Source organism: Delphinus delphis, chromosome 10 (genome assembly GCF_949987515.2).
Source record: "Delphinus delphis chromosome 10, mDelDel1.2, whole genome shotgun sequence".
Lineage (NCBI taxonomy): Eukaryota > Metazoa > Chordata > Mammalia > Artiodactyla > Delphinidae > Delphinus > Delphinus delphis.
Genome location: NC_082692.2, coordinates 56,845,419 through 56,988,913, shown reverse-complemented (window position 1 = coordinate 56,988,913; position 143,495 = coordinate 56,845,419). Strand labels below are relative to the sequence as shown.

General features: G+C 43.2%; 2 protein-coding genes across 11 annotated transcripts; both read left to right on the top strand.

Annotated features, from left to right (window-relative positions):
• The first annotated feature begins 26,448 nt into the window (after positions 1-26,448).
• LOC132432164 (zinc finger protein 660) lies at positions 26,449-90,240 on the top strand. 8 transcript variants are annotated; one of them, XM_069541144.1, is made up of 9 exons: positions 26,449-26,741; positions 28,233-28,773; positions 32,767-32,938; positions 34,311-34,402; positions 34,804-34,933; positions 37,359-38,781; positions 56,895-57,615; positions 75,776-75,792; positions 84,736-90,240. In XM_069541144.1, the coding sequence occupies exons 2-9, from the start codon at positions 28,351-28,353 to the stop codon at positions 86,654-86,656; spliced, it is 4,899 nt and encodes a 1,632-aa protein (XP_069397245.1). In that variant the 5' UTR covers positions 26,449-26,741; positions 28,233-28,350; the 3' UTR covers positions 86,657-90,240. The 8 variants fall into 8 exon arrangements, with proteins under 8 accessions (XP_069397245.1, XP_059878197.1, XP_059878181.1 ...); XM_060022198.2 differs by lacking the exons at positions 26,449-26,741; positions 28,233-28,773; positions 32,767-32,938; ... (3 more) ...; positions 56,895-57,615; positions 75,776-75,792 and adding exons at positions 67,804-68,164; positions 70,382-70,463; positions 74,196-74,665; ... (1 more) ...; positions 77,020-77,111; positions 77,412-77,538 and having other exon boundaries at positions 84,339-90,240; XM_060022197.2 differs by lacking the exons at positions 26,449-26,741; positions 28,233-28,773; positions 32,767-32,938; ... (3 more) ...; positions 56,895-57,615; positions 75,776-75,792 and adding exons at positions 67,804-68,313; positions 70,382-70,463; positions 74,196-74,665; ... (1 more) ...; positions 77,020-77,111; positions 77,412-77,538 and having other exon boundaries at positions 84,339-90,240.
• Positions 90,241-90,898: 658 nt separating this feature from the next.
• On the top strand, positions 90,899-135,797 carry ZNF35 (zinc finger protein 35). Of its 3 annotated transcripts, XM_060022205.2 has the most exons (9): positions 90,899-90,966; positions 92,935-93,250; positions 94,259-94,403; positions 96,750-97,994; positions 102,621-102,630; positions 113,037-113,109; positions 121,341-122,505; positions 133,885-133,892; positions 134,794-135,797. In XM_060022205.2, the coding sequence occupies exons 2-9, from the start codon at positions 93,059-93,061 to the stop codon at positions 135,550-135,552; spliced, it is 3,597 nt and encodes a 1,198-aa protein (XP_059878188.2). In that variant the 5' UTR covers positions 90,899-90,966; positions 92,935-93,058; the 3' UTR covers positions 135,553-135,797. The 3 variants fall into 3 exon arrangements, with proteins under 3 accessions (XP_059878188.2, XP_059878187.1, XP_059878186.1); XM_060022204.1 differs by lacking the exons at positions 90,899-90,966; positions 92,935-93,250; positions 94,259-94,403; ... (3 more) ...; positions 133,885-133,892; positions 134,794-135,797 and adding exons at positions 120,096-120,124; positions 120,228-120,262 and having other exon boundaries at positions 120,952-124,585; XM_060022203.1 differs by lacking the exons at positions 90,899-90,966; positions 92,935-93,250; positions 94,259-94,403; ... (3 more) ...; positions 133,885-133,892; positions 134,794-135,797 and adding an exon at positions 120,237-120,293 and having other exon boundaries at positions 120,952-124,585.
• Positions 135,798-143,495: the final 7,698 nt, after the last annotated feature.

The following is a 143,495-nucleotide window of genomic DNA, read 5'->3' as shown; positions in this document are numbered from 1 at the left end:
TCCAGAAACAGCAGGAGCAAGAGCATTCCTCTGGGCTCCCTTGCACTCAGCACTAGTTGTGCCTAGCAAAGTGCAAGTCTCCAATTTGGGCAGCGATCCTAGCATGGTAATGAAGCAAAGGCAACTTTCACACACTTCCATCTCATCGGCACAGGTGTTGCCCTCGTGGTCAGGCTAGAACCGGTTCAGGAGAGTTGACTTTTGCCATCTTGGGCCTTTCTGGCTCGGGCCGGTTCTTCGGTTTTGCTTATGTGGCCTTCTGCCTTCCTTTCTATTAAGCAAGCACGGCTGTGGCATAGATTAGCAGATTGTGGCGTGGGAACAAAAAGAGGAAGTAGGTTAGCCTCTGTGCCGGTGTGGGTCTCTTTCCGGTGACAAAGCCAGGAGTCAAAATAGTGACCATGCTGGCCAGAAGGAGCTGTTAAGGGGACCACTCATTACTCCCTGGGTCCCCTTTCAACAAGGGGAACCAGATGCTCAGGGAGGCTCTGTTCCAGGACAGTCTCTTCCCCCATCACCACAACCAGGGGTACTTGCTTATTCCCAGCCCACAGGCATACAAAACTCTTACCTTCCCACAGCTTCCAGCTCTTTTATCTTATGGGTGATTTCTAACAAGGCTCACCTAGTGGGTGAACAATGGTACTATTTGCCAATATGTGGAATCCTGGAGGAGTAGGTTTGGGGATAGAGAGGCTGCTTGAAGAAGGGCTGAAGTCACATCAGGAGACTGCCTAGTCCGTGTAGGAGCAAATGTCTTCTGTCGATAACATCAGAGAACCTGGAGGGTGTGGAGCCAATGCCGTAAAGACCACCTGCTGCCATTGGAGGACACGTGCAAGCTGCTGTGTCAAGGGGCCAGGTAGCTGTCCTGGTTGCCCTGTGGTACATGCATCCTAGTGCCAGGCCTCAGCATGTTGCCAACTGATGTTTCAGTAGGAGGGATGCTCATCCGTGCGCTGAGGCTCGGTTCCAGTCATCTGAACCACCCCAGGTTCTTTGTCAATGCCCCAGCCACCAAGGATGGAAAGAGAGAATGGATCCTGGCACCAGAGAGCTATTGATGCGATGGAAGAGAAACCAACGGCACAGCATAAATGAGGAGGGTTCAAGCGGCAACATATAAAAAGTGTAATTGCGGACTTCCTTGGCAGTCCAGTGGTTAAGGCTCTGCACTTTCACTGCAGGGGACACATGTTTGATCCCTGGTCGTGGAACTAAGATCCCATATGCCTCGTGGTGCGCCTCCCCACCACACACACACAAAAGTATAATTGTTAAGAAAATACAACATGGGGTGGTACAAAACCCCAGGGCTAGCGATATTTGGAAACTATTACCACCCCTAGGAGCAGGCTACCTGACAGAAGCTGTGGCCTTCAGTTCAGCGACACGCCCAACCCCATGGTCCAGTGCACAGTGAGCTGGGGTAATAAGTTTCTTGACTCTCCCTTTGATCTCCTGCCAGGACCTGCCACTGGCCCAACTGTGAACAAAGAGTATCTCTCATCACCCAATTATATAAGGGTTAAGTTGCAACCCACTGCACTCTGCACCCTGAGAGGAATTCAGGATGAAAAAAGGATAAGGCACTCTGTGCTTTGGATAAACAGGCCCCTAGATAGTTAAATGTATATCTCAGGAAGAATTTCAATGACCCCAGATTCTTGCATCTTCCCCTACATAGAAAAGCAATGAAATTATTAACTTGAGATATCTGTTCTTTGTGATTAGCAGTAGTCTTTTACTGTGATGTATGCTTGGCTACATGTATTTCCTAGCCAAAAGAAAAGGAAAAAACCGTATATGAACTGGTTCCCCCCCACCTCTTCAGAGAAGTTCATCAGAGCTACTGAGAGGCTGTCTCCTGGTCTCTAGTCCTCAGCAAGACCCTGAACAAAACGTAAACTCACAACTCTTATGTTGTGTGTTTTTCTTTAAGTCAACATGACTCAACTGGAAGCTGGTGGAAGAAGGTCAGCTTCTCAGGTCTCAGGACAGCATTGAGAGTGCCTCATTCTGGTTTTCATCCTGAATTCCTCCTAGGGTGCACTGTCGGTCAGCAGCTGCATTAGCAAATGACTTAATCCTTATGAAACTGGATGGTGAGCAACATTTTTTGTTTCACAGTCTGTTTGAGAGCACAGTGTTCCCACCACAGAGGAGCTCAAGCAGATTCTGTGTTTGGGGTGTGCTTATGTCACAGGACAGCAGCTAACATGGACAGCACCCAGACTTGTGTGGTCAAACAGATCCAGCAGATCGGCCCCTCCAGCGTTTGCACCGCTGCAGAAGCAGTCTCTTTGCTCTGTTTGCTCTGCTCAGAGAGCAGCTCTGTTTTGAAGTCCTGCCCAGCGCCCTGAGGCTCAGCCCACCTCGGCCACTACCTGATTTCCCCGAGAGCCACAACACAGAGCCTGTAACAAGGAGATCTCTTCCGTCCTCCGGTTGGGGGCCTATTCTTGGAGCTCTGTTTCCTGAGTGCTTTACCTCCTTCCACATTGGGCCAGTTTGCTTGGCAGGAGCCCTGGGCAGAGCTTCTCCAACTTTAATGTGCATAGGAATGCAAATCACTTGAGGTTAAACAGGCTTAGCTGGTTAAACTGCAGATTCTAATTTGGGAGGCGAGGGAGGGGGCAAAGACTATGTCTGACAAACTCACAGGTGTGAGCGTGTTGTGTTCCTGTACCAGGCTTTGAGTAGCAAAGAACTGTGAATGTGAATCACTGGCTCTTAATTCTGCTGCACAGTATAATCCCCTGGGGAGCTCTTAAAGCGTTTATATTGCACATCAGCTAAGCGCAAAGCTTTGTGGGTGGGGCCCAAGCGTTCCTACTTCTTTAACTCCCCAGGTGATCCCAACATGTAGCCAAAGTTGACAACCCGGGAGTGCAGGATCCCTCCTTTTACTCTGATTCCCTGCAGTGTGCAAAAGCCACAGGCTGAAGGGTTTTGTTCATTTGTGTGTTTTCAAATTTAAAATGCATCAGCTTTTTGCCTCTAAAAAGAAGGGGAAAAGCTTCCACTTAATATTTTCCCTCCTATTTGAAGTTTGGGTATGGGGAGTGGGAATTTGGTCAGGACTGTGGCCAGAGAAAATAGATCAGAATGTAAGCCTGAGAATCAGCTGTGGCCAAGTGACAGAAAGTAAAATGTCCTGCTGGGATTTTCACCCTTTTTCTAGCCACAAATCTGGTCCCTGTCTTTGAAGACATAAGGCACTAAAGTACCTACTATGAAAAGAGCCAGTGGTCCAGTGTGGAAAATTGATAAGCCACTTCACTAATAACTTCACATCAAATATTTACAAATGCTAAGTTAAAAAATGTAGGGAATTCCCTGCTGGTCCACTGGTTAGGACTCTGCAATTTCACTGCTGAGGGCGTGGGTTCAATCCTTGTTCGCGGAACTAAGATACTGCAAGCCGAAAAGTGTGGCCAAAAAAACGAAATAAAGTAACAGGGTTATTTGTGTTTTTTTGTTTGTTTTTTTGCGGTACGCGGGCCTCTCACTGTTGTGGCCTCTCCCGTTGCAGAGCACAGGCTCCGGACGCGCAGGCTCAGCGGCCATGGCTCACGGGCCCAGCCGCTCCGCGGCATGTGGGATCTTCCCGGAACCCGCGTCCCCTGCATTGGCAGGCGGACTCTCAACCACTGCGCCACCAGGGAAGCCCTTGCCTGTATATTTTCTTAATCACCTCACAATTCCTGTAGCTCCTAGCACACTGCCTGCCACAGATTGGTTTGGGTTGCCCTAGGAAGTAGGGTTAGTGGAATAGCCACCCAGGACAAATCCTTCCGTCTTTTCACTACAGCTTTCCATCATATCCTGTTCCATCTCCATCTAGAGGAAGAGCAGGGGATGGCATGGCTCTGACCTGGGATCCCAGAAGCTACAGAAAGGGGTTTGTGGGTAGGGTAGTGAGGAGGGCTAGTTAGGCTCAAGGACAAGTTTCCAATGAAAACTAAAGTCCCTGTCCAAGAACGGGCACCACCCAGAGGAGCAGGGATGATTCAAAATATTGAGGCCAAGAGTATATCAAGAACAACAGGCAAGGATGAAGGTCAAAACTCACATCAGAAAGTCAGAGCAGGCTGGTTCCTAGGCTATAAATGGAAAAGACTGTGGCATTATCAGCTGGAGAAGCAGGTACAAAGCAGTACAAATTTTAGTTTGTACATATGGTTGTAGCTATTCTGGTTCCAACCATTTTTTTCTTACCATTTTTGAAAGTTCCCATGTTCCAGTTGGTAAATAGCGGCTGAACTGTTTAAACACACGCTGAACCCCACAGGAGCTCCCCGCCAACCAACCCCTCATGGATCACTCATGTGAGACAACAATTGAAGAGTTAATGCCTATCCCATCAAGGACCCTTCAGATCTGCTTTGATCCATTTAGGCTAGTAAATTGTTAATAATTTAAATAGCACCCCTAAGTGAGAAAGAGACCTAAGTAGCACTTTCAGTTCTGTCTGTGGACTGGAGTCTTTGAAGGGGCCTAATATCCCTCCCTACCTGGAGCTCCTCCTCACAGGTAGAATGAGTCAACCAAAAAAATAATGCAGGAGGATAAAAAACAAAAAAGTTTATTTGGGATCTTATTGCAATTGCAATAACTGTAGCTTGGGAGACACAGATTCAGGTAACTCTTGAAAGAGTATTCCCTGATGGGGAAGAGAAACAGGGGCTTATAAAGACAAAAAGCCACGAGGCTGGGACTTCCCTGGTGACACAGCAGTTAAGAGTCCGCCTGCCAATACAGGGGACATGGGTTCGACCCCTGATCCAGGAAGATCCCACATGCCACGGAGCAACGAAGCCCGTGCACCACAACTACTGAGCCTGCACTCTAGAGCCTGTGAGCCACAACTACTGAGCCCACGTGCCACAACTACTGAAGCCCGGGTGCCTAGAGCCCAAGCTCTGCAGCAAGAGAAGCCACCACAATGAGAAGCCTGTGCACTGCAACAAAGAGTAGCCCCCACTCGCCACAACTAGAGAAAGACCGCATGCAGCAACGAAGACCCAATGCAGCCATAAATAAATAAATGTGGGTTTTTTTTAATTATTAAAAAAAAAAAAAAACAAAGGCACGAGGCTCTTAAAAGTTGCCTGGCGGGGTTTCCCTAGTGGCGCAGTGGTTGAGAGTCCGCCTGCCGATGCAGGGGACACAGGTTCGTGCCCCGGTCCGGGAAGATCCCACATGCCGTGGAGCGGCTGGGCCCGTGAGCCATGGCCGCTGAGCCTGCGCGTCCGGAGCCTGTGCTCCGCAACGGGAGAGGCCACAACAGTGAGAGGCCCGCGTACCGCAAAAAAACAAACAAAAAAAAGTTGCCTGGCAAGAATTGTGGTTGGCACTGACACGATCGGAGAAGATTTGTCCTCAGGAATCACAAGATTTTTAAGGGTGTCAATATGCAGATATATTGTTTCTGGCAGATGTTCTGGGTGACTTCATTAGGTCAAAAGGTCAGGTTCCACAGGCTAAGATGTGCATAAGTCACGCTTCCTCAATAGCTTGTTAGCGAGCTCTCTCGGCAATACAGACTCCATTTTTATTTTCCTTCCGCAGAAGAGCATCTCCTAATTAACTCCTTAGTTGCTGGATCATATGGATGATCAGGGTTAGCACGATTGTAGAGCAATGAAAGATGGAGTAGATTAAGAACGTTGGGAGAGAGGACTTCCCTGGTGGTCCAGTGTCTAAGACTCTGCGCTCCCAATGCAGGGGGCCCGTGTTTGATCCCTGGTCAGGGAACTAGATCCCGCATGCTACAATTAAGAGTTTGCGTGCCACAACTAAGACCCGGTGCAGCCAAATAAATAAATATTAAAAAAAAAGAAAAGAAAAAGAAAAGGAAGGTAGGGAGAGCTGGTATCATAGGGCCATGGGGTTAAGGACCTCATCCATTCTCCACAAGCCTGGATAATTATTCACTGCATGGGTGGAAGATGTGAGAGTGCCTGCTAGAAGGAGAGACGGATGTGTTCCATGCTCATGGCCTGGCTCTGGTTACCTTACTTTCCAGACCAGCAGAAGTTATAGATTCCCTTGTGTGACCCAACTGCTGGGGTGTCAGAGGGGTTAGGGGTGTACGGAGCAGGGAGATGTAGAGGCCATAATTGTTCTGTTGGGGATGATGGAGTACAAGTTGGATGCCGTCTTGTAGGCGGCAAGATGAGAGAATCAGGAGAGTTATGAGGAAGATGTTCTTGAGCACACAGTTGACACTTCATGTGTGGTCCTCAGTCTGTAGAAACTGGGCAAGGAATGGGTAAATATAGAGTCAGAATGACTCAACTGTTCCTTCCAAAATCAGGAGACAGACTGGAGACAGTATTCAGAAATTAAGTGGTTAGGGAGTCCTAGGAGCAGGATACAACTTTGATGAACAGGTAGGCCAGGACTGACACGGACAGGGAACTTGGGTGAAGTGTGTCAGTACTATCTACTGCCACCCTGTGAGGGATGTAGGTCAGTGATGAGGTCTGGGGTAACCCATCTGAGGATTTTGGGGGTCTGGAATAACTGTTACATTCCCTCGAGCCTCCCACGCTTAGCCATGGCTAAGATGCAGGTTTCATGAATGGCAAAACATGGGTTTTAATTCCTGACATGAGGTATAGTGGGTGCTAAATCTGACACCAAGAACTTCAAAAGAAGAGAGGCTGTAAATTCAGATGGAATAACGGTCTAGTTGGAGCTGTGGAGGTAGTGTCACCTTTATAACCCATGGAGGAATGACAAAGTGTAGTGTTTCTCAAATATGTCCACAATTTTTTTGCTACTCCTACCTTCAAGAGATGGAGCGTAATTCCCCTCCCCTTGAGTGTGGGCTGGATTTAGTGACTTGCTTCTAACAAATAGAATAAGGCAGAAGTGATGGTGTGTCACTTCTAAGACTAGGTTGCAGAAAGGCCTTGAGGCTACCTCTCTGCGCTCTGTCTTTCTGAGATGACTCACATTGAGGTAAGCTAGCTTCCATAACTTGAGAAAATTTGAGCAGCATTATGGAAGGCCTGTGACTTCAACCTTAACCAATATCATGACTTCAGTCTCAGGAGAGACCCTAAACCAGAACAACCCAGCTAAGCTGCTGAATGCAGAAACTGTGAGATAATAAAGTTGTTGTTTAATAATAAGTTTTGGGGTAATTTGTCATGTAGCAGTAGATAATGAACACACAATGTTTTTAAGAACTCTCAGATTTCTCACATTGTCCTTGGTCTGCAGTTCCTGACTCCCTCTCTGAAATGGTACTTGGAAATTTTGAGATAGTCCGCTGCACTAGTTAGGACTTTCTTCGTCACACATAAGAGACACAGATCAAAATAGTTTGAGCAAAAGAGAACATTACTAAAAAGAACTTAGATAAACACTTGAACAACAGAGGTGCAGCTGGGTCTTAACAGCCACTGGAAAAAGACCAGAAAGTCTGTCAGAACATACCAAATAGCTCTGTTCTCAGTTGCAATTTAAAAACTTAGAGGACTTACCCGGTGGTCCAGTGGTAAAGAATCCACCTTACAATGCAGGGGACGGGGGTTCGATCTCTGGTCAGGGAACTAAAATCCCACATGCTGCGGGGCAACTAAGCCCCCATGCCACAACTACTGAGCTCTCGTGCCTCAACTAGAGAAGAGAAAACCCACACACCACAACTAGAGAGAAGCCAGTGCACCGCAATGAAAGATCCCACATGCCACACCTAAGACCCGATGCAGTGAAAAATAAATAAAATAAATAAAAAATAAATCTTAAAAAGAAAAAACTCACGAACATCCAGGTTGAGGCTGCACGTTCATTCCAAGATCAGTCAACAGTGCTGGGACAGGATTTCTGTTTCAAGTAATTTTGCATATTAGACAACCTGAAAACAAGCCCTCCTGCACAGAAATGTAGAGATTTGAAAATATGAAAGAGATTGAAAATGTGAAAGAGATATTAAGAGACTTAAGGGAAGGAATTAGGTCTCATCTACATCAATTAGGAATTCAGAAAAGAATAAAAAATGTCTGGGTATGTTCAACGACAGAAGAGCCGATAATTTTCCAAAATTGTTTAAAGGGCTGAATCTTTAGATTCAGAAATCGCTAGACTTAACATATCCCAAATGGGATAAATAAATACACCTACACACATTGTAATGAAATTGCAGGGCATCAAAGGCTTTAAAGAGATCCTATAATCAACCAAAGATAAAAAGGACTTCCTACAAAGAAACTACAATTAAACTGACAAGAGATTTCTCAACAAGACAATAGAAGTCAGAAGATAATGTGGTATCTTCAAAAACCTTGAATACGGGGTCAGCCAACTACAGCCTGTAATAGAGTCTGCTTCATCTTTTTTTACGTTTGACAAGTGACATCTTTTAAGCCTAACTCTCCTCTTCCACTTCTCTCCTACATCTGAGCAAGCTGGTAAGAAATCCCAGGTGTTTCCTCTGTTTACACCAGTAGGAAATTCAAACCATTCAGGTTCTGCCCCTCTGTGAGAACCCTACCTTGGCCCCAATCCTGAACCACCATAAAAACCTCAGACCAATTTCCTTTCCCTGCTCTCTCAAGCCTTTTTGTTTGTTTTGTTTTTTTGTTTGGCTGTGTTGGGTCTTTGTTGCTGCTTGCAGGCTTTTGCAGTGGGAGCTACTCTTCGTTGCCGTGCACAGGCTTCTCATTGCAGTGGCTTCTCTTGTTGCAGAGCATGGGCTGGGCTCTAGGCACGTGGGCTTCAGTAGTTGTGGCACACAGGCTCAGTTGGTGCAGCACGCAGGCTCTAGAGCGCAGGATCAGTAGTTGTGGCACATGGGCTTAGTTGCTCCGTGGCATATTCCCAGACCAGGGACCAAACCCTTGTCCCCTGCATTGGTAGGCGGATTCTTAACCACTGCTCCACCAGGGAAGTCCCTCAAGCCATTTTGGATCTGTGTAGGAGTCACCCTACTCTCCCAGAATTCCTCATTATGTGAGTAATAAACCTTTGATGAATGTGTGGTATCACTAATCTCAACATACATGCCAAATTTGGCAGAGTGGCTGCATGACAGCACATGGGCCAAATCAAGCTTGCTGCCTGTTTTTATAAGTAAAGTGTTATTGAAATACAGTCATGCCCATTGATTTATGTATTATTTGTGGCTGTGTTCCTGCTACAGTGGCAGAGTTGAGTGGTTATGACTGAGACTATATGACCCTCAAAGCTGAAAATATTTACTATCTGGCCCTTTACAGAGAAGGGTTTTTTTTTGTTTGTTTTTTTTGCGGCACGCGGGCCTCTCAGTGCTGTGGCCTCTCCCGTTGCGGAGCACAGGCTGTGGACTCACAGGCTCAGCGGCCATGGCTCACGGGCCCAGCCGCTTGGTGGCATGTGGGATCTTCCCAGACCGGGGCACGAACCCGTGTCCCCTGCATCGGCAGGCGTACTCTCAACCACTGCGCCACCAGAGAAGCCCTACAGAGAAAGTTTTCTGATTCCTGCATTGGAAGATGGCTACAACCTATAATTCAATACCCAGCTAAGCTATCACTCAAGAATGAGGGAAAATCCCAAGAAAATATTTGCAAAATGTATTTCTGATAAAGGATTTATACCCAGAATATACATAGAACTCTTAAAACTCAACAATAAAAAGGTAAATAATCCAGTTGAAAAAATGGGCAAAGGATCTGAATAGACATTTCTCCAAAGAAGATACATATATACAAATGGCCAATAAGCACATAAAAAGGATGCTCTTTACCATTAATTGGGGAAATGCAAATGAAAACCATAATTAGATACCACTTCACACCCACTAGGGTGTCTGTTAGATAATAACAAATGTTGTCAAAAGTGTGGAGATATTGGAACCCTCATACACTGCTGGTAGGAATGTAAATGTTGCAGCCACTTCAGAAAACAGTTTGGCAATTCCTTAAAATGTTAAACATAGTGTTACTATAGGAAAATATATATATTGTTCTCTGTCCCTGATCCCTGACACAGGGTTCCTAAAACCCTTGTAATTTCCTAAGTAATAAGAAGAGCACTAGGAGCATCTTCAGTTTTAATGAGGTGACTCCAAATGGGCTCCTGGAGGAGGGCTGGTCGCTGGAAAGTAAAAGCCATGATTAGCAGCTTAGAATTTTCAGCCCTGCCCCCCATCCTCCAGAGAGGGGAGAGGGGCTGGAAATGGAGTTAATAATTGATCATACCTACGTGAGGAACCCTCTATAAAATCCCAAGAGTATGGAGTTCAGAGAGTTTCCAAGTTGGTGAATACATCCACACACTGGGAGGGTGATGCACCACAAATCCACAGGAACAGAAGCTCCTGCCCTCTGGACCCTCCCAGGCCTCACCCTATGTTATCTCTTCATCTGACTGTTCATCTGTATCCTTTATCATATCCTTTAATAAACTGGTAAATAAATATAAGTAAGTGTTTCCTGAGTTCTGTGAGTGACTCTAGCAAATTAATCCAACCAAGGAGGGGGTCATGGGAACCTCTGATTTGTAGACAATACAGACAGAAGTTGTGGGTAACCTGGGGACCTACTACTTGTGATCGGCATCTGAAGTGTGGCGGGGCAGTCTTGTGGGACTGAGCCCTTAATCTGTGGGATCTGACACTATCTCTGGGTACATAGTGTCAGAATTAAGTTGTAGGACACCCAACTGGTGTTTCAGAGAATTGCTTGGTGTGGGGAGAAACCTCATGCATTTGGTGACCAAAAGTATCAGAAGTTAAGTGTTTTGTGTGAGTAGTAAAGGAGACACACAAGAAAGAAAGACACATTAGGGAAGAAATGGGTTTTTCCCTACTTAGGAGGAGAAAACTGGTGGTTCTCCTAATAGAATACCAAAGAAAAATGGAAACATGTCCACACAGAAATTGTACATGGATGTTTGTGGCAGCATTCATGTGATAGCCCCAAAGTGGAAACAACCCAAATTGGGAATCAACTGGGAATGATTAAACAAAATGTGGTATATCCATACAATGCAACATTATTTGGCAATAAAATGAAGTACTGATAGATGCTCCAACATGGATGAACCTTGAAAATATATACTAAGTGAGAGAAGCCAGTCACAAAAGACCACGTATTATATGATTCCACTTATATCAAATGTGCAGAATAGGGCTATGACCCTAGGCTCTGGTATACAGTGAGCAGGGCCAGGGTCAGGACAGGCAGGAGGGCCGTGAAGCCAGTCAGAGAAGGTGGGAAGGGATGTACCAGATGAGAGAGCAGCATGCAAAGGCCCCAAGGTAGTCACGAGCTTGGTGTGTTTACAAACTGAAAGACGGCCAGCATGGTAGGAAACTGGCAGAGAAAAACCAGTCCAGACTTAGTAAATAGAGACTTGTATTCAAAAGAATTAATGCAAGAGGGAAAGGGGGACTATTGCAAGACGGAGATCGTGACCCTGGGGTCTGCAAGTGTCTCCAATCAAACAGAAGATGGTTTTTCTTTTATAGGGTAAAGAGGAAGCAAAGATAAGCAGAATCTTTGGGGGGAAAGCTGGACGAGCAAGGTGAAATGACTAGTGGGGTCTGACAGAAAAGTATCTCCCTGGGGTCCTACTCCCGATTCCCGGGAGAAGCTGATAAGGGGGCATGTCCCACTTTTCTGTGCTTGCTCAGTCTTGGGGAACAGCAGAGGTCAGGGGCCTGGAGGAAAGAGAAGCCTGACTGAAGTCTGGCTAGCAAGCATTTTGTTCTGATTGATCAGTGGGGACAAGCAGCTCAGCTAATGAGACAAAGAATGGGAATTGGGCCAGTCTGTATCTCGCTCCGTCTTAAGTACCATGGAGGGTGTCTGTGGGTCTTAACTGAGTCATATATGGGAGGGTGGTTCTGTGCAGTAAGCTGTTTTCTGGAACACAAACGTGTGAGGGGATTTCTTAACCTTCACTGTTTACCAGGATCACAGGGCTCAGGCAAAATTCCACATTGCCCGAACTGAAATCAATCATGGCTTCTCCGAGGCTAATCCAAGTCCAGGAGCTGTTCATGAGTCAGATCTTTACAGAGGATCTTTCTTGGGCATAAGAGCAGAGAAGTTAGAAAAGCTTGATTTAGTCATAAAAATGCCTTAAATTTTCATACTGAAAGCTACCTTTTTCATATTAAAGATATGTTTAGGGCAAGATTAGAATAATACAAATTTATCTTTTTTCTTTTAGGTAGTTCTTATGCTTTATTTTATTTATTTTAATTTCTTTATTTTAATTAAATTTTTTTTTTTTTTGGCGGCATTGGGTCTTCGTTGCTGTGCAAATTTATCTTTTACTTTAAAATTATACTTTAACAGTCACTGCTTGACTCAGTGCTGGTTTTCTTTTTCTGCTTTCTGGAAAACCCCTTTAAGTGTGCACTGTGCATCTACATTATACATTAACCAGACCTCCTTAGAAGATTCAGGGATGACTGCTTGACCGAAAAGAGTTTTCTCCTGACGCCAGCAAGATAACTCCTTAGGAGAAAACATTCCTTTCTTAATCCTGTAATCAAAGTGAAACAGCACCAGCTTAAACTGGTTTTGCCTCTTTAAATAGGTGGTTGATTAATCAAACCTTGAGTTATTTTACAGAGACAGCACCACACGTGCGTAAGGCAGGGACCCAGGCCTCCACGATGACCCTGGAACCAAGAATCTTCAGTCTTGACACTGAAGCCGTTTAGGAAGCGAGAAGTTCTTTAATTAAAAAGAAAACATCTGGCTTCCAGCAGCACAAGTAGCTTATCTGGACTAATTCAGGACTAGCCAACAAGCTCCCAAGTTTGAAATTCCCCTACCTCTTAAAATTTTACCCCCAACACTGGATGGGGAAGGCAGATTGAGAGCCTAAAAGCTGGTGCTATAGTACTGGCTTCCAAGCCCATTAGAAAGCAAGCCCTTTGCTCGGTAACATCGCCACAAATGGAGGAACTGCTTGCTTCTTTTAGGCAGTTAAGCGAGAGGTAAAGAGCTTTTCCTGAGTCTGCTGGGTCTTAACTGAACTCTAAGCAAAATAATCCTCATGCCAAAGTGGCATCTTTTCGGGGACTTGTTCGGAACCCCTTCAAGAACAGGCACTGGGCTTCCCTTGTGGCGCAGTGGTTGAGAGTCTGCCTGCCGATGCAGGGGACACGGGTTCGTGCCCCGGTCCGGGAAGATCCCACATGCCGCGGAGCGGCTGGGCCCGTGAGCCATGGCCGCTGAGCCTGCACGTCCGGAGCCTGTGCTCCGCAACGGGAGAGGCCACAGCACTGAGAGGCCTGCGTACCGCAAAAAAAAAAAAAAGAACAGGCACTATGACAGCTTTCCAAGGCAGACTCAATCCCCTATGAAGCTTGCTGGCCATGACATTAAATAAATAGGAATATGGATTAAGCCCTTTAAGTTCTTTTTGGAACTTGTAGTTTATTAGAAAGATCCACAAAAGGGACTTTCAGCTTGCATCCTGTGCTGTTTCTTTTGCCTTTATGATGTGGTTCTGAAACATATCTGCCTCACCTGGAGGCCCTGTTTGCTGGGCCCTACTCCAGTGTTTATGACTGATTAGGTCTAGAGTGGGACCTGAGAATTTGCCTTTGTAGCAAGTTCCTGGGTGATGTTCATGCAGCGGTTTGGGGCACCACATTTGGAAACCCACTATCTTAATGGAAAGCCTCTAAGTTGGCAGTTCATCTTTAGCTGCACATTAGAATATCAGGAGAATTTTTTTAAATTCAGCCCTCCACCCCACCTCAAACCAATTCAACCAGAATCCCATGGGCAGGGCCCAGGCATTGGATTTCTACAAAGCTCTTAAAAGGTCCTTCTGTGCATTAGAGTGGAGAAGCACTGCCCTAAATTTGTTTTGCTTCCTGGGGAAAAGTTCCACATGGATTTCTTAACAAAAAGTGATACGAACCTCCTCTGTTTGTCGAATTGGAGGGTGGGGCTGTATAAAAATCTGCTCCACCTAAGTTGTGTTTGACCCCAAGTGTGGCCAATGGTTTCAGCCTCCTGCCCTCTGTCCCTAGGTTTTAGAGTCCACAGGTGCCATTGATCAGAAGACCTTAACCTCATATGTACCCTCTGCTTCCCAACCTCTCCTCCTTGGGACTGTTGGGGCTCCTAGAGATGAAGCAGGAATTGTAAACAGAAGGCTCCACCCAGACCAGCGCTTTTCAGACTTGAAGGTACATACAAATCACCTGGGACCTCGCTAAAAAGAAGACTGATTCCATGGGACTAGGCTGGGGCCTGAGATTCTGCATTTCTAACAAGCTCCCAGATAATGGGGGCACTGCTATTCCGAGGGCCACACTTAAAGGAGCAAAAGCCAAATCTCTTTTTAAAAATTAATAAACAGAAAACTCAGTTAAATAGAGCTGGGAGACCAGAATAGGGAACTCTCACGCCCTGTGACCATAGCAAAGCCCAAGAGGAAGAAGAAATACTCCTCTTATATCCTGGCAAGTACTCAGCCAATGAAAAGTCATGGGCTCTTTGTTTACCATACCCGCCCTACTTCCTTTTCCTTTATGAAAGTGTTCTCCTTCCCTTGTCGTTCAGGAACTTGCATGTGGTTTGCCATGGTTACAGACCTCAAGTTGAAAATCTCTGCTGATCCTGAATAAACCCACCTTTGCTGGAGAAATATCTGGCAGTCTATTTGTTTCAGGTCAAAATTTTGGTAGCCCACACAGGGACCATTGAAGATCCTCCCATGGCTTCCGCGCTGGTGAGCAAACAGGTGTGGTAACCACAATTTAGCCTACTGAGCTTTCTAGCTCATTGCTTTCTTGCTGACCCTGGAGTTTGAAGGCACGTCTTTCTCCTGGATCTGAGCTCATGCCATCTTTGCGTTTGAAGCTCCACAGGGTTTATTTGGGATCTACTTAAAGGTTTCATCTTTCTGGTTGAAGTCTTGTTTTGTATGTGTTTGGCACTTTGGTCTGATTTTCAAGTCAGACTGTCAACCAAAGCTGGCTGAAAAGGCCTTTGGCTGATTCCTTCAGAAACAGGGGCTGCTTCTCTGAAACTGTGCTGGTTTTTCAGTCTTTGGCCTATTCCTTTGGCCTATTCCTTTGGAAAGGGCCATTCTCTGGAAACTGGCTGAAAAAGCCTTTCCACCTGGCTTCTCCGAGACCAAGCTATCTCCTTAGGACTGGCTGGTATTCAGGCTTGCAAGCTATTCATATTGAGCTGTTTGTGCTGTAAGCTCTTGGAGCTGTTTGAAAATTGTTCTTTACTCTAGAGAAAAACCTCTGAGAAATGGGATCCCAGTTATCTAAATATTTGGAGGGTGCCTACAGGGACTCGGGCCAATTTTATGTTTTTATGTATTATGGCTTCCTCATGTGCATTTTTTAAAAATAATTTTTCTTGAAATATAGTTATTTACAATGCTGTGGGATATTTTTAAAATAAATTTATTTATTTATTTACCTTTTGGCTGTGTTGGGTCTTTCGTTGCTGCGCAGGCTTTCTCTAGTTGCGGAGAGCGGGGGCTACTCTTCACTGTTGTGCACGAGCTTCTCACTGCAGTGGCTTCTCTTGTTGCGGGGCACGGGGTCTAGGCCTGCAGGCTTCAGTAGTTGTGGTGCACGGGCTCAGTAGTTGTGGCTCGCGGGCTCTAGAGCGCAGGCTCAGTAGTTGTGTGGCACAGGCTTAGTTGTTCTGCGGCATGTGGGATCTTCCTGGACCAGGGGTCGAACCCGTGTCGCCTGCATTGGCAGACTGATTCTTAACCACTGCGCCACCAGGGAAGTCCCCTCATGTGCATTTTTAACTAAGTGGACTGACCTGACTTAAGGCAACTTGTGATATCAATGGCCATTATGGGGAACTTCTGAAATCCCCAAACTTAATTTCCTTAAAACTGAAATGGACTACAAGAGCTCAAAAATTTCCAGAACTGAGTGGAATGCTTATTTCAATTGATATTTTAAGGCTTTCCAACATTATCAAGAGTCTAAATTGCCTCTCTGCAAAGTAAGATTCTGAGATCAACTGAGGCAAACAAATGATTAAAGAAAGATGAAATAGTTCCCAAAGCCTCAGGCTCTTCTCCCTTGGCCCCTTTGCCTCAGGCTCTGCCTCGGGCACCATCTTGTCTCTCTGCAATCTATGCTGCCTATGCCTCCTCTATACCCTCAGTTCCCCCTTAGTAATTCTCCCACCATACTTCCCCTTTTCTCTGAAACTCTTTCGGCCCCCTTTTCCTCTGAACTTGTCAGAAGCTGTCCCTTTAAAATTAAGCCTTCTAAGGTTCCAGAAGCTAAACCCTTAATTTCTTATAATCTCTGGAGTAAAGCTGAACTGCGAGCCATAGTCAAAGATTTTCCCAAAGTAATTGAAGTTCCTCACAGATTTGATGAGGAATTTCATATAGCCATTCTAACTTGTCAGCCTGGATTCTCTGACTTATATCATCTAGTGCATATGCTTGTTGGTGAAGGCCAGACCCAGCTTTGGATGAAAACCCCCAATCAGGAAAGTCCTGAAAGGTCTCTAGAATTACAACTGGTAGACCAGCCACCTAACTTACATGATCAGGCTCCGGCAATCGCTAGGCAACTTCATCAAGCAATTCCTGGGGCCTTTCCAAGGCCTGTTAATTGGAACAAAATTCAGGTTTACACACAAATCTGTCAAACCTGTTCAGGATTATTACAATCAACTTCAGACTGTTTTTAAAGGAAATTCTGGTCTTCCTTCAGATATTGATTCCATCCAAGTAACTTTTAACTGTGTCTGTTAATGGGCTGAACTGAGACTGTTCCCTTCTAGTAAAAAGGACCAGGATGGAATGGGAAACTATGTCCACTCCAGATTTAGTTAATCTGGCAAGCCAGCTCTCTCGTACTCTAGATGAGTCACCTCCAAGGAAGACTGCCAAAATTCTTAATCTTCAACAAATGAAGGCTCAGAAATGAAACCAAAACCCTCCTAGTTTCTTCTATTATTGCAAATAGCCAGGACATTGGAAAAGAGATTGTTACAAATTTAAGCACTTTAGGCACCTTCAGCCCTCCAACCAGCCTTTCCAACATCTTCCCTATTTTCAAAGATGGGATTCCGAGGAACTACAGGGGGCTCTTTCTAATCCTCCCTCTTAATTGGTTGGAGAAACATTTCTCCAGATTGGGGATGAATCTCTTCCAGTCCTAATTGACACCAGAGCCCCACACTTGGTGCTCAACCCCACCACTATGGAACAGCCCCCAGCTTGGAGTACTAAAACAGTTCAAATAGTAGGGATCTCTAAGAGGTTCCCCTATTCCCTTTTGTTTAGGCTCTTTGAGAGATATACACCATTTTCTCCTTAGTTCCTCCAGCCCATCCATTTATTTATTATTAGAGAAGTATTATGATGGAATTTCTCCCCCCAAATTGAAATAATTCTAGAAATTGACAGTAGCCATTAAAGTAACCAACACATGAATTGAATAACTCTTTGACATTTTAATTTTTTCTGTCTCTGACTGTACTAAAGCTGATTCTGGAAATGCTGATCATTAGTTCCTATTGAATCAGCTACCACTTTCCTTTTGGGCAAAACCTCCACTTGATGTTGGCAAAATTCACAGCACACCTTCCATCAAGATTCAAATAGTCCCCTCAAAACCTCCTCCCAGAATTAGTCAATACCCTATAAATAAAAAAGCCCTTCCAGGCATAAAGCCCATAATAGATTACAAGGGTTAAACCTCATTATCCCTTGTACTAGCACCTGTAATACTCCCATTTTTATCAGTGAGAAGACCTAAGGGCCAAGGATGGGGGTTTGTCTCCGACCTCAGAGCGAATAAACAACATTGTTATCCCTCAACACACTGTTGTTCCTAACTCTCATAAGTTATTAACATCCATTCCCACTGGAAGTAAATTGTTTACTGTAACTGATTAATGCATTATTTAGTATTCTAGTTGATGAAGCTAGCCAATACCTTTTGCTTTCACTTGGAAAGAAAAACAATTCACCCGAACAATAATGTCTCAGTTTTATATTGAGAGTCCTTATTTCTCACAAATCCTGAAAGCTGATCTACATGATATAAAGCTCCCTCGAGGTTCTACTTTGTTGTAATATGTGGATGATCTGTTTCTTTGCTTTCCTTCCCGAGCCTCCTCACAGGAATACAGCATACACTTACTAAAGCTTTTTTAAAAAGTACATGAGGTTCCCAAAGAAAAATTTCAGTTTGCTGAAACCCAGGTTCAATATTTAGGGCATCTTGGACTTCCCTGGTGGAGCAGTGGTTAAGAATCCGCCTGCCAGTGCAGGAGACACAGGTTCAAGCCCTGGGCCAGGAAGATCCCACATGCCACAGAGCCCATGCACCACAACTACTGAGCCTGCGCTCTACAGCCCGCGAGCCACAACTACTGAAGCCCATGCACCTAGAGCCCGTGCTTTGCAACAAGAGAAGCCACTGCAATGAGAAGCCTACGCACCACAACGAAGAGTAGCCTCCACTCGCTGCAACTAGAGAAAGCCCACACGCAACAACGAAGACCCAACAAGGCCAAAAATACATTAATTAATTAATTAATTAATTAAAAAATATTTAGGGCATCTGATATCAGAACAAGACCTATACCTAGAACCAAATAGACTTCATGGTGTTGTAAGTTTACCCAAACCAAAACCAAATGCTAACTGTGAGGTTTGCGTGGGCTAGTCAAATTGATGAAATTGGATTCCAAATTTCTCTTTTATGGCCAAATCTCTGTATGTTTTACTTAACAGTAACGATCCAACCCAACTTAATGGGAAGAATTGGACAATATAGCCTTCAAGGCCGTAAAGGAGAATTCTCATCATACTCAACATTTCTGTCAGCCACCTCACCTCCTACGAAGTCCTTTTGTTAACTGCTCCTCACATAACTCTTTTACCTGGTGTTAACCTTAACCCGGCTACTCTTCTCCCCTTGTCACTAATCAAGTAGCTCACAAGTGCATAACACTGACGGACCACCTCCTGTAATGATCTACAGGAAATTCCACTGGCTAACATTGACTTCTCATGGTTCACCAATGGTTCTTATTTGAAAGGTGACAATGGGGAATTCCCTGATGGTCCAGTGTTTAGGACTCCACACTTCCACTGCAGGGGGCATGGGTTTGATCCCTGGTCAGGGAAGTAAGATCTCACATGCTGTGCAGTGCAGCCAAAAAAAATCAAAAGGTGACAATGGCAAATACTGTGCTGGGTATGCTATTGCAACTCCTTTTGATGTTGTTGAGGCAGCATCTTTACCTACGGCTACTTTAGCCCAACATACTGAATTATACACTCTTACACGGGCTTGTGCTTTAGCCAAGGACAAAACTGCCAATATTTATACTGATAGTAGATATGCTTTCAGAGTAGCTCATGACTTTGGAATGTTGTGGAAGCAACGTGGCTTCCTTACTTCCAGCAGAAATAAAATTTTAAATGGTCCTATGTTCAGGAATTACTGAATGTAACACTTTACCTGCTGCTTTAGCTATTATTAAGATTCTGGGGAATTCTAAACCTGACTCTCTGGAAGCTAAGGGAAATCACCTCTGATATTTTTGCAAGGAATGCTGCCCTTAAAGGGACGAACAGTAGCCAAACCTCTGTCATGGTCCAAAGAGATTAGTTCACCAAAGGATAATTTAGAAAAACTGGCCAACATTTGGCCTCAAAAAAAGGAAAAACAAGATTGGAAATTCAACAACTGTTGGTTTGTTCAAAAGAGAAAGCTCTGGTTTGTACCAAATAACAATCCAGTCCTACTGGAGGCTCTAAAATTCCCACTCCTCACCACTGTACATGCATTAAACCATTGATCTACTGACAAAATGATAGCCTTCATGAATCAATGTTGCTGGGGAAACATTAACAAATTTGCAAAAAGTGCTTACCTCACTTGTCCCACTTGTCAAAATACAACCCAGGGAAGCCTGTTCATACTGCTCCTGGACATTTTAAACTGCCAAATGGACCATTCGAGGTCTGGCAAATGGATTTCATACAACTTCCTTTGTCTCTTGGATATAAATATGTTTTAGTCACGGTCTGTACTTTTTCACACTGGACTGAAGCCTTCCCTTGCAGACAGCCTACTGCCTCTTATGTGACTAACTTTAAACTTCATAGTAATCAAGTAACCCATTTCACAGGCCAGGTGCTTCAAGAAGTCTGTGCTGGCCTTCCCTGGTGGCGCAGTGGTTGAGAGTCAGCCTGCCGATGCAGGGGACACGGGTTCGTGCCCCGGTCCGGGAAGATCCCACATGCCGCCGAGCGGCTGGGCCCATGAGCCATGGCTACTGAGCCTGCACGTCCAGAGCCTGTGCTCCACAACGGGAGAGGCCACAACAGTGAGGCCCGCGTACAGAAAAAAAAGAAAGTTTAATAGATATCAAAAAAAAAAAGACAAATGCGGAAGCCAGCTAAAAGTTCATTTTTCAGACAGTGTTACCAGGAAATTTTAATGGTTAGTATTTGATCTGAGTTTTGAAATTGGAGGACATCACAGCAGAGTGAAACTGGAACAAATGTGTGAGATTAGGATTAATGAAATGAAACAAAATTCTGGCAATAGGGCTAGAAAAGTCCTAAAAGAAAAGATACATTAAAACTCCGGGGAGGGAAGTGCATCTTCCAAAGAAGAGTTGTAGCACTTATCATAGTCCAAGAAGCAAAGAGCAAACACAGCTAAATTCCAATACACAACTGACCTTTTCACATTGCGAAGTTTCCACTAGAGCTTTACTCTCCGAACTTTACTGTGCATCCCTTATCCATAAACTTGATGCCAATGACAAGCCCTTTCTACCCTAAATGGTACTTAGAGAGATATCAGACTTCACTGTTATCCTCTTTCCAGGCTCCACCAGCTTCTGGGCAATGGAAGGAAGCCAGAAATGACAGGGATTTAGGATGACAAGGCAACAGGCTCAACGTATTTCAGGTGAGCAACCCTTGGAGTCAGCCTTGTTCCAGACACTGCTAGGAAAGAGAGAAAGAGAGAACAATACTCCTGTCCACCTCCTGGGAGAACCAACCTGGCCCTCTGGAACACCTTCTCTGAGGAAGTAGGAAACATCCACTCACTTAGCAAGTTCTGCATGCTTACTCTATAGAAACATTAGTGTATGGAACACTGGTGTTATTGGGGCACAGGGTAATCTGCTAGATACTCTTAGAAAAGATTAGGCTTAGTCATGTAAGCCCTCCAAGTGCAGACGGAGACATCCTGGAGGCCTAATATGGGAAGAGAATTTACAATTTCCCTGGAGTATCAGGGCTCAGCTTCTTCTTGGCTTTCTCCCGATTGTTCAACTAGCAATAAGGAATGGAAGTACAATATCACCTGTCCTCTAAAGTGGTGGAAAAACAGGATCATCAGGGGACATTATGGTGGCTTAGGGGGCACATAGATTTTATACATCTAAACTAGAGATCTCATCACCATTTTTAAATTCCCTACAGCTTATAATACTGGACTGAAATAACGACCCCCCCCCCCCCGAAATGTGTATCTCTCAACATTTGATCATATTGTTCCTTCTCCCTCCCAAACCTCCCTAAATCCCGCTTCAAGGCTCAACTCAGTGCTCTTCCCTCTGAGGCTGCTTCTGATCCCTTTCAAAATCAATCCCTTCCTTGGCTCTCTGAACTTCTCTTACGTTGTTATCAGATACTGCCTTTTGTAAGTCACCAGTGTCTGCCTGCCCCTTGCCCTTCATGTTTCCAATGTCCAGTCATTTCCATCTCCTTCCTTGAATCCAAAGTTTCTTGTGTAGGTGTTTTTGTTAATCTTTGAATAGTGCTTAACAAGACATGTCAAGACTCACAATTTACCTCACTCAATCCTCCCAACTCTGAGGGATAAGCAGGCATGGATTGGTTTTTTTCCATTTCACACATGAAGAAACTTAAGACTCAGTGGATATATAACTTGCCCAAATTGCAAATCCCAGATTGTAGGTTGCAAAGTTGAGTTCTGCCATACTCACAGGCTGGAAAGAAATTCCAATCTATGTTTGAGATGCTTCTGGAAGAATTTGGATTTCAAACCTAAGGCCCAACAATACACAGAAACTGAAAGATTACAGCCAATAGTATCAAGTTTATTATTTCCAAGACCAAAACTGTGCTTTAGGAGACTCAAGGTCGCAGACACTGACTCAGAAAGAGACGAGGTCTCTGGAATGGGAGGCAGAAGGTCTCAGTTCAAATCCCTCCATGGTCCTGTTTCCCCACCCATAACAGGTAGGAAGATGGTGGCTGGACCAGCGGCTCTAAGGATCCTTTGTACAATCCACGAGTCCTTGCTAATAACATCCCTGGTGTCTGTGGGAGCTGTGGGTAGGACAGACTGAAAACGCTCCTTCCACTTGGCAAATCTGCAGTTTGGTGGGCCAGAGGATGAGCTGAGGGTCGGGCTGAGGGGTTTCGGGACTGGGATTAAGCTAGAACAAAGAACACGGAATACAGTGCCCCGCTTTTCCGAAGACCTCTGGGGTAAAACCCGGGAAGGAAGCACGGAGAGTCGAGCGGTATGAGGCGGGGAGACAGTCCTGCGTTCCCACCAAACCCCGTCGGGGATGCGCTGGTATCCCCGGAAGTTTCCTGCTGCCCTCTGGGCCTGTCTCATTACGTGTGTCATGGGGTAGGGTCAATACCAGCGCCAACAGCAGGCAGGAACAGCCCGGGACCACGGCTCCCACTCCTGGCAACCTGAGGAAGCTCCACGACTAACCCGATGACCTCCCCACCAACAGCAGCTTCCAACGATTCCTGAACAAAAGATGCGCCGGAAACGAATTCCTCTCCGATCTTCGGGCCCTTGGAGCCACTTCCGGTTCTGTCTAGGAAGCTCGGAGGCCTTCTTATCTCGTTGGTCTCCGCGCCAGGGTTTGGCTCCTCGCGGGATCACTAAGGTCAGAAGACCTAGAGAATCTCTGCCTTTCCCGAGTCTACCCCGAGGCCATGTTCTGTGACCATCGTTGACACACCACCAGCAGGAAGAAATCTGAGAGTAATTAAAGAATGAAGAATGAATGAGGGTTAGAGATAGGATCCTAAAACAGAAAAAAAAAGAGGAGGAGGAGGTGGTCTGTAGACCTGAATTCAAAGCCTTCCGTGCCCTTTTCATCCAGTAAAATTGTTACCCAGGAAGCAGGACATTTGCCGAGGCTCAGAATCCTCGACTGTAAACTAATGATTCTGTCTTACAGAGGCACTGGGGTGGCAAAGCAGATAAGCAGATACAATTGATGTCTCAATCTCTTTCCTTCCAAGCCCCTCAGTATAGCTGGCAATCAAAACCCAGACTGAACAGATTCTTTCCCTGCTTAAAAACCTTCCACAGCAGCCTGGATCGAGGACACATTTCTTAGAGGTTAGGCCAGGCTCTGTACTGGACACCAGGGAAATAAAGGTGGACTGACCTTGTCTTCCGGCCAAGACAGATATTCAAACCAGCCAGGCTTAGAGTTTGTGCCTTGGGACCCAACTGTGAACCAGAGAGACGTGGTGGCAGCCCACGTAAGGCTTACTGTGCATGGGGGAAGCTGACAAGTAAAGTGTTAACCTGGTGTGACAAATAAGGGCCGTGACAAGCACATGGCAGGCCACCACGGGAGCACAAAGGAAGGGGCACCTAATCCAGGTGGGGAGATGGGGTCCCGGGACGTCTTCCTGGAGAATGGAGTTTCTCAGCTAATTCTTGAAGGATAAGGAGAAGTTTTCAAGGTGATAGGACAGTCTCTTTGCTCTCTTGGCTAGAGCTTGGACCTCATACATTCCCATTCAAGCATAGTAGCTGGGGTCTCCTGCCCATATTACAACTATCCCCCCACAGGGGACAGTTCTAGGACCCCCATCTTATTTTCAGGGTGTGTAAGAGTGTCCTGGCTGTTGAAAAGGGGACTGTCCACACAGATGATGTCAGAAGGTATGAGCAGTTTGGGGACAAAGAATCTCCAGACCTGACCATGCTCCTCTCTTTGTGGTCTCCTTAAATCCCAAAGGTCCCTAGGAACATCCTTCTCACAGCTGCCCTCACACCAGGCAGGACTTAACACAGGGAAGTGAACAGTGGTGATGATGCAGAGCAGCATAGTAAGTGGTATAGGTATTTTCTATTGTTTTTTGTTGTCATTATTATTGTGATTACATACAAATGGGGCAAAGACTCAGCAATAATCTGGATACAGGGTATAAAGAAGTGTGAGTAAACATGATACTAGAAAACACCTATAATACCTACAATGTGCCAGGCACATTCTAAGTGCCATATATATATATATATATATATATATATATATATATATATATATAAAATCTCATCCAATCCTCATATCAACTCTATGATTTAGGTATCATTATTATTATTCTCCTTATTTTACAGATGAGGAAGCTGTAGCACAGAGAGGCTAAGTAGCTCTCCTATGGTCACCCAGCCCATGGTATGACATCCAGAGTTCTAGTTTGGGCTCTTGGATGAATGATAGTGCCCTTTATAGTGATGTGAATGTGAGTGGAGCTTCAGGGTTGGGGGTAGATGGTGAGTTCCACTTCAGGCACATAGAACTGGGTTACTTGTTCTATTAGCTCTCATACCAAAGCTAGTGTGATAGTTTCCCAGAGAGGTCAGGGGTGGTGTTCCCTCAGGTATTCTGGGACTGTCTTTGGCCCAAATATAGGTTTCCCAAGGTGCTATATGAGGGGCGTCATGGAGCATGTCTCCTCCACTGGAACCCAATCCAGTCATGGTAGGTTAGACCCACAGTGCTGGCCACAGAGGAACCTATGAAGTGTGGACACACTTCCCAGATGAAGCTGGCTCTCACAGACAATGAAAGCCAACCACCTGGGCATGAAACAGCTCTGAGGAATGAAAAAGCTTAATCTTGTTTTCCAGATCCCTAAGTCTCCTACATACCAGGCAGCCAGGACAACGCATCATCAGGGAAACCTGAAAAAGAGATGATAGCATTTGGCCTGGCCTTAAGAGATTTCCTTCTCGATATCCCTGAGTCTCTGAGGCCTTAATGGGCCAGTGGGCCACACGCAGTGGCAATGTCAGGCAGAAGCTAGGACCAGATAGCCAAGACCTCCCTGTGAGGTTTCCAAATGTAGAGAGTGACCTTGATATCAGAAGGCCACTCATCAGGCTCAGTGGGCAAAGACTGCTCTAAGAGACCTCTTTAAAGACTGTAAAAACCCTGCAGTAGGTCTTCTTATGCCTTCGTTTCTGTCCTGGCTTATGCAGAGATGTGATGGACACATGTCAGGTCCAGAGGTAGACCCAGTACATCCTTGGGATATTGCTGATGGCCTGGACAGCACAAGTTACTGTTACTTCGGACCCTGTAAAGGAACTACTTGCTGGCCTACAACAAGATATTGGGTTGGCCAAAAAGTTCATCAAGGTTTTTCCGTAAGATGTTATGGAAAAACCCGAGCGAAACTTTTGGCCAACCCAATGCATAAGATACATAGTTAACTCCATTGGAAATGTGGCTGATGTTATCCTTTGCCCTTTGTTTCTCTTTGGAACTCAAGTTTTTCTTGAATATATTTTTTTCATATGTCCTTTTACTGCCTCAAGTTGCAGAGGCTTTTCGTTAGCTCCATATATCATTCGTTTTTGGAGGTTGTGCCTTCAGAGCCTCCTCAATCCTTTTAGCAGCAGGGACCTGTTCACATGCTTCTGTATGCAAACCATTCTTCCAGGTGAAGTCCACCTGGGTAACACCTGCCTCCCAGATATTAGACTAGACAATTGCATCTAGATTATGTTGTCTCCATAACTTCCCACTTTTTATTGGCTCCTTGGCCCTCCCTAGGGGGCCTCTCCTTGGACACCAGAGTGCTTGTTCTGTTTTAGGAAAGATTAACCACACCTGCGGCCAAAATATCACAATCTCTGGGCTCATTTCTTCTTTAGTAAGATGGAGATACCTGTTGCTTATTTCATTAAGACTCACACTGGGTGAAAATGCCCTGGGCATCACATACAGTATAATAATATCTGACTGCGCGTTCAGGATATGTCAGGTCTTTTGCTGTGTAGTGTCCTTATGTTACCCCTTTCAGTTCTCACAGCCGTGTCAGGCACAGGCTGTGCTCTTCATTTTTCAGATGAAAAAACAGGCTCAGAGGTTAGGTTTTCTTTCCCAAGGCCACCAGGAGGGGAAAGGACAAAGCTGGGGTGAGGCAGGGTCGCCCAGTCCTAGAATGGTCTGAGGGCAGCACGTGTGCAGCCTGAGGCCTCAGTTGAGACCCCCTCCCCGCTGGCGCCCCTGTGCCCCAGCCAGGCCCGGAGGGGGTGGTCTCCGCGCCCAAGGTGTCACCAGCTGTGTTACTGCGGGGTCGCGGGGTCGCGGGCTCCCACTTTCTCAACCGAGACTTCCGGGATCCTGGAGGGGCCGGAAGTGGGGCCTCTCTCGCTTCCGGCCCGGCCATTGTTTTCGCTTACGCCGGCCGCGGCGGAGTCTGGTGTTCGGGAGTCGCGGGTGCGGTGCCCCGGTGAGCGGGCCCGGGGCGGGGGGAGAAGTGTTGCTGGGGCCCGGGGCCGCTAGGCTGGAGCTGCGGCCGCCCAGAGCCCAGGTCGGCTACGCCAGCCCGACCCACTCTTCGCCCCCGCGGCTGGCGGCGCGGTCCCCGTGACGCTCTGAAGCCGCCAGATGCAGAGCCGCCTCTTTGTCCCAGTTCCCTGACCAGCCGTGCCTGGCACCGAGCCCAGCACCTGCGGGTACAGCGATGAGCAGGGCAGACGTGGCCAGGTGAGCGGCGCCGCAGAAGCCTGGTCGAACGCGAAATGTAGATAGACGTTTTCCCAGCCTTGCGCTGGAAGACAGTACGAAGCGTCAGAAGTGGGTCAGACCCAGTCAGAATTTCAGACGTGAAGTATAGCTTGGAGAGCCAAAAATCCAGATGAGATGAGGGGCTGAGCATTCGGAGCAGTAAGGGAAGTAGGAAAATGGCCTGAACTTTCTATGTATTTCAGAGCAGACTCACAGATTTTTAAGTCTGTCTTTGTCTTTTTAAAGAAATTGAGCGCTGGAGAGAGTAGCTTATCCAAGGTACCAAGATGCATGGTGAATTGGAAGCATAGCACAGATGCCCTAGTTACCACTAAGGTGCTGATTTTCAGGGTTTTACAGTATGTAAACTGGATAAAAGTCGCCCCCACCCCCAACTTCAGTATCATTCGTTCGCTTCCCACATATGTGCCTCTGTATGCCAAGTACACACACACGTACAAAGATGACTGGGAACCAGCTCTGCCCTTTGAGTCCTCCCATAAAGTGGAGGAGGCAGTCGTCTAAGTCCCAAACACAGTGTGAGAAGTGCTCTAGCAGAGGTTTGAAGAAAAACGTACTGTGGGTTCACTGAGGCAGTAACCACACTTAAGCCTGGAGAGATCAGCAAGGCTTTCTAGGGGAAGTGGGTTGAGTAGAAGAGGGTCTGGCATTTCTTACTCCATTGGGTTCCTTTTCTTTTGTGGCCATCCAGCAGTTTGGAGGGTGTGAGTGTTGAGTTGTGCATAAATTAGTTAAAATACAATGTTACACTGAGAAGTACGGAGAGGGAGGTGACCAGCTCCCCTTCCTGCATGGGGCAATCAGGAATGCCTTCAAGAGAAAAATAAAATTTGTTCTGGGTCTTGACAGGTGAGTAGGTGTTTGTCAAAAGTTTCAGAAGCAGAAAAATCCAGAGAAAGTATGTGTGGCTTCTAGCTGTGTCTTTAGAGCTTTAGTCGCTAACTTTCTTTATTGTGCATCTCTATTACAAAAGAGTAGAGTAGAAGAGTTTTGAGCATGCATTTCCAACATAGGTTTATTTGTGAGTTAAAGGTATGTACTGTTGTACAAATTTCAGTGCACATTATAAAACATCCACTAAATAGTTAAATAACAACTTAGTATTTCTTTATCCGCCTTTTGGATTAGCTTGCATATCTCACATTTGGAGATCATTGCAGTCTTTCTAGCCTGGTGGGGTACCTGGGGAAAGTGGTAGGGGGTGTGGCTAGAATAGAGGCCTCAGGCCAGGTTGTGGATGCTAGGCATAGACATTTAGGTTTTATCCTGTAGGTGATGGGAGCCACTGAAACTTTAAGGAAGTTACTTGGAGAGATGCTTAGAGAGACTGCCCTGGTTGTGCTCCTTTTTCTTTTTTCTAGAGCTTTGCTTTTTAACTGTGGAGGGTCTGTCATCTGCCTGGGGCTGAGCACTCTGGGGACTCTGATTTCTCTCTTGATGTTTCTCTAGGTGACGTTCCCATCACCCTACATCCTCAACTCTGACAACAGCTTCTGAGGTCTGAATTACAGATCATCATTTTAATCGGACAAACCACAACTGAAACAAGCTTCTCTTTGGTGTCACGATGGCCGCCCAAGGCAAGGGAACTTCAGGCCTCATCCCCAGGGGTGCTGTTCTCCAGCGGCAGGAGGGGCGCTTGACCGTGAAACAGGAGCCAGAGAGCCAGAGCTGGGGACAGGGCTGCAGTCTCCAAAAGAATCACCCTCCTGTCTGTGAAATTTTCCGGCTGCACTTCAGGCAGTTATGTTATCATGAGATGTCTGGGCCGCAGGAGGCGCTGAGCCGGCTCCGGGAGCTCTGCCGCTGGTGGCTGATGCCGGAGGTGCACACCAAGGAGCAGATCCTGGAGCTGCTTGTCCTGGAGCAGTTCCTGAGCATCCTGCCAGGGGAACTGCGGACCTGGGTGCAGCTGCATCACCCTGAGAGTGGTGAGGAGGCTGTGGCTGTGGTGGAGGATTTCCAGAGACACGTTAGTGGACCAGGAGAGGTGAGCGGCCGAGTCTAGAATGGCATCTGGAACCATTCTATACTGCTTGGGGTAGCCTGAGAATAGACATTCTCCATTCCCTAGGCCCTGAGCTGGTTTGCCTTTGGGATTCCTGAACCAGTGCCATGTATAAAGGGGAAAGAGTTTTGTGCTCCTAGCCTTAAACAAAAATGCAGATCCCAGCCACGCTCTGTGAATTACTTTGTGAAGTGCTGTGTCGTGAACCTAGCTGCAGCCTGGAGCTCCACAGAGTGCTCCTGACAGGCAGAGGATCCGCACACTGGTTAGAATAGGGAAGCATGTCAGGGAGAAGTAGCCCGTAGGGTATGCTGATAACATGGGCCCTCATTTGAGAAGTTCTCATTACTTCCTCGGATTTCTCCAAGTTACTGTGCTGTTTTCCTGCCTTTTAGGTTCCTTATGAGGTGTAACAGTTCTGGGCCTCATCATCATTTTGTTCTTTTCTAGCTTTCCAAACTCAACTGGGATCTTTTTGCATCTTTAATTCTATTTTTGATTTTCCCTACTTTCTGGGGTTCTCTCAAATTTTAAGCCAGGGTAACTCAAAAGGAAAAGTTGGAGAGTTAGCAGTGTCATAACAGTGGGAAGTCTGGCTTCTAGGATCACAGAGCTAACTAGTTCAGTGACTATGTGTATTAGTCAGGGTTCAGCCACAGAAGCAAAACCAGTAGGAAATTATATATATATACATACATATATATATTGCTAGAAAGTGACCTGTCATTGGGGGAGTTGACAGGTCAAGTCAGAAATTTGTAAGGTAGGCCGTCAGAAAGTTCAGGCTAGAACTCTCAGGCATAGGCTGAAGCTGCTGTCCACAAAGAGAATTCCTTCTTCATGAAACTTCAGCTCTGATTTTAAGGCCTTGTAACTGATTGAATCAGGCCCATCCAGATTATCTGAGATAACCTCCCTTACTTAAACTGATTATGAATTTTAATCACTTGTACACCATACCATCACAGCAACACCTAGTTTAGAGCTAAACTGACATCAAAAGACCATCACACCATGGATGAGTCAGTTCTTCCTGATGAGTCTCCAGTTGCTCCCTTGTAACTGAGCAGGATGGATTAGGGTCCCCTCTACTTTTCCTCCTTTGTGCTTTACCAGGGAAAACCAGTACCAGTGAAATTTCCTTAGTACCCAGTACATCATTTTTATTCAGTGCTTTTTCAAAACTGATTACATATCTAGGCCTAGGGAATGAATTCCAATTGATTGGCGTTCTAGGGCTAGACTTTTTCCAGATGTAATAGCCAGTACCCTCTGACAGTATCAGATACATTGTCAATCGTTATTTCCTTGTTTAAACAAGTAAACACAGGGATAAATCAACTATCAGTAGGGTCTAGAGAGCAGCCAGGCCCAACCATAGGCAAGGACAAGTGGTTGAAGAAATGTTTAGAGTGCTATTTAGTGAGGAGGGTAGAAGGAAAATTTCCCTATCTCCTGCCTTCTTTTGCTTAAGCAGAAGAGAATATAGCCTCCATTAAAACTGTCTTTTATCCAGGGAGCCTCAGAAGAAAGGTGACTGAGTCACAAACCCAAGAGAGTGACTAACAGTTGACAGTCAGGGCAGCTGAACACTCATGGCTCTAGCCTAGAAGTGGGATCTTTGGAATCTGTTTCTTACTCTGCCACTGTCATCAGCTTAAGTTTTCTGACATAAGGACATGAGAACAGGACTATCTCACCTAGCCTGGATTCAGAAAATGTTTTTACGACTAAATGAAAAAACAGGCGTTTTCGTGGGAGTTTGCCAGGAGGAGATTAAGGAATGTCATTCTGATCAGCAGAAGTGAGCATGCACATGTGTGCACATTGGGGCTGGAGAGAGTGGTAGAGGCATCCCTACTGGGCTGCAGAATTTACAGAATGCTTTTATATCTTTTTTAATTTGAGCTCCTAGCAGGCTTACAAGGTATGCAGATAGTAATCATTATCTCCATTTGACAAGCGATGCAAACGTGGAGAAGTTAACTGGCTCATCTAAGGTGACAGAGCTAGTAAGCAGTCCCTTTGTCCATGTGTGTGGGAACCAGGATTTTCCAGCTCCCTAGATTCTAAGCCACTACCTTTTCCCTAATGTCTTGCTGTGGAATGCCATCTTGGAATGAAAATTGGAATGGGGTTTTCATGGCCTGCGAGGAGAGGACACTTATGAGTCCTAGGTAATGAATAGGAACTTTATCAGGATTTAATTGTCAGTGAATTACAAGGTTGTGTTATCACAGTGCAGTTAAGTTCTATCTTCTGCCAGTACCCACAGCGGCTGTATTTAAGAGCTCTAAGTCCCATTTATAAGAACCATCCATGGGAGAGCTGGGGAACCTCAGACTGCAGGGAGCCTCTTGGACCTACCATTCCATTGGAGAGATATACACTAAAGGAGAGAGCCCCCTAACGTCTCAGCAGATGTAACCCAGTAGGGCAAATCCATGTGTTTTGTTGAAGAAGTTATTTTCACCTTATGCTCTGCTATGTACATGCCAGAGTGAATGAGCTTATAAATGTGATTTATTTAAGATAATCAACAAGGACCTACTGTATAGGACAGGGAACTCTGCTCAATATTCTTTAATAACCTATAAGGGAAAAGAATCTGGAAAAGAATGAATATATATGTATGTATAACTGAATTGCTTTGCTGTACCCCTGAAACTAACACAACATTGTAAATCAACTATATTTCAATTTTTAAAAAGTGATTTATTGGGCTTCCCTGGTGGCGCAGTGGTTGAGAGTCCGCCTGCCGATGCAGGGGACACGGGTTCGTGCCCTGGTCCGGGAAGATCCCACATACCGCGGAGCGGCTGGGCCCGTGAGCCATGGCCACTGAACCTGCGCGTCTGGAGCCTGTGCTCCGCAACGGCAGAGGCCACAACAATGAGAGGCCCGCGTACCGCAAAAAAAAAAAAAAAAAAAAAAGTGATTTACTTAGATAATGTTTTAGATTTTCTGCTCCAAATGCTGGTACAAGTAGTAACCATGAGATTGTGAGGAACTGATTTGATGACAACAAGCAAGGGTTAGAAAATAAAAGGTCTGTGCTCTGAGATATTCTCGAGGTCTCTAAAGATTTGGTGTTATGTGATCCTATTTGACTTTTCTTTTTAAATTTTTTTTTTTCTGTTTGACTTTTTGTATAAATTTTTGGGGAGAGGTAGTACATATTGAAAACCAAGTTTGCAGATAACTCTTAGCAAAATATTGAGAGGAAGTCAGTCAGCAAATATTAATTGAATACCACCATTGGACTAAGCATTGTTCTGGGAGCTAGTGACCAAGACAGAGTGCTCACCCTCAAAACGCTTATACTTCATTGGCAGAGAAATAGACAATAAAGGTATAAATAAGATAATTTAAAGACTAATGTATGCTCTAGAAAACATAACCAGGTAATTTGAGAGAGTGTGACTATCCTTGCTTTGTCAGTGTGGTCAGGGATGGCTTCTCTGAAGAGGAGACACTTTTGCTGAGAGAAGTTGGAAAAGCTGAGGTTTGTCAGCTGCTGTTCTGGGGTATTGCTCCAGCTGTCGGCCTCAGTAGCATTATTTGTGCACATACAGGTACATACACCTGTCACTTTTTACTTCCTTGGTGCTTCTGATTGATCTATGCTGTAGGCTGAGGCCCTAGGGAGTGTACTGAATTACTTTCCTAACTCCTTTTTCCAGGGGGTTCTTCATAAGCAAATGTGTGTCTGAAGCACTGACACAGAGTGGAAATGGTTATATAATCTGGTCTTGAAGCTCCTACCGAAAGGGTCAACAGAGGGATAGCAAATAGGATTGTAAGCTGTAGATCCTGCTTTGGCATTTTTGCCCCAGTTGGCTTACTGGTGGGGCTAGAAGGACCCTCTGACTCTTCTCTCCCTGGCTTCCTCTCGTGGGGGTGCTTCTTAGAGGTTTTGGGTTCTGTACCTTCAAGGATGCTCTTTTGGACCCAATTTTATTTCCTTGTCTCTAGGTTTCAGCTCCAGCACAGGAACAGGAAATGCATTTGGAGGAGATGACAGCCTTGGGTGCAACAGAGGAATCTCCTCCTACCTCACTCCTCAGTGAGGGTTCGGCACCCGGAGCCCACCTGGAGCCTCCTGGTGACCCTGGGGCACACCACCACCTCCCCAGTGGGCACTCTGGTACTCACTCCACCCGCTTTGGCCTTAAGTCATTCTTCCTTTCTCTCTTTCGGAGTCTCCTTTCCTTCATCTCCCCATCTCCCACCCCATTGGAGTCCCTTATTGCCCTGCCCTGTGTCTTCCTTCTCTAGTGACTTTGTTCCTTTTGCTTATTCTCCGATCATTCGTGTATTTAGCACATTTTTGTCAAGCACGTTTCATGGCAAAGGCACTGTTGAGGACCAGAGAGATATAGTACGCCGGCACTGCTTCCAAAGAGCTTGTTATCTAGTTGGCAGAGAGTCAGTCCTAAGTGCAAGAAGAGGCAGCCTCATAAGGTACATGTGAGTGATATCTGTCCGCAGGCATTTGATGCCATCACGAATAAGCCATGTGGACATTGTAAACGGTGAGCGAGATCATGGAGGGCTGGAGCAAAGACACTCGCTAAGTGGGAGTTCCTTGGACCCCATTGAGGTCGGGTCAGGAAGGACTTATTTGGGAGCCTGGGGTCTGCTTGTGCAGGGCCTTTGGATGGAGACCAGGAAGAATTTGGGGGCAGGGGATTGAAGCGTTAGAAACAGTATTTCAGAAGGATTACTGTGGCACATGAGCACTGTGGGTTGAGTGTGGAGACCAGTGACCGGGAGCCTCACTAGGAGGCTAGTGTAGAACAGATGTGAGGCACTAATTGCGTGAGTGGGTTTGAGTGGAATGGAAAGTGATAGATGTGACACATATTTGAACGAAGAATCCATGGGACAATGGAGAGGAGGGAGAATTAGCGGGTTTTGGCTGATGTTTGGAATCACTGAGAAAACTTGGGAAGTCAGGAAAGGAAGATGGAAACATGCACTTTAGACACTGAATTTCAGGTGTTGTGGGACACCCAAGTGAAATGTCCAATAGGCAACTGGAGGCTTGTGATATGGGTCTCAGAGAGAACTGAGAGCTTAAGAGCAGAGATTGGGAGTCGTGAGATCTCTGAGAGAGGGAAAGGGGAAGCTCTGAGGCCTGAACGCCTGCAGTGTCCGTGATGAGAGGGCAGGTGCAGGAAGAGAAGCCAGGGAATGAGGGGCAGAGAGGTGAGGGGGAGGCCAGGCAGGCTGCTGCTGGGGAAGCCACGGGAGACAGAAGGTGGTCAGAAGTGTAGCTTCCTTCCGAGAGTGGGAGAGAGAGGGCTGGAAGGAACCGCCAGTTCGGTTTGAACAGGGACCTTCTTGCCTTCAGGAAAAGTTCACAGCTCACAAAGGATAATGCCTTTATGGAACAGGGATGAGGGTCCGTGTGTGTGGAGCCACCTGGGTTCTCCTGAATCCACTTGCTGGGATACAGACCTCATTGGAGCCAAGAGCAGGGCTGGTCCCACTCAGAGCTTTCTTTCCTCCCTCAGCTCAGCATGCTTCCCCGGTGCCTGCCCTTCCCCAAGTGGGGAACGTAGGAGACCAAGCAGCGGCAACTGTGCTCCGGATGGTCAGGCCCCAGGTGAGCTTCCTGAGTTCCAAGTCTGTGGCCCAGGAATAGCTAGAGCTCATCTCCGGGCCTCTGGCCCATTCTGAGTCTGCTCCTGTGGCTTCCCCTGGAGCTGGTCCTGTCCTAGATTTGTCCTTTTTTTTTTTTTGGCTGCACCCCACAGCTTGTGGGATCTTATAATAGTTCCCCAACCAGGGATTGAACCCGGGCCCATGACAGTGAAAGCACTGAGTCTTAACCACTGGACCACCAGGGAATTCCCCCTTTTAATCTGTCTTTCCCAGATTCCCTCCCTCCGCCCCCCCCCCCCACCCATTTTACCACCAGGTTCCCCGACCCTGTCCTCTTGGTGCCCCTAATGACTGCTTTCCAGGCTGGGAATGTCCCTGAGCAATAGAAGCTTGTCATTCCAGGAGGCTGCAGAGTTCGAGTTCCTGTCTGTGGACTATACTCAGAAGAAGTGGAAAGGTCCAGCTCTCAGCCAGAAAGCAGCCCTGTACCGGAACATCGTGCCAGAAAATTGCTGCAGCCTGGCTTCATTGGGTAATGACTCTGTTACCCAGTAACTTAGAGTCAGCCTTCTTTACATATTCTTTGCTATATTCTTTTTCTTTTTTTAACTTTTTATTATGAAAATATAAAGAGACAAAGTGGAGAGAATAGTATAATGAACCCCTCTACATCATCATCCACTTTAACCGTTATTAACATTCTTTTTACTTTCTTATTAATTGAACTGGGCTGGTTTAGTTAGCGTTTGTAGTTGGAAGGAATAGAAAGCCACTCAGTTGTAAGCAGTGAGCTAAGTTACTTACAATAAGACTAAAGGAATGGAAACCTAGAACAAACTGACCAGCTAGACCAGACTTCGGGAAACAAAGCTTTGTAGGGACTTGGGAGCCTGGGAGCCACAGCAGCAAAAGTGAAAGGATTTTTACACCAGTGTCGTAAGACAGCTGTGCTCTGTGTATCTGTTTTCTCCTCCCTCTGATACCCATTCTCTTCACTCTGAATCTTTTGTCAGAGCTCCTTTTTAGTCATACTTTCTGTTTCCTCACACATTCTGCTTGCTTTGGCTCCCGATGGCTTGCCTTCTCTCCATGCATCATTTCAGCTTGGGCTTCTACTTGTAATTTCCTTCATCTTGTCCTACCTTCAGTTCAGAATTTATGTAGAGAGGAGCTCCAAGGGTGGTTCAGCCATTAAATAACATCTTTGTTTGAGCAGAACTTTGGTCCTTGCTGCACAGAGGCGGATGATTAATCTACAGATAAGCCACACTTGGGTCTAGTGCTTGGCCCTGTTCCAGTCACCTGTTGTCCATCATGGGCTGAGCTGGGTTGTTTGGCACAAAGCATGGTTGCCTCAGCTTCTCCTTCAGAAAGACTGGGGCAGGGCTGCTTCCTGGAAGGAGCTGTTGTCACGGCAGGTTCTGGGCTTGACCGGTCTAGGACAGTAGCCTATTCTGGGGAGGGTGGGCTTAGAAGTGAGAGATTCAGACATCTACCACTTGAACACACTCAATTAGCATGAAGGTTTATAGCCCTGATGTAGATGTCATTGAAAGGAACCAACATTTTTAGGTTAAGTTATAACCATAATTGCTCTGCCTTCTCCCAGTTTTTGTACTGAAAAATCCTAGAATTTAAAAGCAAATATTCAACTGCTCACTTTCCTTATGATTCCTGATTATCAAGATACCAAAAACATGTTTGATTTATATTTCAAGTTATTGATGCCATTCTTAGTTTTTTGGGGTTTTTTTTTGATGTGGACCATTTTTGAAGTCTTTATTGAATTTATTACAGTATTGCTTTTGTTTTATGATTTGGTTTTTTGTCCTAGAGGCATGTGGGATCTTAGCTCCCCAACCAGGGATCAAACACGCACCCCCTGCATTGGAAGGCGAAGTCTTAAGCACTGGACTGCCAGGGAAGTCCCCCATTAGTTTTATTTATTTATTTATTTATTTATTTATGTCTGTGTTGGGTCTTAGTTGCTGCAAGTGGGCTTTCTCTAGTTGCAGCTTGTGGGGGCTACTCTTTGTTGTGGTGCACGGGCTTCTCATTGTGATGACTTCACTTGTTATGGAGCACGGGATCTAGGTGCACGGGCTTCAGTAGTTGTGGCACGTGGGCTTCAGTAGTTGTGGTGCACGGACTTAGCTGCTCCATGGCATGTGGGATCTTCCCGGACCAGGGCTCAAACCCATGTCCCCTGCATTGTCAGGCGGATTCTTAACCACTGCGCCACCAGGGAAGCCCCATTCCTAGTTTTTATAGGAGTGCAGTATTGTACTTACCAGTCAGTGCTCCAGGGACTATGGGGTGCCCAATTTTATAGCTTTGCTTTCCCCTTCAATACTTTTCCCCAGTATTTCTCTACCCATGACTTCTTCAAATCTTGTCACTGTCCTGTTACACCAGAATCACTCCTTTATATACACTTTTTCCTAATCATATCCTCATAATATAAATTTCCCTTCTACTCTCAGGTTTGCCCACATTGTTTCTCATATTTGATTTGAGGTATTTGCCACCACTTTCTCTCCCCAACATCTTTGCTGAGAAGTGTGGAACCATACAATGTCATGGTTGGAAAGGACCTTAGGGTTCATCATTTTACTAAGGAGACGTCGCATCTAAGTGACTTCTGGAAGATCACACCATGCTTTACAGTCTGGTCTCTTGCCTTTCAACTGGCCTGTTCACCTGGCTGTGCTGGCTCAGCATCCCTCTGTCCTGATAGCTCTTCTTCTGCCTTCCTCCACTGACCAGCTTCCCCTCATTGTTTTTCTGTCCATGAAGAGAAATTTGAGCTGTTTTCTCATTTTCTCTCCTGTTCTCAATGTGTCTCCTCATTCCTTACCCATAATATGAATTTTTTTTTAGGTACATAGGCTCCTGATAGTTCATTTCCTCAGTAGGGTAAGAGTGAGTAACAGTTGTTTTCTTCTTTCTTTTGGCAGCAGGTGAGAACAGGATGGAGAGTTCAGAGTTGCCTCCAAAGCAGGAAATTTCTGAAGAAACGGAGTCATCTGATAGGACCTCAGGAGTACTCTATGGAGTGATTCCAGGAGGACCAGAAGCTGGAGATGCCTGTGAAGAGGCTTTAGAGAAGCTAGAAGTTCAACCCTCAGGCAAACAAGGGAGCAGACTGAAGAGTGATTTCTTGGAAATAACACAGGAGGTTAAAAATAAATGCACAAAAGATGAATGTGATGTATATAAGGAACTTGAGGAACATCCAGATCTGTCCTCAAGTCCTGCAGAACATCAGGAAATTCTGAAGGGACAGAAATTCTATCACTGTGATGAATGTGGCAAAGCTTTTAATCGGAGTTCTCACCTCATTGGGCATCAGAGAATCCACACTGGAGAGAAACCCTATGAGTGCAATGAGTGTGGCAAGACCTTCAGGCAGACCTCTCAGCTCATAGTCCATCTCAGAATCCACACAGGGGAAAAGCCGTATGAATGCAGTGATTGTGGAAAGACCTATCGCCACAGCTCGCATCTCATTCAACACCAGAGACTCCATAATGGGGAGAAATCATATAAATGTAACGAATGTGCAAAAGCTTTCACTCAGAGTTCTCAACTCATTGACCACCAGAGAACCCATACTGGGGAGAAACCCTATGAATGCAATGAGTGTGGGGAGGCCTTCATTCGGAGTAAAAGCCTTGTCCACCATCAGGTACTTCACAGTGGTGAGAAACCTTACAAGTGTAATGAGTGTGGGAAAGCTTTCTGTTCCAACAGAAATCTTATTGACCATCAGAGAATCCACACTGGGGAGAAGCCTTATGAGTGTAATGAATGTGGCAAGGCCTTTAGTCGAAGTAAATGTCTTATTCGACATCAGAGCCTCCACACTGGGGAAAAACCATTCAAATGCAGTGAGTGTGGGAAAGCCTTCAATCAGAACTCTCAACTTGTTGACCATGAGCGAATTCATACTGGAGAAAAACCTTTTGAATGTAATGAGTGTGGTAAGGCATTCAGTCTGAGTAAATGTCTCATTCGACATCAGAGACTTCACACGGGTGAAAAGCCCTATAAATGCAAAGAGTGTGGAAAATCCTTCAATCAAAACTCACATCTTATTATACACCAGAGAATTCACACTGGTGAGAAACCTTATGAATGTAATGAATGTGGGAAGGTCTTCAGTTATAGCTCCAGTCTTATGGTACATCAGAGAACTCATACTGGGGAGAAACCCTATAAGTGCAAAGATTGTGAGAAGGCTTTTAGTGACAGCTCACAGCTCATTGTGCATCAGAGAGTTCACACTGGAGAGAAACCCTATGAATGTATTGAATGTGGGAAAGCCTTCAGTCAGCGTTCTACTTTCAATCACCACCAGCGAACTCACACTGGAGAAAAGCAGTCAGGTCTGGCTCGGTCTGTTTTTTAAGGCGTGATTCTCTAAGACAGCAAGGAACTCTGAGTTAAGGTTTCTATAGAAGAAGTATGCTCACCCTGGTCTCCTCTTGGAACCACTAATCAAAGTGGATCATTCCTTAAACGTTCTCTGGTGGTCAGGAAGGTGGGAGAGTGGGAGTAACAGTATGGTCCTTCCCCACTAAGGACTACACATTTCATGTGCTTGTAGATTTCTTTCCTTCTTTCTTTTATTTCATCTGTTTAAAAATCTATCTCATTTCTTACTTAGGTGTCCCAAAATCAGAACGTGTACTTCTCAAGGACAGAGGTATTTCCTTATTGTGTTCCACTTCCTCCGTTTTACCATTTACATAAAGTCATTCTCCAAGGTACTGATTCATTCTTTCTTTCTCTTGGCTGTGGCCCTCCTTATTCTACTTTTTGAACTTCTAATATAGTCCCTCATCACTTATGTTCCCTGTCTAGAAAATCTTTTTTCTTTTCTTTTGCTAATATGTGTCCCTCAGAACCTGCCAGATCCAACTCATCTCTGAAAGACTTTCTTCTTCAAATACGTCTTCATTCATCTTAAACTGCTATTCGTTGGACCTCAGTGCTTTGACTTAGCTGGTGCTATGTGTACAACTGTTGTTAAATTGTGTTGTAAATTATTCTGTATTTAATGCATATGTGTTCATACCAACTTATAGGCTCTTTGAGGTTGGGTATAGTATCTTATTTCTTTTAGTATATAGATAATAATTTTCATATGGTAGTTGTTTAATAAATACCTTTTGAAAACTCAGCTCTGTAATTGAATCATCCTTAAATTGGACACAATCTCCCCTCCTCCCATCCCCACCAGACTAGAAGCTTCTAAAGATAGAAGTGACATCTCTTCATAGGATATCTCATATAAAGCCCTCATTGATATCTTCTACGTGTACCCCTGGAAGTTTCACTATTGTTACTTCATTGTTGGTTTCTCATAAATATTCTATTGGGTTTAGGAAGTTTCCTTCTTTTCCTATTTTTTTCTTTGTTTGTTTTGGCCATTCTGCACAGCATGCAGCATCTTAGTTCCCTGACCAACGATCAAACTCACATCCCCTGCATCTGAAGTTCGGAGTCTAAACCACTGGACCACCAGGGAAGTCCCTATTCCTATTTTTAGAAGCAGCAATATAATACAGTAGTTAAGAGAATAGATTTTTGTGCCTGGTACTCGAGGTTCAAATCCTGACTCCTTACTTTCTTACATGTGTGATCCTGAGTAAGTCATTTAGTTTCCTTGTGTCTAGCTCTTCCATATATAAAATGGAGCTACCTCAGGGCTGTGAGGGTTAAATTAGTTCATAAGTGTAAGGCACTTAAAACAGTGCTTGGCACATACTATACCCTATAATTATTATTATTGTTTTGTACTTTGAGTTTTTGTTACGGTTTTTAAGTTCTACCATTTTTTTAAAAAAAATCTGTAATTTCATGGATAATGTCCTTTATTTTTGTAATTTTAGGGGGAGCAAGTTTCTAGATAATTGAAATTTCCTTGCATTCCTGGAATAGAATCCATTTGTTAATGTTTTAAGTACAGAACCAAGTTGAATTTACTAATAAGGTTTTGCCTGCCTTGCAAAGTGTATTTGTTTTTCTTTAATTACTCTGGAAGAGCTTGAATAATGTGGGAATTATTCTTTGAACAGTAAAAATAACTGGGCTTGATCCATTTTGGGGGATGAGGGAATTGAGAGGGAAAAGTCTTTTTTTTTTTGTCCTGCCCCACCCCAAGAAGCATAAATCTTTAGCAACATTTTGATTTCTTCAATTACTGCCCTCTTTAAGTTTCTACCTCTGTAACTTTTGGTGAGCTCTATCTGGAAATCATCCTTTCTACTGGACTGTCAGAGAGTGGCATAAAGCTGCACCTAGTATTCTGTAAAGTTCTTTTTTTTTTTTTTTTTTTTTTTGGCAGTGCTCAGGCCTCTCACTGTTGTAGCCTCTCCCGTTGCAGAGCACAGGCTCCGGACGCGCAGGCTCAGTGGCCATGGCTCACAGGCCTGGCTGCTCCGTGGCACGTGGGATCTTCCTGGATCAGGGCACAAACCCGTGTCCCCTGCATCGGCAGGTGGACTCTCAACCACTGCGCCACCAGGGAAGCCCTGTAAAGTTCTTTTATTCTCTTTTGTATATGTAGTTAGGGCTGTGTTTCATCCACAGTTTTTTTTTATATAGATTTTATTTATTTTTTAGGCTGCACTGGGTCTTCCTTGCTGTGCGCGGGCTTTCTCTAGTTGCGGCAAGCAGAGGCCACTCCTTGCTGCAGTGCACAGGCCTTTCACTGCAGTGGCTTCTCTTGTTGCGGAGCATGGGCTGTAGGCCTGCAGGCTTCAGTAGTTGTGGCTCGTGGGCTCTAGAGTGCAGGCTCAGTAGTGGTGGCGCATGGGCTTAGTTGCTCAGCAGTATGTGGGATCTTCCCAGACCAGGGCTCGAACCTGTGTCCCCTGCACCGGCAGGCGGACTCCCAACTACTGCGCCACCAGGGAAGCCCCATCCGTAATGTTTTACATTTTGGTTTCCTTTCAGTTTTCCTTTCATGATTGCCAAGTTTGTGGGGATTTTTTAAGGTTTGTTTTTTTTTTTGATGTGGACCATTTTTAAAGTCTTTATTGAATCTGTTACAATATTGCTTCAGTTTTATGATTTTTGCTTTTTGGCTGAGAGGCATGTGGGATCTTAGCTCCCCAACCAGGGATTGAACCCGCACCCCCTGCATTAGAAGACGAAGTCTTAAGCACTGGACCACCAGGGAGGTCCCTTGAATATATTTTTTTCTTATGTCCTTTCACTGCCTCAAGTTGCAGAGACTTTTTATTAGCCTCATATTTCATTTGTCTTTTTCTTCACTAATCAACAATATTTGCCCCAAGATAGGGAAAGTGGGTTTTCCTTGAATTGCTTTATATTCTATTTGCGTGCTGTTAAAATTGTCTGTTTAGACTTGGAGCTAGAAGGTGAGTTATAAATTTATATTACTAATATGCTGTGCAGCAGTAAAGAAGTAAAAGAGCAGCTCGACATTTTGCTAATCTGGTTGCAAATCTTCCGCCCAGAGCCCTCTTTTCTTTTTTGCTCAGCCTTCACACTATGGGTACAGTGGAGGCTCCTTCCATGTGCTCTACCTGTTGTGAATAGCTTTGTTTTAAAAGAACTGAATGTGGAAAAACCTTCAGTCACAACTCAGACTTTATTTTACCTCGGCAACTCCAAACTGAGAAAATAAACTATTCCTGAGATAAGTGTGAGAAAACATTCAGTTGTGTGAAGCATCCACCAGAGACTTTATGCTTACAAGGAAGTCTACTTATTCGTGTGTGGGAAAGCCTTGGTTATAGTTTATTTCTTGTTTGGCATAACAAAACCCACCTGGGTTATAATCTGTTTTGGATTTTAGAGGGCAAGAAATCATCCAGAGCTTCTATTATTTTGTACACATTTTTGAAAAATATTGTTCCTGGAATAAGTGTAGAAAAGCTTTTAGTTATAGCACATGGCTTCTGCTCCATTCATGAGTCCACAATGCAAGTAAAGAATTACAGTAAGCAGTGTGATAGAGCTCCCAATTTGTTTTTAAAAATCAAAGTTTGGAACTTCCCTGGTGCTCCAGTCGTTAGGACTCCATGCTTCCATTGCAGGGGGCACGGGTTCGATCCCTGATCCAGGAACTAAGATCCTGTATGACGCGCGGCACAGCCAAAAAATTTAAAAAAAAAAACAGACAAAATTTATACCCAGGAGATAGTTCAGGTGACCAAATATGGTGGTAAACGTGTTAGGAGCTGGACACTTACCCTCTTACCTCTTAAACACAAAGAAAATATTCCACAGCTATATTCTGCATCTCAAACCCTGGTAATTCATCTAAGACCAGTAGGAAAGGTCCAGAGATTTTGGGTGCTGACAAGTTGACGAGTACTGTCCCATGCTGGAAGACATTTCTGTGAAGTTGTCGACCTCTTGGAGTGTTACAAAGGATACTCTAGGTGTTAGGGACAAATTGTGAATACCCACAGGGTGGCTTTTGCTCTATAGAAAATTAAAAACAAACCCCCTATCCCCCCTAACATTAGGATGTGTTCTAGCCTGATGGAGCCTTATAAAACTCTTGCCCAAGGGGGATAATGGGAAGGTGTTATCACGTCAGCTGTCTCCAAGTACCTTGTTGTACAGGTATTTGACCCAGGATAGGACATTATAGACTGATTCCTTAGTGAACCACAACAGTCCTCCCACTAATATATGCACAGAACCAACGGCCTGTACTTTGCCCAGGTGGATGCCCTGTAGGATGAGTGCACTTTCCCTTTCAAGACCTGTGAATACCCTGCGTGAAAACACAGTTTGAGAGATATATTCGGTGTTCCACCCCCTTTTCTGATCTGTGACTCTTGGTTAGGAATTTGCAGCTGACTGAAAACATAATGTTTTTCCACCCTAGGTGGCGCAGTCCAATGACTTAAACTTTTCTAGAGATGTATGTACAGTTGGCATTTTATGATATCTAACAGGCTTCTCCCCCAAGTCCCTTCCAGTTGCAATGTCTTGTGTATGGATGATGCATTTACAAGATATTAAGTTTCCCAAGCTGGTGCCGTATGGATTGTGGATGGAAAGGGACAGGGCCAACAGTCACCCAAGATTTGAGTACAATTAGATGAAAGGACAGAGTAATCACAGGACAATATATATTCCTCTAAGATTAAATGAGGAGTGGTAACAACGGCTACATGTTCAGGGTCACGGGGTGCATAGGTACATGCTCATCCACCAGGTTGTATACATTATACTTTGGTTTCCATTTGGATGAGATTGAAAAATGCTATATCCCCTCTCTGAGACTGTCTGTGTTGCTCCCCAGGCAAGGAGGGAACAGAATGATGCAATTACACCATACCTGTAGGGACCCTGGCAAGTCAGCATGACCTGATTTCAGAAAAAGACCACTAGTGAAACCTCTAGTCAGGCTGCCTCAACAATGAGCAAAAATCGATGACACTCAGGCTCTCACTGGGGAGCTGCACTACTGGTGCCCTTAGGATTTGAGGTATGTGCAGCCTACTACACGGGCCATTTATGAGGAAGGTGGTCATGGCAGCTGTTATGGTGCTAAAATTAAAGCCACTGGCAACTGTATTCTCCAGGCTAAGCTGTGCACTTACCACGCTATCCATTGTCAACATCTGTCCTAATGAGCAGCACTGAAATAACAAGATAGTGAATTATTTAAAAGACTTTCAAAAGAGAACCATTAGAAGAAGTCTAGACAATTCACCTCTTCTCAGGGGCTCCCTGAGGTTTCCATTGAGAGTGGATATGTGGGATATTTGAACTGTATAATCAGGAACAGCTGGGCAATTCCCAAAAAATCTGCAAGAACTAAGGAAGTTGCACATCTGGTTGGGGACCTCTGATTTGCCCAGAGCAATATGCTCGAATAAGAGTCAGGAATATCTTTCATTGGGGCAGAGCTAAAGCTGTGCTCTACCTGCTCTCCCCCAAACAAGAAGCTATAATGTCTTTGCCCGTAATTAATATCAAGGGTAAAGCCATCTTCTGACATGCCACCTGCTCTGCATCTCCAGGTTCTGGAACACCCCTTTTCCTCTTCTTGGGGGAATCATGAGTTGGTTGCTTCTCAAGGAACTATGTTGCTTCTCAAGGAAGTTGGGTGTATTAGTCTGTTTGGGCTGCCATAACGAAGTTCCACAGACTGGGTAGCTTAACCAACAGAAATTTATTTTCTCACAGTTTTGGAGCTGAAAGTTTGAGATCAAGGTGTCAGTGGAGTTGATTTCTTCTGAAACCGCTCTCCTAGGCTTGTATATGGGCATCTTCTCCTTCTGTCTTTACATGGTCTTCCCTCTGTTAGTTTATGTCCTAATTTCCTTTTCTTATACAGTGGTATTGAATTAGGATGTACCCTAATGATCTCATTTACCCTTTATTACCACTTTAAAGGCTCTATCCCTAAATATAGTCACATTGTGAGGTCCTGAGATTTAGGACTTCAACATACAAATTTGTGGGGGACACAATGTAGCCCATGGTATCAGTTTAATGGAAGGGCAAGTCTGGATTGACCTGCTAATGTGGGGATTGGCCTTATTCTTAAGTGAACACATTTCCCCCTAGGTTGAACACTGTGGCCGCTGCCTCCTGGGTTGTCTTCCAAATGGCTCCTCAATCTGTATTTTACTCTCTGTTGAAACCTGGACATTTCAGCACTATGGCAGGCACACGAATGGTTCTCTGAGGTGAGTTCCTGACTCTTTTTTTAAACGTTTTTATTGAAATATAATTCACATACCATATACTTCATCCTTGTGAAATGTACAGTTCAATGATTTTTGGTATATTCACATGCATGTGCAACCATCCCCACAGGCAGTTTTAGAACATTTTCATCACCTGAAAAAGAGATTCCCTACCTTTTACCTATCCCTCCCCCTAATTCCCCCCTCTGCCAGGCTTAATGTTTTGTTTTTACTTTTTACTATGGAGAAATTTTAATGTACACAAAATACAAAACAAGAAGAAAAAGAAAAAGAAATTAAGGATGGCATGTAATACATAAGTTCTAACACCACCAGTGAAGCAAAGATATAACTTGAATCTAATCAGGCCTCTTTTCCTACCTTCCAATTTACAGGAAATATAGGGGGATATGATGAGAAAATAAGTCGGATTCACTGATTTTTAATTTGTACAATGTGAGACACTATATAAGACAATTGACCTAGACTCTTTGAAAAGTCAGTGAAATGAATAAAGTTGGCCAACTGTTCTAGATTAAGAGAGGCTCTTCAGAAACACAACCACCAAATGCAGTGCGTGAATTTTGAATTTTTTTAAAAAGCTGTAGCAGATATTTGGGGATCAATGGAGACACTAAATATGGAATGGATGTAATATTTAATAGTAGGCCCATTTATGATAATATACAATTGTTTAGATTTCTTAAATCTGACAGTTATATTTTGCTTCTGTAAAAGAATGTCCTTATTCTTAGGACATGCATGCTGCAGTGTTTAGGGTTGGAGGCTCATGATCTCTTCAACATATTTTCAAATGGCTAACAATAACAACAAATAAAATGTGTATGTGTGTGTAGAGAGAAAAAGCGAATATGGCAAAATAACAGTTGTTGAATCTACCTAGAGGGTATATGCATGTTTGAAAGTTTCAAAATAAAGTTTGAAAAAGGTAAAAAGGGATTATGGACGGCTTGTTATAACTCAACACCTTTTAGAAGAAATGCAATTTATAGTTTGAGGCAGTGTGGCAGTAGACAAAAGAACACAAGATCTACAGTCAGAAAACCCAGTCCAAGTTTCAAATTGTCCACTACTAGCTGTGCAACCATAAGCAAATCATTTGACATATCCAGGCTTTAGTTTCCTTATCTAAAAATAAGGATAGAATTGGAATTCCCTGGCGGTCCAGTGGTTAGGACTCCACACTCTCACTCCTGAGGGCCCAGGTTCAATCCCTGGTCGGGGAACCAAGATTCCACAAGCTGCGTGGCATGGCCAAAAAAACTAAAAGTAAAAATAAATAAAAATAAGGACAGCATTAAGCCATAAAATTACTCTGAGGCTTAAATTATTTAATGCCCATGGAAGCCGTGTGTGTGTGTGTGTGTGTGTGTGTGTGTGTGTGTGTGTGTGTGTATGGCAGTAATGTCCCATTCACTTTTATACTTTTGAAGTATGCTTTGATCTTTTTTAAAGAACATGTATTTATTTATTTGTTTTATTTTTGGCTGCATCAGGTCTTGGTTGCCACACGTGGGATCTTCCTTGTGGCATGTGGGATCCTCTGCTGTGGTGCACGGGCTTCTCTCTAGTTGTGGCCTGCGAGCTCAGCAGTTGTGGTGCACTGGCTTAGGTGCCCCACAGCAAGCGGGATCTTGGCTCCCTGACCAGGGATTGAACCAGAGTCACCTGCATTGGAAGGCAGATTCTTAACCGCTGGACCACCAGGGAAGTCCCTGATTTTTCTTTCTTTCTTTTTTTAAGTGAATTTATTATTTATTTATTTATGGCTGCATTGGGTCTTCGTTGCTGTGCACAGGCTTCCTCTAGTTGCAGCGAGCAGGGACTACTCTTCATTGCAGTATGCAAACTTCTCATTGTGGTGGCTTCTCTTGTTGCAGAGCATGGGCTCTAGGTGCACGGGCTTCAGCAGTTGTCGCATGCACGCTTAGTAATTGTGGCTCACGGGCTCTAGAGCGCAGGCTCAGTAGTTGTGGCACATGGGCTTAGTTGCTCTGCGGCATGTGGGATCTTCCTGGACCAGGGCTTGAACCTGTGTCGCCTGCATTGGCAGACAGATTCTTAACCAGTGCACCACCAGGAAACTCCCCCCTGATCTTTTTGTAAAGCCAGAGTCATATCCTCAAAGAGACTGTGAATTACCAGAGGGAAGCATTGTGTTATCACCATTTTGACCAATAAAGTAAGACCTGAATAACTGGATATGTATTTCATTTACCCAAAAATGAGTTGTAATTTCTTTGGTTGACAGATGTCATGATAAAGATTGAAACTGCTGAATATTTAGGCAATTATGAACCCCACAAATACTCTGATTCTGAACAGTGACATCATTCTGGACTGAATGAATAGGTTTTGTCAGAAAAAATAAATATCCTTGTGGATAAAGGCAACAAGTTGGATAGGGTGGCCTGGAATTTGTATTTTTAACATGTGTCCTCATTATGCTCTCTAAAATTAGAGACCAGCTGGAGCTGGAATATTAATGAAATATTGTTACCCCCTGGGACCAGAGGTGGAGTTAAGAGTTTTAATCAGAATTAATAACTCCTCCCCCAAATAAAAGAATAGGTGAAAAGCAAGACCAAGTTGATCATTACGGTCATAATGTACATGAATATTCTTCTTAAGTGTTTCCTGATGTAGTGGCAATAGTGTTGTGCTCCTGAGTTCTACTTCCAGCATCAACTGGGGGTATGAACTTGTGCAAGTCTTATTATTTCTCTGAATCTCTGTGCCTCAATCTTCTTTGGAAAATGTTGTGCCACCTATAAGAATTGATGGATAAGAATGCTCCTGGTATGCTTTAAGTATTCAATACACATCTATTGATTAATGAGCTTCAAAGCTCATTGCTCAGATGACTTCTTTACCTACAGTCACTCCCTAGATTGTCCCATCCTGCCCTATATAGCAACACCTAAATTTACATCTCTAGTTGTGATTTCTTCACTGAACTCCTGACTCCTATCCCAATTGCCTGTTTGACATTTACTCTTGGATGTCTAATTAGCATCTCTAACTTAACACATCCATAACAAAACTATTGATCCCTCTCCCTAAACCTGTTCCTCTTTCAGTCTACTCTATTTCCAAAAGACAGTCTTATTTTAGTTGCTCAGATCAATAACCATGGAGTCATCCTTAATCAACATCCAATTAATTAGCAAATCATGCTGGACATGCCTTCAAAATATATGTAGACCATTTCTCATCACCTAAATCACCTCTAAGCTCATCCAAGCCACCATCATTTCTCATCTGGAATAGTGCAGTAGCTTCTTAATTTCTCTACTTCCACTCTTGCCCACCTTCAGACTGTTCTCAGCAGAGCAGCCAGAGCAAATTTTTAAAACGTTATGTCATGGAGGTTTATGTCAAAATGACTAAGGACTGAAAGCAAGAAATTAGAATTTATAGAAAAACAGGTTTCTTGGCTCCATTAATATCTGATAGCTAATAAACCTTTGAACATGTGGCAGGAAAAAAAAAAAAAAAGGTAAGATCATGTCACTTCTCATTCCCAAAACCCTCCAGTGTTGTTTGGGACATATCCAAATCCCTCTTGGACCAAAACGTGCGCCCCCTTCCTTCTGGTTTAAGGCCTTTGCTTCCTGATGTTCCATCTATCAGGAATACTCCACCAGCTACCCACATGCCTAAGTTGCTCACTTCCCGTCTCTGCCTTCCCTGTCATCTATAAAATAACCCCACCACTACCTACCCCCTTCTCTCTCTCTCTCTACCTCCCTCTCTTCCTCTCTCCCTCTCTCTCTCCCCTTAGGCACTACTACATTCTAGGTATTTATTTATCCATTGTCTCCCTGACTTGAAGGTAAGCTTCATGGGGCAGTAAGTTCATTGTCTTCACTACTGTATCTGCAGAGCCTAGAACAATGACATAATAGGCACTCGACACGTATTTTTATATGCTGCCGATAAATGGTAGCCGATCCTGACTTTGAGGCTGAAAGGAGAAGGATGTGTGAAAAGGATGACTTTTCCGCTCAGCAGCCAGAGCTGGGGGTGTGACTTCAGAGAGTTTCAGTTCGAGGAAGGTAGTCTGGCCGCCCAGTTGATTGGTCCCTCTTCCCGCCCTAACCAAGTCCTTTCCCCAGGCTCCACCCCGTCCAGGATCTCTCCGCCTATTGGCTGAACTCTCCACGCCCTTTCGCCCTCTCAGCCAATGGTAGGGTAAAACTGGGAGGGAGGCGGGGCCAGAGCGTCCCCTGACCTGCGGGCTCGCGAAGCGGGCACAGAGATGCAGAAACCTCCCGATGCCTAGAAGGACCGGAGGGTTAGGGTGGGAGTTAGTGGGGAGTCGGTGACGTAGTTCCTTCTCCGCATTGTTCCAAGATGTGGGTCGGGCGCTTTCGGTGCGGGGTATGTGGCAGCTTGGTGTGGGGCTTCGGGCCGGTTCTGGGAGCGGGTGGGGCACATAGGCCGGGGGCCAGGCCTCCTTCACCGCTGCCCGCTGCGGAGACGGGGGCGCGGCAGGTCAAGGGGTCGTCGTGGGCCCCGCTCCCCTTGTTCTGCGCTGCCCCTTTGTCTTGGGTCTCGTCTCCTGCTCCGCGTAGCTGCTCACTCGGACCAGCTGACAGCGGTGACAGAACTGTATCATCCTCGTTGCTAGCCACGGGGCCTCCCTGGTAAAAGCGGTCCACATCCCGCTCAGGCTCTCAAAGGGCTCCGCAACACCTAAGTATATGGCTCAGATCACTAATCCAATCCCTGCTGTGTTCTCAGTGAGAAAGCAGACCCAGAGAGGAGGGCAGAGCCTTGCCGAAGATTACTCATTCATTCATTCAAAAAATACTTAGCACCAACTTGCAGTGTATTAGATCCAGGGATTACAGTTGTGTACAAGGCAGAACTATATTCTGGTAGGGAAGAAATGGAACAAGCTTGAAGGGTTAGACGCGGGGTCTGGGAATCTGAAGGGGGAAACACAAAACCGATTTTGAGGCCTAGTGATCCTGAGAGATGGGTAATCATAAAAAAATTCTCCTTCTAGCATCCCTGTAAAGCCTTATTTCTTCCTGTCTTTAAAGACATTTGACTCAGCAGAGTTTCCCTCATCCCTTTTCTGCAAACTTTTGTTGGAAAGCTGGATTGCAGAGAACTTCTCACTTGGAATGCATTTTTCAGTTAGAGGAGAATGTGGAGACTTAGATATCAATAGAACAGGTGAAAAGGAGCGACCGTGGTGTGATGGAATGAGGATTTCCTTCCGACGCAGAAGGCTTATCTCTTACTACCCATACGACCTTCAGCAAGTCATTCCATCTCTGGGAGCTTCATTTCCTCATCTTTAAAATGGGAATGATTATCCTTATTGCTCTCAGTTCAATAGGAAGGGAAGTGACCCAGGGATGGGACATTGCCCTGAGTGTCCACTTGCAGTTGAGCTGTCAGAGAACTCAAGTCGTTTCTGTGTGTTTACAGTGATCCAAGACCCCACCGGGAACTTTTTCCTGGGCAGATCCTTTGGAGTGAGGCTACTGTGCACAGGTGTGAAAGTGAGCCATTCCCTTCTCTTTGGCAGGTGAGATCTTTATTGTGAAATCAGTCTGGGGACGGGAATCCTGCCTGCTAGAGTATGGGAACCAGGTCTGAAAGGGAGCATTTCTCGAGAGAAACAGAGAAGTGGGAGGAGGACCTCTGGACCCTGAGGAGTAGAGTTTTGGTGAGGAAGGGTGATGTAGTGGAACTCAGTTTTGGGTGTCAGGAGACTTTGGCTTGAGTCCCAGCTCTCCTCTAAGTTCCAGTTTCCCCAGCTCAAAATTTTAATATGAGACGAGGTGGTCTAGGAGTTTCCTTCCAACTCTGACATTCTGAGAATCTCTGAGCAGTTAGACTAGGTCAGTCTCTTAGGGAATTTAAGCCCTTGGATGGCCCTGTTGAGACAGAACTGCCAAGAATGTCAGTATTGTCATGGTGTTTCGACAATATGAAACACCAAAGAGATAAACAGGTGGAGAGGAGGGATGAGGGTGGTCATGTGTGGAGGGTGCACTTCTCACCATCCCTACACCCAGATAGAATTAGATAGAATCCTGAACTTACTTAACGTTTCAAATCAAACATTTATTGAGCCCTATGTGCCAGGCACTGAGTGGGATCCACATACGAATATCATGGGCCCTGTTCTCTGGGGGCTTAGAGCTTAAAGTATACATGTGAGGAGGGACACAGACATACACAGAAGGAATTATGGTATAAGGCAACTCTATTTTATATTACAGATTTTTAATTTTTTTTTTAAGTGAAGAAATTTTTATATGGTCAAATCTATCAGCTTTTCTGTTATGGTGTCAACTTTTGTTTTATGCTTAAGGCCTAGGCCTTTCCCTGAGATCAAGATAATTTCTAATAGTTCTTTTTTTTGTCCTTTAAATTTTTACACTTTATTCATCTGTTTCTCTGGAATTTATTTTCAGGTATTGCCTCTTATTCATCACTCCACTGCAGCTAAACAGTAACCAAAGACCATGTGACCACTGCCCAGAGGAACCTGAAAGGCTGGTGATGCTGGTGAATTAAAGGAAGACAACGCCTCTAGGTAAAACCTCTGTCTCTCTCTCTCAGAATAGAACTTTGCCCTTTGTGGGTTCCTCACGGCCTGAAATGAATGGTGCTCCTGAGATCAGGACACTCATCCATCACTCTCAGGGATTTGTGGGTCAGAGACCTGTGGGGCCTCATTGGTCCTCTTCCATTTACTGATTGTCTGAGATTGTAATTTTGTGCCCAGTTGCCTGGATACTCCTAGTGACTTGCTATCCTTATAGCCTAATCTATCCCTCCTCCTACTTCTTTAGCTAAGACCCCACCTCCCTACTGCCTGGGAATTCTTCCAGAATTTCTGAGGGAATTTCCCATCCATTTGGGCAGAGGGCAAATAGTTAGGTTTCCTTGGATCAAACTCTCTTCAAACTATCCCTCCCTGCTCTCCTGATAAGTCTTGCTTCCTCCTCAGGTCCCCCAGAACCACCCTGAGCATCCTTACAGCACATCCTTGTGCATTTCTCTTTCTCTCTGCCTACTCTTTAACCAAAATCTCTATTTCAGCAAGCTTATACATTTTCATGACTTCATCTGTCCCTTATGTCTTATTCTCAAATTAGTATTCCTGACATATTCTTCCTCCTCTTGTCTAAAGTGTTTTCCCACATCCCCATCTTTCTTAGTGATAGTACCATTCTCAATATTTAGACCTGGATCTGATGGCCTAGAATTCTTTCCTTTAGTCATCCTCTATATCCAGTCTGATATATGCATATGCTTTCCTGGAAATAGCTGGACTTGTTTTCTATCCTGTTGTTATTCTGGACTAGGGTCTCACTATCTCATACATTTGTTTATTCATTCAGCAAACATTTATTCAGCACCTAGAAAGTCGCAGGCCCTCTAATGGTCACCCATACTGCATTCCTAAACTTTTCTCCCAACTCATTTCCCTTCCTCCATTCTTTTTTTCAACTCTAATCCATCTGGGCTAATCTTCCGAAAGCATTCTTTTCCTAATTTCACTTTTGGGTAGGGGGATACAAAATTTATTATCCAAACTGGGATGCTTTTGTGAATTAAGGGGGGCACTATTAATAATGATGCTGGAAAAAATTTTTTTAATAAAAAAATAAAGAATAATGATGCTGGAATAGCAGGTATAAACCAGGACTGTTCTGGGAAAACCAGGGTATATGATCACCTTACTCCTAGGTGACAGCTCTTGGATTCTTTCTTTTTATTTTCCTCAGTTTACTCCTCATGGGATACCCCAGCTGCCTCTTTCCTGTTTTCCACTTCATGAAGCCCAGAGAAACATGAATGTGCTGGGGGTGGAGGGAAGTCTGGGACTAGGGGAAATGAATGGTAATGCTTGAAAAACTTTGTTCTTGACAAGTGAAAATGAGAAGGAAAGTAACAAGAAAAGAGAATAGCAAGGTAGAAAAAAGAATATGGAAAATAGAGGGAATTCCTTCGTGATCCAGTGGTTAGGGCTCCGAGCTTCCACTGCAGGGGGCACAGGTAAGATCCCTGATCAGCGAACTAGGATCCTGCAAGCTGTGCCATGGCGCAGCCAAAAAAAAGAATATAGAAAACAGAGAGGAAATTAAGGGTAGATTTCACTCTTCCATTTAGAACTTGTTTCCGTTGACCAGCAGATTATATCCATATTTTTTGCCCCGTGATTTCAGTGTTCTGGCTGGTATCACTTCACGCAATTCGATTGTTTCATTTCCTCATTTGTTCATGAAACAACAAAAAAAATTTTTTTGAGTGCTTGGTATGTGCCTGGAACTTTGCTAGGAATACAATAATGAACAATATGGACAAAAATCCCTGCCTTCATAAAGCTATGTGATAGTGTAGCCTCCCACTTATTTCTGAGTACATCAACCCTGTGGTAACATCCTTTTGAGAAAACAGTTCTTGCTTATCCTCAGGTTCAGCCAAAGTTCTACCTTTTTTTTTTTTTTTTTTTAGTTCTACCTTTTTAAAGCACCTTTCCACAAGCGTCTCAAGCCCCAGCACTCACTCCCTCTCCTAGCCCTTCATCCTCTGATTGGGTACTTTGTAAATTTGTAATTTACTTTCTTAGTGTATTGTCATCACTCCATTATAAGTTCCTTAAAAGTAGGTATGATATTTCACGTTTATATTAGTCTCCTTGGGCCTCCATAACAAAATTCCACAGATTGGGTGGCTTAAACAACAGACATTTATTTTCTCACAGTTATGGAGACTAGAAGTCCAAGATCATGATGACTGGCTGATTCAGTTTCTGGTGAGGACTCTATTCCTGGCTTGTAGATAGCCACCTTCTTGCTGTGTGCTCACATGGCTTTCCTCGGTTTGTGTATGTGGTGGGAAGGGGGCAGGAGTGCAAGTTGAAAGCTAACTCTCTGGTATGTCTTCCTATATGGACACATTAATCCTACTGGGTCAGGGCCCACCCTTATAACCTCATTTAGCCTTAATTACCCACTTAGAACTCACATCTCCAAATATAGTCACATTGGGGGCTTGGGGTTCAACATATGAATTTTGGAGGGACACAGTGTGTAACAGAACTTTTTTTTTGCATTCAATAATGGTATTTATTGCTTGTGGAAGACGGAGTCATGTAAATACCTGGTTATTAATGTTTTTCTTGAACACCTCTTTTTGGAAGGCTGCAAGACTGATCTTTCCATAACAGCCTTTAAGGATATAATAGTTACTGCACTAGCTAACTGGGGAGCATTGGATCAGCCATGCCTAGAAATGAGACATCCGGGGGCTGGCTTCAGGGCACTGTCTCATTCTGAATCTCTAACATACTTTGTTCTAGTAATTATGGGAATTTGTTCCTCTAAAGTCATTTCCTGAGTTTTCATAAGTAATACTGTAGAAAGAAGAAGAATTAAACAATAACATAAGTTAGCAGAGGACAATTTGCCAGCAAAATGGGAGGCTTTCATAACAGCAAGTCCATAAACTTATCCACCTAGTCATCCATCCATTCATTCATACCACAAATGGTTTCACTTTTCTGCAACAATGCTTTTTGAAAATTTCCCTGCATGAGACCCAGGACAGAGATATGTACAGGGTAGAGTGTTCAATAATTACTAGTTGAAGAAATGTATGAAGAAAAGAAAGTTTCAGAGAAGATTAAAAATGGAAAAGAAACTGAGAAAGAACCATCAACTTTCTCAGAACTCTGGAGGCGGCTTCACTTACTGTCCCACTCTGCTCTGCAGTTCCCCTGGCTTCTCACTGAGTTTCCTCCACCTGCTAACTCCTGTTTGATTAGGAGGGTAACAGCAGCTGGATGTGAGTGTGCTCAGGCTCCTGCCAAGAACCCCTCCTCCCCCACCATTTTCTCTGCCTGCCCTCCATATCTTGGGCATGAGTCTGTGTATATGTGCCTGTGTATCATATGGGTGGCACTCACCCTTCTGAGATGTGAACTCTAACCTCCACAGTTCTCTTCTTGCTGGCCTTGAGCACTCACCATTGAATATGTCCTTCCTTCAGAGATCTTGACTCAGTTTATCAGAATGCTATGGGATAATGAAAACTGGTCAAACTTTTTGAAAAGCAGTAGGTAGTACTACAAAACAACGTCATTCCTTCTGACCTAATCACTCACTTGTGGAACTTTTATCCTAGGAATATATTTCAATGAGAAGAAAACTTTATATGTATAGAGTAATCATGATAGCATTATTAATAGTGGTTAAACCTCAGGGAACAACAGAAATGTCTGACACTAGCAAAATTGTAGGTAAACTGTAAGGAGTTCAATTGGTGGTGAATTATGCAGTCAGAAAATGATCATATGAAGAGTTAATAGCAATATGGAAAAATACTTATAAAAATTAAGTAAAAGAAGTAGGATGCAAAATTATATCTACTGTATATTTACAACTATATAATTATGAATATGGACAAGTCTGAAAAGGAACATAGTAAAAGGAAAATTAGTCATGTGTTAGTATCATGGAGTCATCTTTCAGTTTTCTTTTATGACTCAACCCCCTCTAGATTGAGGTCTGCTAGGGATATCTATATGTTCAGAGCTTTACATCAAACCAGTTGGGAAACTCCTGCTCATCCCTGACATTGGTTTCATGTATTGGCCCCTCTTGGTTGTGCTGCCCACTGCTCTCACCCTATTGCCATCTTTAGATACTTTACCACTGTACCATGCAAGGTCCTATTAGAGTTTCCCCTGCCATGCTTTAATTAACCCTGTTTCCCAGTTCAGCCTCTCAGGTTCACCCAGTAGACTGCTTGGTGAAAAGCAGACAGACTGAACTAGCACATACGGCTGGATCCAGCTACAGACCAGCCGCTACAGAGTAGGCTATGATATGACTATGCTCCAATATTGGAAGAATTGTGTTACCCCTATCACAACAAAGTTTAAGAAGAGGGATGTAGTACCTCGACCAAAGCAAAAGATGAAATCTTAGTCATACCTTAAGACAAAATCCGAGTTATTATTCTATAAAACAATTTTTGAGCACCTATTTTGTTCCAGCCACTGTATCACTGGTACTAGGGGAATAGGTCAGCATGAACTAAATGCCAAACTGATCTGAAGATTAGTCACTTAAGCTACTGAACGAAGGATCTTTCAGTGCATTTTTTCTAGGGATCAGATTAGGAGTTACATGGCTCCAATTCTGGGAGTAGAGCATGAGACAGGAAGAAACCAGGATGGGTTTTATACTACTCATCGTTCATTCTGATGCTGGACATGTTGGGCTCCTGTCAGCCCCTGGCTTTCCATAAGCCTTTCCATTGGCTTCTATGTCTATCCTCATTTTTCTCATCTTTTTGATCAGGTCCCCCTGCCTTTGAACACTTACTTTTCCATGAGGGACCTTGTGTTCTGCCACATCTTGTTATCCTTGGATAATTCTCCTTCCTCTAGTATAGAGAGCAGGTGACATGTGCAACTTTTCTTTCTTCTGTCAGATGGTGAAACGGGGATTGAGGAAGTATTGATTCAAAAACATCATTCCCGAAAAATCTGAATCTCGTACTTTCAAGAGAACTCCGCAGAGGTGTTGCCAAGGAAGTCAATGTTTAGAAAGCTCCTCTGAAGGGAAAGGGAAGACTCAAGGGGCCACTGGGATGCTTCAAGCAAGAGAAAATGAGGAGAAAGACGAGAAACTTCAAACAGAAGACAGTTAAGGATAATAAAACATTCCCAGAAGTGAGTGACCAAGAATCTGAAAAAGATGACCCTACAATAAATGAGAGAAGTCAGGCTGAAAAGAGACAGTATGTGTGTACTGAGTGTGGGAAAGCCTTTAGTCAGAGTGCAAACCTCACAGTACATGAACGAATCCACACAGGAGAGAAACCCTATAAGTGTAAGGAGTGTGGAAAAGCCTTCAGTCATAGCTCCAACCTGGTTGTTCATCGGAGAATCCACACTGGACTGAAGCCCTACACGTGCAGCGAATGTGGGAAATCTTTCAGTGGTAAGTCACACCTCATTCGGCACCAGGGAATCCACAGTGGGGAGAAAACTTATGAATGTAAGGAGTGTGGGAAAGCCTTTAGTCGGAGTTCTGGTCTGATTTCACATCACAGAGTTCACACTGGCGAGAAGCCCTACACTTGTATCGAGTGCGGGAAAGCCTTTAGCCGTAGTTCAAACCTTACTCAACATCAGAGAATGCACAAAGGAAAAAAAGTTTACAAATGTAAGGAGTGTGGGAAAACGTGTGTTTCTAATACAAAGATTATGGACCATCAGAGAATTCACACTGGGGAGAAGCCTTATGAATGTGATGAGTGTGGAAAAGCTTTCATCTTAAAGAAGACCCTTAATGAACATCAGCGACTTCATCGTAGAGAGAAACCTTACAAATGTAATGAGTGTGGGAAAGCTTTTACTTCTAATCGAAATCTTATTGATCATCAGAGAGTGCACACTGGAGAGAAACCCTATAAATGCAATGAGTGTGGAAAAACCTTCAGGCAGACTTCTCAAGTTATTCTACATTTAAGAACCCACACAAAGGAGAAACCCTATAAATGTAGTGAGTGTGGGAAAGCCTATCGTTATAGCTCACAGCTTATTCAACACCAGAGAAAACATAATGAGGAGAAAGAAACGTCATAAATGCCATATATTGTTGGAAGTGGACCTAATTGCTACTTTCTGGAAAAGCAATTTTTCAGTATCATCAACCTTAATTCTCTAAGAATTCATACAGGGAAAGTAATCAGAAGTAGACAAAGATTAACAGAAGGGCTATTCATGCCAGCATCATATATACCTGGAGGAAGAAAACTAGATTTTCAACCGTACAGGGTTTAAGTGAATGATGGTCTAGCCATATGATGGTTTGGCACCCATTGTAAACATTTTTAAAGAATATTTAATGCCATGGGGGAAATGATTTAGATGAAATGGAAGATAAAGAGAAAAAGAATGAAATACGATCCAAATTTTTAAAAAACATTTATGCAAAGGAAAGAAATGGGAATGAAATAATACCAAACCAAAATGTTAACAGTGATTATCTCTGGGTAATAGGATTATAGGTAATTTCTATTTTTTTCTCTGTACTTTTCTATGCTTTTTAGATTTTCTACAGTGAGAATGTACTACTTTCATATTTTTCTACAGTGAGAATGTACTACTTTTGTATTTTTTAAATACAACGAGTATGTGTTCATTTTCACTCAACAGGGTTATGAAAGGCACATAGAACATAGACTCTAAAGTCCTGGGATTGCACCCTAATACTGATACTTAGTAGCAGGGGAACCCTGAGCACGTCACTTCCTTTTAGAGCCTGTTTCCTGTGTATTACATCATAAATACCAGTTGTTGGCTTTTGCAGTTTTGAGATAAATTGACTTTACAGTTGTCAACAGAATATATAATCCACTTTCTTAATCACTGTTAGGTTAAAAGAAAACAGCAAAGCTTTACTACATTCTCCTCTCCCACAGTTTTAGAAGGATCCGCAGATAATAAAGAACCACCTAGGCTCCACCTTTTCGATATATGTCTACAGAAAAAATGCCATCTTATGAAATTGGAACAATTGCAGTTTCAAAGCCTTTAAAGAGACACAGCATAATTCAAACAAGGAGAAGACTCTGCCTTCACATGTTACATGGATTTTCGTAGCTGAAAGTGCAGACTTTTGGGTCAGAGACATATGAGTTCTAATTCCAAATCTGCTGTGCCCTAGCTTGTCAGTTTTGGACAAGTCCCTCAAATGCTCTGAGCCACAGATTTATCTGTAAAATGGGAATAACGACCTACCTCACAGGGTTGTTGTGAGGATTAAATGAGATAATGCATGTAAATGTGTGACTAGCCTTTCTTTTTGTCTAGCCCTCTGACAAGGCCTTAATCTGTTTACAACCAATATTTTAAACTTTTAAGACAGCTCAGAATCCGTCTGGGAACCCTTAGAATCTCCCCATTCTTAACGCAGCCATTCCTCTTTCTTTGTATACAGTGAATGCCCAAACCTAACACCATTTGTCTTATGCACGTAGTGATTTATTGTTTCAGGGATTACTGAGGATTTGATATCCCATCCAATCCTCATAACATTGGTACAAGAAAATTGAGTCTCAGTGAGGTTAGGTGACTGGCTAGTAAGTGGTTGGAGCCAGAATGTGAACTCAGATCTGACTTTCAAGTCCATGCTTTCTTTATTATACCAAAGTGCCTCTGTCCATCATGATGGTTCTATGCGAGGGGGAGACCAGTTGGGATCCCCCTGAGTAGCCACTTCTGTGAAAGGTGGTTGATTATATCTGGACAGTTATTTGATCATGGTTTCCTAAGGAAGATGCTGTCAGTCTTCTCTGAGTTAGATTTATGGCCTGTCTCTGCACCTTGTAATTTAGTTTTAAGGATTATATATTTCTTCCTTGCTGTTACTTCTTAGAAAGAATTGGAAGGTGTGAAGGGTATATTTGGGTGAAAAGGGATTGTTTGGTTTCGTCCTATTTTGATAGGATAATGGCTTACATATTATTTTGCGATGTAATAGTCCCTCTTTGCATAGTTATTCAAAGCAAGGTTTGGAGGCTCTGGAACAGATCTGCTGCATTCAGGGGGTAGGACTCTTGTAACATTGGTTACCCTTGGGTAGGCACTTCCCCAAGAGTCTGGGTGGACACGAGAGTAGGGTCACCCACATGTGGCAGTGGCTAAACAGAACTGCAGCAGTAAGGGCACTTCCATCATTTTTCCCTTGTCATGTGTCCTTTTAAAATTCTACAAGGGATTTGTCATTAATATTCATGCCTTTTGTCATGGCAGCCATCCTCACCTGCTGATTACCTATGTGGAAACTCCCAGGACTAATGTCTCCTGGCCCTGCTAAAACTGCTTTAAGAAAATAGGCAAACAGCTTCCTGTGTGCCTGTCAGGTGGTATTTTTTAAGCATTTATTATTGCTAAGCAGAGTTGTTGATGCTTCCTATATTGCTGAGCAAGTGTTCTCTGACCAAAACATTTTCCTACCACTGTGTCATAGCATCTGAAATTTTTTCTTCAAATAGGCTTTCTTTTTCATCTTAAAAGACTGTGATCTTCAAGAGTAAATACCTTCTAGGAGACTGGCCAGAGATCAGAATACGTTCACTTTTCTTGCCCAGGCAAGCTAAGATAGCGGACCCTGGAGGAGGCCTTCACTAGCTTCTAGTCTGAGAGGTTGATGCCTGTCTTAAGCTGCAGGAGTAAATGTTGACAGATGGTCTCTGTACCTTTTCATATAAATATTTTGCAATATAATTTGAACTGACCATCCACCTTCCTCCAGAAGTTTTTCAATACTTCCAGCTGCCTGCTTCAGCCAGAGTTTAATTTTGCAGTTCCTTTCAAGCCCTTTCATGATACACTCTGGAATTCAGGATCTGTCTCCTTGAATGTGTTTTTTCCAACTTCCTGTTCTAATGGAAGCCTGGTTGATCCCTAACAGCAGTGCTTCCTCTGCAGTCCCTCAATTGCTAGTTTTTTCTCCCCCAACCCGGTTACCTCTTTGTACGGCCATTTCTTCTCTATTCCATCAAAACCCCAGCTCTTTTGAAATGTACATCACTAAACTACTGTGTATTGCCCATCCGTGTTCTTGTCATCTGCCAGCTTCCTGTGCACTCACATTTATTCACTTTAGTTTTTAGTACCCTGAATATTCCTGAGGAATATGAAGAGGCAAGTATTTTTTAGTCACAGATACCCTGGTTATTGAGAATTGCTTTGGTGTGGACTAGAAATATACACGTCTCTTTTTAGTTGTGAGAAAAAGTGTGAAATTAAAATCTTATGTAGCCTTGATTAAAGGGAAATATGAAAGACAAAGAATCATGCATAGAGAGGAAAGTGTCTCCCTAGACTTAGAGATATTTTTCATTGATGGTGTGTACTATGTTGGGTCTTATTAGGAACTGAGAAGAAAATTGAAACCAAAAAGAGCTTTAAATAGCTGAGTAATTCCATTGAATATGAATCCCATAAGACTATATTTCATTTCAGCTCTGTATCCTGAGAGACAGACTTGCTTTTTAATGTTTTCCCATTCAATATAAATAAAATAGTATGCTCATATTGTTAGGTTGTGTTTAGAAACTAGACTGTCTATAGTCACCTCTGATGTTATAAAACTGAAGTCATAAAACTGTTTTTGCAGAAGATAGCTATAATTCCTCCAATAAATATCTGTTGTTATTTACTTGTTATAAATATCACTGAATTTTTTTCCCTTTGCTTCCTTCCTTTATTGAGAGTGGGAAGAAAACTGTCCAGTTTGCTCTTCTTTTAAGCAGCTGTTTTTAGAAAGAATGATTCTGTTGTTTGAGATTCAAACACAACATGAAGCTTGTTATTTTCACACTCATAATAGAGTTGTCCCTCGGTAACTGCAGGGGATTGGTTCCAGGAGCCCCACCCCTATACCAAACTCAAAGGATGCTCAAGTCCCTTATATAAGATGGCAAACTATTGCATACAACCTATATACATCCTCCCGTATACTTTTAAATCATCTTTAGATTACTTATAATACCTAATATGATGTAAGTGCTATGTAAATAGTTGTAAATACAATGTAAATGATATGTAAATAGTTGCCAGTGTGGCAAATTCAAGTTTTGCTTTTTGGAACTTTTTGGAATTTTTTTTTGTTTTTAATATTTTTTATCTGTGGTTGGTTAAACACATGGATGCAGAACCCAGAGATACGGAGGGCCAACTCTACATAAACTAGAGCTCTAACCATTAGAAAGTGTCCTTCTGTTATTTCCTTAGAGAACTTGAACAGCCACTTATTGTCCCACCCCCCACCCCCCACCCCCCCCCCCCCGGTCTCATCTGTGTTTCAAACCTATACTATTATGTAGACGTCATTTGGCTGAATAAAACCAGCATGTTCCCTGAAGTCCATTTCTGCTCCAGAAGGCAGTTTGGTGAGGGGTCAAAAAGGATATGGCAGATGCCTTTCTGGACAACATAGATACAGGACTTGACTAGGTCACACTCTTTCCACTGACCATTTCAAATCCACGTGGCATAATTTGACGTACAAGGTTTGTAGACACGAAAAAGCTATAACCAGTCTCTAAGCCCAGTGAAGTCCAAATCTGGGAATCACAAGAAGTAATATAAGTAATTTCCCAGGCCCAGCAAATCAGCATTTCTGGGACAGGGTGTAGGAATCTATATAAAGCAAAACTTTTGCTGTGGGGATTTAAGAAAACTCTCCATTAGGAGCCTTGACTCTTTACATGACTATTTGTGTGATGATTGTCCATTTTCCCTCAGAAAAGTCTATAAGTCACAAAATTATTGAGACATATACCAAAGTTAGTATAATCATAACAAATTAGCAACCAGTTTACTGAGTGAAAGAAAATGCGGTCACATTTGCAGTGTTGGTTTAAAAACAGAGTTGAACAGAGATTCATGTTTTAAAAATTTATAATAGAACAATATGGCAAACAAAATAATCATAAAGCCCTTTGGCTATGAAACAACCTAGAAATGCTGGATAAAACTTGAACATCCTTTTACAGGGCTTTCAAGAAAGTGAAATAAATCCTCAAAGCCTAGAATGAAGAGGAAATGGAAGTCAGAAAGATAAGTGGGTGATAAAGCCTTGGGTGCCATGCAGCAGTTTGGAGATCTTGGTCGCCAAGGGACTTAGATTTTATCAGCCACAAGGGCAGGATTTGAGCCCTTGGGCTTACAAAGAGGTGGAAAATTGGAACCTAGATTAACAAGAAACCTAGATCTTCACAGGGCTACATCCTCAGTGAAAGCATACATTAGGAAAAAAAGTGAGTCAGGAGCAGAGGGAAGACATTAAGGAAGTTTGTGGGGCTTGTCCTGGGCTTTAAATGTAAAATAAAAGTCTCCCTAATAATTTATAACCATGGATCAATCCTCATGGTATTTTAGGGTTCAAATTTGGTAAACACCAGACCAAGAAAGTAATATAAAATTAGGTATTTACATATCCAAGTACACCTGGAACAGTTATTTAAAAATTAACAATTTAAAAAGTTGAGTTATCTGATTGTTTTAAGTTGAACTTTTTGGGAAGTAAATTCTGGGACAGGATAATATGCAGCAAATTTATTGGAGAGCGCTATTGGGATTAACATCTGTAGAGAGAGTGACGAAAGCAGGATTAGCAGTGGGAGAAGATAGCTATGTTGTAGTCACAGAGTTACCTATGTTCCCTTTGCTGGCTTCAGACTCAGACTGGGATGGCCTTTCAAGATTGCCCAAACTTGAAGTGAGAGGTCTGGGCCGTTAGACCCCTTCACTGACACAAGTACTGATTGGCACAATATATGAGAAAACATATATATATAACCAAATCATTGCTGTACACCTGAAACTGACACAACATTTTAAATCAGCTATACTTGAATAAAAAAAATTTTTTAATCAAAGTGAGCAGAAGAAATGAAGTAATAAAGTCGGAGTGGAAAACTAGAAAACAGAAAACAAAAACAATAGAAAAAAATTAATGAAACCAAAAGTGGTTCTTTTAGAAAAATCAATAAAATTGATAAACCTCTAGCAAGACTGATCAGGCTAAAAGAAGAGAAGACACAAAATACCAATGTCAGGAATGAAAGAGAAGACACCAATTAGATGAGATTCTACACTACTTAAAGGGATAATAATTATGATGGTTAATTTTTTTTTTTTTTTTTTTTTTTGGTACGCGGGCCTCTCACTGCTGTGGCCTCTCCCGTTGCGGAGCACAGGCTCCGGACGCGCAGGCTCAGCGGCCATGGCTCACGGGCCCAGCCGCTCCGTGGCATGCGGGATCCCCCCGGACCGGGGCACGAACCCGTGTCCCCCGCATCAGCAGGCGGACCCTCAACCACTGCGCCACCAGGGAAGCCCTATGATGGTTAATTTTATGTTGAATTTGACTGGGCTAAGGGTTGCCCAGAAAGCTGGCAAAACATTATTTCTGGGTGTGTCTGTGAGGTTGTTTTCAGAAGAGATTAGCATTTGAATCTGCAAATCTGGGAGTTAGAAAGGGCTCTGACAGTTTGGTTGACTGGCTGAAACATGGACCAAAAGATGGCCTGTTGTGAATGAATCAGAAATGCCCGCCCTCCCTTGGTTTAATGTATGGGGCGGGAATTCAAAGGTTTAGGGAGATTGGATTATTAAAGTGGATTTGTCGTTCAAGACCTACTCACCCACACTGGGAGGGTCCAGAAGACAAAACTTTCATCAATACTCTGAGAAATAAATTGGCAAAGGGAGAGCTAGCATTCTTGAAGAGCTCCATGATCTCTTCTCCATATGCCTGACTCAGAATTTAGTGTCTAGAAATAATCCCTTCAACCATGTAGTACTAATTCCATTATTTTCCAATACCTGAAAGAGAAGTATTTGCATAATCTCTTGGACTGGGGAGGGCCTCAGTTACATTTTGTTCTGCCCAGACACCTAGCCACTGCTAAGGATGGAAGATTCTAGATTGACTTAAAAGTATGCTTTTGGACCTCTCCGAATTAGAGGTGTAAGAGCATCAATCAACATCATAGATAGGTATTTGAGAAGAGGCTGGAGGGAGAGGACCGATAGTCTAAGATGGGGCTAAGACCTCAGAATACTGGTCAACTAAAACAGAAATCCTAGTCTGAATGTTAAGGTCGTGTTTCTCATCTTTCTATAAAATCCTACTCTACCAGTGTTGTGGGGCTGTTTGTTTGTTTGTTTTTAAATGCAAATTGGTGTGTGACTGACCTATGACAAAGGATCTGGTATAATTCTTCCCTCCCCAAAATGAAGGATCAATTTTCCTTCCTGTTAAGGCAAGACAATGAACTTAAACAGGAGAACCACAAAGATAGGAGAATGTGTTGATCTTGCTTCTCAGAGACAAAGTGGTCCATGAGAAGGTGAGGCAGCCGTGAGTGTACGTCTGGTCCCTCTTATTTTTTTTTATTTTTATTTTTTAGCCATACCACACCGCATGTGGGATCTTAGTTCCCTGACCAGGGATTGAACACATGCCTCCTGCATTGGAAACGTGGAGTTGTAACCACTGGACCGCCAGGGAAGTCCGAGGTCCCTCATTTTTTAGTGTACTTTTCTTTCTCACAAAAAGGGGGTTGTACTCACATATGAACCTGGATTTAAAATCAGAGATTTTGGCTCCAGAGTCTGGGCCCTTAAAAACTATGGGAATGGTTGAAGGGATGTTTGGAAACTGCAATATTAAGAATAGAACTCAAGTTTCCAAGCTATTAATTGGCATTAAAGTAGGGGCTTAGTTCAGAAGAATGTTTCAGAGTTGGCATGTTCTATGTTTAAGTGATTTCTATGGTATCTGGACAGTTTAGGTGCATGTAACCTGTTGCAAAAGAAAGAGCAGAAAGATCTCGGTTCCATTCTTGCCTATGTCCCTAATTAACTGAATATACTGTATAGCCCTAACAAACTCATTTAATTCTTGTTTGCTTTTGAGGTGCCTGAAGTCCTAATATTAACTTAATGAACAAATATTACATTATGCCAAGTTCTAGATTTTGACCATTACTTCTTTTATCCAACTTTTTTGACAACTAAATTGTCTCATAAAGTATTTTCACATGATCCTTTTACTGAATGCTCACAACAACGCTATGAAGTAGGCATTATACCAATATTTGACCGACAGAGAAACTGAGACTTAGAGGCTGACTTAATAACATCACAGAGCTAGTAAGAGAAAGAGCCAGGACCCAAACCTAGGTTTTCTGATTCCAAATCCAGTGTACTTCACCTGTGGGAATTCTATGTGCTAAGAATGTGTGAGTGTACGTAAAACAGAGGCTATGTGTTGTATTCCACCAACATCCCAGCTCTCTGGGCCACTTTAAACAGATTCCATATAGTTCCATCTTCTTCAAAGGTAGGGTGTCCCTTTTCGACTACCATCATCCCACAAGATAACCAAGCCTTTCATCTTGGGGTGAGGATGAGGAGGCTTCAAATTCCTTGACTGTCAGATGGGCACCAGGCTGAATCTCAGGGCACAAACTGAATGATAAAACTGGGGCTCTAGGCTGACCATTGGCAATTAGTGGTCCTCACCAGCAGACAACTCTGGTTACATCCTTCCAGGCCACTGCTTGGTAGGGTGTGGATGATTATAGGCTCACTGGTCAGTCATCCACAGCCCAATTAGTCATTTTGGCTCCTCTCATTCCTTTCTTCTTCCCTAGCAGAAACACTTGTTTGGCAAGCATGTCTTTCCATCTCCCAAAGTGTCTATTGACCTGACAGTATAGTCTTTGTACCCTTTTTTTCTAGTCTCACAGTGAATAACCTCTGTCTACTTGGGCAGGCAGGGGAGGAGAAGGGGCCTCAGGTCACAAGTAAAATGATTTAGTGTAGGGGGAGCAGGGACCACGTTGATTATTATTTCAAAATCTCCCATTCGTGCTTTGAGACCTATAAAGTACTATCTCCTGGTTCTCCTTCTACTTGGTCGGCTGCTGCTTCTAAGCCTCCTTTGTTGGGTCTTTACCATCTTTCTGCTTAGCATGTATCACTCCCTGACATATTTTGTATTTGTTTTCCTGTCTACCCCCACTAGAAATGTAAGCTCCTAGGGACTTTACCTCTTCATTTATGTCCCTAGTGCCTAAAATAGTGTCTAGCACATGGTTAGTACTCAGTTAATACTTGTTGAATGAATGAAAGAGTAGAGGCTGAAATGTTTAGGCAGGTGTTCATTGAAAGCCAGGAGAGGACATATATACAGAATAACACCTTGCTCATTCAACAAACGTTCATCTAGCACCTAGTATGGCTTTGTGCTAGGTGCCAAGTATACAAGGGATCCAGACAGACATGGCCCTGGCCCTTGACACAGGAGGGAAAGGGGCAGGACACAAACTCTAGATAAATGAAGATGGAGCGCAGTTGTTTGGATTCGATAAAGACCAGCTAGAACCTGCTTGGTAACCAAGGTAGCTTTGAGAAAAGTCTGGTCATTGACCTTTAGCTCATTATACCTTCATTGTAATACTAAAAATCATGCCCCTTCAGCCATGACAGTTCCCAGACAGACCAGAAAAGGCGAAAAAGTGGGCAGTGGCCCAATTCCTGGGAAATCCCCACCCTTCCGAGAAATAGCAATATTCCTTCTGGTAACAGCAATATTCCTCCCATTCCTTAGCGTATTAAATTACTTAGCCCATAAAAACTACAGCCCCATGCCCTGGGGCCGCTCTCACTTTCTGAGACAGTCCACATTTGGCCCGTGGAGTGTGTATCGCTCTAAATAAACTTGCTTTCACTTTTCTTTGGTGAGCTCTTGAATTTTTTCCTGCACAACCCAAGGACCCTCACTTGGCCATGGTCCATTCTAAGGGCTCCTGTGGGTCCCAGGACATGACATTTCCCTCTCCTGCAACACCCTCTTGGAGCATCTTTCTGGTCTGTCTTATATAGGGGTTGACGACTCCAGGAGTCCAAACTTAAAATATCTAAGTATCAAAGAGAGAATCAGAGTTCAGTTTCCTTTACACAGACCTAAATTTACCCAGGGTGATGGACAACTGCAACAACTTTCTCATTCCAGAGAGGCAGTGTCTCTCTATTGCAGTTTCAGCTTGATTAATATTTAACACCAGAGCTCCATTATCTCATCATTTGGGCAAGAGATACTCGACAGTAAGCCAGTTCACAAGGGAGTCATTTATAAGCCATGTTATTTACAGTGAGAACTGCTCCAGGTTCAAGAATAGATTGGAAAAGTCACCCACGAAGTCACTCAGACATATGAAGAATTACTCCCCATCAACCTCAGTTGAACTGCAAATTAAAACAAAAAGGTTCCGTTCCTTCAGGAGACAACAAGCGTCCTGAGGGCCTGAACCGTGTGATTCACCGCTGATCCTTGCGTTCCGGAACACAGCTACGCCTACTCTCTGGTTGGGAGGAATGAAGACCCAAGGGTCCAGGAGCTCCGCTTTTCTTCGCCTTCACCGGGAAAAACTAGGAACCATAGAGCTATGGTTTCCTAGAGAGCCGGCACTGGGAGGTGGGGTGAGCGACCGGAAATCGCGGTATCCGCGGGTCAGCCATTATTTGGGGCCTCAGGTGCCGTGGCGTCCAGTTCCCGTGTCATCTCCCGGCGTCCCGGCGCCGAAGCGGCGGTCCCCAAGGCCGGAGCCGCTGCGGGAGCCCCCGGTGAGCGGGGTGGGCTCGGGTCAGGTTGGCACGCGGGGAGGGCGGCCCGGGGTGCGGCTTGAGCTCGCCAGGGCAGCGCAGCCTTCGCCGACCCCTCTCCGGCCCTTACCCCCAGGGCGGTCCCTCCGCTCCGTGTTGAGGTGGACGCCTTGGCTGCGGCTTGGGGAAGGTATTGAAGACAGAGCCCCTGAGTCTGAGTGTCTGTGGACCGGCCCTCGAGTTAGTAGAATGTGCTGCCCCTTTGAGAACACCGCCCTCAGTAGTCAGGTTCCCCAGCTCAGGCTTTTCTGCTCTTTTCCCATCTTCTCTGAGACTGATGCTGAGAAACAGCTTGAGACTTCCCTGGAGCAGGGGCTCCCAGACTAATGGGGCCTTTTTTTTTTTTCCCTCGAGGTATGGACCGGTTCTCATCTTTTAATTTTGTAATATAATGGTATTTAAGAAGCAAACTTAGACAAGCCGTACCACCATTGCTTTAGAGAATGTATTTTCACATTAAGCACTAAGATGGTAAACTCAGCGTAAAAGCCGTCTTTTGCAAGAAAGGTCATTGCCAACCTGCGAGTGACTACGTATGGTTGTTTATTTTCGTTTTACCGCTTGCCAGATTAAAGCTTTATAATGAATTGTTGTCATTATTATTCTAAACCATTGCTTTAGAATAGTTGTTTGGGTTTCAGAAGTCTTTTCTTAGATGCAGTTATTTTGGACTTCTGGAGTTAGAATCCCTGAGTTCAGAATTTGCTCCCATAACTGAGTGGCCTTGAGTGAATCACTTAGTTCCTTTGAGGCTTCTTTTGTTCTTTTTAACGTGTGGCTCACAAACCTTTTGTGAGAAGCAAACAAAATGTATGTTTAAGGATTTGTTATTTGTATCTATCTGCAAAGTAAGAGTAAATAGAATTCTGATAATTTACCGTAGAAAATTATTTAGAAATCCTTCTCGCCCCGCCCCGGGTTTTATTTACTTACAGACTTTTTTTTTTTTAGAGCAGTTTTACGTTCACAGGAAAATTAAGCAGAAAATACAGAAATTTCCCATATACTCCCTGCCCCCTCTCTTGCATAGCGTCCCCCCATATCAACATCCCCCACCACTGAAGGGATGGAGTGGGAGTTTGGGATTAGCAGATGCAAGCTAGTATTTATAGAATGGATATAGATGATATAGAATATAGAATATAGAATGATATAGATGATATAGAATGGATATAGAATGGATATATACACCCTCCTGTGTAGCACAGGGAACTATATTCAATATCATGTGCTAAACCATAATGGGAAAGAATATAAAAAGAGTATATTTATGTATAACTGAATCACTTTGCTGTACAGCACAAATTAATACAACATTGTGTAATAACTATACTTCAACCCAAAAAAAAAAAAAATCCCCCACCAGAGTGGTACCTTTTGTTGCAGTTGGTGAACCTGTATCAGACACATTTTAATCACCCAAAGTCCAAAGGTTACATAAAGGCTCACTCTCTGTGTTTATATATTCTATGGGTTTGGACAGATTTATAATGATTTGTATAATGTATCCACCATTTTAGTATATAGCATGGTTTCACTGCCCTAAAAATCCTCTGTGTTCTGCCTGCTCATCCCTTCCTTCTCCAACCGTTGGCAACCACTGATCATTTTACTGTCTCCATAGTTTTGCCTTTTCCAGAATGTCATATAGTTGGAATTGTACAGTATATTAATTTTCAAATTAGCGTCTTTCACTGGGTAGTCCATATTTAAGCTTCCTTTGTATCTTTTCATGGCGTAATAGCTTGTTTCTTTTTAGCACTGAGTAATATTCCATTGTCTGGATGTACCACAGTTTATTCATTCACCTATTGAAGGACATCTTGGTTGATTCTAGGTGTCGACAGTTACGAATAAAGCTGCTGTAAACATCCATGTGCAGGTTTTCGTGTGGATGTATGTCTTCAGTTTCTTTGGATGAATACCAAGGAACACAATTGCTAGAATTTATGGTAGGATTATGTTTAGTTTTGTAAGATACTGCCAAACTGTCTTCCATAGTGGCTGTACCATTTTGCATTCCCACCAGCAATGAATGAGAGTTCCTGTTGCTCCACATCTTCACCAGCATTTGGTGTTGCCAGTGTTCTGGATTTTGGCCATTCTAATAGGTACGTAAGGTATCTCATTGTTTTAACTTTCATTTCCCTGATGACATATGATGTGGAGCATATTTTTGTGCAGTTATTTGAAATATGTATATCTTCTTTGGTGAGGTATTTGTTTAGGCCTTTGAGTCATTTTATCTTAATTTTTTTTTTTCCCTTGTCACACAGCTTGTGATATCTTAGTTCCCTGACCAGGGATTGAACCCAGGCCCCTGGCAGTGCAAGCTCTGAGTCCTAACCACTGGATCACCAGGGAATTCCCCCTTGGGCCATATTTTAATTGAGTTGTTTGTTTTCTTATTAAGTTTTAAGAGTTCTTTGTATAAAATATACAAAGGAAGGATAATAGTATGTGTCTTTTGCAAGTATTTGTCTTCTCATTCTTTTTTTTTTTTTTTTTTTTTTTTTTTTTTTGCGGTACACGCGGGCCTCTCAGTGCTGTGGCCTCTCCTGTTGCAGGGCTCCGGATGCGCAGGCTCAGTGGCCATGGCTCACGGGCCCGGCCGCTCCGCGGCGTATGGGATCTTCCCGGACTGGGGCACGAACCCATGTACCCTGCATCGGCAGGCGGACTCTCAACCACTGTGCCACCAGGGAAGCCCTGTCTTCTCATTCTTGACATTACCTTTTGCGGAGCAGAATTTTTTAATTTTGATGAAGTCTAGTTTATTAATTATTTCATTCAAGGATCGTGCCTTTTGTGTGTATCTAAAAAGCTATCACCATACCCAAGATCATCTAGGTTTTCTCCTAGGTTATCTTCCAGGAATTTTATAGTGTTGCATATTACATTTAGATCTTTGATCCATTTTGAGTTAGTTTTTGTGAAAGATGTAAAGTCTGTGTCTAGATTCATTTTTTGCATGTGAATGTCCAGTTGTACTGGCACCATTTGCCAAAAAGACTATATTTGCTCCATTTTATTACGTTGACTCTCTCTCAGAGATCAGTTGACTATTCATGTGGGTCTATTTCTGGACTCTCTATTCTGTCCCATTGATTTGTCTACAATTTTGCCAGTACCATGCTGACTTCATCATGGTAGCTTTTTAGAAAGTTTTGATGTGGGTAGTGTCAGTCTCTCAACTTTGTTCTTCTTCTTCTTCAATATTGTGTTAGTTATCCTGGGTCTTTTGCCTCTCCATGTGAACTTTAGAATCAGTTTGTCAATATCCACAAAATAGCTTACTGAGATTTTGATTGGAGTTGCATTGAATCTATAGATGAAGTTGGGAAGCACTGAAATGTTGACAATATTGAGTCTTCCTATCTGTGAACATGGGATAGAAATCCTTTTTTTAAATTCCTTTCCATCACCCCCAGATCAGTTACCAAAGAACTGCTCAGTTTTTCTCAATTGTTCTATCCCTACTACTACTTAATTTAGAACTTTAATTATTTGTTTAGACTACAGGTTTCCCCTAATGTCTGAAAGTAGGGTTGTTTTTGTTTTGTTTTGTTTTGTTAATTTAGGTTGCACCAGGTCTTAGTTGCGGCAGGCAGGCTCCTTAGTTGTGGCCTGTGGGCTCCTTAGTTGTGGCATGCAAACTCTTAGTAGCAGCACGCATGTGGGATCTAGTTCCCTGACCAGGGATCAAACCTGTGCCCCCTGCATTGGGAGCATGGAGTCTTATCCACTGCACCACCAGGGAAGTCCCTGAAAGTAGAGTATTCTTATGAAACCTTTCATAAGCTGAAATGATGTAAAGCAAAGAAGCAGTTCCCTTAGGACACATCTTGCTAACAGATGCACAAAGTAAAAATAGATAAAGCACAGATGCTCACAGACACAGGTTAAATCTACAGTGGCTTGGTGCTGAAATGCTGAGTGTAATTCCTGTGGAAGGAGCTTGACAGTGCCACTCTGGCTACTTGGGATGCCTCTGGCTGCCTCTCAGTGGCCTTTAGAATTGGCTTCTGTTTACCTCTTCACTCTAATTCTACAAAATTACCTCAAAGTTTACTTCCTTCTCTGATTTGCAAAGAATCTTTTTAACAGAGCTATATGTGCTGTCTCTCCCTTGCTTTTGAAATTACAGTTTCTTTATTCCTGGAATGGCTTTCCTAATACTCCAGTGGTCTTTTTTTCTTTACAGCCCAACCCAAAATTACGTTCATGAATTCTTACTGTGCTTATATGTCCTCCTATTAATTGTACTCACACATTATATTGAAATTATGTTTATATTTTGGCCTCCTCTGCTCCATTATAAGCATGAATTTTAAGGGTCCATGTGTTAAATAAAATTAATGAGGCACTCTTATATGTTACTGATAGTAATGTAACTATTACAACCTTAAAAGTTTAAACTATTTGTACCTTTCAGCCAAACAGTTTCTTTTCTGGGAAATTTTCCTGAAGAAGTAAGCAGAAATGTAACCAAAAATTCATTAACAAAGATGGTCATTGCAGCTGAATTTGTCATAGGAAAAAATATAAATCTAAACGTCTAACAACAGAGGACTAAAGTATGAATGGGCTGATATATTCTTTTTTTAAAAAAAAAATTTATTTATTTTTGGCTGCATTGGGTCCTCATTGCTGCACACGGGCTTTCTCTAGCTGCAGCGAGTGGGGGCCACTACTCCCCGCCGTGCACAGGCCTCTCACTGTGGTGGCCTCCCTTTGTTGTGGAGCACAGGCTCTAGGCACGCAGGCTTCAGTGGTTGTGGCACACGGGCTCAGTAGTTGTGGCACACGGGCTCAGTAGTTGTGGCACACGGGCTTAGCTGCTCCGCGGCATGTGGGATCTTCCTGGACCAGGGCTCAAACCCATGTCCCCTGCATTGGCAGGCGGGTTCTTAACCACTGCACCACCAGGAAAGTCCCATGGGCTGATGTACTCTTGAAAATAATGATGAAGAATATTTGATATTGTGTTTACAACACAATGTGTGTGAAATTATGGAGCCGTACAGTTGGATCCAGTTTTGTGATCCAAATTGCCCATTGGAGAAAGGACTGGAAGAATGTAGTCCAGAACAACAGCAGTGATTGTTCTTTGGTTTTGTATGTGTTTTCTGGTTTTACAGATTTTCCATTTTGTAATAAGCAAGAGACATATTATTTCTAAAAAACGCACTATTTCTAGAAAGCAGAAGCCTAAGAACATAGGAAAGGGTGCTAGTTGCAGAAAGATAATGATTAACATTTGAATCCATATACCAGGCACTATTCAAAAGCCTGAAATGTATTTCACATCAATTTCTTACAACAAGCCCATAAGATAGGAATTGTTGTTGCCCCTATTTTACAGGTTACCAAACTGAGACTTAGAAGTGAGGTAACTTGTTCAAGGTCACACAGGAGTAGCCAGGATGCCCATTGTTAGAATGGTGGATAAAGGATTTATTGTAATTAGGTGGAAGAGAAACTGTGAATAAAGACCAAAGGAGGGACTTCCCTGGCCGTCCAGTGGTTAAGACTCCATGCTTCTAATGCAGGGAGCACGGCTTGGATCCCTGGTCGGGGAACTAAGATCCCACATGCCACGTGGCCAAAAAAAAAAAGACCAAAGGAATTTCATGTTTTTGATATCAGCAATGGTCTGGGTAACATGCGTATTAGTGTCCCTAGAGCCTTGGGCCCGGGCTTCTCTGTTAGAGGAGGCATGGCCCAGAATCTAGAACTTTGCATTCAAGGAGGTTTCTTCATTAGTGAGAGCTAACTGGGGTCTGGAAAACCTGATTGTTTCTCTGGGTTAACTTTAACAATGATTTCTTGAGGTCTTATAGATGATGTTCTCCAAGCTCTAAGGAAGAAGGCAAGCAAGGATTGAGGGGACCTAGAGAGGAGCCTTTCTTAAATAACAACAATGACAAGAGAAAATTGGGCCCACAGTGCTCTGAGACAAGAGGGCCTTGTTAAAGGGAAGGATGATACCTGGAAGTGGGGAACCAGCTTCCAAGGGAGCAGCTCCTCTGTTTGGGAGACCTCCCACCTGCACTTTAGACAGTTACGTTACCATGAGACATCTGGACCCCAGGAGGCACTGAGCCGGCTCCGGGAGCTCTGTCGCCGGTGGCTGAGGCCAGAAGCACGCACCAAGGCACAGATCCTTGAGCTGCTGGTGTTGGAGCAGTTCCTGAGCATCCTGCCCGGAGAGATACGGACCTGGGTGCAGATCCATCGCCCCGGGAGTGGTGAGGAGGCAGTGGCCCTGGTAGAGGAGCTGCAGAAAGACCTCGATGGACCAGCACTAAAAGTGAGAAAGGGGAAGGGGGAAGAGTTTGAGGTGGAAGGAGGGAGTAGGCCCAGGACAGAGGGGGTAGAGGATGATGCTGTGATTTTCATTAACAATAACACAATAGCAACCCTAATGCTAATTAAAACAGGTTCATGAGCTGTTCAGACCACAGAATGTATTTTGAGAGAAATGGATTTATGATTGGGGTCTTTGGGCCAATTCAGAATCAACACAAGGCATTGACTCTACTTTGCCTCCTTGGGTGATGCTTGCTAATGCTGAGTTTGGTTCAAGAATCTGAAGAATGTAATATTTGTAAGTGTTCCTCTAAACAGAAACATATGTATTGTTTGTATAAGTATGTTTGGAGTGATGTTGTAAGCCTGAAGTATAAAAGGCAGTGGGAAAGCATGAATGAAGCTTTCTAGATCTGGCAAGACCTCCCCATGTTTTCCCCTACTGGGGATTCTGTGAGCCAAGGGATTGGGTTGAGATATTTGCCTCTGATAAGATTTTATATCCTTGGCTATTAAATTGGGATCTTGATACAGTTTCTAGTATGTGTCAGATCTCTTTCTGTCAATCTGGAGCCCACTAGAAACATTTCTATATAAGAAGTCTGGAATATAACTTGGAAGTGATACCAAGGATGGGCTTATTTGTTTAAATCATAAAAATGAAGATTTGAGAGCTACATATTTCAGTATTAATCACTAATCCATCTTTCTCATTTGAGAGATAAGAAAATGGAGGCAGGAAAAGGTTCACTGCATTGTCTTAGGTGAGACATCTAGTTAGCAAAAAAAGCAAATGTCTAGACTTCTAGTGTTCCTTCTATTGGAGCAGGAAAGGATAAGTAAAGGGGTAAATAAGTAGAAGAGTGTATTGAACCCAGGTGTAATCTAAAACGAGGTCTGAAGCTCTTAATTGCTTGTTACTTCCCATTCCCTCCTTAACCCACACCCAGGTCTGGCTTCTGTTTCCACCGTTGTGTTCAGTCTCCTCTGGGAGAGGTCACCAGTACCATGAGTGGGGCTAGAGGGCAGCTCCATTGTTCTCAAGGCAAAGCTTTACTGCTGTTTTGATGCTCCATATTTGAGGTGGGTCACTCTCATCTCACAGTTCTAGATTACGGGCAGAAAGAGGTCCATGTTAGGTGAGTCCATTTTCTGGAGGTACAAGAAAAGTCAGCTTATTTTGTTCTGCTTGTTCCCAGGTTCCAGTCCTTGTCCAGGATCAGGACAGTCTCCAGGAGGGTCTGAGCACTCCAGGAATAGCACTTCCTCATGCACCCACTGGCAGCCACATATCAGCTGAAATTCGCTCAAATCCTCTTACTGACCCAGTGGTGTTCAACTTGCTCCAAGATCCTCAACATGGTAACTTACTGGCTATGACTTTGGACTTTTCTCAGGACTCTTACTGTGGCTCATCTCCCTACTCCCAGATAGTTGCTTCCTCTCCTGCCCTTATATGAACCCCTTATGGTACCAAGCTCTTTCCTGTTCTCCCTCTTATCCTTTCCTGGGTCCCTCTGACCCTTTATCCATTCTTTTTTTTTTTTTTTAATTTATTTATTTCATTTACTTATTTTTGGCTGCGTTGGGTCTTTGTTGCTGTGCGCGGGCTTTCTCTAGTTGTGGCGAGCGGGGCTATTCTTCATTACGGTGCGTGGCCTTCTCATTGTGGTGGCTTCTCTTGTTGCAGAGCACGGGCTCTAGGCACATGGGCTTCAGTAGTAGCAGCACGTGGACTCAGTAGTTGTGGCTCACAGACTCTAGAGCGCAGGCTCAGTAGTTGTGGCACACAAGCTTAGTTGCTCTGCGGCATGTGTGATCTTCTGGGACCAGGGCGCAAACCCATGTCCCCTGCATTGGCAGGCAGATTCTGAACCACTGCACCACCAGGGAAGCCCTTTCTTTTTTTTTAATTAAAAAATTTTTTTTTAATTTGGTTACGCTGGGTCTTATTTGCGGCTCGTGGGTTCCTTAGTTGTGGCTCGTGGGGCTCCTTAGTTGAGACTCCCCAGCTCCTTAGTTGTGGCATGTGAACTCTTAATTGTGGCATGCATGTGGGATCTAGTTCCCTGACCAGGGATCGAACCCGGGCCCCCTGCATTGGGAACACGGAGTCTTATCCACTGTGCCACCAGGGAAGTCCCCCTTTATCCATTCTTATTGCTATTCTTTGTGCTATTCCAGCCCTGCACGTGGGGGTCAGAAAATATTTGTAGGTCATTTTACAGCCATCGTTGCCTAGTTCTGGGAGCTCTGTGTCTTTTTGAATTCCTTGTTTATAGAAGATAAAGATATTGGACTTGGAGTAGTGGGCAGGAACAACAGTTATCTCATATGCAGCTTTTTCTCCTTCAGATTCTCCTGCCCCTGAAGCTTCTGCCCTTTCCCAGGAAGAGAACCCAAGAAATCAATTAATGGCTCTCATGCTCCTGACAGCCCAGCCCCAGGTAAGATTTGCATCCTCTTTTCTTCCTAAGATCCTATCTGCACTATCTCATTGTGGCTGAAGTATCCTAATTGTGGTTGGAGTATCTCTCATCCTTGTGCTTGGGTGTCCAGTCAGCTCCTATCTCTAAATCAAGGTCGATGCTATTGGAAGGCAGACTTCATGTGGGGTCTCCTATGTCTCCCTGGTATCCCTTGCCCACCTCATGCCCTCACAACCTGTCTTCCCCATAAGTGAAAGGGACCTTTCAGTAGGGGAGCTTCCTGGGCATGGATAATCTCACACATACCTGTTATTTCAGGAATTGGTGATGTTTGAGGAGGTATCAGTATGCTTCACTTCAGAGGAATGGGCATGTCTGGGCCCAATTCAGAGGGCTTTGTACTGGGATGTGATGCTGGAGAATTATGGAAATGTGACTTCCTTAGGTAAGGACATTTTCTTTCCATAATTCTTACCTTTACTTCATCAGCTTTTTTTTTTTTAACGTTTTTATTGGAGTATAATTGCTTTACAATGGTGTGTTAGTTTCTGCTTTATAACAAAGTGAATCAGTTATACATATACATATATCCCCATATCTCTTCCCTGTTGCGTCTCCCTCCCCCACAACTTCATCAGCTTTTGTTTGTTTTTCTTTTCTTTTTTTCTTCCCCCTACAGTGGAAGTGCAGATTCTTAACCACTGGACCACCAGGAAAGTCCCAGCTTTTGTTTGTTTTTCTGATTATGAACATAGTATAGCATACTTATTTTAGAAAACACAGAATATTAGGAGAAAAAAAAATTTTTTTAACCCACTATTTGCAAACAGCTACTATCAAAATTTTGATATATTACCTTTCTGGCTTTTTTGTGTGTGTTTGAGGTTTTTTACATTGTCTTGAGAGTGTGTATTTATGAATATATACAGTTTTTTGTTTTTTTTTTTTTGAATATATACAGTTTTATAGCTTGCCTTCTTTGCAGTCACCTCACTCTCATATTATCACAAATTCTTTGCAACAATTATCTGTATTGGCTGCGTAATTTGTGTCATAATTTAGTTAGCCATTTCTTTATTTTAAATAATTGCCATAATAATCATCTATCTCTATGCCTAAGGTTTTGTGTGTGTGTGTGTGTGGTACGCGGGCCTCTCACTGTTGTGGCCTCTCCCGTTGCGGAGCACAGGCTCCGGACGCGCAGGCTCAGCGGCCATGGCTCACAGGCCCAGCCGCTCCGCGGCATGTGGGATCCTCCCAGACTGGGGCACGAACGCGTATCCCCTGCATCGGCAGGTGGACTCTCAACCGCTGCGCCACCAGAGAAGCCCCTGTTTTTGTTTTTTTAATTTCTCATTATTTTTTAGAAGTAGAATTACTAGGCCTAAGTGTTTGAATTGTTTTAAGGCTCTTGCTTCATACTGCCAAACTGCTTTCCATAGTGATCTCAGTCCTCTCTGCTCTTACCAGCTGTATGTAAGAACCACTCCTTTGGCTCTGCCTTCATTGCTGCTGAGTAGTCCTGTTCTTTTAAATTATTGTTAATATAATTTTTTAAGTTATAATATTTTTATTTAGTGGATTTCTTTGATTAATAACAAGAGTATTTTTTTTAAAACTGTTTGCCATTTATGTTTCCAACAAACATTAAACACCTACCATGTAATGGCAACTATGGAAATGACGTGATTCTGCCCTTAAGTAGCATGATTTGGGAGATGAACATAAAAAGAATAAACAAAGCAGAGTAAAATAATTGGTAATAGAGTGACGTAAGCCTCTTGAGATGGAAATGAAGAAGACAAAACAACCAGTACCAGTTTCTGGGGATTAGGAAAGGCCATGAAGGAAGTAGCTTTGTATTTCATTGTCTGGGTATCATGCTTTACATTGACAGCTTTATGATACTGAATTTCTATTCAAAAACATTACATGTAGTTCCATTTGTTCATACTGCCTTTGTCTGTTTCAGGCCTGTTTTAAAATTGCATTCAGGTGGATCTTACGTATTCTGGTTACATTGATTCTTTGAAATAGGAAACTTTTCTGATGTTTTCTAATTGATCATTGTTTGCATACATAAAAATATTTAATTTTTGTATGTTAATTTTGTACCCAGCAACCTTAGTAAATTTTTTATTGTTCATAGTAATTTATACTATATATTTTTACATATATGAGAATATGTCTTTTAGTATCTCAGCTATGGTGTGGTGGTCAAAAATTTTGTAGATTTTATATTTTGATACATATTCCCAAACTGCTTTCTATCAATGATGTACCAATTTACACTTCTACAAAAAGAGTACAAGAGGGCCCATTTCCCCTGTATGTGCTTATGATTTGGTCACTGTTTTGGGTTTTGTTTTTTTTTTTTTAATTTTGTTTTGGCTGCGTTGGGTCTTTGTTGCTGCACACGGGCTTTCTCTAGTTGCGGCGAGCAGAGGCTACTCTTCATTGAGGTGCGCGGACCTCTCATTGCAGTGGCCTTTCCCGTTGCAGAGCATGGACTCTAGGCACACGGGCTTCAGTAGCTGTGGCTCACGGGCTTTAGAGCGCAGGCTCAGTTATAGCGCATGGGCCCAGTTGCTCTGCGGCTTGTGGGATCTTCCGAGACCAGGGCTTGAACCCGTGTGCCCTGTATTGGCAGGCGGACTCTTAACCACTGCGCCACCAGGGAAGCCCTGGTCACTGTTTTAAAACTTTGCTAGCTAGGTGAAAGATACTATCTTTTGTTTATTTTTCTTTCATTTCTTTGATTATTAGTGTTATCATGTTTATTGGTCATTTTCTGCTTATTCATATTTTTTCTACTTATTTCTTTTATTTATTAGAACTGCTAACCCTTTGTCACATGTTGCACATTTTCCCATTTGTTTGCCTTTCAGTGGTATTATTATTACCATTATTTTTTAAGTCTTAGAAAATCTTTCATGAAGTCAAACAGCAATATTTTCCTTTGTGGTCTCCTTCTCCGTAAAATTATTAGTTTTTAAATCACCTGTATTTTCTTCAGACATTTTCATTGTTTCATTTTTACATTTAAGCTTTAGTCCATCTAAAGTTTATCTTAATATACAGAATGACATAGGAATCCAGTTTGTATGTTTGCTTTTTTTTTTTTAACCCAAGTGGCTTTCAGTAGTTCTAATGCTATTTACTCAATAATTCATCTTTTCTTTGAAGAATTTTAAAACATGCTTTATGGCTTAATTGATTAATTTTATGAAAAACACTCACCATGGATCCATACCTCACGCTGTAAGCCAAAATAAATTCCAGATGGGTCTAGGAGTTAAATTTGGAGTTAAATTTAAAAACTAAGAAGAAAATGTAATTCCTTACTTTTCCAACTCTTTAAGGGAAGAGAAGTTTGAATCAACTTTAATAAGTAAGATATGCTCTAACTGCAATGCTGTTAGGGCTTTGGGCAAGCAGATACCAAGGTGTTTATGCTCTTTGACCTAGTAATTCTGACTTGAGGAGGCTACCTTAAGGAAATGGTTCAGAAAGAGGGAAAATAAGTAATGTGTCTAAAGAATCTAGTCCCCGCGAAGGATTTATAATGTTTAAAAGTTGGGCACGACCAAATTCCCCCAGAAAGAGAAAGTACTACACAGCCCATGGTGTTTTGACCTGGGGGTAGACTGTGACACTATCATATTTGACAGTTTTGTGCACTCAGTTTCTGTGCATTGATAAGCTGATAGAAAAGCAGACTCCCAGATAGCTTGCACATACTTCTTCAATATGTAAAAGACTTGTATATGTTCATTTAAGAGATTGGAATAGGATTTGAAGGTTATTATTCAAGAAATATTAAGTATCTCCCACATCAAACTTAGCCCCTGCCATAAAGTACATTCAAGTTGGAGTAGAAAACATTTACACAAATAATTACAATACAGTGTGACAAATGTTATATAATAAAAGTATGCATGAGTGCAGGAGCACGTAGGAGCTTGGTTAGATGGAAGAACTGGGAGGGTGGGGGGAGGGGTGGATGGTTTAGGAAAGGATTTACAGAGGGTGAAAAAATGAAATCTCACTGCTGTTTCAATTTGGTTTCATGAGCACCCTCATTACTAGTCAGGTTGAGTATCTTTTCATATGTTATGAACTACCTAGTACTGTTCTTTGCCCATTTAACTTTTGGAATATTGGTCTCTTTTTTTTTTGGCTGCACCGTGTGGCTTGCAGGATCTTAGTTCCCAACCAGGGATTGAACCTGGGCCCTGGCAGTGAAAGCGCCAAGTCCTAACTGGACAACCAGGGAATTCCCGGATGCTATTATTTCTTAATTTCCTGTTTTTTGGTTGTTCAGTGCTAATGTACAGAAATACCACTGATTTTTGTATATTGATACTTATCCTACAACCTTGCTGAACGTACTTAGTTCTGATAGTTTTTTGGTAGATTCTTTAGGATTTTCTATATACAAATTTTGTAAATAGAGATAGTTTTATGTCTTCCTTTCCAATCTGGGTGCCTTTTATTTCTTTCTTTTGCCCCATTGACCTGGCTAGAACCTCCAGTACTGTTGCGTAGAAATGGCAGGAGCAGACATCCTTTTCTTGTTCCTGCTCCTAGAGGGAAAGCATTCAATCATTCACCATTAAGTATGATGTTAGCTTTAAATTTTTTGTAGGTGTCCTGTATCAGGTTGAGGAAGTTCCCTTCTATTCCTACTTTGTTGAGTGTTCTTATCATGAAGGAGTTTTGGATTTTGCCAAACACTTTTTCTGTATCTGTGAGATGATTATGTGAGTTTTGTCCCTTATACAGTTGATATGGTATATTACATTAATTGATTATCTGATGTTATATCAGGATTTGCATTCCTGTGAAAAATCCCACTTGGTCATAGTGTATAATTCTTTTTTATATGTTGCTGGATTCAGTTAGCTAATACTTTGTTGGGGATTCTTATGTTTGTATTCGTAAGATATGTTTGTAGTTTTCTCTTTTTTTGTCATATCTTTGCCTGGTTTTGGTATCTAGGTAATACTGGTCTCATAGAATGAGTCAGAAAGTGTTCCCACCTTTCCTATTTATTGGAAGAGTTTGTGAAGAATTGGTATTCTTTTAATGTTTGGTAGAATTCAGCAGTGATACAGTCTGGGCCTGGGGTTTTCTTTGTGGGTAGTTTTTTGGTTACTGATTTAATTTCTTTACTTATTATAGAACTATTCAGATTTTCTGTCTTGAGTCAGTTTTAGTGGTTTGTGTCTTTCTACGATTTTAGCCATTTCATCTTAAGTTGTTCAATTTATTGGCACAGAATCATTCATGGTATTCCTTTATAATCCTTTTTTTATTTCTGTAAGATCAGTGGTAATTCCGGGGGCAGGGGTGACTTTTGTACTTAGTTTTTAAGGCTGTAGGTTTGGGCAGGTAGCAGATTGGGACGAGGAAGAGCAATTTGGGAAGAGAAAGGGGCAAGGGCAGTGATAGAGAAGCAAGCAAAAACATGACATGTTTGGGCATCTCTACGTAGTTTTCCATGCCTAGAGTCTCCAGGCATAAAGGGTACTAACAAGAAGTGAAGCCAGAAAAATAGGCAGATATAGGGTGAAGGCAACTCTTGGGCTGTCCTAGTCATTTGTGCTTTATCCTATAAGCAGTGAAGGGTTATTTGTTTTGAGCAGGTGAGTGACATGATCAAATATACTTATTGGAAAGATAATTAGCAATGGAGTGGACATGGATTAGAGGAGTGGGCAGTATTGGAGGTAGGGAACCCTGTCTTTTTCTTGCAGGCTTCACCAAAGATTGCAGAAGGTAACCAGCTTCCTCTCTCATTCTCATATTTTTCTCCCAAGTCCCTTAAAGCTCAATAGGCCCATACATAGTCTGATTTCTATACTAAAATTTCAGATCATTTAACCAGCTAATTAGCTACTGTGTATATAAAAGTTGCTCATTTCTTAACGATTTTCCATCTCAGTTTAACCACTTGCAACACTTCTATTCCTTAAAACACTTCTACTTCCTTAAAGAAAGGGAACCTTCCTTTCCACCAGCATCCTGCTTAAATTGTGAAACCAGTCTTGATACAATCACTGTGGACAAGGAAACTGGTATTGGATAGGCCTAGGACACATGCCCATCCCTACTGCCAAGTGAAGCAGTGTAGTGTGATGGGCAGTCCTACCCAAACTCCAGAGAGAGGGACAGTTGAGATGAGATATGACGGCCTGATCTAAGAATGTAGTTCACTTTAACATTTATTGGATGTTTTCCATTTTCATACTCTCATAAACTTTAAGAAGTTCATAATAGAGTAAAATAGTTACACTCCTTTCCCATGTCTTTTCTATTTAGGGAGAAGAATAGTGTTTTTATACTCAAATAGAAGATAATGTTACTATTATTTACATAATTTTACTTATTAGATAATTTGGGGAACTAGTTCATAATTTTTCTCACATTTGGATGGTGAAAATAAGTTTCCAAAACATTTAAAATATATATAATTTCACATTTTAAAATATTTGAGAATGTTAGAGTAGAAAAGAGGTTAACTAATTTAGCCTCATTATTTTATAGATGTTTTCATGGTTTTTAATGTCTATGTTTTTTCATTTTGTTCTGTATTTCTTCTCTTTTTTATTTAATTAAGTGAGGGAGTCTAACCAAACCTGATATTTTTGTGAAATGAATTTTAAAATTGTTTCTCAATTTTGGAAGGAGAATTCTAAGCATTAAGTTGCTTTTTCATGGATTTTTTTTCCCTGTAGGTTAATTGCTTTCAAGTAATTAAAAAGTGCTTATACACTTGACTTCACAAATTAAAGATTGTCTTCCAAGTTTTTAGGTATATTTTCTTTCTTTTAGAGTTCCCATCTTCCTAGCAAGAAGAAAATAAAAAGACAGCTCTTTATAAGCCAAATGGTTCTTTTTGTCCCATCCAACTTCTTGAGCCTCAGGTGTGAACCACCTACGAAAGATCCCATGTTCTTTCTCTGGTTCTTCCTTGCATCTGTTTTTTCAGAATCCTGTCTATGTTTACATCTGCTCCCTGAAGGCAAAGAGCTTAGAAGTATCTCAGAATGAATTTTATGTTAATCCATTTACAACATTCTGTCATTAGCATTCTGCTTTATACCCTCATTTAACAAAAATCTTTTCCTTTTTGTATGCATATAAAAGTTTCCTTCTAGCTTGTTTTAAAGTCATTTGAAGATCTTGTTCTCACTAACACAGGGATGTGATAATATTTGCATTTTTAATTCCTTTTACCAGAGTGGGAGACCATGACTGAGAATGAGGAGGTGACATCAAAGTCAAGCCTATCTCAAAGAGCAGATTCTCAGAAAGGAGCATCAAAAAGACTTCAAGGAAGTGTTCCCCAGGTTCTTGACTTTGAGGAAGAGTATGAATGGCAAGTTTTAGCAAGTCAGTGGGGAAATGAAACAAGAGAAAGAGATACACTGAAGAAAGATTCCCTGTGTGAACGAGAAAAGAAGAAAAGGACTCCATCAGAAAAACGAGGCCAAAAGTGGAAGGAATTTGGAGAAAGCTTAACTTCAGATTCAGCTTTTTCTGAAAGTTTAATAGGCACTGAAGGAAAGAAGCTTTATAAATGTGATATATGTTGTAAACATTTCAATAAAATCTCTCATCTTATAAACCATCGGAGGATCCACACTGGGGAGAAACCTCATAAATGTAAAGAGTGTGGAAAAGGCTTTATTCAGCGCTCAAGCCTTCTAATGCATTTACGGAACCATTCTGGGGAGAAACCTTATAAATGTAATGAATGTGGGAAAGCCTTCTCTCAAAGTGCTTACCTTCTAAACCATCAGAGAATCCACACTGGGGAGAAACCTTATAAATGTAAGGAGTGTGGAAAGGGCTTCTATAGGCACTCAGGCCTTATTATACATCTAAGGCGCCATTCTGGAGAGAGACCTTATAAATGTAATGAGTGTGGCAAAGTTTTCTCTCAAAATGCTTACCTCATTGATCACCAGAGGCTCCACAAAGGAGAAGAACCTTATAAATGTAACAAGTGTCAGAAAGCTTTCATTCTGAAGAAGAGCCTCATTCTGCACCAGAGAATCCACTCTGGGGAAAAACCCTATAAATGTGACGAATGTGGAAAAACCTTTGCCCAGACCACTTACCTTGTTGACCATCAGCGGCTCCACAGCACAGAGAACCCATATAAATGTAAAGAATGTGGAAAAGTTTTCATTCGAAGCAAAAGCCTCCTCTTACACCAGAGAGTTCACACAGAAAAGAAGACCTTTGGTTGTAAAAAATGTGGGAAGATTTTCACTTCTAAGTCAAGCCTCATTGACCATAAGAGGATGCATAGCAGAGAGAAGCCTTATAAATGTACTGAATGTGGGAAAGCCTTTACTCAGAGTGCTTACCTTTTTGACCATCAGAGACTCCACAATGGGGAGAAGCCCTACGAATGTAATGAATGTGGGAAAGTTTTCATTCTGAAAAAGAGCCTCATTTTACATCAAAGGTTCCACACAGGAGAGAATCTCTATGAATGTAAAGACTGTGGCAAGGTCTTTGGTTCTAACAGAAACCTCATTGACCACGAGAGACTCCACAATGGGGAAAAGCCCTATGAATGTCGAGAATGTGGAAAAACCTTCATTATGAGCAAGAGTTTCATGGTCCATCAGAAGCTCCATACACAGGAGAAAGCCTACAAATGTGAGGATTGTGGGAAGGCTTTCAGTTACAATTCAAGCCTGCTCGTACATCGGAGAATCCACACCGGGGAAAAGCCCTTTGAATGCAGTGATTGTGGTAGAGCTTTCAGCTCTAACAGAAACCTCATTGAACATAAGAGAATCCACAGTGGTGAGAAACCCTATGAGTGTAATGAGTGTGGCAAATGCTTCATTCTGAAGAAAAGCCTCATTGGCCATCAGAGGATTCACACAAGGGAAAAGTCTTATAAATGTAATGACTGTGGGAAAGTCTTCAGTTACCGCTCAAACCTTATAGCCCATCAGAGAATCCACACTGGTGAGAAGCCCTATGCATGTAATGAGTGTGGGAAGGGCTTTACTTACAACAGAAATCTTATTGAACATCAAAGAATTCACAGTGGGGAAAAAACCTATGAATGTCATATATGTAGAAAAGTCCTTACCTCTAGTAGAAATCTTATGGTACATCAAAGAATCCATACGGGAGAGAAACCTTATAAATGTAATGAGTGTGGAAAAGACTTCAGTCAGAATAAAAACCTTGTTGTACATCAGAGGATGCACACTGGGGAAAAACCATATGAGTGTGAGAAGTGTAGAAAATCTTTTACTTCTAAGAGGAATTTAGTTGGCCACCAGAGAATCCACACAGGGGAGAAACCATATGGGTGTAATGATTGTAGTAAAGTTTTTAGGCAAAGAAAAAACCTTACTGTACATCAGAAAATTCATACAGATGAAAAAAACTGTGAATGTGATGAGTCTGAAAAAGAATTCTCTCAGAGTTCAAACCTTCATCTTCAACAAAAAGTCCATTCTGTGGAGGAATTCCCTTGGCTCCAAAATGCCAATGAGTCCAAGACAGAGATTCAGAAAATCTAGTATCGTGTCAAATGGAATAGAATCCCTGCCTACTTAAGTAACTGTTGGATAAATGGCAGCATATGGTTTTTATAAGGAAAAAAAAATCATGATCACCCCTTTATAGACAAGTATGTTGCATGAGGAAGAAAGTTAATCTAGACTTTCAAGACTACAAAAACATAAGCCAAATTCTAGTTAAATACTCTGTCCCAAACCATTTGTTATGAACCTAGGAAAGGACCTTGGAACGATCAAAGATTCTGAAGAAATTGGGTTATGTTTTATAAGATGTAATGGTGTCATTGTAAATGATAGCAAAAATATCTTGGTATTAAAAAGTGTACATTTTTGAAAAGGTATATATACACTGTACATTTTAAAGATAGTATTACTGCTAGAGAAAGTCTCTACAGATGGTATGATTAAGACATATCAAACATGGAGTTGGATGGGCAAGAGTCTGCTGTTTGAGGACAACTTAAGTACACTGGATTTGGAATCAGAAAAGATAGGTTTGGGTCCTGGCTCTTTCTTTTACTAGCTCTGTGATGTTATTAAGTCAGCCTCTAAGTCTCAGTTTCTCTGTCAATCAAATATTGGTATAATGCCTACTTCATAGTGTTGTTGTGAGCATTCAGTAAAAGGATCATGTGGAAGTACTTTCTGAAACAATTTAGTTGTCAATAAAGTTGGATAAAAGAACATGATCTAGAACAAAATCTAGAACATGGCATAATGTAATGTTTGTTCATTAAGTTAATATTAGGACTTAATGCACCTCAAAAGATTCATTTTTATAGTAAGAGGAAGTATGGTGGATAGCTAACTTTGGAATTTTGTACTTTAAAAAGACCTTTTTAAAACAGCTTTTTAAATGTCTAAGGGAGATAATAGATAATATATTAGTTTTAATGGAAAAAATATTGGCTTATTAAATAGTGTGTCCAGCTATTAATATGATGCCAAGAAAAACAATTTATTTTTCAACCTTTGGATTTTAAAAACTAGTGGACGTAGAGTATCAAAATGGAAGGACAGTCCTGTGTTGCTTTCCTTGTCGACAGGAAAAAATCCTTAACCCCAGCCCTTGAGCTGATTATCCGTGCTACTGTCATTCTGAATTCTAATCAGCATTTCATCATTATTGACATACAAATAGCTTGTTACTTAAGAAACAACATTCTGTCCCAGCATTCAACTTACTACATAAGATTTTTTACACAGAGCCAAGCCCTTCAAAGCTCTGATTAAACCAATTCAGAATCCACCTCTGAGTGTTCAGGCCCATTTACTCCCAGTGAACCAATCATTCATTCAGTCTGTACCCTTTTGTACATTTGTAAATTTATTTCTTCCTATATTCTTTATTTGATAATTTTATGTTGTAATTCTCAGAACTCCAGTTCTGTCACTGGAGTATAAATACCTTACTATTAGGATTGTGTTTTCTAATACTAGCAGCATTGAAGTGGTGTGTTGATTATAATAAGTGTTATTAATTCAACCCCAAAGTTCCTTGAGGGCTGGTTCCTCAGACTGAAGGGACCAAGAGTGAAAACTGGAAGGGGTCTAGGTTAAAAGTCTGAGGACCCTATGAGTCAGATTCTGCCACTCTTCCTTGGACAAACGCCTTCATTTCTTGGAGCCTCGATTTCCTTATCTGTTAAACAGAAGGAAGAATATCTACCTCACCAAATTGTTATGAGGTAATGAATATGAAGATGCTTTATGTCCATACAGAAGAATCACCCCGGATTATGTAATAATTACACAGGGAAAGATGTAGTTTAACAATGAAGAGAGTTGGCATTTACCTCTTAATCAGTTTAACAAAATGTAACATTGCTAAGACTGAGACAACTCACATAATGTGCCTCTCCGCATGTAATGCAATAAAGCCAAAAGTATAACCTGAATTTATCAAGCTTCTTAGACCTGATTGCCAGTTTACAGGAAATACAGGAGGCAGAGGAACAAGATAAAACACACCATGAGAAACAAGTTTAAAACATGGGATATTGTGTAAGAAAACTACTGGGAGAATCCCCTGGCGGTCCAGTGGTTAGGACTCCTTGCTTTCACTGCTGAGGGCGCAGGTTTGATCTCTGGTCGGGGAACTAAGATCCCACAAGCCAAGCGGCCCGGCTATAAAAGAAAAACAAAAAGAAAACTGGATTCTTCAAAAAGATACGGTGAAAAAGGGAGGGGTGATAATTGTTGATGCTGGGTGAATATTGAGAGTTCATTGTACTGCTTTTGTATATGTATGAAATTTTCCATAATGAAGGTATAAAAAGTGGAGGAGAAGGTTGTTTTTAAAAGATACTAAAGAGCCATAAGATACTGAGCCAGGAATAGACGCACAGATGCCCAATGGATTTTTGACACGTGCAAAAGCAATTCAGTAGAGGAGAGATAGCCTTTCAACAAATGCTGCTGCAGCAGTTGGATAGCCATAGGCAAAAAATAAAAATCACAGCAGGAACTAAGACTAAGCAAAGAATTCTTAGACATATCAAAAGCATGCTCCGTAAAAGGAAAAAAATGATAAGTTGAACCTCGTCAAAATAATTTTCTCTCCAAAAGACTCTTTAAAGAGAATGAAAAAGCATTACAGACTGGGAGAAAATATTTGCAAATCATATATGCAACACAGCACTTGTATCTAGACTAAAGAATTCTCAAAACTCAGCAGTAATAAATAGATCCAATTAGAAAATGGGCAAAAGACATGAACAGATATTTATGGCATATGAAAAGACGTTCAACATCATTAGCCATTAGGGAAATGCAAGTTAAAAATCTGCACAGCTATCAGCTTTTTAAAAAAAGTTTTAACACCAAATGCTGGCAAGGATGCAAAGGAACGGAATCTTTTACATTGCCAGGAATGAGAAATGTTACAGCCACTCGGGGGAATAATTTGGCAGTTTCCTATAAAACCAAACATGCACTTGCCATATACCCAGTATTTGCACTCCTGAGCATTTATCCCAGAGAAATGAAAACTTGTGTTCACAAAAAAACCTGTACGTGACTGTTAAAAGCAGTTTTATTTGTAATAGTCAAGATCTGACTGGTGGTTAAAACAAATATCCTTCAACAGGTGGTTAAAACAAACTGCAGTATATCTATACCATGTAATACTACTCTGCAATAAAATGGAATGTCCTATTGATACCTGCAGTGACTCAAGTGTATTCCACGAGAATTATGCTGAGTGAAAAAAATCCAATCTGAAATGTATGGCCAGATTTATATAATATTCTAAAATGACAAAAGTATACAGATGAAAGTATACAGATTAGTGGTTGCCAGAGGTTGGGAATAGTGGGAGGGAGCAGGGGAAGAGGGAGGGGTAGCACTTAGGGAGGCCTTGGTGGTGTTGGAACAGTTGTGTATCTTGATTGTGATGGTGGTTACACAAATCTACACGTGATAAAATGACAAAGTGTACACACACATTGTACCAGTATCAATTTCCTGATTTTTTAAAATATTAAACTATGTAAGATGTACCCATTGGGGGAAACTAGTTGAAGGGTATTATCTTTGCAACTTTCTGTGAATCTGTAAATTCAAAATAAAAAGCAAAACTGAAAAGCCGTACCAAATAAAGTGTGTGAAACTGATTTGGAAAAACAAAATTATGAAATATATATTTTAGGACAGTTGGAAATTTGAAAATGGTTATTAGATGGTTTCACGGAATTATTGTTAATTTTCCTACCTGTAATGATGGTATTGTTAGTTTGGAGATTATTCTTATTACTGAAGGATGCATATCGAAGTATTTGGAATGAAGGGTTTTGATGATTACAACTTAAAAAAATGTCTTCAGTATATAGAGAGGTAAGGCAAACATAGCAAAGTGTTAATTGTTGAGTACAGAAGGAGGATACAGGCATTCGTTGTACCATTCTCTGTACTGTTTGATATTTCCAGAACATTTAGGGCAAAATTATCAGGGTCTTCCACAGATGGATGCTTTGTAGCTTCAGGCTGTCGGGTGCGCGCCTCGGTTAAGTGGCCTTACCCGACCCAGGGATGCCCCGCTCTCTGAGGCTCAGTTCCCCAATCCACCTGCACTCTTCCTCTAAGCGCTTTTGCCCCCATCACTGGTCGGTAGCGATATTGGACACCCAACGAGAAGACAGCACCTCCGAGATTCCTAGAGAGGCTGGCCTGGCGACTTGGGGAGCCGGAAGCCCATCCCCAGGCACTTCCTGTCCGGTCATTGTTCTCGCGCCGGTAGGCGCAGGGGTCGCGGCCGCTTGCCTTCTGCTCCAGAGCCCGCGAGCTCCGGCCGGGCTGCTTCTCCGCACATGGTGAGCGGGGTTGGCGTGGCCTGGGCGCGAACGTCGGTGGTGAGGGAGGGGCCATCCCAGGGTCCGCTAGCCCCGTCCTCCCCTCGGGTATACAGCCTTGTCTGTCCGGAGGCGGCTCCGCGCCCCGCCACCTCGGAAACTCGGCTCTCGCCTACTTATGGGGGCCTAGCCCGCGGGAGGTTGGACACGGACCGCCCAAGGGGCCAGGGTCGACCCCACAACAGGGCTGCGTGGGGCCTGGAGAAGGAGGAAATGCGTTGCCACGTTTGGAACTAGGGAAAGGACATTGAAAGGAAACCCTTGTTAGGAGACTTTGCTCTCTAGGGCTGGAGGCCGATTAGAGTTTGATCAGCAGTCTGATGACAATACTCAAAGTAGGCAATCTTGCGTATAGATAGGTGAAACGAGTGTTAAGGGCCTTCCTCCCTGGTAGAATTCAGCTAGTCATGGAAAGAATAATTCTCCAGAATTAAGATGTGTTGCAGGACTGAAAATATTGCATTATTGAAGAGATGCAGTGTATACAATAAGTTGCCAGTACGTTAATGTAGGATAAAGTATGTGATCAGTAGCAGCAAAAAGGGACTTAATGAAATGTAGCACTTTTTTCCCTAATAAGACATCTAAAGGGGAATAGGAAAATTTCAGTTTCTTCATAATCAACTAAAATGGTAAGGTTATTTTACTCACAAATCAAAAAAAAATCTGTTGGCTTGGCTATGATACAGGGGTACTGTTAAGTTGGTGGTGGTATGATTTGGTGCAGTCCTTTTAGAAAGCAATTTGGGGAACTTCCCTGGTGGTCCAGTGGTTAAAATTCCTCGCTCCCAATGCAGGGGGCCCGGGTTGATCCCTGGTCAGGGAACTAGATCCTGCATGCTGCAACTAAAAGATGTGCATGTTGCAATGAAGACCCGGCGCAGCCAAATAAGTAAATATTTTAAAAAATAAAATAGAAAAAAAAAAACAATTTGGCAATACATGTCACTCATAAAATCCTTCAATCAGTAATCCCACTATTGTAAAGGAATAACTCAGCAGCAGAAAAAAACTATTTGCATGAAAAGAATCTTAACAATTATTAAGAAAATAAACTGGAAACAAAAGTCCTTTTACTAAAGCAGTGGCTAATAAATAGGGGCTGGGGACTTCCCTGGTGGCACAGTGGTTAGGGGGCCCGGGTTTGATCCCTGGTCAGGGAATTAGATTCCACCTGCATGCCGCAACTAAGAGTTTTCATGACACAACTAAGGAATCAGCGAGCCACAACTAAGACCTGGCACAACCAAATAAATAAATACTTTAAAATAAATAAATAGGGGCTGGTTAAGTAAATTATAATGTAGTTGTAACTTAGAGTACCATGGTAGAAGGAGGTGGTGCTGTATGTACTTATATTGAAACATCTACCTAAGACTATTGTGAAACATAGAAATTGAGTTCAAAAAGCAAACAGTTCAGGTTGTAGTCTTTTGTTCATGCTATTGTCCTTGGTGATTAAAAAAAAACAACCAAGCAAACGAAAAACTTTGCATTGTAATGTCCTTTCTTAAAAAGAAACCATAGTTAAGAACTTTAAGTCATAATTGTCAGTATGGTTGGAGGTTTTTTCCTTAAAAGAAATATCTTAAATTCTTTAATAAACAGCGATTATCTCTTTGGAGATGAACCAGGGGTAATTTTTCTTAATCATTTTCTGTATTTTTTAAGTTTTTATAATTAAAATATATTAACTTTATAATCAGAGGGAAAATCAATAAATATTATATAAAGGTGTTTGTAATGTGATTATTATGGGGATAAATTGCTTGTATACATTACAACTCCTTCCATCCTCTTGAGGAGTAGAGCAGACCCTGTAGCGGTAGTGGCTGCTGCCTAGACACTGGTGAAATTGGCTTGTGGGCTTGGTGGCATCCAGGCAAACCTCTGCTCTACTGCTAACAGTGTTTTCTGATTTCTCAGTAGACATTACTCATCCTGGCCCCGGGAAGAAACTCAAGAAGAAGCTTTTGAGACTTAAAGATTAGATGGGGCTTGACTTCTGCTGGGCAGCCCCCAGCTATAGGAGTTCCCCTCCTGAGCAGAGAGGATGACTACAGAATTGAGAGAGGCCATGACCCTGGCCCCTTGGGGCCCAGTGACAGTGAAAAAGGAAGAGGAAGAGGAGGAAACCTTCGTGGGTCAGGCATCCAGCCAACAAGTGCATTCTGAAAACATCAAAGTCTGGGCTCCTGGGGAGTGTCCTCAGACAGGCCTCGATGTATCAGAACAGGAGGAAAAGGTAAACAATGGTCTGGGAGGAGGGAGGAAGGAGACAGCTAAAGATCTCAAGTGATTTCAGAGGGGACCCTATCCCTCTGCTCCCACATCTGTAGTCTTGTTGTCTGGTGAGGGCTCTGGCTTCTAGTCTTTTGCAGTATAATTGAAACATTATATTATTCTATTGATGTGACACTTGGTACTTTCTATAAACCAGTGCTTCTCAAACTGTGCTACAGTTTGCAATTACCTGGGGAGCTTCTTATCAAATCATGATACCCATGCCATACCTTATGTCAGTTAAACCAGTATCTCTGGGGGATGGGACCCAGACCTCTGTATTTAAAAAAAAACTCCTCAGGTGATTCCAGGCAGGATTTGATAACTCTAACCTGTACTTCTCAAACTTTAATATGCATAGGAATCATCAGGATGTGGGGGAGGGGATCTTGTTAAAATGCAGATTCTGATTCAGGAGGTCTGGGGTGTGGTCTGAGATTCTGCAGGTCTCACAAGCTCCCAGGTGGTGGTGATTCTGCTGATCTGCAGACCACGATTTGAGTTTGTGAGGCTGTATGTTTTCAAACACACACCTTTCCGTCACTAGCCAAATGAGGCCTGAGGTTCCCCAAAGCCTCTCTGTAATAATATGATTAGAACCTTGCTTCTTTGATCTTTAGACCTTGGGAAAGTGTACTCTGGAGAATCTCCCCATATGCTCTCTTGTCTTGTGCTCTCACTGGCAAGTTAGGTTTGGGTGCTGAAGTGGACAATGAGATGAAATCAAAATGATCAGGAGGAAGGTAACAGGCTTGCTTCTCTGCCCACCCCACCTTGGGAATTAGGGAAGACTCTGGCTTCCTTTTCCTTTCTTTATCTTTAAATGTTTGGTATTTTTCTTTCTTTTTTTAAATTTTTTATTTTACGGTCTCCAAGAACGGGTGCTTATGTTCTCAACCTCAAAGCTATAATTGTACCATCTCCCAGTGACAGTCTCCTCATAAACCCACCTGTGCCTGCTTGTTTCTAGGGTCAGAACTTGTTCTGGGACATGGCTGTCATCCTGAAACCAACACAGGAGGCGTCTGCTGCATCAACCCCCGGCAGTTCCTCATTACCAGAGACTCTGGCCAAGAGGGAGCTACTGGAGACTCATGGGAGCATGACCTGTCTAGGTGAGGTTCAACCTCAATTCAGAATCTGACCATTGAGGTTTCTCAAAATCTTTTCAGAGACTGGTGGTCTCGTCTCCTAACCTCAGCAACAGAGAGTATTGAGGTGTTGGAAGTGTCAGGGAGAGCTGGACAGAGGAATACTGAAAGATGCCTATGCATTTGTCACAGGAAATGGCTTATTTTGCACACAGTCTCAAGACACCAGACAAACACAGGTGAACTCCAAATTTACCTTTTAATCACATTTATTGTTCAGCAAGTTTCATATTTATTCACCCGTGTAGACACGTGTCTTCTTCAGTATGCTTCGTGTTTATTGTAGCTTGGTGAGCCTGCAAGAGAAGCTGGCTAAGGTAGGAAGGGTCACCTTTTGTGGTGATATTTTGAGGAAATGCCCTGGAGGTGTTCTGTTTTCATAGATCTTTGTGCAGATTCTAGAGGATTTTGAGCACTTGCGTCAGCCATGATGAGGTTTAAAGCTAGGTCTTTATGGAGGCTACTGATGGCTGGCTTATCACCTGGTTCTCTAAGCTGGGACTCAGGATGTGTCTGGCTAGCAGTGGCAGAAGCTTGCCTGTGAAGGAGTGACATGTAACTGTGGGTCAACAGTGTGGTAGCCATGAGTCCTGTGCTGTGGAAGCAATCCCTGGATGACTGCCAAGGCCCCTCTGGTACTCATATGCTATGAGTATAGGCCTGTGCCTGAATATCCTGAGCCTATTCTCCTCCCTAGCCAATTACTCAGGCATTTGCAAACCAAGTCAGTTTCTTAAACCAGTGTTGTAGGGAAGGCTAGGATTGCCACCTTTCATTTTCTTGTCTCTTCTTTAATTCTCCAAACTCTCAGCAGCTTCTGTTTCCCGCTTTCTGCTTTGTGCTCCATTGTCTCTGGAGCGTTCCCCTCTGTATCACTTCTTTTCTGTTTCCTTGCTTTATCAGTCAGTCATTTATAGTCTTAATTCCAGCAGCTGCCCCCATCCACCAGGAATGACCACTGTTTTCTTTCTCTGCTATTCCTAGCCAGGACTCATCTTTCTGCCAGCCATTTCTGTTGTAATAGGTAATGGCGAGGGACTTCCCTGGTGGTCCAGCAGTTAAGACTCTGAGCTCCCAATGCAGGGGGCCCGGGTTCAAACCCTGGTCAGGGAACTAGATCCCACAGGCCACAACTAAGCACCTGCATACCGCAACTAAAGACCCTGCACGCTGCAACGAAGATCCCATATGCCACAACGAAGACCCAGTGCAGCCAAATGAATAAATATTAAAAACATATATATATATATATAGGTAATAACGAGCTCACTGAGCTCTAGGAATTGAGAGGGAGTCACGAGTGTAGTTGCTGCCCTACCTCTGATAACTCTTTGACATTGAGCAAATCCTTTCTCTTCTGGACGTCCATTTCCTATTCTATAAAGTGGGGTGCATTGATTCAGTAAATACAGGATTCGTTGGGGGCCTGCTTCCTGGGTGCCGGCAGTGTGACAGGTGCTAGGGATATAGCAGTGAGTAAGAACAGCCTTGCCCTTTTTTAGCTTCCATACAAGTGAAGGAGAACAGTTTCATCTTGATGATAAAATTGTATAATATACATGAAAGTACTTTGGAAATTTTGATGTTAATGTTTGTGAGTTTTATCTACAGTTTGGTATGTATTGATTAATATTGAATTTATTAAAGTTTATACATTTAAAGCCAAGTTTTTAAGCTTTTAAGCATAACTTATTTTTATGTCCTTTATACATCTAGAAAAATTCAGAATATTTCACAAACAAAAAATGTTTTTACATAAAAACCAGGAAAGGAAGGGTGGAGAGGCAGTAGGGGAAAGAGGTAACAGGGAGAAAGTAAGATAAGAAGGAAGAAAAGAAGATGTAATAGCAGTTTTAAACTGCAGGGAGAAAAGTGGAGTAGATTGAGAAATCAGAGCAGTAGTAATAGAAATAACCAGAAAAAGATTAGCCTTTCAGGGTTTTTTGTTGTTGTCGCATTCGGGGCTTTGCTGTATCCAGCGCTCAGGCATTCCCTTTCTCTGACATTGCCCTTCTTTCTGAATGACTGTGATGGCCTTAGCCTGGCAACCAAACTGGGCTGTCCTCCTTGCCCAGTATTGGTTTGTGCCTCACAACATCCCTGTCCCACCCACTCATCTTACTGGCTGGAGAGTTGCCCTGGCCTGTGCCAGTAGGATGTCTTTGGACATTAGATTCCCCTGTGCAGTTGCTGCATGACCTGCAGCTCACAGCTGAAGTCACACGCTTCCTGACCGTTATGACTTGACTATCCTATTCTTTTTCTAGGCCAAAAAAATATGACATTTATTTTTTCTGTCTGCTGTTTCAGGTGCTGAAACCAAGAACCCACAGTTACTCGTTCCAAAAACTGAGATATGTGATGAAGCAGAAAAACCTTTCATAATATCAGGAAGGATCCAGAAAGTTGACCCTCCAGGACCTGAATTAGGAGAAGGCTGTGAAAAAGGGAACATGTTAAAAAGGCAGAGAATAAAGACGGAAAAGAAAGATTTCAGACAAGTGACAGTGAAGGACTGTCACATACCTGAAAACTTCAAAGAAGAGAAAGACCAGAAGTGTCACAAATCTGAGGAGAGATATAGCCTTGGTTCTGGCTCTGTTAAAAATCAGAAAAGCCAGGCTGGGCAGAAACCTTTTACATGTAGCGTGTGTGGGAAAGGTTTTAGTCAGAGCGCAAACCTTGTAGTGCATCAGCGAATCCACACTGGAGAGAAACCCTTCGAATGTCACGAGTGTGGGAAGGCCTTCATTCAGAGCGCAAACCTTGTTGTGCATCAGCGAATCCACACTGGACAGAAACCGTATGTTTGTTCAAAGTGTGGGAAAGCCTTCACTCAGAGTTCAAATCTGACTGTACATCAAAAAATCCACTCCTTAGAGAAAACCTTTAAGTGCAGTGAATGCGAGAAAGCCTTCAGTTACAGCTCACAACTTGCCCGGCACCAGAAAGTCCACATTACAGAAAAATGCTATGAATGTAACGAGTGTGGGAAAACATTTACTCGAAGCTCAAACCTCATTGTCCACCAGAGGATCCACACCGGGGAGAAGCCCTTTGCCTGTAATGACTGCGGCAAAGCCTTCACACAGAGCGCAAATCTTATCGTGCATCAGCGAAGCCATACTGGTGAGAAGCCATACGAGTGCAAAGAGTGTGGAAAAGCCTTTAGTTGTTTTTCACACCTTATCGTGCACCAGCGAATCCACACCGCGGAGAAACCTTACGACTGCAGCGAGTGCGGGAAGGCCTTCAGTCAGCTCTCTTGCCTTATTGTGCACCAGAGGATTCACAGCGGGGACCTTCCGTATGTGTGTAATGAGTGCGGGAAGGCCTTCACCTGCAGCTCGTACCTGCTGATTCATCAGAGGATCCATAATGGGGAGAAGCCGTACACATGCAGCGAGTGTGGCAAGGCCTTCCGGCAGAGGTCGAGCCTCACCGTGCACCAGAGAACCCACACCGGGGAGAAGCCCTACGAGTGTGCCAAGTGCGGTGCGGCTTTCATCTCCAACTCACACCTCATGCGCCACCACAGAACCCATCTCGTTGAGAGCACATAGAGGGACGAGGGAGACCTCCAGGCGCCAGTCAGAACCTCCCGCCCCCGCTCCCCCCAAGTCAGACACCTCTTGGCTGTTTTCTCCTCCTTGGTGAAAACGAGGCCTGCTCTGTCCTTAAAAGTAATAGTTTTCAGGAGTGCAGCGCAAAACACAAGAGGGGCATTTCAGAGGCTAATTTAAAGAAAATGAAAACGAAGGCCTCAAGGCAAGGATTTTGTTTTTCACTTGGTGCCCCAAGTGTCATGGTGTCTGAAGTGGAATGTGGCTTTCTTAGAAATGGATCATACAGAGCTCAGTGATAAAGATCCCTTTGGGGGAAAGGCATTTTTCACTTAACTTTGTTTTTGAAAACTCTGGTAATTTCTTGGGCAACGGGCAGGTTACTGGTGGAGGTCTGCCTGATGGAATTCCGGAGCTTTGAACCTTGTATTCTAATATTTTGGGTTAAGCAGCGACTCATTAAGGAAACCACTTGGGGTAGCAGTTCACCAACAACTCACCTATGAACATTTATAGGTTTTCCATTCCCTAGGTAATTAAAAAAAACAAAAACACCCTACTAACCATCTATTGCTCCTAACATGGATGGAAGTAGGAAACATTCGTTTCCCTCATCATCTGTACCTCATGAACGTTGGTGTGGTAAAGCTCTGGGGACCTCTGACGAGAGTCTCTTCTGACCGTTTCCCAGCCTGCATGGCCAAGCAATTGAGGACTGATGGAGACAGCCACAGACGCTGCTGGGCTGTGTCCCTTTGCTAAGGTCAACAGCTCTTCCCATAACTTAACCCCAGTTGCCATTGCATTCCGTTTGAGTGAGACGCTGCTAGCAGCCCCCTTCCCAGATAGAGGCATCAGAGAATAAAGCTTCCCTGGAGGTATGCCCGCTTTGTCTCTGCTCTCATTCTGCTCAGGCCCAAGCAGGGGGCTCAGTTGGGTGTCATTGTCACTTTCTGGATGGTCTTTAGAAGAAATAATGGAGCCCTTCTAATTCTGAGAGGAGCCAAGAGGGAAATGAAAAGAGAGGGAGGAAGCAGAGTGGGATTCCTAAGGTCTTCATTTGTTTTTTTTTAGAAGTTCAAAGGTATTGGAATATGCAAACTTTTAGAAGGATGAAGAAACTGGCTAAGGTAAGATACCTTTGTTACCATTGAGCCTTTACTCCCGAAAAACAATTTCTACAACTATGCAATAGGTAGAGTTATGTAATAATATTGCCTTGTATTTATATAGAACTTGATTCTTTGTCTGTGTACCTTCACGTGTAGAGTCATGATACCCGGCACTTACCTCATACTTTCAGATAGATCATTACCTTAATCCTTGTAACACTGAAAGAGGTGTTTGCCCTCTTTACCTGAGAGAGGTCATTTAACACAAGACCAAGTAACAAGTGACAGCCTGTATTCAGGCCCAGGTCCTAAATCCAGGTTCCCTCTGTTCTTCTATGTTTATCCCATGTCTCACCACCTGTAACCCCACCCAGATCTGTGGGAAAGCCTGAGAAAAGGGTATATAGAAAAGGTATATATATATATATATATATATATATATAGGTGAGGAAGCTGAGGTGACAGATTTGGGGGTTTGCCTTAGGCAGTGTGCCCAGCAAGCAGCAAATCTAAGGCTGGAGTTTGAGTCTCCTAATTTCTGGGTCTGTCTCCACTCCCGCTCTCAGCAAGCAAGAGTGTTTATCATAAATGCTATATCTGGTGAAAGCAATTGGGGGCACCTCTCGTGCATAAGTCCACGCATTTATTGTGTCATTTCTACAAGACTAAATATTAGTTAGCATAGCGTTTTGTAGTTTACAGAGCACTTTCACATACAGAAGGCATACACAAGAAAGCTTATTAACTTTTTTCCCCCCTTTAACCACAGTCTTTCATCAAAGCATGTGTGACAACTTCTCCCAGTTTCATTCTAAATCATATAGACACAAATACAAAAACATCAATACAGTTCAAAAGTAAGAATCAAAAATGCTCATGCGGGGCTTCCCTGGTGGTGCAGTGGTTGAGAGTCCGCCTGCTGATGCAGGGGACACGGGTTCGTGCCCTGGTCCAGGAAGATCCCACATGCCGCGGAGCAGCTGGGCCCGTGAGCCATGGCCGCTGAGCCTGCGCGTCCGGAGCCTGTGCTCCGCAACGGGAGAGGCCGCAACAGTGAGAGGCCCATGTACTGCCAAAAAAAAAAAAAAAAAATGCTCATGCCCTCACAGACCCTGGTAGTGACTCTTTCTGTCCCCTCTCTGGGAGTGGAAAGACCCAAAGATAACACCACATGTCTCCACTGAGATTAGGAACAAGTTAGGTTTTTCCCCCTGCATGATCAGGAGGCTTAGAGAGGGTGAGCAGGTCTGAAGATTTGAGGTAGATCCGTGACCCTGACCCACCAAGAGGCCAAAAGTGTGCTTTCCTGAAAGGTATCAGCTGGGATTTGTGACCATTAAGATGGTTAAACTGTTTGAGCCACATGCTGTATATTTATTCTCGTAAATGAATACTCAGTCATGACTGATTGTGATCTCCTGGCTAGAGATTTCTATTCATAGGGAGCTCAGAAGAGCTGTCCAGGTGATTGTGATATAAAGCCAGGTTTGGGAATCACTGACCCACCGTTTTACAGCAGTGGTTTTTAACCTTGGCTGCATGTTAGAATCATCTAGGGCACGTGAAATTTTTTCCATGTTAGGCCTCAGTACTTTTTAAAACTTAGAAGGGGAATGAGCCACTACAGACAAGTAAAACCTGCAGGTCACAAATGTGTGTGATCAAAGGTGGAAGGGAACTCCAATATAAGGATCTGGATGCGCATTGTTCTGTTTCAGCAAAACAGGACAGTAACTACATTGCCTTCCGTGCCTCTGACAACCCTTGGCTGCTGGGACTCTGTGACCTAACTTCCTGTATTTGTATTTTAAGTGAATATACCAAACATTTTATTTATATGAGCAAACCAAGTTCTACGTAACATGCTTTTCTGTTCCTCATTCAACAAAATGACTTTTTACATTTTTGCTTATATTTCATCTCCAGGTCTGGGTTTCCACCAATCTGCACCCAGGTTCAGGACCCCCGATCCTACACAAATCCTGTGAGCCTAGTAGGTTACTAGACAGATCAGTTCCTTCCCCAACTCATAAAAACTTTCCCTTCCAATTAAATTCCAGCCCTCAAAATAAATTACCTCCCACTTTTTTCTACAGGGTTTCTGATAGGAGAGGAGTGACTACCCTTTGTTGTCAGACTTGGCTTAGGTTTTCCTTTTCCTTGGGGTCATCTCCCTTCTTTCTGGGCTGGTCTTGCCAGAAGTAGATGGGAACTCTGAAGCCCCATTTTCTTAAGTTGCCAAGAGCTATCAGTCTTATAGATCTCAGAGTCAGACCTAGTGATGAGCATTAAGGGTAGAGCCAAGAAGTCTGTTTTTACCCTCAAATGAGACCAACAGATGTATGTTATGTGGAGCACAGGGATGAGAAAGTGAAATCACGTATAGGTGCTTTGGAGGCTCGGTGGGGAGAGATTCTTCATCAGCATGCGTGTACACACACACCCGTCTCAAACATAATTGGCTGTGAATTCCTCCAGGCTCAGGAAGCTAGTCCTTTTTCTATGCTCTAGATCCCCTCCCTCCCCTAGGTGGTCATCCCTCTCCCACTTCTGTCACTTCTCCCGTTGTGTGCCTAACTTTTCTGGGGTCACAGCCCTTTTGAGAATCTGATGGAGGTTGTGGACCCTCTTCAGGAGAAACTCGGATTGCGCTCTCAGTTCTGTGCTTATTTGTGGAGGCATATAAATTCCCTGAGGCCAATCCGTGGAGCCTCCAGGGCCTCAAGTCACACCTGGGGATGCACTACATAATTGCCTTCACATGCTACAAAATGGTGGCTTTTTAAAAAATGAGGTCAGATTACGGAATCTCTGAGGATGTTGCCCAGATACATAACCTTTTCAGTCTTGCTTCTCCTGGCTTCCCTCCCTCAGCAAATGGCATTATCCAGCACCTAGACTGGAAACCCAGGAGGCATTTCTGGCTTCCGATGTATCATGCGTTGATTACAAAAATATTTATTATGCACTCTCTTTGTGGCAAACATGGTGCTAGGTCCTGGGTTGCCAAAGCAAACAAGGCCTACCATACCCCCTTTTCATGTCTCTCGGGAAAGATGTCTGGATCCCTCAACGTGATTTACTGAGCTCTTCCCAGCCTCATCGCTTCACTTCACATGCACCTTTACTGCAGCCTGGAGGCACGTGCTTGCTCTTCTCGTGCCTTTGCTCACACTGTCCTCGGTGCCTGTGATACCTCACCACCACACCCCACAGCCCCTGTCTGCTTTGCCTAACATTTGGTTTCTTTTAAGATTTGGCTCAGGCCCATCTCTGGGAAACCTCTGACTGCCCTATGGCCAAGAAATATATTTAGAAGTATCGAAGAGCATGATATTTGTATCCAGAGTTTTACTTTATGCTTTAAAGTGAAAAAAGTCTGGATTCGAAATTGTGTATATAGTACAGTTCTCAAATAATGTTATGTACACTGTATACTATGAGAAAGTATATAGATAAACATGAAGGAAATATAAGAAAATGTTATAAATGGTTGACTTGTTCAGAGCCATACAAATGGTAAATTGCAGAGCCTGGGCTCAAACCCAGGTCCTAGGGATAATGGAATTATGGGTGATTAAAAGTTTTTTTTAAAGTAATTTCCATATTTTTTATAAGGAACAAAAATTTTATAATCAGGAAAAATAAATTATTTATTGTAACTATAAATTTAGTTTTATTGTATTAACTGTAAACAGTGTCTCAATTCTCCATTTTGTAGAATGGGGGATTCACCCTGCTTCTGTCTCCTCCCCTTGTCCACCTCTCTGCCTCTGACAATGTCAAGTCTGCTAATTCTTGAATTCTGTTCTGAAACCATAGTCTTTTATGCTTTGTTTATTGATTTGTTCTGAAAATTGAAATAAACAGCATGAATGTTATTATGACTGTGTAAATGTTGTTCACTGCAGACCTAAGTAGTTTATTGTGATTATATTTCCTTTTTGGAGCAGCATTTAATTTTTACCGAAGTTTCTGGTTGTCTTTCTTTTTCCCTTGTACTGGTTGCTTTTAACATATCCTCAGTTATTTTCAAATTCTCCGTCCAATTAGACACTCTTCTGAGTCCCCCTTTCTCCTGTATATATCCCTTCCAGAGACCTCCAGCCTTCTGCTCTAGTCTGTCCTTGATGTTCTTTTTTTTTTTTTAACCTTTTTTTTGGCCATGCCCTGCAGCATGTGGGATGTGGAATCTTAGTTCCCCAACCAGGGATTGAACCCACACCCCGTGCAGTGGAAGCACGGAGTCTTAACCACTGGACCGCCGGGAAAGTCCCTGTCCTTCGTGTTCTCTCTGCCTACTGTCCAGTTGTTACACTGCACTCCATTGCATCCTAAAATCCACATTCTTCCTTTCTTCGTTTACATACTCATTTCACTGCAGCACGTCAAGTCACTTGCCAAGAAAGAGTATGTGGAAGGCAAAATTGTTGGGTGCTTATATATCTAAAACAACTGTCTCTGCCCTCACAGTTGATTGGTAGTTTGGCTCTGGAATTCTAGATTGAAAAATTTCCCCCAAAGTTTGTAGGCATTGCTTCCTTGACTTATAACATCCAATATTGCTAATGAGATGCCTGATTACAGTCTGATTCTTATTTCTTTGACAATAAATAGAATTTACATTTTTGTGATCTGTTTCCCCACCCCTTTCAAGCTTTTAAAGTCTCCTGTTTATCCTTGATGTACTCAATTCCCTAACGTACTCTGAGATTTTTCAATCTAGCGACTCAGGTACTTATACTCTTGGAAATTTTCTCATGTTATTTATGTGACAGTTCTCCGTTTCCATATTTTTTTTTTCTATTTTCACTCTTTCTGGAATTCCTGTCAGTCAAATGTTGGACCTTCTGGATTGATCGTCAGCTACTTTCTCTAGTATTTCCATTTCCTTGTGCCATTTTCTGGGAGAGTACCTTGATTATTTTTCAACCTTTCTAGTGAATTTTTTAATTTTTGGCAGTAGTTAATTTCTAAGAGTCTTGTTTTCAGTTTGTTCCTTTTTTGTAGCGTACTTTTCTCATTTTAGAGATACCTCTCAAATCTGAGTATTGTAATTAGAAGGATTTTCCGAAAAGTCTCTTCTGTCACACGAATTGTCTCACCATCTTCGTTCGCCTGCTCTGGGTCCTTTTTTCTCTTTATTTTGTTGACTGTCTTTGGAGACTTTCCTCAGATATGTTGTGATTCTTAGTGATACACACACACACAAATATGTGGATGTATCTGTGTGGTGGGAAGGTGGGTAGTGGGATTGGCTCAGTAAAAGGCTTCCCTCTAGAGTGGTTGGTAATGAGCAAGCTGTTTCCCTGGTGACCTCTAAATGCCAGAATGCAGAGATCTTTTGGCTGGGGTGCTTACATTTTCTTAGCAAAAAATCCTCTGATGTTTTTGTCTGGGGTTTGGATGATGTAAGTGCTTCTCTAGAGTGGGAGAGAAGGGGATCAAATGTTATTACATACCTTCAGTTAATGCCTTATTTTTAGCCCCACTTCTCCCTCTCAGCCTTCGTTGCACCTGGGGTTTCCAAGTCCCAAGTCACCTGGGGTTTGGCAGGTACTTCAGCTGCACCCTTCCACTATATTGCCCTCAACAAGTGTTTCAAGCCATCACTCACTCCACCCAACTTTCTCAGTTACCATTTCATCCATTTTCCATTTTCTAGAAATTTGTTCCCCTTGTCCCATCATTGTTATTTATATATTTTAAACAATTTTAATACATTATTGTTTTAGGGGAAGCTGAACGATTTAAAAAAGAATGTTGATATCCTTTGATACAGTAGTACCACTTTTAGAAAGCTATCCTAACAATGAATATTTTGACAATGGTATATATACTTATCAATGTCCATATTTTACAAAAATGGAAACAACCCAAGTGACTAATAACAGTGGAATGATTAAATTACAATGTGATGGAATATTATGCAACCACTAAAAATCATAATTTAAAGAGTATTTAGTGATAAAACGTTCACAATAATATTAAATAAAAAAAGCAAAGTATAAAATTCAGTGGTGTGTACAGACAGCCCAGTTTCCTTAAATGTACATGTATAGAAAAGATTGGAAGGAAATAAGTGCATCAGGTATTAACAGCAGTTGAATTTTCCTGCATTGTCCACATTTTCTACAATGAACCTGAATTACTTTTATGATCAGAAGGGAAAAATTAATTAAAAGATCATGGCTTGTTTGGAGTGGTAAGGCATCCTTTTGGGGTATGGAATGGGTCGTGGGGAACAGCAGAATAAGGGTCTGGGGAAATAAGGTGGCCAGTTACCAAGGACCTAATGCCAGGCGAAGGGATTCAGCTGGGGCATATATGTAACCCCAATGATTGTGACATGCAGTTGTGGCTGGAGTGTGGAGCCTGGGCTGGTAAGGGGAGAAAGGATCCGGGAGACCATATAGACAGCTTTTGTCAGAGTCTGAGAGAGACCCTGGGATTCTGACCCAAGCAGCACCAGGGGCCAGAGGAGAAGGGACAGAGGGGATGAGCAGGCTGCCTTTGGGGCATGGAAGATCAAGCAGCAAATTCCCAAGCCAGAAATCCAGCCCTCCACACCCTCTACGACATGACCTGTGACAGATGGGGCCTGACCCAGGCCCGAGAGGTCCTGGTTTCTTTGTGGGGCTGCCCTGTGTCGCCATGGGTAGAAGGAGGAAACCCAAGTCCTAGCAGGCTACTTGGCTACCCAGGTCCCCCTGCTGGGCCAATAGCAAGGTTGTAACTGCTCTGTTAGTTGAGGGGTTCCTGTGTGCTAGGCACTGTGCTAAATGCCAAATGTTTCTTATCTCATTCTGACCTCACCTGAGGAGGGAAGTTCTCTCACCTCCATTTTCAAAGTCAGTAGTCAGAGGATTAGAATAACTGAGGCCAAAGCCCGTTCTCCCTTTTCCGAAGCTACTTTCTCAGTGCGCCTCCATGAACCCCTCTCCTCATCTAAAAGTGCTTTGTTTAATTGGAAGAACAGGGCTTGCCTGGGGTGAAAAGTTCAGTGGTACAAGAGCAGACAATGAAAAAGTCATCTCCCTCCCAGTCCAGAGTACCCTAGGTAGGAGCACCCCAGAGATAACTGTTGTCAATTTCTTGGGGATCCTTCCAGACATGCATTTAGAGTCTTTTGTATTCTCCCTTAAACACACACACACACACACACACACACACACACACACACACACACACACACGAGCTTAGGATTCACTAAGCTTAGTGTGTCTTGGAGACGGTTCAGTGTTACCCCGTAAGATTTACCTCATTCTTTTTTTCACTGCCGTGTGATAGTCTGTTGTATGGATGTACCATGATTCATGAGCAAGGGTCCTATTGGTGGCCATGTAGGTTCTTTTCTATCTTTTGCTTTTGCAAACAATGCCATGCTGAATATTCCGGCACACTGTCCTTGTATGTGCACGACTTTGTCTGCAGGATATATTGATAAAGGGTAGGTACTTTTGACATTTTGATAGAAATTGCAAATGCAGTTCCCAGTACAGTATGTGTAGGAAAATGCTCATTTCCCTGACTCCTCTATAGAACTATTGTTTGTCTTTTCTGATCTGATAAGTGAAAAATGCTCTCAGGTTTTCATTTGCATTCAATTATGAGTGAAACTGAATATCATGTCTTGTGTTTAAAAGCCAGGTGTATTTCTTTTTTGTGTGAATTGCTTGTTCATGTTCTTAACAAGTTTTTCTGTTGGTGGTTGATCCTCTTAGGAATTTATTTCTACCAATTCTGTAGTAAAGAAGTTACTCTTTTCATCTGCCAGATGTGTTGCAAACATTTTCCCCAGTTCACAGTTAGTCCTTTTACTTTAGTTTTTGCTGTTCGGATATTTAGGATTTAATGTCAAATCAAAGACTTGCCCTCTTCAAGATTATACATTCTCCCGTGATGTCGCCTAGTCTTTGAGATAGGTCCGTTTGAAATCCATTTTGTAGTAAGGGCCGAGTTGGGTCCTGGCCCCGCAGCCCTCCCCTTTTCCTCGGAGTCCAGCAGGGGGAACTGAGCGGAAGCACCACGAAGAGGGAGGCACCTCCCTGCTTCCTGAAGCTGCGGTGCAGCAGCCGGCAGCCGAGTGCTCCCACCCCGGCCGTTTCCCTGGGCCGTTCTCAGGTCGCCGACGGTCTGCGGGCTGGGAGAGACAGGCTCGAGCCCGGATGAGTCGGGATTGGAGGCCCAGGGGAGGGGCAGCTGCCGGAGAAAGAAGGGATAGCCGGAAGCGGCGGGGTGGGCCAGGCTTGCTGGGGATGGAGGAGAGGGCGGGTTCCGCAGTCCTGGGCGAGGGAGGGAGAGGACGCGGCTGCAGTCCGGCGCTGGGGGGTGGGGGGTGGGGGTGGGGCGGGGGGTGTATTGTGAAAGCGGAGGAGGGGCTGCAGCCTGAGGTCACCTTCAGGGGAGGAGGAAGGCTGCCACGGGGCTGGGGAGTAGGGGCAGTGGGCGTGGGGCCGGGGCCCGCACGGGGAGAATTTGCGGTGGGGATGGGCAAGAGCAGAGACGTGGAGGAGAGTGCGCCGGGGCGGGGAAAGGGGTCGGACAGGGTGGGAGGGCGAGGGGCAGGGCGTTGGAAGAGGAGGGGCTCATATCAGCTCAAGGGCGGGTTCCTCCGAGACCCTGGGATACCGGTCCTGCTGAGCTTGTTTCGCTGGACTCGGGCCGGTGGACACGAAGGAGGCGTGCCGCTGCGGACGGGATTATTTTCCCAAACCTCTTGTTGGGGAAGAGAGCATTCTAGACTGGCCCTGCCCCTCACTTACCTCCAACTCAGGACAAATCCCTAACGTCTCCGAACGTAAGTCCTCTCTTCCACTCCAGGTAGGAGGCTGGGATGAAATGAGGAGTTTGAAATGGCTCTGTAACCGTTAAAAAGCTGCCTGGTTGCAGAGACCTGCCATATTCCTGCTGGAGGACAGGGTAGGCATGGATAAAGGAAGCCAAGCTTTACCTGACTGGGAAAACATTTTTACTTTCGCAGTTCAACATGGGGTAGAGTTCCTGCTGACTGCCTCACGCATAGACATCAACGGCAGGAGCCGCTGAGCAGCTAGGGACCGCAAAGGCCTTAGCCAAGCTCAGTCCTGCCCCTGGAGCTGGGCTGGATTCCCCCATCACTGCTGCTGGAAGTTACACCAAATCTACATGAAGCTTGAGACTAAGAAGCAGAAGCCTTGCAGAGGCCTTGGCTGTTGAGAGGACAGGAAACAGGTCAGGGAGGGGAGATGCAAAGTCATAACTCAGGTCCCAAAAGGTAGAATCTGTTTAGACAAGAGTCCAAGGAACCACTGTGCTGAGGAAGGAGCCAGGTGCTTCTGTGACCCCTGAGGCCAGAAGAAGCCATGAGGGGATGTCTCAGGAAGTAAGAGTCTCTGGCAGGGTCTGGACTGAGGCAAGAGCAGGATGGATAAGCCCTGGTCCCAGACAGCTGTGGGTGCTGGAGTGGCTTCCAGTGCCCGGGGTGGCCTGGAGCACCTGTCCTTCCTTCCAGCCTGCTGGGCACCACTGGGCCTTTGGAACAATGGATGCCCACTGTCGTGAGCTGTGTTCACAGGAGGCCTGGTCCCAAAGCTGGCCCTGCCTCCTTCAAGAGCCAGTGACCCTCCCAGGATGGGCCAGCTCTGTGTTGAACAGTGTTTACTGCCCCTTCAGGTGACACTCCCTGAGCCCAAGGAAGTGACAGTCAGGAACACATCAGGGTTTCTTCTTTGCCATCAGGGAGTTGAGTGAGGATGCGATGCACGCGAGTGAGGACAAGCCCCGTGAGCCTGACAGAGGAGGAGCACCGGCAGTGGCTCTAGCCTTGGGAACACCACCGGCAGGGCTGAGCGGAGCTCCCATTTGGAGCCTGGTGGACCATCGCAGGCCGTGAGAGGTGGGGAGACAGGCTGGCCCCAGAAGAGGGTGAGAAAAGGACCAGGGGTTGCCAGGGCAGGGGTGGGACTCACCTTCTGGCCTTCTCATAAGCCATTCTTGGTTCCCCCGTGGGTCCTGGACCTTTAGGTGTATTAGCCCAGATGCACTGGGCTCATTTCTTTCTTATTAACCCAGTGTCAAAGTGGCCAGCTCGTACTGAGTGCTGAGTGCCAGGCAGCCCTGAGGGTCCTTTGAGGACCTGCTCTTCCTCTGACTTGTTGGGTTATCTCTGGGAAGCCACAGACTCCTCACCAGCCCAGCCAGCTTCCCAGTCAATTTCCTCACCTGCCCAGCCAGCGTCACAGGGTGGTGTGCTTCAAGGAGACGGGGCCAGGACGAGGCTGTGAACCGTCAGTCATGTCGCATTGCTGTGATCATTAGTCAGGCTGAGCTCCCTGTCCAAGAAGAGAAGGTGTGCTCTTTGGGAGGGATGCTTTTGTGACTGTATGGGGCCCACATCCCCTGCTGGAGATGAATCTTCAGCATATGCCTCTTTTTTTTTTTTTTTTTTTTTTTGGCTGTGCTGGGTCTTCATTGCTGTGCGCGGGCTATCTCTAGTTGTGGCAAGCGGGGTCTACTCTTCGTTACGGTGAGCGAGCTTCTCATTGCGATGGCTTCTCGTTGCGGAGCACGGGCTCTAGGCGCACGGGTTTCAGTAGTTGTGGCACGCAGGCTCAGTAGTTGTGGCTCGCGGGCTGTAGAGCACAGGCTCAGTAGCAGTAGTTGTGGCACACGGGCTTAGTTGCTCTGCGGTATGTGGGATCTTCCCGGACCAGGGCTCAAACCTGTGTGCCCTGCATTGGCAGGTGGATTCTTAACCACTGCGCCACCAGGGAAGTCCCTCCTCTTGGCAGATTTGAGGGCAGGAATTATGCCTAGCCAGCACTGTGTCCTCACGGAGACCTGCACCAATGCACCAGGTTAGGAAGGCTGTAGGCATCGTAGGATTCAGCTGTGGCCCTGCAAAAACTCATAGCCTCATTGGGAAGATAAAATGGACAGATGGGAAAGAGAAAGCTAATTCACAAAAAAATATGAAGTCATTTGTCAAAGCAGTGGGGATGGATAGCCGAGGTGGTTGAGGAGACAGGAGGGGGGCAGTCACTGGGAGCTTGGGGAGGGGCAGACCAAGACTCCCTGAGGCAGGTACGACCTGAGCCAGTCCCAGATGGTGGATGGCTGGGCAGTTGTGGTGAGTAGAAGGACAAGTATTGACTGCTCCGGGCCATGAGGAAGATGAGAGAAAAGAAACAGTCAAGAAATCTTTTTTAGGGAGCATGAATATGACCAGAAAGTTCAGGGAAGCCGAGAAGGGGGTTAGGGAATGGGAGATAAGACCACAGTGAGGGCTCAGGCTGGACTGAGGTAGACCCTGGCCACCTCTACCCTCCAAACTGTTCTTTGCTCTTCGAGAATGTGTTCAAAAACAGTTTGACCAGGTATCACTCTTTCCCAGTGTTGGGCTTGAGTCTTCCCTCCCTGGCTCTCCCAGTCCCAAAGGGAGGAAACTGGACTGCTCCGCTAAGGAGCTTCCTTGGCGGTTTTTTTAAAAAATAAATTTATTTTATTTATTTATTTTTGGTTGCATTGGGTCTCCGTTGCTGCGCAGGGGCTTTCTCTAGTTGTGGTGAGCGGGGGCTACTCTTCATTGCGGTACGCGGGCTTCTCATTGCGGTGGCTTCTCTTGTTGTGGAGCACGGGCTCTAGGCGCGCAGGCTTCAGTAGTTGTGGCGCACGGGCTTCAGTAGTTGTGGCGCACGGGCTTAGTTGCTCTGCGGCACTTGGGATCTTCCCGGACCAGGGCTCAAAGCCATGTTGCCTGCATTGGCAGGTGGATTCTTAACCACTGCGCCACCAGGGAAGCCCTTCCTTGGCATTTTGATGCTCCCCTGCTTCTGCAGCCCTCCTGGAAGCAAAGGCCGAGTTCCGTCTCCTGGACCTCCTTGAGTGGGTCTTCTTTCCTTTTCTATTTCCTGTAGATGTGGGGTGAAAAGGGGCAGAGTGTGTCCATCCCCACCGATTTGGAGGGTCAGCCACTCTGTTCTCTCTTCCCACCTAGACTAAGCTTGTAGGCTGTGAGGCTGGGGATCCACACCTCTGTGCACCACCTCCCTGCCCCACTGCCAATCCCAGTGCCTGGCTTTGCCCACAGCAGGCCCTTGACCCTGCCTACCTCGTAGCTCCCTGCTCCCCTGCCCTACCTGATTGCATGGACCCCTCAGTTCCCTCTCAGGAGTTTTCATCCTGCCTCTCTCTCGCTGGCAAGGGGGATGTGCTCAAGCTCCTTGACTCCTAGGACCCCACAGTCCACATCCAAGCCCTTCTCTGACCTTCACTTGCTGCTTTGGCCAGTTCCCAAGACATCCCGTGTGTCCCCTCCTGTTTTGGCAGTCTTTACATCTGCAGGCTTGGTCCTCCCTGGGCACAACATCTCTGGTGACAGAGCCATCTCCGCCTCTTCCCCAGAATGCAAGCTTTCCTTTACTGCCCTTTCTTTCTTTTTATTTTTTTTCTTCCTCTGCCCATACTCTGAAACCATGGTGCGTGTATAGAAAAATTATGAATTTAAGTACTCTACTCCCTCACTCCTGATGTTTCAGGAAGCTCACTGGTGTAACACTTGAATCTTCTCTCTGACCCCACACTCACTCTTGCCCTAGGACAAAAAGGGATTGGATTTGATTGATGACTTTGGAAAAGAAGTGGACTGTGTGAAAGCCAGCCCTCCTCCTTCCTACCCTTAGGGTCCAGTTTTTCCACAGAGACCATGTGTCTGCCCTGTTCTTCTTTGCTGCAGGTGTTACAGGGGCAAACCCATGGTTGCCCAGCACTGTGTCCCTGGGTGCTTAGTGCTGTCTAATCCTGGGATTCGGTGTTAGTAACCTCACTTGCCTGCAACTATAAGGCACATTCAACAATATCAGCTTTTCAGTAATAAAGATAATATATTGGTCTTTGCATATCTTATTTGTCAACTGAGCAGAGAATTTTACTAATAGCTAACACTTACCTAGCTAACACTTTATGGACATTAAATTTTTTAATTCTAAAAACATCATGAAATAGGTACTAGCATTAACCTATTCTACAGATAGGAAAACTGAGGCACAGAGAGGTCAAGTAACTGCTTGTGACAGAGGCAGGATTTCACCTCAGCAGTCTGGCCCCAGTGCTATGTTGATTCTTTACTTTTATTTATTTATTTATTTTGGCCATGCCCCATGGCTTGCAGGATCTTATTTCCCCAAACCCAGGCCCTCAACAGTGAAAGCACGGACTCCTAACCACTGGACCACCAGGGAATTCCCCCATGTTGCTTCTTTAAAGAGAGAAGTCATTTATTGGGTTTCCTCAAATCCCAATATAGTCTCTTTTACCTGTCTAGAATATAAAGCTGATTCTCCTTTTCTTTTTGCTATATATTATTTGTTTTTATCTTCTATGCCTTGCTCAGATAGTGAGACCAAAGTTGAAAAGGAGGATTTGATTCTAGAGCAAACTGAAAGGAGAATTCTTTGAAAGACTCCAGGGCGAGATTCCAGAGGTCTGTGCATTGGGGAAGCCAGAGAAGAGGGGAGCAGGACAGCAGGGCATTCTGAACAGCCTGCAGACAAGTAAGTGAGGAGAGACTTGTTAATGAACTTTTTTCAATGGTAATTTTTAATTCAAAGGGAATTCAATTCAGGAATATATTGATTTAATGTACGTAGAATCTTTATATGACTGATGCTACAGATAGACTTGTGGATAGATGGATGCCTTTACTCTGCTCTTTTCACCTCTTTTCAAGTACCTCTCTTGTGAATGAGTGTGTGTTTTCATTTTATTCTGAAAAAGTAGAAGGCCCATGAAAGACCAGTTATTGATATATCTTTATCCCAGAGGGAGTGTCATTCTACTTCCTTGCATGGTGTATTTCCAATCTTGTTTCCTTTTTATCAGGGGGTATATGAAAGTTAAAAAACAAACAAAACACTTCTTGCCCCCAGCAAAAATCTCCCCACGTGTACTGAGTGTGGCAAGCCCTTTAGCCAGAGCTCCACTCTCATGGTCCACCAGAGAGTGCACACGGGAGAAGTCATGTGGGCGCGGGGAGTGTGGGAAGGCCTTCACGTGCAGCTCCCACCTGATCTGCACCAGAGGGTGCACACTGGGGTGAAGCCCTACGTGTTCCCTGAGTGCTGCAAGGCCTTCAGCTGAAGCCCTTGCCTCCTGGTGCACCCGCAGAGCCACACAGGCAAGAAGACCTATTGCCACACCCAGTGCAGGAAGGCCTTTGGCCAGAGCTCCCATCTCGTCTGCCACCAGACCATTCACACCCAGAAGAAGCACCAGGCCGGCCTCCCTGGTCAGAGCCCAGAGTTGAGGTCAAGGTTCATAATCAGGAGCTATTTTTAGCACATGGAATGTACTACTCCCTTGCTGAGATGGCCCATTCTTTTTTTAAAAAAAAAATTTATTTATTTATTTATTTTATTGGCTGCCTTGGGCCTTTGTTGCTACGCACGGGCTTTTCTCTAGTTGCGGCGAGCGGGGGCTACTCTTCGTTGCGGTGCGTGGGCTTCTCATTGGGTGGCTTCTCTTGTTGCAGAGCACAGGCTCTAGGCGCGTGGGCTTCAGTAGTTGTGGCTCGCGGGCTCTAGAGCACAGACTCAGCAGTTATAGCGCACGGGCTTAGTTGCTCCGTGGCATGTGGGATCTTCTCCGACCAGGGCTCGAACCCACCTCCCCTGCATTGGAAGGCGGATTCTTAACCACTGCGCCAACAGGGAAGCCCGAGATGGCCCATTCTGACTCCCACTTAGCACTCTTTCCAACCCTAACGCCCCCATCTACAGTTTTCCCCAGACATGAGGTGGTCACTGTGTTCCGGGTGAAGGCAGTCTTTCATGGGACATCAGGCACGCCACTGGGCTTGGAGGGAAACCAGGCCCCAATCGCCTTCTATGAGGCCCCTATCGAGAGGTTCCTCCCGATTCCTAGAGAGGCAAGCGAGAGCTGCTCTTCGGGGTCGCTGATGACGCACTACCGGCCGCGCTGCTGTTGTTCCGGTCCGGGCAGGTGAGCCTGCGCCTTGGGTTTCCGTGTACCTCCGGGACCGTGGTCGCCGCCCCGCTGGGAGCCGCGGGACATCACGGTGAGCGGGTGGGGCCCAAGGGAGGGGAAGGCAGCGGCTCCGGGTGCGTCTCGGCTGTGGCGGCGGCCCAGGTTTATGTAGCAAGCCCGCCCGGGCCTTGTTCTCCCCGGGTTGCTGCCTGCACGGCGGCTCCGAACTCCCGGCGGCCCGGCCCGACTTGCAGCTTCAACTCTGCACTCACCAGGGCCTGGCACACAGGACACGCCTAAGAAGATGGTGGAGTGAATAAATGAATGAATGAATGATGATTGAGTGATGGATAAATGATCAAGACCTAGGACCCGTGTTCGGAAATGAAATCCTGGGGCCAGAGTTCTCGGTCTGGATACCAGCTGCTTCCCCCAACAAGTCCTGCAACTCAAACTTTTTTAAGGGACCGACTTAAGAGCAGAAGGCAAATAGTGTAAAGCGCACTAGCTAAGGAGTCTCGAGACCTGGGTTATAATTACCCACGATAGAGCCGGTTTCTTGATCTTTATAAAGTTGGACTGTCACTACCTTCTTTTCTCTCTAAAGCTCAGTTGATAGCATGTACATGATAGCACGTATGGAAATGTTAACGTCTAACAACAAAAATTTACTATCCATTACTTGCCAAATATTACACAGGGTTTAGAGGCGGAGCTACAGGATGAGTGACCTCAGAGCCTGCCAAATGGGAAGACGCTTCCACTGTAGTGCTGGAAGATATATGTGTGAGCAGATTTCTGTGGTAATGTTTTAAAACACATTTATTTGGCACTTAACGTGCACCAGGCACTGTTTTAAGCAGTTGCGCTAATTTATTTAGCCTTCACAGCAACGTATTATCTAGGTTTTTGTGAGGAAATTGAGGTACGAGAGAATAGGTAACTTATCCGAGGACACATTGCTACTGAATGACCCAAGGCTGCAGAAGAGATAGATCCAGTGTGCTGCTGCAGCCTAGAAGAATACATTACTTGGGGCCAACAGGCAAATCAAGAAGGGCTTCAGAGAAGAGTACATTTAAGTGTGGTCTTATTGAAGGAATTGTAGTTTCAAATTCTTGGAAAACCCCACCTGGCTTCCCCAGAATCCTTCTAGAGGGATAGGGAAGTGGCAGCAGGGAGAAAGCTTACAAGGCATGAGGAGGAAGCCAGATCCCTTTTAGTTTAGCAAGATGAGGATGGAGATATATATGTCCATTCACCATAATACCCGTTTTCCTCAAATCTGGATTCAGATAGATCTTTTCAGCATCTTAAAATCACCAACAGATTATTCCACATTATGTATTTGTGGAAGCACCTATACATCCTATTCTGGGCAACTTAGAGGCCAGGGGGACAGCAGACTGTGGCTCATGGGCTAAATTTTGGTCTACCACCTGTTTTTGTTAAAAAAAAATTTATTGAAACACAACCAAGATCACTTGTTTACATATTGTCTAGTTCTGTTTTCAAACTACAAAGGCAAGGTTTGCTAACTTTTGGCGTAGACAAACAGCTCAGATGATCCACGACTGGAGGACAGTGGTTGTCACCAACCTGTCCTTCTCAAACATAATCCTAACCCCTGTTGAGTGCCTGATATGTGGCAGATATCTTTATAAATGCTTTACGTGAATTAATTAACTCATTTAGGGAATTCTCTGGTGGTCCAGTGGTTAGGACTCTTGAGCTTTCACTGCTGAGGGCCTGGGTTCAGTCCCTGGGGTCAGGGAACTAAGATCTCACAAGCTGTGCGGCACAGCCCAAAAAAAAAAAAAAAAAAAAAAAATTTAGTTAGGGGTTTCACAGAACGTTGGAGCTGGAATGACTCGTGGATATTATCTAATTTGTCACCTTTTTCAGATAAATAGCCTGCTCATGTGGGCTGTGGCAGAGCATAGTTTCCTGAGTCCCAGCCCAGTCCACTTTGCCACTTTGATCTTATTTTGAAAGGGAAACCAATACCATATCCATTAGGTGTGGCATTAAAAAGAAAGGTTTTCTTTTGGGGGTGTGCTTAAACCCCTGAGTGAGATCTCTCATTTTTAAATGTTTTAGTGACTATAAAAGTAATTCGTGTTTATTGCAGGAAAAATGAAATATGTATAAAGGACAAAATAAAGTAACCCATTAAATGACCTAGAGATCAGTTGTTGACATTTTAGTGGGTTTTCCTCTGTCCTTTTTTATGTGTGTGTTTTGTATATATCTGTGTAGCAATAATAGTTTCTGTTTATTGAATGCTTACTTTAGTACTGGTATATATGTGCATGTTTTCTGTTTCAGTGTTTTGTAGTCTCCTGTTTTAACATATTGTATTTTCTCATGAATATTCTTTGAAAACATGACTCTTAATAGTTTCATAATCTATCATATTGATATGCCATCAATGTTTACTTGCCTGTATTTTTACAGTTATAGTAACAATGTGATCTTTGTACATAAATCTCTGTGCTTATCTCTGATTATATTTTTTTCACTTGTTTTCTGTGATTACAGAGTTATTTACTTATTTCTACAGGAAAACTTTCAAACATTGCAAAAAGAAAGGCCTTAAAACAAAAGTTTACCATAATCTTATTCCTCAAGATGATCATGGCTAACAAATTGATAGATATTCTGAGAGATTTAAGTTTTTTAAAAATAAGCCAAAATATAGATAATTGAAGAAATTTGGAAAATAGAAGAGAAAATCATTCATAATTTATATCACCATAGTGGTGATTACCTTTCCTTCTTGATCTTATTCATATATATATTTTAACATACATATATAACGTTAGATGGTATTTGAAATTTTAATATCCTATGTTTTTTTTCACAATTTGCCTATAAGTATTTTTCCACATTGTCACATATTTTCATTTTCAATTATCTGATGTCTGTATAATTTCCACCAAGTGGAAGTGCCATACTTTGCTAAATTGCTAAGCCTCAGTGTCCATCAACAGAAAAATTGTGTTTTCCAACAACATTTCAGGGGATTTTTTTTTTTTTTTTTTTACAGGTAACAAAAGAATTCAGCTTGGGTTTTTTTCTCCCACTCTGGGAGGTTCCTTCTCTATGGAAAAGTTCTAACAGTAGAATTACTAGGTTAAATAATATAGGCATTTTTATGACATACTGATGACTGAGGATATTCTGAGATCCATTGCAGGTGTTGTATATAGTACAGATTGAGAATTTTGTCCTGACTTTCTGTACCTACAAAATGGTGATCGTGGTGTCCCAACTGCCACTCAGCCTACAACTTTAAGACCTAATACATTGGGTTGGCCAAAAAGTTCATTCGCGTTTTTCTGTAACATCTTACGAACGAACTTTTTGGCTAACCCAGTATATTGCCAGTTAGCTCTAGAAAGATGGTACCAGTTTACATTCCCACCAGTGGTGTGTGAGAAGCTCTCGTTCCCTGTACCTTTGCCCATTTTGAGTTTTAGCATTAAAGAGAGAGTTTCCAACTTGATATAAAAATTGATTCTTCATTCTTTCAGTTCTCATTTCTTTGATTACCAGTGAGGTGAAACTTTGTTTTGATATGTCTATTGGCCTTTTGTAATTCTTGGTGTATTTGTTGTACTTTGCATTTTTCTATCAGTTCATCTTTTTTCTTTACTCGTTAATAGGAAGTCTTTTATCTATCAGGTCTATCTACTCCTTGATGTATAAATCAAAAATACATTTTTTAACCCTTTACTGGGTTTTGGTTTATTTTGGTATGTTGTGTGAGGTAGGAATCTCACTAAGTGTTTTTTCCAGATACTTAAGCAACAGTCCCAACATAAATTGTGAGTAATCAATTTTTTTCTGATTAGAAATGCCAATTTTTATCATATATTAAATTAGTTTACTTATTTCTCTTAGGGATTAGGAATCTCTAAAATTAAAAACCAGAGTTAAACCTCCTTATAAATGTGTAAACTCCCTGTTGAGGTTTCCTAGCTACACTCTTTTGATGATTTTATCTGTTACCCCCAGAATTTCAGTTACCTTTTTTATGACAAAAACTCTAAATCCAAGTTTTCAGCCCACACCTCTGTCCTCTGTTCCATATATGTATGCCTGATATTTCAAACTGAATGTATCTTTTTCCTCCTCAAACCAGTGTTACCACTCTCACTAAAGGTCACTGTCATCTCTGAAGCCCCAAACCAGCAAATTATCATTAACTTCTCCTTCTCCCTCACATCTCGCTCCAGTAGTCATCCTATCCTGTTGTTTTTGTCTCTTAGTCATCCAAGTCCCCTTATTGGATTGCTGAAACAACCTCCCAAGGGGTCCTGCAGCCTTCACCTTGCCTCCTACCTTCCACCCCTTGTACACACTTTGCTCTATGAGCAAAAGGATAAGTTGTGTGTGTGTGTGTGTGTGTGTGTGTGTGTGTGTGTAATAGAAGATCTAATCATGTCACATATTTTTCAAACCTTTTCCAATACTTTTTATGGCTTTTTGCTCACTTTAGGGTAAATTCCTTAAAGTGATTTGCAGGGTTGAATTTGCTTGCCCTGGGCTTCATGTCTTATTTCTAGTGCCTAATACTTTGGCCTTACTAGATCTCTTTCATTCTTCCAAAGTATGGGGCTTGATTCCTTTTGTATATTCTGTTTCATCTCTCTAGTATCTTCTTTTCCCTCTTCACCTGTCTAATTCTTATTTATCTCTTCTTATCTTATCTCTTCTTATCTTATCTATTCTTATTTATCTTCTTATCTCTATCCCAGCTTAGATTAGGTCCCCTCTGCTCTGCATTCTACAGGACCCAATATTTCTCCTTTTATAATTCCCTTATTTGTAACTACTGGTGTTAGTGTCTTTGTTGAGCTGTGACATAAGCTCTGGGTAGGCGGGGGCATTTCTGACTTTTTTTCCATTGTCTAGCTCTGATTATAGCCAAACCCCACCCTACTTCATGAGTCTCTGTAGGATTCTGCAGTGGGTCCACTTTATGTCCCTGCTATGGAAGAGGATCAGGAAATCCCAGATAGGATCCTCTTAAACCTCTAAAACTCAACACCGAGGCAGAGACCTTGATGAGAATTCCACAGGGCCAGCCTTATTATATACTTCACCAGACATCCTATTCTTCCATGCCTTCTGAGCTCTTGATTATGGTAAACCATCTCTCTACCTTCTGTTTTTCTTGAAATAATGCTTCCAATTCTACTTCTCACTTCAGGGTTATATGGAGAGACATTTTTGGATGAACAGTTATGATTTTGACTTTCCCAAAACCAGAAACTCTCTATACTATTTTTGCAACTCTTTGTAAGTCAAAAATTATTTCACAGAGTGTTTTTGTTTTTTCAACTGCAGCCTACACTCTTATATTGAGCTATGCCTGAAGAAAAGATTTTGAATTGATAAGACATCTTGAAGAAAGGACAATCAGCATATCTCTACGTTGTATCAAATAGAAATCCCTAATTACTATCCAACTCCTTGACATATAGGGGAGGTGGGTGGATCAGACTTAATGCATTAGCCTTGCCATGAGGCCATTTCCCAACACAACATTTGACTATATTAATTGACTTTTCATATAGATTATTGTATAGTGGAAAGAGTGCACTAATTGACATGGATATTCCCATTCACTTCATAGTTATTTTTATTTTTATAAGTAACATTCTGATTTATTTCTCAAGTACTTGAGTGTTTGCTAATATGTCAGTCTGCCTGGCTGCCACTTCTTGCCACAGCTGACAAATGGAGTTTGTTAACCTAGAAAGCTGGAAGCCACCCCTGACTCTTGGTGATGCAGGCACGTTGCTGTCCTGACAGGTTTTGTGTGAGTTACCAGATAGTATCCTTAGGCAACAGCTCTATCTCGTTTTTCTGTTTACTGGGACAGTGATATCCCCTCCCCCACCTTTTTTTCCTCTATGAGCAGGGCTCCCAGTTTTTCAACCTTGAAGTCTTTTACAATCAAAGCAAAGTGAAGATTTGTGGATGTTGAATATGCAAGGAGCTGAAAAGAGAGAGATTGAAAGAGAGATTTGTCCAGGTGAGTAAGCAAGGGATCACCAGTGGAAGAAACAGGAGGGCTTTGGAATTTTTACAAGAAAAACTGAATGAAGCTCAGGAGAGCAAATTACCCTCTCTTTTAGGAATGCTGGGGTGAATGTGAGTGAGCATCTATTGAGTGAGCATCTCTTGAGGCCAGCTTTTCCCTGGTACTCATTTGATCTCATTTCCACTATTTTGCACTTTTACATTCTCCCATTCTCCACTCTTTGAATACAAACCATCCATGTTTCTTGTCTTGCCCGAATCTTAGTCTGTTATTGTTTGTTTTTTTCCCTTTATCTCCCTGGTCTCTGATTCTGTCACTTCGTTGGTGTCTGCAGCTACTCATTTCTCATTAATGGTGATCACCTTACCCTGATGCAGATCTCTTTCACCAGTTGTAACTCTGAATTACTTGCCCCACTTGCTCTTTTTTTTTTTTTTTTTTGGCTGCGTTGGGTCTTTGTTGCTGCATGCGGGCTTTCTCTAGTTGCAGTGAGCAGGGACTACTCTTCATTGCAGTGCATGGGCTCTAAGCATGCGGGCTTCAGTAGTTGTGGCTTTCAGGCTCAGTAATTGTGGCACACGGGCTTAGTTGCTGCACGGCATGTGGGATCTTCCCAGACCAGGGCTTGAACCCGTGTCCCCTGCATTGGCAGGCAGATTCTTAACCACTATGCCACAGGGGAAGTCCTACCCCCACTTGCTCTTATTGGCCATTACTAATAGACCATTACTGAGACCTGTCAAAGTTAGGTCCCTATAAGTTCAGGGGCTTGCACTCTGCCTTGCACAAGAGATACTCACTGTGGTGGTTTTTTTCAGGTTGGGTGAACAAGCCTGCTCCAGAGCAGGATGGCTCTGAAATTGATTTGCCAGGGATAGCATCAAAGAGATCCCAAGAGGATGAATACCAGGATTCTACATTTGAAGAAAAATATGTATGTGAGAGCATGAAGGAAAACCCTCCCAGAGAGGTTTCTGGACCATGCCTTTTCCAAGAAGGTTTTGGGGGAATAGCTTTCATCCACAAGGAAGCACCTCCAGAAATGATTAGACAAGAATATAATTTTGAGAGAAGCCTGCTTTTGACCTCAAGCCTTGTTACACATCTCAGGGTTTCTACAGAAGAGAGCCTACATCAGTGGGAGACAAGTAGCATATACACCAATGAGATTTCAGACCAAAGTAAATGTCCGATCTTCTCTACACAGAAAAAATCTTGGAAATGTAGTGAATGTGGAAAAACTTTTAATCAGAGCTCATCCTTTACCCAGCATCAGAGAACTCATACGAGACCCTACACATGTGAGGAATGTGGGAAAACTTTTAGTCGTAGCTCATTCCTTGTTCGACATCAAAGAATTCACACTGGAGTGAAACCATATGGATGTGAGCAGTGTGGGAAAACATTTCGATGTCGATCATTTCTTACTCAGCATCAGAGAATCCACACTGGAGAGAAACCGTATAAATGTAGTGACTGTGGGAATTCCTTCCGCAATCATTCACATCTCACTGAACACCAAAGAATTCACACTGGAGAGAAACCTTATAAATGTAATAGATGTGGGAAGGCATTCAGTCAGAACACACACCTCATTCATCATCAGAGAATTCACACTGGTGAGAAACCTTATTTATGCAATGAATGTGGCTCTTCGTTTCGCAAACACTCAAATCTTACACAACATCAGAGAATTCACACTGGGGAAAAGCCCTATAAATGTGATGAATGTGGGAAGACTTTCCATACAAAGGCAAACCTCTCTCAGCATCAGAGAATTCATACTGGAGAGAAACCCTATAAATGTAAGGAATGTGGCAAAGCGTTTTGTCAGAGCCCATCCCTTATTAAACACCAGCGAATTCATACTGGAGAAAAACCCTATAAGTGTAAGGAATGTGGCAAAGCTTTTGCTCAGAGCACCCCACTCACTAAACATCAGAGAATTCATACAGGGGAAAGACCATACAAATGCAGTGAGTGTGGTAAAGCTTTCATTCAGAGCATTTGCCTTATTCGGCATCAGAGAAGCCACACCGGAGAAAAACCCTATAAATGCAATGAATGTGGGAAGGGCTTTAACCAGAATACCTGCCTCACTCAGCATATGAGAATTCATACTGGAGAGAAGCCCTATAAATGTCAAGAATGTGGGAAAGCCTTTGCTCACAACACGTCTCTTACTGAACATCATAGAACTCACACTGGTGAGAAGCTCTATAAGTGTAGTGAGTGTGAGAAAACCTTCCGCAAGTATGCACACCTTAGTGAACATTACAGGATTCACACTGGTGAGAAGCCTTATGAATGCTTTGAATGTGGAAAATTCTTCAGACATAGTTCAGTTCTTTTCAGACATCAGAAACTTCACAGTGGTGAATAAACCTGGCATTCAGGTTATGACAGTTCTCTAGAGACAGTGACTAGGAATCTGGCTGGGGAAGAGGGACGGGAAGAGTTCCTAGAGGAAAGGATAAAGGAGCCTTGGATACTGCACTCAGGAAGGTATTTTGAGAAATGGAGGTGGGAGCTTGGAGAATGCAGAGCCTACTCCAGGTGGGCATCTGGGAATACAGGGTAGGAAAGAAGTTCCTACTTTTCACAGAAATCCTTGCTCTTTGCCATTCCTTTGTCTCCATGGCATTCTCATACCTGGAGATGCCATTTAAGTTAGCACTGTGTTTCCCTTATTACACCCCTGCTTCACCCTCCCAACTTGTCACCTGTGTTCACTGGTCATAGGCTGAGGTGCTTTTCCAAATTGATTGTCGGTGTGAAAGTGGCAGCAGCTCTGAGGTAGTGCTGAGTAGCCTGCAGGTGCCTGAGGCCGCTCTGACTATGCCACCGTGGGGAGGCTGCCCATCTGTGGAGGTGTTCCCGTGAAGGGGAGATAGAAACAAGTGAAAACAGAATCCTTAGTCATTCATCTATTCAGCAAATAAGGGGATATGTGGCAAGAGCTGGGTTGATGGCTACAGAAAAATTGGTGAAGAAGGCTTTTATCAGGGTGAGGGAGAGCTTCCTGATCCTTTCAAGCTGGAGGGTGACTTGGGGCTAAGAAGGAAATAAGAGATCAAGAGAGACTTCTCTTGAATTATGTCAGTTTGTGGGAAGGAAGTCAGATCTGCTCAGAGGAAGCAGAGAGGAAGACCTAACCTCTTTCCCAGAGGACTATTATCTTACCCAGAAAGAAAATAGTTTGTGCTAGACTGCTAGTGCTAAGAAACCTCAGAGCAGGAAGCCTGCCTGTGACTGAGCAAGCTACCCACATATCCCTGTCCTAGACTAGGGCATACACCTGTCTCTTGTAAGTTTGGCTGGGACACTAGTGCACAGGGACCAGGGGAGAGGGGCCCACTAGGATTAACAAAGTGGGACTTGGTTTGTTAGCCTTTAGAGAGGAGAAAGCATTAGTGATGAAGTGGTCACCGTAATGGGGATGGCTAGGTTTTGTGTAATCATGGCATTGGTGGCTCTAACCATGGATTCATTAGATCTCAGATATTTCTGTTTTTATTGGGCCTCTTTCCAGGATATTTATCATTCCCTGCGGATTAGGAGTATCTAGGGAAACACTTCTCGTGGGATGAATTTGGAAAGAATTCTAGAGAGAATTACCTCTTTCAAATCCCTGAAAACTGAGATAACATGGTTTGCCATGACTGTGATGGTATTTTATTCTTTTGAGAGAAAGGAAGGGCATGTTTCCCCATTCTCTTTCATGTTTTTAACTGCTACCCAGAGATTCAGCTCTGGAAGATTAAGTGATCTTAAATTAGCCTTTGACTAGTATTTGAAATAGTTTCTATGCTCTGAAGCTTATATAGTTTTTAAAATATGACTGTTTAAAAACTAAAGTAAGTTAATTCTGGAATGGTTATTTGGAACTCAGCATCGATTTTTTTTTTTTTTCCAGAGCAAGTATCTTACAAGCATTGGTTTGAGCAATTAATTACCAATAATGGGAATGTGGCAGAAATAACATATTTTCCCTCTCCAGCTGTAAAGATTATGTTCTCAAATCTGCCATAGGACAGTTCATAATTGAGTAAATTAATATCTTATGGGCAAAAATAACCCTATGAAAACTTTACATTTTATGCTCATGGAAAAAAAATATAGTCTACTGAAAGCAAATGTCAATGTATTTTTTTTCTAAATGAAAAAAAACACTAAACTCATTGCTAGCATGTAGTAAATGTTCAATAAATTTTTATTTGTTGAATTAATATATTTTAGTCAAACTTTGCCCACCAAAAACTTTAGGAACTTTCTGATATTTAGAGTAATATTTATATGCTACCATCTTTGGAGTCTTGAGTGGTGATTAGAGAGGAAAGGGAGAATTTTCTTGAGGAAGAAATGTGTTGTAGTTTATCTTATGACAGGGCCGAAAGTAAGCTCATCACACGAGATGAATTGTACCGAAGCACAGCAGTAGAGGGCTGCCGCTCGCCCAGGCAAAACAGCGCCGTCTGTCCTGCTGTGGTAGCTTTTATTAAAGCATTATCTAGGTTTACACTTTAAGACTTGTTTTCTTAACATTTCAGAAATGCCAAAGCAGCAACCTATGTTTTTATTAATTATACAAGGAATAATAGGCTTTCTTGAAAACATGCCGTGCTTCGTCCTTGAGCGCAAAAGCAGCACGAAGTTCCCACCACTCTGATTATACTGAGGACATCTCATGGATCAGTGCCCAAAGCACTCAATGCTTCTTCGCAGGTCCCCGGTTTGCCGGCGGCGGGAGGGGGGAGGCTCAAAGCATTCAGGACTGTTCACAGCTCTGGCTTATTCGCATGCCCCCGGTTTGCCGGGGGGGCTCAAAGCAATCAGGACTGTTTGCAGTTCTGGCTTATTTGCCAGCCCCCAGTTTGCTGGGGGGGGGGGCCTCATGGGTCACGTCTCCTTTCCATGTCCTCAGTTATTCCACTACAGAAATGGGAAAACCTTAGGGTGAAAGATGCCTAAGTTGATGTTAGAAAGATTTTCTAAAATGGAGTGGAGAACATGGATTAAGTGGAGTTTTTAATCCTCAGGTTAAGAGTGTCCAGTACCATTTTTACTTCCTGGAGAAGCAGGAAGGAAAGGAACGTATCCTCTTTACTGTTCATCCTATATTCTCACCCTTGCAATATTTGCTCCTGATTTTCTCTCAGTTGCTGGCCCACCATATACCTAGCCACTCCAGCTTGGCCCCAAGTCTAGGAATTGTCTTCTTCCTCAGCCTTCCCTCGTCATATCCAATCAACAACTATATCCTGTTGACATTACGTAACTCCTAAGTCTGGAAGCCATCTCTACTGCTGCTGCTTTATTCCAGCTCCCTGGTTTATTTCCTAGGCGATTTTTATGTTTTCCCAAACAGTCTTGCAGTTTCTTGCCCCACTAGGCCATCTTTCACATTTCTTCTGGGTGGTCTTTGCAAGACACAACTGTGGCAGCTCTGTTGTTCTCTCTCTGAATAAAGTGCTAGCCTCAACGGGCATCTGAGGCTCCTCATCTGGCCCAGGCCCCCTTTGCCATTCTCAGAGGACATTCCTTGCATGTTCTGTTCCATAGTGCAAGTTCCTGTGACTCATCATCTCTGGACTCTACTTTGGCACCTTTGCACATACTGTTTTCTATGGCCTATTTGCCCTCCTTGCTTCTGCTTGCCTGGGAGGCTCCCATTTGTCACTTATGAATGTGCTCAGGCAACATCTCTTCAAAGCTGTTTCTGACCTCACATATTTTTGTATTATTTCTGTGTTTTGTAACTTCATCATTTCATGTATCATGTTAGGTTGTAATGGCTAGTTTACAGATCTTTCTCTTTCCACTGAACTGTCAGCTCCATCAGGGCAGGAGCCATGTGAAATTTATTCATCTTTGTATCCTCAGTCTCTGGCATTTCGTAGGTACTCAATAAATATTTGTTGAGCTCAACTAAAATCAAGTCAGACATTTCTCCATGCCCACCTACAGGTCGTGACTTAGGTCCACAGTTATCAGCAGAAAGGAGGTATACATGAGTATGCCTGAGCAGAAAGGTGAATACATGAATGTGTCATGAAGCGTTTGCCAGAAGCAAGAATTCTGCACCTTCCTCCAAGGTACAGAGTGTGTGGTCCACTCTGATACTTTTTCTTATGAGATCCTACAGAGAGGATCTCATAAGAAAAAGTAATATGTAGCAAAGAATTTTTTTGGTTTTGTTACAAATTAGGCATTTAAATGTCCCATCATAGTTTAACAAAGTGCTTTCAGATATACTGATGTCAGGGTCAATAGGAAGAGGAAAATCCATGCAGGTGTAGAAGCACAGCTATGTCAACTGGAATATCCATGAAATAAGAGAGACAGGAGCTGAGCTGTGATGCTGGCCTGGCAGGAGAGCAGTTGAGCTGGAAACGCCAACATGGAAGCTTATGTCTTTCCTTGGGCTCTGGAATGATAAAGAATTAGAATGTGTTGCTTATGTTCAGTGTGCCGAAATGTAATTTGTGACTTCAGAAGGACACGGGATGAGGCCACATGAGATCCTCAAAACGACAGAAGGGAAAACAGAAAGATGGTTGGACTTGCCCAAGGTCACACACCTAGTCTCAGGTAAAACTGAAACTCCAGTGTCCTTTCTTTCCCCTCAGATTTCTCTTTACTGGTTGTAATTCTGCTCCATGACGCCTCTTTACTTGTGTCTGTTAGGCCCTACTCCTGAGAATGGGAGAAGCTCACTTTAGATCAAGAAGCTTTTTGGCCCACAGAATAAGACCTTACTGCATGTAAGTGAGGGTGAGAAATAAGTTGATTTTACATTTTGACCCCGTCTTTCTTTCCACATAATGCAGAAGTCTAGTCTTGACCCGGGGTAGCTCTAGTTTCACTCTCTTGCAGCTGCTATCTAGAGCAGGGCTAGGATCATTTTAGTTTTGTGGAATATTTTTGGTGTCCATTCCTCCAATCCATTTTCCACCTCTCATTGAAAAATCTCAACCCAAATTGCAGTTAAGCCCCAGATTCCTGTTTCTAACCTGCTCTGCCTAGGGTACCCCACTCCAGGGTTAGTTTCCACCCAGCGGAGCCTGCTGATTTAGAGATTCTTTGAAGCCTAAAAGTTAGGGGGGAAATGAGTAGGCCTAGGCTCTGTGGTATGTGGGATGTTAGGGCTATGGAGGAAGAACCTGCTATCTTGCTGAGACTGTGACATTGGGTAAAAAGAAAGGCAAGCCCAACATTGTTCCCTGGCATGTCAGCTAACAGTTCTACAAAGGGTCCCCTTTTAGCTGAAGATGGTTAGTGATGGTTTCAGTCTGGCATCTCCACTCCTGTTTTCAGCATCCTAAATGGATTCCATTTTGGGAAAACAGTCCATCTGGAAATTCGAGCAGGTAACTGCTGCATCTCATTCATTTATTAATTGTTTACTGAGCGCCTACTCACACTAGGGATATGATGGTAAGCAGACAGCCCTATTTTCCTGAGCTTGCAGATCAGTGGGAATGCCTGGAAGTAGGTCAGGTGCCGCATTGCCCATGCCTTCATCCCTGGGATGCATTTGTCAGGATGAGCCCTTATGCGCAAATATTCCTTAATGAGGATCAGCAGGATCTAAAGTTTCCCAAAAAGGGGGAAGGGGTGCTACCTGGAAGGCTTGAAACGTCCTGGAAGCCAATTCAGTCAATGGGGGACTGGAGCTGGGATTTGGGGAACATGATAGGACGAACATTTATTGAGCATTTTTCAAGTACCAGAAATTCTTGGTAATCTACACGAGTTAGCCTCATTTAATCCTCACAACCCTGTGAAACTTGGTATCATTAAGGAGTGCGCACAGAGGGGTAAAGTAACGCCCAAGTTCACACACTGAGAATCTGAGCTCTTGTCTTTTGGCTGATTGTTAAACAAAGATCCGGAAGGGTGTTTGCGGTTCCTCTGAGGAAGCCAATTATCCAGCAGGTGAGAATGTGTATAAGAGTGTTCTATAAGCTTTGGGAAAACCTTTAGAAGACCTCCAAAGGACCGTGACCTGGAAAAGAGTTTTTAGGAAGATCAGTGTGGTCGAATTGCTGGGTGATTTAACCTGGAGTAAGAGCTCCCTGTGGCGTCCCCCAGTCTCACTTGCGGTCAGCCTCCTTATTCTGGGAGGAAGTATACTGATGGATTTGCCACTGTTTCTGAGCCAGGGAGGAAGCCCCCTGCCCTCCTAGGGAGACAGCTGCGGTTGCTGGCGCGGCGCGGACTGGTGACGTCATGGCGGCCCAGAGTGGCCAGGAAGAGCTGCGCGGGCGGCCCAGGAGCGCGCAGATGACAGAGGGTGGAGAGGTGTGGCCGGCGGCGCCGCGGGGAGCGCGTGGTGAGCGGAGTAGGCCGTACCCGGCTGCGGCTGGTTCCAGGAGGAACCCAGTCGGCCGCAGCACCTCTTCATTCCGGCCGAGCAGGGCCCTTTGGAGCGGAGGCCCGGGGACCGGGACCGGCTCCCCTGCAGAGGGAGGGTCGAAGGCTGTCCCAGAGCCCTGGTCTGGGAGTTGGGAGGCCGGGGTTGCATTTGCATGTACTTGAGCCAGCGAACCCCTAAGTTCCGTTTTCTCTGTTCCAAAAGCGAATACTATTCCTCGCTTTGCCACTTCACAGAGTTGTACGGGTTGATTAAGTATATGTGCAAGTTATCTCTTTCCTTTCATTAAGTTTATATCCTCTCTAATAGCAACAGGATAGGTGCTGTACAAAGACATCAATAATAATTTAACAGCAGGTACTATTTATTGAATGCTTATCAGTCAGTATTCTTCTAAATACGTTCCATGTGTTAACTCATTTATGCATCATCACCCTATGAAGTAGTTATTATCAGCTCCATTTAACATTTGTTAAAAATGGAGTACAGAAAGAGTAACTTACCCAATATCACTTAGTTAATAAATGGTGGAACAGGGATTCAAACCCAGAGACCACTAGCCCCGAGCCCATGCTATATTTGTTTTCAAGTTTGGTAGAGGAAAACGGGATGTAATCAGAGTATTAAACACAGAGTGGAAGGAGCTATAGTAGAGACGTGTGAAATTTTTCCAGAATGTTGAGGAAGTGCCTTGGAAGCGTGAATAAAACTTTTCCTCAAGGAAGAAATGTGGTGGTTCATACTTGACCTGAATATTAAAATTGTTTAGAAGAGTAACTTAATCTAATTAGAAGTTTGAAGATAATTAGTTGTTCAGTGTCAAGAGGTGCTAGTGGATTGGGATGGATTAGACTGGAAACCGGGTCACTGCCTTTTGATATGGTGGTCTTTCCTTTCTATTCAGAGGGGTTCTTAAAACCTTTCCTTTTAGGAGGGGTTCTTAACATCTTCCAACAGACACCCCCTGTCTTTTGTTGGAGATTTTGCTTCACACCGAGGCAGTCTTATTTGCCTGAAATTAATAGGCCTCTGACTGTGGGAGACTAAGTGCTGGGGTGTTGCCCTGCTATTGACTCAGCCTATTCTTAACAAGAGGGCATCTCACTGCTGGACACATAGTAGCTGCTCAGTTAGTACTTTTCACAGAAATGAATAACCAGCTTCAATCAAAGAGGGACTGGAAGGGCTTGATTTGATGTTCTTGCTCTTTTCCATCTGTTTTTAGAGTCAAAGAATCACAAAGTGTTGGTACTAGAGGAAGCTTTAGATATCATCTAGTTTTTCATTTCACAGATTTAAAAAGTCACAGTTGAAATTGAGTGACTTGCTTCAGGTCATTAAGCAAGTTAGGGGCAGAGCAGAGACTAGAACCCAGACCTCTTGACTGAGTCCACTGCTTATCTCACTGCCTTTTACTGTAGCCCCATAGTCTTTGATTTCTGAAGTCAGTGACTTCTCCATTAGGTTTGGGGGTGGGGAGGTGCCTTTGGGCTCCAATCTTATCTCTGGTGGAGGAATTTTTACCCCAGGATGCTTGGTCCTCAAGAGCACCTGCCCTCTTTCTTTGTTCATTGTCACATCTCACTGACTTTTTGTCATTGGTGATACATGCCTACGAGAACAAGGACATTCATTCAGATTTAAAATAGTCACTTGGTTAGGGATGGGCTATTCCTGGATTCCCTTGAATCCAGAGTATGAAGGAAGTAGGCTGACAATTTATGGGTGCTCTTTCTCCTCCCTCTGTGCCTCAAATTCCTGCTCTTCCTCATGAGAAGAGTCCCCAGGAGACAAACTGTAGTCACTTGTATTCCTAACAGCTTGTCTCTGGGTAAGTGAAATCTAACTAGAGAGCCCAAGATGGGGCTGCTCAGTAGGCAGACCTAAGGTGGGACCCAGCAGTGACCACTATACCTAAACCCTGCGGACTGAAAACACAGAACCACCCAGAAATGGGACCATCTTACTTAAATCAGATTTAGAGTGGCTTATTGTGAAAGAAGGCTATGGAGTAATTGGTAATAGGATAGATCAGAGTGTGAAGTAATTTTTTAAATATTTATTTATTTATGGCTGCGTTGGGTCTTTGTTGCTGCGCGCGGGCTTCTAGTTGCAGTGACTTCTCGTTGCAGAGCACCGGCTCTAGGCATGTAGGCTTCAGTAGTTGTGGCATGCGGGCTCAGTACTTGTGGCTCGTGGGCTCTAGAGCACAGGCTCAGTAGTTGTGGCGCACGGGCTTAGCTGCGGCATGTGAGATCTTCCTGGACCAGGGCTTGACTCCGTGTCCCCTGCATTGGCAGGCGGGTTTGTAACCACTGTGCACCAGGGAAGTCTCAGTAATTTCTTATCACATGAACTTAAACTGCAGTCATCTGGTGGAACACACTGAAACCACTTGCTGAACTGCTAAGTATGATGCTCTAATGGTGTAGTGGTCAGAAACTGATAGTAAATTATTGGAAGACCCATTGCAAAGGTGATTAAGTGTTTCCTCAGAGGGTATGCAATGGGCTTCTGGCCTCGTTTGGAACAAGAGCTTAAGTAATCACAACTGCCATTGTTATTGGCCATCAGAAGGCAGTGTGGAGCCTGGGTATCTGTTAAAGTAAGTAAGAATAGTACTGGGTGAACTGGATTTTTAGGTAACTTTTTGAATAGATATAATAGACTATTTATATCCTGCAGAATTCAGTCTAGTCTAATATGTACACATAATACATGTACACATATGTGCCCATATGTGCATTGAGAGATCCTAGAAGAAAATTCATCAAAATACCAACTGTTTCTTTTGGGTGGTAGGATTTCAAGTAATTTCATTTTTGGACTAACTGACTGTTTTACAGAATGAGCTTTTTTTTTCCCCCCCCCTGTATGATTAAGAAAAGAAAACCTTTTTATTTTGGACAATAAAAATAAAGGAAATAAAGGTGTGGTTAGAGTTTTGGTTTTATGTTTAGCTATTTAAACCACTTAGAGTTTATTTTTGTATATATATGTCCATACTGGAAGTTTATACAGCAGATAAAGATAGATTTACACAAAATAGTCAATATATTAACAACCAGTGTGGTACAAGACTGCCCAATCAAATCAGTCTCTTGACTGTAAACCATTAAAAAATTTTTTATTGGATTATAGTTGATTTACAATGTTGTGTTAGTTTCAGGTGTACAGCAAAGTGATTCAATTATACATATACATATATTCATTCTTTTTCAGATTCTTTTCTCATACAGGTTATCACAGAATATTGAGTAGAGTTCCATGTGCTATACAGTTGGTCCTTGTTGGTTATCTATCTTATATATATATATAGTAGTGTGTGTATGTAAATCCCAACACCCTGATTTATCCCTCCTCGCCATGTTACCCCTTCAGTAACCATAAGTTTGTTTTCGATATCTGTAAGTCTGTTTCTGTTTTTTAAATAAGTTCATTTGTACCATTTTTAAAAATTATATCCACATATGAGTGGAATTATAAGATATTTGTCTTTCTCTGTCTGACTTCACTTAGTATGATCATCTCTAGGTCCATTCATGTTGCTGCAAATGACATTATTTTGTCCTCTTTTATGGCTGAGTAATATTCCATTGTATATATGTACCATATCTTCTTTACCCATTCCTCTGTTGATGGACACTTAGGTTGCTTCCTGGCTATTGTAAATAGTGCTACAATGAACACTGGGGTGCATGTATCTTTTCAAATTATGGTTTTCTCCGGATATATGCTCAGGAGTGGGATTGCTGGATCATATAGTAGTTCTATTTTTAGTTTTTTAAGGAACCTCCATACTGTTCTCCATAGTGGTTTTACCAATTTACATTCCCACCAACAGTGTAGATGGTTCCCTTTTCTCCACACCCTCTCCAGCATTTATTGTTTGCAGACTTTTTGATGATGACCATTCTGACCTGTGTGACGTTATATCTCATTGTAGTTTTTTTTTAATTTTTATTTATTTATTTATTTTTGGCTGTGTTGGGTCTTCATTTCTGTTCGAGGGCTTTCTCTAGTAGCGGCAAGCGGGGGCCACTCCTCATCACGGTGCGCGGGCCTCTCACTGTCGTGGCCTCTCTTGTTGCGGAGCACAAGCTCCAGACGCGCAGGCTCAGTAGTTGTGGCTCACGGGCCCAGTTGCTCCGCGGCATGTGGGACCTTCCCAGACCAAGGCTCGAACCCGTGTCCCCTGTATTGTCAGGCAGATTATCAACCACTGCGCCACCAGGAAAGCCCCTCATTGTAGTTTTGATTTGCATTTCTCTGATAACTAGTGATTTGAGCATCTTTTCATGTTCTTTTTGGCCATCTGTATTCCTTCCTTGAAGAAATGTCTGCCCATTTTTTGATTGGGTTGTTTGTTTCTTTTGACATAGAACTGCATGAGCTGTTTGTATATTTTGGAGATTCCAACTGTAAACCATTTGTGCAGATACTCCAGTGTGTACCAGTTGACTCTCAGCCCCAGTAGATCTGTATGTACCAACATGAAATGATCTCAAAGACACGTTCCTTGGTGAAAAAAAATCAAATTGCATAGCAGCATCTATACAACGATTTTATTTATGTAAAAAGAATCAAATGCTATATGTGTGTTAAAAATATGGAGAAAAAAGACTGAAAGAATATACTCCAAGTTATCTCTGGGAAGGGGGTGGTTTCATTTGGGTAGAGTGGGGTGGTGATGGTTATAAAAATTACTGTCTTATCCTGTATACTTCCATATTATCTAAATATTTTAAGGTGAGGATACATCCATGTGTAACTTGTATAATTAGAAAACTAAAATAGAAGGAGGCCTCAGGGAATAAGAATGTGTTTGTTTCTCCAGACCATCCAGAGAAGAGGTTGCTCTGATGTGTGGTTCCTGAATATCCATTCTCTGATTCTGTGCACCTTTATTGAGAGCATCAGGTTCAAAGTTTGATGCCGTTAAGATTGTCTAAGTAGTCCACTCTTTCTCCAGTTCTGTGCTTCCTAAGGAGTGTCCTGATGACAACAGTTTGGTTCCCATACAGTTTTTCTATACTGGAGAGAATATATTAACCAGCTGGACATTAAGCATATAAAATTTTCACTGTAAACTGGTGAAGTGACTTTATGTTTTCTACATCACTCTCCTTGTGAATTTGATTAGTACACGTCAGATTTTGAAGCATTTTTTGGCTTCAAGGGTGAGGGCCAGATCCTGGATCATGATGCTATAGTGAAATTACTGTCCAATGGGGGCTTCTTCCTTAAGGACCACCTCTGTCTTATTTTTATGTAAACAAAACAGTGATATCTTATTTTCTTTCATTAAGCGGAACTCTAGTTTTCAAACCTAGATCCTTCCCAGTTGTACCTAGGGGCTGAATGTTTTGGAGAGAAAGAGAGGTCCAAAGAGACACCTATCAAGGTGAGTGAATAGGGAAGGATAGGTGAGATGGACCTAGCAAAAGTTACAGCCTGAATCACCTTTGAAATCTTGAAAGAGGAACTCTTCAATTATCACTGGTCTGCCAAGGTACTGATTATAGGCAACCTAAGGAAATATAATTACTTTTCACCCATTTTTGAGGACTAGAAACGGTAGGTGAGTGGTAATTTTCCCCAACACTTAACTTACCCAAGATTAATATACTTATTCCTTTCACATTCTCCTGATATTTATCACTCTGGATGATCCTAAATTACCTGGGTCAGTTTTTAGTATTTGAGTGTTTCAGAATCAATCACAATAGGGAAGTTTATAGATTTACCAAAACCTGTCACTACTTAATCTCTTTCTCCCAATCACCTATTCTAATCTTTTCCCCAGGTCATTGTGATCTTCTTTCTCTATTATTGAGAAGAGAATAAAAATCAAGACTTCACAATGCAGGTCCTCTCTTCTGCACAGAGGACATTTTCCTTTGTGAATGTTTTTTTCAGGCAAGAAAATCAAGCCTGATGGCACAGTGTTAAATGACTTGAAAAGACATGGAGGGTCAGAGAGCCTGGTCATCAGGGGTTCACATTAGGAGAAGTTGAAGATGCATGCTGAATAAGGACTAGAAGGGGAAATCCTGCAGGAATGACTGGGAGGACACCATATGCACACAGACCTTTCACAGGAGAACAGTGTTACTCTAAGGATAATCATCTTTGAGAAAGTACCTTGTAAGTATTCTGAATCTGAGAGACAGTTTCTTTTAAACTGCAACCTATTAGACACCCCCTTCATCGTGTTACAAAAAGCATGAGTTCCAGCCAGATTTCACTGCAAGTGAAACATCAGAGACTTAAAAGACAGAAGAAACCTTCCAAGTGTAGTGAATGTGGAAAGTTTTTTACTCAGAGATCATCTCTTACCCAGCATCAGAAGATTCACACGGGAGAGAAACCCTATGTTTGTACTGAATGTGGAACTTGTTTCCGGAAACAGTCAAATCTTACTCAACATCTGAGGATTCATACGGGAGAGAAACCTTATAAATGTAATGAATGTGAGAAAGCCTTTCAAACAAAAGCAGTCCTTGTCCAGCATCTGAGAATTCATACTGGGGAGAAACCCTATAAATGCAATGAATGTGGCAAAGCCTTTTGTCAGAGTCCATCCCTTGTTAAACACCTGAGAATTCATACTGGAGAGAAGCCCTATAAATGCAGCGAGTGTGGCAAAGCCTTCAGTCAGAGCATATGCCTAACTCGTCATCAGAGAAGTCATTCTGGAGATAGACCTTATAAGTGTAATGACTGTGGGAAAGCCTTTAATCAGAGTGCGTGCCTCAGGCAGCATCAGAGAATCCACTCAGGAGAGAAGCCCTACATATGTACCAAATGTGGTAAAGCCTTCATTCAGAACTCTTCCCTTGTTGAACATGAGAGAACTCACACTGGAGAGAAACTTTTTAAGTGTAGTGAGTGTGAAAAAACCTTCCGCAAGCAAGCACACCTTAGTGAACATTACAGAATTCACACTGGAGAGAAAGCTTATGAATGTGCTAACTGTGGGAAATCCTTCAGGCACAGCTCAGCGCTTGCTCGACATCAGAGGCTTCATGCTGGGGAATAAAACTCGGGATATAACTAGGGTGGAAAGACTTGTATCAATATGAAAACACTTCTTTTTTTTTCTAAATTCTTAGGAGATTAGGACTCAAATCTTCGCCTGGGATGAATGTTTTGTATGTTGAGCACAAGGCAATGTGTCCTAAAAATTAAGAAAATAGACTCAGAACTAGATAGTCTTAAGTTTGATGGCTTCTCTGCCACTTAATGGGTGTCTGACCTTACCGCTCTGAGCCTCAGTTTTTCCCATCCTCCCCAAAGAATAATGAGGTTACTTACTAGGGTTGTCTTGAGAATAAAATGAGTGGTATATAATAACTAACTGCCAGTAATTGGTTTTGAGTGATAGATGTTGCAAAAGTTTATAAATCTGGTTATTGAAAACAAAGGTCAATTTTTTTTATCATAATGTATTTTTTCTTAAGAATATCCTTGTAATTGGGCTGTGATTTCATGCTTAATCTACAGGCTATTTAAAATATAACATATAGATTTAAATAGGAGAACACATTTAAGACCAGTTTCTCCTTGAAAAAATTCATGTTTAATCAGAGAAAAAAGAAATGATTGGGATTTGAGTGGACATTTTGGGTACTCTGAATAGTTTTATGTAGATTTTGATACCTTCCATTGTTGGATCTAATTTCACTTCAAGCTCTGGACTTCTCGTTTCCATGAAAAGGGAAGCCTCACTAACACTAACTGAGTAAAATCTCGTGTTCAGGACTTTTGTGTGGGTTTTGAGGTGGAGTGGGATGAGGAGAAGACACAGGAGAATAGAGAGGGGGCATAAGACAGAGAATATAAGCCTGTTGATGAGGACGTGGCTTTATTTGCTTTGAAATCTAGGAGCACAACACTAAAGGGGAGCCTCTTAAGGGAAGAGGAGGGTAGGAGACGTTGGGTTCTTAGGCGCCAGCAGGTGGGGCCTACATGAGAATAGCGTCTTGGGGATAAGTGGGTGGGGATGCCTCACAACAAAGAATGGCTTCTTAGAGCTCAAAAGAAGCAAACAAATCAAAGGATACTTAAAAAAAAAAATTTATTTTTGGCTGTGTTGGCTCTTTGTGACAGTGTGTGGGCTTCTCGGCTTCTTTTGTTACTGAGCACGGGCTCTAGGCTCGTGGGCTTCAGTAGTTGTAGCACATGGGCTCAGTAGTTGTGGCTCACAGGCTCTAGAGCACAGGCTCAGTAGTTGTGGCACACAGGCTTAGTTGCTCCACAGCATGTGGGATCTTCCCAGACCAGGGCTCGAACCCGTGTCCTCTGCATTGGCAGGTGGATTCTTTTCTTTCTTTCTTTTTTTTTTTTTTTGGCTGCATTGGGTCTTTGTTGCTGCACGCGAGCTTCCTCTAGTTGCGGAGAGCGGGGGCTGCTCTTCATTGCAGTGTGCGGACTTCTCATTGCGGTGGCTTCTCTTATTGTGGAGCATGGGCTCTAGGCGCTCTGGCTTCAGTAGTTGCAGCACACAGGGTCAGTAGTTGTGGCTCGCGGGCTCTAGAGCGCAGGCTCAGTAGTTGTGGTGCACTGGCTTAGTTAGTTGCTCGGCGGCATGTGGTATCTTCCCGGACCAGGGCTTGAACCTGTGTCCCCTGCATTGGCAGGTGGATTCTTAACCACTGCGCCACCAGGGAAGTCCCGGCAGGTGGATTTTTAACCACTGTGCCACCAGGGAAGCCCTCAAAGGATACTTTTAATGGTGCTTCATGCAATGCTAATAAGCTACTTAAGGTAAATAAGCACATCTAACACTAAAAGGTGCTCTTGTAGGAAAAGTAGGAGATATTTTCCGCATTTCCAGAGTCAGGGATAAAGAAAGAGAAACTTGACTTCCCAAAGTCAAACAGCTAATGTCAGAGTTGAATCTCAGTCTAGATCCTGGTTTTTATAGTACCAAACTCACAGGTAATTTTTCATCACTTAACCTTTCCATTGTGTGAGATGCCCAAATTGTGAAAAACAGAGGGGGAGGTATTTTTTTCAACTTAATGTGTGCTCATTAAAATACATTTATAAAATAAGAGTGGAAAAAATTAAAATTACATACTTTCACCAAGCACATATACTGAAGTACTTACTTTAGTGTATTTATTCTAGCCTTTCTTCTCTGCTTAGCTTTTCTTTGTTCCATTAAGAAAAAAAAAGTAACTATGGGGAATTCCCTAGAGGTCCAGTGTTTAGGTCTCTGCACTTCCACTGCAGTGGGCCCAGGTTCAATCCCTGTTCAGGGAACTAGGATCCCACAAGCTGTGTGGCCAAAAAAAGTAACTATGATTATTATATTACATCTTGCCATTTGATTTAACATAAGGATTTAGCCATACTATTACAGACTTTCTATAAACCTCGTTTTAATGGTTGCTTATTGACCTGCTCATAATTTACTGTTTCCCTTCTGTTTGTTGTTTAAATTAATGCCAATTTTTTCTTATAAATCAGCTAGTCCACTTAATGCAATGCCTGACACATGGTATGTGCTCACGTTAGCTAGTGAAATTATTAACTCAGCAGTGAAACATGTTTGTATATAAAGCTTTTTCATCATTTAAAATTATTGCCTTAGGATTTTCAGAAGGTATGATCTTTAAGTTTATTTTTAAAATTTCATTATTTTTTTTGACTAGACAATAGAAGCTTATGGTTTAAAATTCTAAAAGCACAAAAGTTAAACAGTGAAAAGCCTTCTTGGCAGCCACCCCAGATAAAAAATATCATCAGTTTTTTGTTTTCCTTCCAGAGATAGATGATTATAAACAAGGAAACATGTTTCCCTCCTTTTTCTAAAATAGACTTTTTAAGAATAGTTTTAGAGGACTTCCCTGGTGGCGCAGTGGTTAAGAATCCACCTGCCAATGCAGGGGACACGGGTTCGAGCCCTGGTCTGGGAAGATCCCACATGCCGCAGAGCAGCTAAGCCCGTGCACCACAACTACTGAGCCTGCTCTCTAGAGCCTGCAAGCCACAACTACTGAGCCCACGCACCACGACTACTGAAGCCCGTGTGCCTCGAGCCTGTGCTCTGCAACAAGAAAAGCCACCGCAACGAGAAGCCTGTGCACCGCACGAAGAGTAGCCCCTGCTCGCCGCAACTAGAGAAAGCCCGCACACAGCAACTGAGATCCAACTGCAGGCAAAAATTAAAAAAATAAAAATAAAAAAAGAACAGTTTTAGGTTCACAGCAAGATTGAATGGAAAGTACATGGAGTTCCCACATATGTACAATCTCCCCATTATCAATGTCCTGCACCAGGGTGATACATTTGTTACAGTCCATGAACCTACGCACTATGAACTGAAAATTCATAGTTCAAGTTAGGGTTAACTCTTTTTTTTTTTTAATTGAAGTATAGTTGATTTACAATGTTGTGTTAGTTTCTGGTGTACAGCAAGGTAATTCAGATATGTATGTATATATATGTATGTGCATATATATATGTGTATATATATATATATATTCTTTTCCATTATGGCTTATCACAGGATACTGAATATAGTTCCCTGTGCTATACAGTAGGACCTTGTCATTTATGCATTCTATATATAATAGTTTGCATCTGCTAGTCCCAAACTCCCAATCCATCCCTCTGCTGCACACCCCCCTGGCAACCACAAGTCTGTTCTCTCTGTCTATGAGTGTTTCTGTTTCATAGATAAGTTCATTTGTGTCATATTTTAGATATCACGTATAAGTGATATCATATGGTATTTGTCTTTCTCTTTCTAACTTACTTCACTTACTGTGATAATCTCTAGGTCCATCCATGTAGCTGCAAATGGCATTATTTCTTTTTTAATGGCTGAGTAATATTCCACTGTGTGTAAATATCTTTTTATTTATTTTTTATACAACAGGTTCTTATTAATGTTTTATACATATTAGTGTATATATGTCAACCCAATCTCCCAATTCATCCCACCAACACCACCTCCTCCCGCCACTTTCCCCAGTTGGTGTCCATATGTTTGTTCTCTACATCTGTGTTAAATATCACATCTTCTTTATTCATTCATCTGTCATTGGACATTTAGGTTTTTTCCATGTCCTGGCTATTATAAACAGTTTTTCTATAAACACAGGGGTGCATGTATCTTTTTGAATTATCATTTTCTCTGAAATGGGATTGCTGTATCACATGGCAACTCTATTTTTAGTTTTTTGAGAAACTGCCATACTGTTCTCCATCGTGGCTGCACTAATTTACATTCCCACCAACAGTGTAGGAGGGTTCCCTTTTCTCCAACACATTAGGGTTCTCTTAAGAGTCACGCATCCTATGAGTTTGGATAAATGTATAATGACATGTTTCCATCATTATAGTATCATGCAGAATAGTTTCACTGCCCTAAAAATCCTCTGTGCTCCACCTATTCATCCCCACCTCTTCCCAACCCCTGACAACTACTTATCTTTTTATTGTCTCCAAAGTTTTGCCTTTTCCAGAATGTCATGTAGTTGGAATTGTACAGTATGCAGCCTTTTTTTTAAAAATTTCTTTATTTTTTGGCTGTGTTGGGTCTTCGTTGCTGCACGCAGGCTTTCTCTAGTTGCAGCGAGCGGGGGGCTACTCTTCGTTGCGGTGCATGGGCTTCTCATTGCAGTGGCTTCTCTTGTTGTGGAGAATGGACTGTAGGCGCGTGGGCTTCAGTAGTTATGGCTTACGGGCTCTAGAGCACATGCTCAGTACTTGTGGCACATGGGCTTGGTTGCTCTGCGGCATGTGGGGTCTTCCCGGACTAGGGATCAAACCCGTGTCCCCTGCATTGGCAGGCGGATTCTTATCCACTGTGCCACCAGGGAAGCCCCTATGCAGCCTTTTTTTTTTTTTTTGCGGTAGGCGGGCCTCTTACCTCTTACTGTTGTGGCCTCTCCCGTTGCGGAGCACAGGCTCCGGACGCACAGGCTCAGCGGCCATGGCTAACGGGCCCAGCCGCTCCGCAGCATGTGGGATCTTCCCGGACTGGGGCACAAACCCGTGTCCCCTGCATCGGCAGGCGGACTCTCAACCACAGTGCCACCAGGGAAGCCCTATGCAGCCTTTTTGAATTGTTTTTTTTTTCACATAGTAATATGCATTTAATTTTCTCCATGTCTTTTCATGGCTTGATAGCTCATTTCTTTTTTTTTAATATTTTTAATTAATTAATGTATGGCTGCGTTGGGTTTTCGTTGCTGCATGCGGGCTTTCATTGCGGGCTTCTTTCTTAGCGGAGCACGGGCGCCAGGTGCACGGGCTTCAGTAGTTGTGACTCGCAGGCTCGGTAGTTGTGGCACACGGGCTCAGCCGCTCCGTGGCATGTGGGATCTTCCCCGACCAGGGCTTGAACCTGTGTCCTCTGCATTAGCAGGCAGATTCTTAACCACTTCACCACCAGGGAAGCCCGATAGCTCATTTCTTTTTAGCGCAAAATAACATTCCATTGTCTTGTTGTACCGCAGTTTATTTATCCATTCACCTACTGAAGGATACTTTGGTTGTTTCCAGACTTTGGCAATTATGGATATAGCTGCAATAAACATCTGTGTTCAGGTTTTTGTGTGGACCTAAGTTTACAAGTTCTTTGGGTACATACCAAGGGGCGCAATTGCTGGATCACGTTTAGTTTTTTAAGGAAGCGCCAAACTGTCTTCCAAAGTGGTGACCATTTTGCACTCCCACCAGCAATGAATGAGAGTTCCTGTTGCTCCACATTCTTGTTAACATTTACTGTTGTCAGTGCTCTGGATTTTAGCCATTTTAATACGTGTGTAGTGGTAGCTTATTGTTGTTCTAATTTGTGTTTCCCTGATGACATGAGGTGGGGCATCTTTTCTATGCATATTTGCCATTTGTATATTTCTTTGGTGAGGTATCTGTTCAGGATGTTTCCCCATCTTTAATTGGGTGTCCAGCTTCCGTTGCCCACAAGTTTACAGAGAACCTTCTCTGGGAGGTAGACAATACTGCCGCAGTTGTACCAGAGACCCAGCTTGACTTGTTGGCTCAGGGAGAGGGCAAGGGCAATGGGAAAACTGACTCTGTGCTACCATCTCCTCAGGCGCCCAGGGCAGGAGGGGAAAAGTGTAGTGGTGCACAGCTGGATTGGCGTAGGGAGGAGAAGGCTGGGAAGGACTGCGAGTGTCAAGGCAGGACAGATGGTTTGTGTTCTAGGACCCCACACTGCAGATTCAGAGGATCCAGACTTTGGAGAGAATGGAGGCTGTGATGGGATGAGGAGCAAGAGAAGCTATGGCTAGACTTGGGAGAATTTGGGGAAACAGCTACACGAATACAAAGTTCGGGGTCCCATCCTACAGCTGAGGAACTTGGTCAGCTCTCCCCCAGCAGCTCCTGGGACCAGTACTGTGCTAGCTGTTGCCAGTATCTAAGGAAACGTTCAAATCAATGATGATAACTCAGTGGTCCCTTCTGTCCCAGCTTCTAGGACCACATATGCCTAAATCACGTTAAACTTGGGGCTGCCATTAGCCTAGAATGATTGTGGGGCAATGGAGGATTCCTAACCTCAGGCCTGGACAGACGCCTTCTGTCTAGCCTTTCTCCTGTCTGAAAGACTTCATGCATAACTTGGGAGAAGCAGTAGGTTGGTGAGAGTAGATGTCAGTCAAAACTGTTTCCATAGCAATGTGAGGCTCAGAAAGCAAGAACCTCTGGAGAGACAGGGCCCAGGACTGGGAAAATAGCCACAGAAGTGGGAGCTTGAAAACTCAGAAGACATGTGTCTTGCTTCCTGATCTGACTGCATTGCCCTGGTTATCTTGAGCCATGCAATCAGATATGATTGCATTTTGCACTGTTTTGTGTCAAATGTAAAAATACCTTTGACCCTTACAAAGTGCCAGAGACTTCCTCAGGAGTTGCAGGACTCCTAATGAGTGAAAGAAAAAATCCTGTTTACTCCAATAATACCTAAAACTACACTGTCCAATGGAGTGGCCACTAATTACATGTGGCTATTTTGTTCTCTTTTTTTCTTTTAGCTGCACCATGTGGCTTGTGGGATCTTAGTTCCCTGACCAGGGATTGAACCTGGCCCTCGGCAGTGAAAGCGCTGAGTCCTAACCACTGGACCGCCAGGGAATTTCCTACATGTGGCTATTTAAGCTAGTTAAAATTAACAGAAGGAAAAGTTCAGTTTCTCACTCACTCTAGCCACATTTCCAGTGCTCAATGACCACATGTGGCTAGGGGCAGCAAAACTGTAAAACATTTCCATTATTGTGGAATATTCTTTTCTTTTTAACATCCTTATTGGAGTATAATTGCTTTACATTGTTGTGTTAGTTTCTGCTGTATAACAAAGTGAATCATATTGTGGAATATTCTATCAGACAGTGCTGGCCTTGATATTTGGCTTTCCTAGGCAATAAACTTCAAAATATTTTTTGGACGCTGATATAGATTTGATGACCTTTTATTTTGACCAGTAAGCACATTAGATTAACCTGCTATTTGTTATAACCATTATTTCATAAAATAAAAACCAGAGATAAGAAACCTATAATCTCAGAATAAAGGATTTCTTCAGAAGAAAGTATAAATGGGCATCTTTGCAGTGACACTGACAGAGAAGCCCTGGAGCCTGTATTGACATTCCTGTGCCATTGTCAGCTTGTAGGACTTGGGCCTCTTTAGTACTGCACTTGAGCCCTATCCTTGAAAAGGGCATCAGGAAGGCCCTTTTGGAAAGTGATGTGCCCATGTCAGTGCATCAAGTAAGGAGGTCATGATGTCAGTATGACTTATTACTGGTAATGTTACTTTGATCATTTAGATAAGGTGGCATCTGCCTGGTTTTCCACTGTAAATGACTTGTTTTCCTTTTGTAATCTCTGGTGGAGATATACTTTGAGACTATGCAAATAGTGATTTTTTCAGCATATTTCTGGCCACTAATTTTGACATCTTTTGATGAATCTTTCCAACACCACTTAGGTATTTGTTTAC

Bases quoted from the DNA above. Each gene is read 5' to 3' on its own strand.
- LOC132432164 (XM_069541144.1), top strand. From the start codon at position 28,351: ATGGCCGCCCAAGGCAAGGGAACTTCAGGCCTCATCCCCAGGGGTGCT. The intron at 28,774-32,766 runs GTGAGCGGCCGA...CCTTGTCTCTAG, and splicing joins ACGTTAGTGGACCAGGAGAG to GTTTCAGCTCCAGCACAGGA. The intron at 32,939-34,310 runs GTACTCACTCCA...TTCCTCCCTCAG, and splicing joins CCTCCCCAGTGGGCACTCTG to CTCAGCATGCTTCCCCGGTG.
- ZNF35 (XM_060022205.2), top strand. From the start codon at position 93,059: ATGACTACAGAATTGAGAGAGGCCATGACCCTGGCCCCTTGGGGCCCA. The intron at 93,251-94,258 runs GTAAACAATGGT...GCTTGTTTCTAG, and splicing joins TATCAGAACAGGAGGAAAAG to GGTCAGAACTTGTTCTGGGA. The intron at 94,404-96,749 runs GTGAGGTTCAAC...CTGCTGTTTCAG, and splicing joins TGGGAGCATGACCTGTCTAG to GTGCTGAAACCAAGAACCCA.